The sequence below is a fragment of the Primulina huaijiensis genome, chromosome 7 (genome assembly GCF_012295235.1).
Source record: "Primulina huaijiensis isolate GDHJ02 chromosome 7, ASM1229523v2, whole genome shotgun sequence".
Taxonomy (NCBI): Eukaryota; Viridiplantae; Streptophyta; class Magnoliopsida; order Lamiales; family Gesneriaceae; genus Primulina; species Primulina huaijiensis.
The window spans coordinates 19,015,876-19,160,054 of record NC_133312.1 but is presented as its reverse complement, the minus strand read 5'-3'; the positions used below and the strand labels follow the sequence as shown (position 1 = coordinate 19,160,054).

The window sequence follows — 144,179 nt, the reverse complement described above, 5'->3', positions numbered from 1 at the left end:
AATACAACCGTCAATCGAATGAGAGACCAATCATTATGTAATGTTTTATTAGTAGTAGTATTACATATAGTGTAGCATAAGATTTATAGCGCGCGCGCGCACACACACACACACACATATATATATGTATATATATATATATATATATTATATTAATAGTAATATTAAATATAGTGTAACATAAGATTATAAAGCAATGCATATATATAGATTGATTTTAATATAGATATATTTATATATATTAAATTTTTCTGTGAAATATAATGATTTCGGAGTAATTTCCAGTTCACGCTTTATTAGTAGTATTAATAGTATATCATAAGATATATACCGTGACACGCGATGAATATATAAATTTAATATAGATATAATTTTATATTTATTAAATTTTCCTGTGAAATATAATGGTTTTAGATTAATTTCCAACAAATGTGCTACAGAACAGTAGAACACAATGTAACCAAATGGACGCATTTAATCCCAGGTAGGCTTTCATCAAGAAACTAAACCACTAAATTCAAAGTCATAAATTCATTTTAAAAAAATAATCAAAGTTATGATTAACATATAATATTGTACTTTATTTTTCAAAGACCTTTAATAACTTATTGTCTCTTCTTAAAGTAGGAGTAAGATGATCTCTTTTTAAAGAAGACTTACATCTGAGTTGTTAAGTTTTGAATTTAAATAATTGATATATATATTTTTGATAAATTAAAATTTTTTTTAAGATTATCAAATAATTTGATTCAACATTGATAACATAATCAATCGGTTGATGCCAGATATAATTACAATCGTATATATAAAATTATTATTCATATGTAAAACTTACATAATTCAGCAAGACATGAAAGCTTGATAAAAATTGATAACTTGATAACAATATTCGAATCGAGAGAGAATTTTATATCACTGAGAAAAGTTCGGCGTGCTGATTACAAAAGGATACTACTCCTCCTTAAATAGATAAAGAACAAAATCACTATTACAAACATAGTGCATATTGCACTATGCATTACTTTTACATATGCTATGAACTATTCATTATGCTTACTCTTGATTACTTTTATATACACAATTGATTAATTTTTCAAACATTGCACCCCCCTTATAATAATACAATAGGTTGTCTTTTAAGAATTTAATAAGACAAATATATCGTCATGTTCATATGGGTCTTGACCATCTTGATTATGATAAATCATATCAGTATCTTCAACAATTTTATCTTTCTTTTTGGAAAAAAAATTGTGTAATGTCCCGAAAATTTGAAGTCCACGTGAACCCATGCATGCAAGTTATTAATTTTCTTTTGTATTCTATTTAAATGTTTTAATGCATTAAATGCATGTTTATTTCATGAATATGTATTTTAATTCATGATTTATTAAAGTTTCATGCATTATGATTTTAAGTTGCATTTCACGCTCGAACGAAGAACGGAGACCGGGGATATTCAGGAAAAATATTTTTATTGAATAATTATTTTTAATTATTTAATATGAAGTGTTTTAATTATTTAGTATGAAGTGTTTTAGAGGTCCAGGGGTAAAATGGTCATTTTGGGTTTCCAGAGACAAAATGGTCATTTTGCATCCGAGTCGAGATTTTAGTCTTGGCAGCGCCCTGAGTACAAATTTATCATGTTTTTAAATGTTATGTATCACGTATATGATTTTTATGTAATTATGAAAATACGTTGCATGCTTGATTTTAAAGAAAATTTACGTATATGCATGATTTTGATAAGTGATGAAAATGATGATGTTTTTGAAGGATGGGAGTTGGTTGTGACTGACGATATATGTATACGATGATATGATTAAAGATATCGTGAGGGAAAAGGCCTCAGAGGGAGCCCGGCGATCGTATTTCCATTGACATGATATGATAGGCCAAGGCTCAGTTGACGGGTGAGAGTTTCGCTGATGTCCCCGCCGCCCGGTACCGTGGTTATACGTAGATGGATCCATCGAATAGAACTGATACGATAGAGCTAATACGAAAGTCACAACTAATGAACTGAATTCAATTAAAAGAGAATGTTTAAGTTTATGATTATACGATGAGTTGTTTTGACATGTATATGATGACATGATGAGACATGTTTCGACACGTCATGATTTCACACTACACGTTTATGTTATGCTTTTTAGTTCATGAAAGATATGTTGAGTATGATACTTTTCACTGCTGTGTGCTACGTATATGTACTTGTTATTCCTGGTACAGGTGTGTTGAGTCTTTAGACTCACTAGGCGTGTGTGATGCAGGTGAACATGGTGTTATGGAGACTGGAGGCGCCAAAGACTGAGTATGTGGAGCTGGTGGGGCACTGGATAACCCGAGGACCTTGCGTTTTCCGCAAACACGTTTATGAGTCATGTGTTTAAGATTTTTGGCTAAATGCTTTTGAATCTTGGTTTACGATGTTGATTCATCATATTTTTGTCATCAGTTCAAGCTTCCCTTTTTATATATTAGTAGACTAGAAGATTTGTTTTATTTTATAGAGGTAATTAATTGCAGTATTTTTATACCGAGGTTGGGTGACCTTTTAAAAACATGTTTAACTTGTTTAAAAATGGTTGAGTGTGTGTATTTTCCGCCTTAGCTTTAAAAAAAAAATTGTTTAGTAGAATTTTAAAATGAGTAGACGTTACAGATTGTGAGGAGGGTTGAGAGATTCCTCCAAAAATTATGTCAATATTTCAGAAATTATATTTCTATCCATGTGTTGAAAAATTTCTTTTAATAAAGCAACATGAGTAGGATTTTTTGTATTAAGAGTCTTCGTTATTTCTTTTGCAGGACCTACTGTAATTATGCCATGACGATCATAGGATTTTCCTCTAGTAAAGAAATCTTCTTTTCCCCACCATTTGATTAAAATATTTGGGACCAAAATAATAGGAGTGAATTTTAATTCATATTTTTCTCTGACATGATCTTGAAGATCATATTCTCATTTGATAATCCAAGGAACTTCATAATTAATTACGAATTGAAATATGGCCGGAAGTCCTTCAAACTGATTATTAGCTTGTTCAAATTTTCTCCAAATGATTTTAATATTACGAGGTAAAGTGTTAGGCATTAACCCCTTGAAAAGAAAGATATTTTGAACCAAGTTGGTAAAAATTGAATATTATAATATTACAAACATAATTCTGTTGAAAAAATATAAGTTTGAATATTTGAATGTTGAAAATAAAAGTTGTAAATATTGAAAATCAGTGTGTGATTATGTATGTAATGATGTATTTATTTTTGGATTATTTTCAAAGAAATTTTATAAATAGGCCTCCCAATGTGTGAAGAAAATCACAATTGAGTAGAGAAAAAATTTTATAGAGTGTGTAGTTTGATATATTTTGTGAGTTTGAGATTTTTACTTTTTACCGTAAATTTTTACTTTTAACAAGTGCATATTATTATTCATTATATTATGCACTATTCATTATGTTATGCTTTATTCATTACTTTTACACACTATTGATTACTTTTTCAAACACTGCCCCCTTTATTATAATATATTCATCAGAAAGACTACTTTGAGTAAAATAGATGGTCTTTTAAGAATTTAATAAGGCAAACAAATCATCATCTTCATAAAGGTCTTGAGCATCTTGAGCATGATCAATCATATCAGTATTTTCAACAATTTAGTCTTTCCTTTTGGAAGAAGAAGATTGTGAGGAGGGTTGAGAGATTCCTCCAAAAAATTAGTCCATATGTCAGAAATTGTATTTTTATTCATGTGTTGAAAAAGTTCTTTTAATAAAACAACATGAGTAGTAGTTTCTGTATTAAGAGTCTTCATTAATTTTTTTTGCATGACGTACTGCAATTATGCCATGACGATCATATGATTTTTTTCAGCAAAAAAATCTTCTTTCCCCACCATTTGATTAAAATATTTTGGACCAAAATAATAGAAGTGAATTCAGCAAAAAAATCTGCTTTCCCCACCATTTGATTAAAATATTTTGGACCAAAATAATATGAGTGAATTTTAATTCGCATTTTTCTCTAGCTTAATCTTGAAGACCATATTTCCATTTGATAATCTAAGGAACATTATAATTAATTGTGATTGTAATATGGCCGGAAGTTCTTCAAATTGATTATTAACTTATTGAAATTTTCTCTAAATGGTTTTAACATTACGAGGTAAAATGTTAGGCATTAAACCCCATGGAAAGAAAAAGATTTTGAGCCAAATTGGTAAAAATTGATTATTATTATCTAATTGGATTTTAATCCACCAAAATTGTTTTCTTTCAAAATTTCCATATATAAGAATTTTATCCTAAGCTTTGATATAATCATGATAATTATACATATTAGGCATAGGTTGTAATGTATTTATTTGACGAGTGGTTATCACTGATCGAGCGAAATAGTCCACGATTATGGTTGTACATCATTAGTCATTTGACCCGGGAAAACGTAGAGGCTCTACGTACTAGCATTCACTGTGATTTGTTTACGACTCCATTGAAGGTCATCAGGTGACAAGGTTGGGTGTAGTTTCAAAATACGTAAGAGTCAATGTGTTGTAGTCGGGGAATCACCACTCGTTTATGAGTGAAGATATCCTATGTGATATGATGAGTTAATAGTGCAAGAAGCATCTTGCCAGAGCAAGACATGTGCTTTAGGGAAAGATGTTTTCCTAGTTACACATACGATGTCACTATTATTACTCAAAGGTATATCATAACATTACCGAATTCATTTGCAACTCTTGATATTCCGATTATTGCAGATTCGATGAGGATATATGAGTTAAAGAGACTGTACTGTACGCTAACCGTAATTTAAGGTTCTTGTAGACACTATCATTGATATTAAGGAGATCATGATACGATGCCAATAAATGCTCTTACCATGATCCAATGGATGCAATAAGACTTGAGTTCTGACGTTCTTGTTCAATGAGTTGATGAAAATAATGAGGTTAATTAAGGTAATCTCGAATAAGAACAAATGTTGTTCTGAATCACATTAAATTGTGAATCAACGACTAGCTATATCCCTAAGCCATTGAGGTTGCACAAGTATTGGATTCTGTGTTTTCGTTGAGATAGTCAAGTTCAAGGAGTTGAATTCAGCGATAGTTTGATGGAGATCAAATAGATTTCTTATAGATAAGTTTATAAGTTGATCCCATGAAATTGAAGATGTTTGTTATCTTAACAACTAATTAAGTAAGGAGAGTGAAACATCTGTTTAATGTAGAAGTTCACAAAACTAACAGCTGTTAAAAATGGGTTTTGTCTGATCGTTGATCGAGATTATAATGAGTTCAAAATTATTTATTCAGTAAATTTAAAATGTACTAATTAACTAATAATATTAGTAGTGGTGACTACTAAATGACAATTTCTTATTAGAACATTCTAGAAGAGTCTAGAATATATTAGTTAATTAATTGAGCAACTAAATAAAAGTGTGTGTGTGTATATATNATATTTTGAATAATAAAATTACAATATCCTGATTCAAATAGGATTCACGATTGATTGAAACGACAAGCAAAGGTAATGGATGATCAAGAGGTTGTTCATCATGAATAGCACAAAGGCCAATGCCATTATTTGGATGGAATTGGGTTAAGTTGGTTTAAGGGTACCTTGAGAAAATGGGCCACCTCGATATACAAAGGAGGGATGGGAAACCGGATACCACTTTTAACTTGGTCTTAGAAGAAAGTATAGAAGCATTCGGGGGGCTGATAAGCACGGTCCGAGGGACCAGAAATAATAAGCATGAAGGTAGAAGGGATGGATCCGAGAACATGAAGGTCCTCATCATATTTGGGTCGCAGGGTGCTGGTCGTGGTAGAAAATCAGGAAGCACCCGAGTTCTAGACCCCGGCTTTACGAGGCATTTCGAGTTTTCTCTTACCCTTTCTTTTCCTAGGCAATGGAGGGGCCATTACCCATGTGGGAAAGTTTAGTTTCTTTGGATTTTTTTGGAGGTTTGGCTTAGGATTCTGACAGAAGGGACGAGGATGGGTTTTCGGAGGTAACAGTAGAGCTGGGAGGAGAACAAGCTGGGGCGGAGTCAGAGCGCGTCGCGGGCTTATACCTAGTTGAGCCACGCGTATTTGCTCTTATGTAGAGTTAGACATTTTGGAAAAAACAAAGAGCAAGAAAGCTTAAGAGGAGTAGAGGACATGTGGTGGGATAGTCTGAAAAATAGAAACAACTCGTCGGACAAGAGAAGCGCATCTGAGAAGCTAAGATGGATGTCGGTATGTGCGGAAGATCAAGGTTTTGCGAGCTTGAGAAATGATGAAGACAGTCAAATACTGATAGGGGCAAGAGGAATCGGGTCCGTTGATCGGAGGATGAGCGAACGATCAGGATTTACCTTGGAAATTGAACAGGGTCACCAGAGAAGACGAAAATTCGGGCCGGGTAGTTGAAGCAACGTCTGACGTTACATCGTCTTTTCAATTGCTAGGGCTTATGTCAGCCCTAGTCCGCCTACAACTCAAAACGGAGTTGTTTCCCCGCCTTGCTCCAAATCTGACTACTCGGGATAGCGACCATAACTCTAGCCTGACTGCTTAAGGAGGCAGTGGTGATACCCCGATAAGAGCTCGGTTCATCCTTGGACTCGGGTGTAGGAGTAGAAACTGAGACAAGGCCAGCCCAGAACTGGTCCCGGGAGTCTTGGGGTGGGAATTAGCCTTGATAATGTCAACGATTACTCAAGATCATAAGCGCTACCTCTGTCATATAGCCAATTGGAAAACCCACACAGGTATGGAAAGAGTGCTATGTCCGTATCAGCTCGGGCTTGCACTAGCTCGGGTAATAATCATATCGTGACAAGTTCACACAAGCTCGTTTGTATTCAAGCTTAGGCAACGTTATAGGACTAAGTTAAAATGATCGTATATCCTGTCCACCGAAAATCCAGGGATCTGTTCTCACCCCATGTTCACAGATCTTGTGGAAATCATAACATGAGCCACCTTCTCACACTGTGGCCACTACCCGAGCATCTCAAGATGATCCACGATCTCAGCACCCTATAAATACCCCAATCAGAGGTAAAATCAAGGGGGGACTAGTGGCACTCATTATATTTTCATTTATATTGCATTTTCTTTCCTTTGCGTATTCATTTGACTGACTTAAGCGTTGGAGTGACTACGGCGAAAAACCTTCCGGCGCCCTCCTAATGTGTCTTGTTCTCAGGTGTTCAGAATGTATAGACAAGGTTCATCTCACTCGATCACCACTGCACAAAAGGATGGACAATTCCTCAATCTTATAAATTGTCCATCCGAGTTCACCCAATTTACCCGAGCTCATCCACATGTTTCAAATTCGCTTTTCCCCCTGAACCATATGGTATCCATATGTGATGTGATACATATATCTTCCCTTTTCATGTGTGTATCGGACTATCGTTATATCAAATTCATAAATTGAAACGAACGAACAATGAAGAAGAAATCGGAAATATTTACCTTGTTCTCCAATACTCATGGTTAAATTTAGGGTTTTTTTTAAAAATAATATAATTTTTTTTTAAAAATGTATTAAAATATTGCAAATTAAAAAAAATTGTAAAAATATTGCATTCCAGGATTCAAAACTTCCTCCTGCCTTCCTCCTATAAATAGCACCGAGTGAATTATGCATATCGCACCGAAGTTCGAATGTAGCTTTCTTAATTCATTTGCGCAACACTTTTTTTCTTCCGTTAGATATTTCCGCGGCATTTTTTGTTTGCTTTAATTTTTCTCTGTTCGACGTTGCGTTGATATTATTTTTTATTATCGAGATTAATTTTTTTTATTATAATTGAAATAATTTTATTTAATAATTTTTTTCTAATAATGTTTAACATTGACAGGTAATAATATTGTTCGTCGATTTTATCATTTATTTCATACGAAGGTATCTTAAAAGAAAACATTATTATTTTTGTTTATAATATTTACTATTGTTCGTGGATTTATTGAAACAATTAATATTATTAATATTTATTTAATGTAATAATCCGTGTTTTTTTTAAAAAAAAATTAGGAATTCGGAGTTTTAATCCCGGAATGCAATATTTTTACAACTTTTTAAAATTTTCAATATTTTAATACATTCCTTTTAATATTATATTATTTTTTAAAAAAAAACCCTTAAAAATAGATACACGAGGAAAGCATAAATAAATCAAATTAAATAGACTTTTATTCTGAGTCAACTTAAATGTTAAACATGTTTGCAAATTACATTCAGAATTCGAACTCAAATTTTGATTCGAAAATTTGTTAAACGTCGCATACCTTCCCTTTCCTGAATCAAAAAGTCAATAAATATACATAAACCATTTATAAATCAATATTCGATAAATTAATAATTTTTTCAAAAATAATTATTATTTTTTATCCCGATTTGAGTTAATTTTCAAAATTAATAATATAATAATGTTTCAAAAATTTTTATTATTGAATATTATATATATATATATATATATATGAGTTAATTTTCAAAATTAATAATATAATAATGTTTCAAAAATTTTTATTATTGAATATTATATATATATATATATATATCATCATTCAAATACAATGATTTTTTACATAATTAAATTTTATTCATTTAATCGAGAAAAATATCTTTTAAATAATATATTATTAATTTATCTTAATTAATATCACTCTAAATTAATAAAATTTCATAACCCAAAATACCGTAGTTTCTGAAATAAACTTCTTAGGCTCTACTTGTCCTTACTTGATGATGCAGCGAACAAGGAATAACATTAATTCGTTAGAAACAAAGAACTAATGATAAAACATAAAATAAGACTATAAATGAGTAAACGACTACGGATTTAAAAATAGTTATTTCTATAATCTGCCAAGATTTATGGAAATCAAAGTCATATTGACCAACAAACATTCAAATGCATAAAATGGAAATTTTCTAGCAGATAATTCAGCACCTTCTGACCGATAACATTACTGCCGGAATTGCCTCCGGGCCAGAGCTGATGCCCGTTTTGGTATGTAAACCTTATAGCTCACCTGGAAATACATTCCCAAAATTGATTTCAGCATAAGAAATAGGGAAGATAGCACAATCAGTCTAGCATTTCATGGCATAAATCCTAGCATGTTATGATATAATTCTTACCTGTACCGTTTCACCACCCCTGATTACAGACATTGTTTTCTGCTCAAATTCAGACCCATTCTTAGCCTCATCTCTCTGTTCTTTCGAGCTATGCTTTCCAGTTGCTGGATTAGTGTCACTAACGGCCAAAACAACAGGAGCTTCAGGTGGATCAGTATCCGTATGTCCAGCACCTGAATCTTTTTTAACCTCTGGGAGTGTGGGTCTACTTGTCTTATCTGTCTCCTGAGCAAGAAAGCCATTCGGCTTGGTAGATTTGTTTTGAATATTATCGATCTTCTTGATGGGTGATTCATTAACATTTTCATTCTTCAAGTCAAGATTAATACTTTTTTGTGGAGCTTGAAGTCCCCCTTTAAACCTCCTTAGATTTTCCAAAGCTTTTTGCCTCAAAATTAACTCTAGGTCATCGCCGACACCATGCTTCTTATCCCCATCCAAAGGGGCAAAATTAACAGAAACATGAATCTCCTTTTCATTATCAAAACTATTTGTATGAACCTCATGTGACTGAGAATCATCAGCATTATATCCTTCATTTCCAATATTTCCAGATTTCATCGGCAAAATCACTTCACTTTCAACATTTTCTACAAGAATTCTCTTATTGGATGCACCATGTGATTGATCATCCGGCTCCTTACTATTCACTCCTTCATTACTGTCCATGCTTTTGGGAGATGGATAATCATCATGATCAAATACAATTTCTTCTTTTTGAGGATCTTTCTCCCATCTGTATTCCTCTTCATCAGTGGGTCGATTGACAATGGAAATAACTGATTTAAGCCGCCTAGAATTATCCACAGGAACTAAAGCCTCGACACTTCGGTCTACATTGATATCATGGTCTAAAGCGTCGTCACTTGGGTCTACACCGGCATCATGGTCTCTACAGGTACTACAAGAAGAACCACTTGGAGACCTTGCTTTGCGCTCGCTACGAGCCCTGTGAGAATCTCTACCTCTTGAACTTTTTATCTTTTTATCGAGAATCATTTTACTCCTTCGATGTTTACCATCCCCCGTACTGTTTCTGCTTCTACTATCACATGTGGAGCAGCTCTCTGAATCAGAGCTCAAAGAACTAATAAAATGCCTTCTTGCATTCTTCTTTAATGGTTTGTTCCTCGACTTAACAACATGATGTCTCCTAGATCGTTTTCTCCTTCTCAACTCTACATCAGAGTCGGGACTTTCGATTTTTTTTTGAGGCCTTTTCTTTCTGCCCTGAGGTAGGGCTTTCCGTCTTTTATAATTCTTGTTATCATGCATGGACAAGGAATCAGAAGCTGAAGTCATTGAATAATCATCACAATTGGATGAAGCTGAATCATCACGACGGCGCTTCTTAGATTTATTTTTCCTGGTCCTAAAATCAGATTCTGAAGAAGCGGACGAAGCAGATTTGGAACTTAAAGAAATAGAATCAGAATCAGGACAGTGAAGAACCTTGGATTCCTTTCTCCTAGTCTTCTTCTTCAATAACTAACAGTTTGAATAAAGAAAGACTCGGGGTTAAGTCATGTACAATAACAGATGATAAATTACGGCAGAACACATCTAATTGCTCATTGACACACGAAATCTGACTTAAATCTTGGGTGTACGAATCCATTTGAAAGCCAATCCCAGACGAATCGACCGAATCACCTAATTAAATTACTGGGTCTACCATAGCACATCTCTACATCTTTTCCATAAACTCAAGAAACCCTTGAAATCCATGTTCAATTCAGTTCAACACGTGCACTAAATTCCAAGATTCGATTTTTTTTTTAATTCCCAGAGAAAACCCATAAAGAATAAAGCCCAAATCAGAATTTAACTGCACAATTTAATCAATTAGGAAGCTATCGACATACAATGCGCAAAAATCAGACAAGAAGCGAGGGATGAAGACATACCTTAGAAGAAACTTTGTTCCTTTTCTTCTTCGAGTATTTTGTCCCCGAGGAAGAACCTTTTCCTCCCATGGAGTTTTGGGATATTCGGGTTCTTGTGTCGCTTGCTCGTTCAAGCAATCGAATTCGGTGTGGATTTGGCAGTAGTTCTTCAAACTCTGAGTTATTAAAGCAATCGAAGAAACTTTTAAGAGTCGCGTTTCATCAGTGTCGTATGTTACGACATAACTTGTTTTTTGATGAATTGTAATCAGAATCAAGTACTTAAGTGAAACATTAAAACTTAGTTACTCTTTGATTTATATTGAAAATCTTATATTACACAGAATAGGACGAGTATCGATATAGAATTCAAGAGTCCGGCCCCATCAATTATATGTTGAATATCGTTTTCTCATTCTAAGGCACAACAGAAATGTAAAAAATTTAGTTTTGACATTGAAAACATTATTTTGGCATCTTATGATGTAAACAATTCATAAGATGTATAGATCTGATTTATTTTTGTGTATTTTTTACTGGCTCTAACTATTATGTGTTTTAAGTGGATAACTCTTCTTGTAAATCTCTACGAACGGATCTTCCTCTTTCTTCAATCCTCAAATCAAGTCTAAGACCAAAAACTTTGATCCTCGTATAGATCGCACTAGAGATCTAAATGAAGTTTGCATCGAGATTGGATCACCGGAAATTCAGAAATCCAACGGCGGCACAGCGGTGGAAGAGTGGCAGAAAAAATTTCCCAAAAACTATGCCGTGGCCGAAAACTTTGCCTGGGGGAGAGAAGAGAGATATTTTGGTGCACGAAATTATAGTGTAAAAGTTATGTTATTTCATATAACACTTAATAAAATATTTATAAGTTTTGATTCCTAATCAAATCAAGAATCTACTTTAATCAAGATATTGTAATTCTATTATTTAAAATTCTCATGTAGTATTCGCTTTTTTTGAAAATATTATACAAAATCAACTTTTGATAGTGCATGATACACACACATATATATAGGCATATATAAAGATATACTTCAATTATTTAATTTCTTAATTAACTATTAATTAATTGATCAATTCTAGACTCTTATAGATTATTTAATGACAATATTTCACATAGTACTCACCACTATAAATATTATTATTTAATTAGTAGATTCTAAATTTACTAAATAAATAATTGTGAACTCATTATAACTCCGATCGACGCTCAGACATCGTCGATTTATCGAGGGCACAAATCTCGTTTTGAAATTTGAAAATTTCGAAGGACAAAATTTTCCACTAATATATTTTTGACAGATGTCAGTTTTGTTAACTACTTCACCAAAACAGGCAGTTCCACCCTCCTCACTGAATTAGCTGTTAAGCTAACTTTTACATCTTCTATTATATGGAATCAACTTATAAACTCCTTTATAAGCAAATTATTTGATCTCTGTCAAACTACAATCCCCAAATTCAACTTCTTGGACTTGATTATATCAACAAGAACATAAAATCAAATATTTGTGTCAGAGATGCAACTAGCCGTGAGTTCACAACTTCATGTGATTCAGAACAAGATTTGTTCCTATTTGGACTTAAATTAATTAGGCATATTTTTTCATCAGTTCTTGATCAAGACTGTCAGAACTCAAGTTTGATTTCACTCATCGGTTCACGGTAAGAGCACATAATAGCGTCGCCTCATTATCTCCTAGGTATCATTAATAATGCATGCAAGAACCTTAATTTATGGTTAGCGTATAATACAATCCTTTCAACTCATATATCCCGATTGAATCTGCAGTCATTTGTATATCGAGAGTTGCAAAAATGAATTTGATAACTATGTGATATATCTTTGAATCATAATAGTGTCATTGTATGTGCAATTAGGAAAATCCCTTTTCCCAAAACACATGTCTTGCTCTTACCAGAAACTCTTTGTACTATTAGCTCATCAAATTACATATGATGTCTTCACCCGTAGGCGACGGTGAATCCCCAACTACAATGCATTGACATCTACGTATTTCAAAACTATACCCAATCTCGCCACCTGATGACCCTCTCAATATATTGTGTAAGAGGATCAAAGTGTGTGTTAGTAGATAAAGCCTCTACATTGTCTCGGGTAAAAGGACTAGTGATGTACAACCATAACCACGGACTATTCCACTCGATAAGTGATAACCACTTGGACAGTCCGAGGCAGGGTTGTTCAGTGAATCATCAAACAATCACCCATATGTATGAATGGATATCTTCATACCATTACCAATGAAACATGACGTTTACATCACAAATGCTAGTCTCAAGTTCAAGCGATCTTTATCCTTATTTTTTGTATTTGAATCGACTAGGAATTTATTTAGAAAATACGATACGTTTTCTAATGAGTTTCATAATTTTACGTTGCGAGGCCGACCTTATGGTGCCTATAGTATATTCAAGGTCTTTATCTATGTAGCTTGCGTGAGTATAAAGATAAAGTAAATGTCATAATTGGATAACACCGTAAAATATTAATAAAATAAATATTATTTTTACATAAGAGTCAATTAAAGCCCAAGCCACAAGTTAGCTCATTAGACACATAGTCTAACAATTTCTTATTTGCCCTAGCCAACTACCCATAAATTTCAAACTCATTGTTTCACGATGTTTTTCAAACATTGATTCTAGTAAGGGCTTCATCATTGGATCAACAACATTATCTGCTGAGAGGACTCTCTCTCTAGATATGTCTGTTTTTCCAACAATCTCCTAGATTATGTGGAACTTCCTCAATATATGTTTGGATTGCAGATGAGACCTCACTTCTTTTGCTTACGCAATGACACCGGTGTTGTCGTAGTAGACCGAGACTAGATCAATGTTTGAGGAATAACACCCAACTCTTGAACGGAATTCCTTATCCAAACAGCCTCATTTGCTGCAGCCGATGCAGCTATGTATTCGACCTCAGTGTTTGAATCTGCTGTGGTTTCTTTCTTGGAACTCTTCCAAGTGACAACATCACCATTGAGCTTGAATAGAATTCCAGAGATTGATTTCGAATCATCAACATATGATTGGAAGCTAGAATCATATAGCCTTCCAATTTTAGTTCTTCACTTCCGTAAACTATGAACAAATTCTTAGCTTTTCTGACGTACATAAGAATATCCTCCACGGCATTTCATTGCAATGGATCGAGATTCGACTAATATCTACTTGAAATACTATATTCAAATGCAATACCAGGTCGAGTAGATATGATATCATACATTATACTGACTATAGCATACACATATGGGATGCGACTCATGATTTCTATCCCATCACCAGTCTTCGAGAACATAGACTTTGATAGAGTCACATCACGACACATTGGGAGATATCATCCCTTGGAATCCTCCAGCATAATCTCCTCAGTATGATATCGATATAAGTGGATTGGGTAAGTCATAGCATCCTCTTTGATCTATCTTTATATATCTGTATTCCGAATACATAGGATGTTTCACTCATATCATTCATGTAAAATTTACTAGCTAACCATATTTTAATTGACTGCAACATCCCTACATTATTCTCAATTAGCAGTATGTCATCAACGTAAAGTAATAGATAAGTCACTATACGCCCACTGACCTTTTTGTATGCACATGATTCCTCATAGTTTTTAACAAAATCAAATTTTTTGATACTGTTGTCAAAAATGAGGTTCTAACTCCTAGATGCATGTTTAATTCCATAGATGAATCTCCGAAGTTTGCATACTTTATGCTCACTTTATACTAATATGAATATTTCTGGTTCAGACATGTAAAAAGTTTTCTTAATGTCACCATTAAGGAACTTTGTCTTCGCATCCATAGGCCATATCTCATATTCATGTCATGTTGTTATGGCTAGCAATATCTTAATAGAATTAAACTAAAACGGCCCGTATTTCGTATTCATAATTTTGCGGAATTATTAAAATTTTTCTAAATAAATAAATAACTTGCCCAATTTATAAAATAAACATGTAAATAATTTTAACCTTAAAATAACAGCGGAAGTCAACATTGTATTTGAAATAACAATTTAAAAATAATTCAACATGTTAAAATCGAGTTTGAATGATAAAAGGTGCATAAATTAAATCATGAGGTCCTCGGGTTTACTACTGCTGTCCCAAGATCGCTCACTGATTGCCGCCCGCGGTCTCGACCTCATCAATACCTACAACAATCAAGTCTAGTGAGTCTAAAGACTCAACATGTATATATCGTGAATAACAAGTAAATATATCATAAAATCGCATGCAACGTAAAAATAAAGTATCGTAAAGCGTACGGTGAAAATCGTATCATGAATAGTTATAACTACGTGCATATCTGAAAATCATACGTAAAAGCTTTGCTCACTAGAGCTCTGTCATATCATATCATAATTTTCTGGTAGAGATAATGTTTCTAAGCTAGTGGCCCATAACATAACGTGAGCGCCTGATCAAACTAAACCACAGTATACTGGGCGGTAGAGATCAATCACAGCCCTTGGACTGGATGTCCGTACCCATACATAATCATAAACCGGTCGTAAGTCACCAGGTGGAGAGGTCCTCGATTGCGCCTACCGACTTCCAAACCCATAAACATAAGGTGGCCACAAGACATATAGCATATATCTAAAAAATAAACATTTTTTTATGCACGTAATATAATTATAACCTTATTTTTACCGGATGAGTTGGATCGTTCCCAGGCTTGCTGCGACTTACTTTTAATATGTGACACATGCAAATAATATTATCTCGGTTTAAACTTGACAACCGAATCAAAACGAGACGATTAGGACCAACAACCTAATTTTTTTTTTCAATCATGGTTTAGTACCAAACCGAACCAACATTAAACCGACGTTTAACCATGATTAAAAATGCCCAAAACATACTGAAAAATATGCATAATAACTGTAAAACACGAAAATGGATGAAAGGAATCCAAAAACACAAAACACTCTTTCGAGAGTCATTTTGGCACCTTTAACCGTAAATTCTCGTATGACCTCTAAACTCGACCAAATCACAAACGGCCAAAAACATGACTTTCCTAACTCATTAAGGTAGTGTCCAGTCCAAGGCCATAGGCTAAAAGCCAACCAAAAACTCAATCCACCTCCAAAACCGAAGCTCAAGTTGCTGTCAAAAACCAGAAATAGCAGCTTGTGTGTTTGTAGTGAAAATCCTGGAATAAATGACCATGGGCTTGAACCACCGCCCAAGAACTCTTACCAACATCCTAAGGCATGGCTTGGACCATGGCTAAGGGCTAAAAACCAACCACAACCCAAGCAAACACCTAGGATAACAGAAAGTATCAACCGAGAGCACCAAATCTGTGCAGTGGTGTAGATATTGACTTGTTTTGCTGTCAATCTTCGTTCCAATGTTATATCATTAACCTTGGCTCGATCTTGACATGATAAAGTGTGGTATGAACCATGTTTATGGGCTGGGAGCCAACCATCATCCATACAACACACCAAAACCGAAGTGTACTCACACAGCAATAGAAGATAGCCGAATTGAACTTGTATTGTTTTGGTAAAATTTTTATGGATCCGTGAACCCAGCTTTAAAAAAATGGTTTGATCACATCCTAGACATGTTAAAGAAGGGTTCTAACTATGGCTACGGTCCTAGGACAGCCATGATTCGAACTCTCATCCCAAACAACCAAGAACAAAAATCGTGACTCAATTCTGCAGCTTATGTAAAGTTTGCTGTCATTGCTTCATTCTTGAGTGTATGGACTGAACCAACTGACCCAATAACACCCTAACATACTCTAAATCACGCCTATAATCATCTTTGAGAGCCTGGAACCGAAGCAACTCTTGAAACCAACAAAATACAGCAGCCGTGAAGCACCATAAAAAAAACGAAAAGCTGTACAGATTTCTTTTAAGCTCTTTGCTGTCAAATTGCGTTGTGTCACTTGATATATGAACATATACTGATTTAAAATAGCTAATAAAACTTGATTGTAGAGCAAAGGAATAATATATACATGCCTCGAATTTGTTTTGACAAAAACAGTTCAATACAACGAATACGACGCAACGGAGTCGGAATGGAAATTTCTTTCTTGTTTTCTGCTGATTTTCACGATTACAGCTGCTGTTCTCTTCTGATCTATTTCGAAATTATGGATGAAGGGCTGCTAGGTAATGAGGATGAAGGTTACAAGAGGTGATAAAGGAGTCTTGAAGTGCATTTAGTTGAGAGTTACAAGTGAGAATTTGAATGTGTTTGCATTGTTTCTCCTTCCTCTTGCTAGCCGATTCTTGTTCTTAATTTTTTTTCTGCCTATTCACGTTACTTGCTAGTAGAATAACTTGAGGAAGGAATAAGGTGTATTCTTGTATTTGATTATAATTAGTGCATTAAAATGGGGAGATGATTACACCGTAAAATAAAATTAGAGATGGCTTGAATAGGGTGTTATTAACCATTTGAATTATTTTAAATGTTGATCATTAGTACTAATTTGCATTGTATATTTTTATTTAAACCTTGCATTTTAATTGTTTAGGATTTTAAACCTTCATTGTATATATTTAAATGCATAAATAATTTAATTTAGTTTAGAATCTTGCTTAGAATATTGCATGGCATACATGACTTCAAATTTAAATGTTTAAAGGTTATGTTTAATTTCTTGAATATATTATACCTAGATTAATTCATCCATATATGTTTACATATTTTAATTTAAGCTTTAATTAAATATTAACCTAAAGAACTTATTTACCAACTTAGCTCTAATTAATTTATTAAATCCCAAAGACATTCTTTTTCTTTAAATTAAATCATTCTTTGACTTAAATTAAATTTAAGAATATTTTTCTTATTGTTAATCTTATCTCTAATATCCAAACTCCGTTCCGACCTCACGTATTTATCCTGAAAAGATAAAACTAAACATCTACTTTTAAAATAAATAATCATGACTTAAAATTATTAAAATAAACCAAACATTTCATATATATAAAATATTCATTTTTATTTTAAATAGTAGCAATTATGCATGGCTTATACGTAATCAAATTTTCGGGTTCTACATAAACATTGCGACTAGAGAAAATGTTTCCTCATAGTCAATACCTTGCCTTTGAGTATATACTTCTAGTTCTATCATTTCATCTTTTGTATCTAATAGAAAATCTTTTTCTAAGAAGCTGACATTCATTGAAACAAACACATTTATTTCATTGGGATCATAGAAATAATATCAAATAAAATTCTTTGGATATCCCACGAAGTAGTACAAATTAGATCTACTATTAATTTTGTCTCTCACTGTCTACTTTAGATAAGTAGGATATCCTCATATTTTTAAAAAAGAATATTTGGGAGGCTTTCTCCATATCTCATTTGGAGTTTTATCCATTGCCTTTGTATGGACTTGGTTCAACTAAATTGACACATTCTCAAGCGCAAATCCCCAAAAGATGGAGGCAATTCAGTGAATCTCATCATAAATCAAATCATGTCCATAAATGTATGATTACGATGTTCTGACGTACCATTCAACCGAGGTATGGCAGGTGGGATCCACTACGAGAGAATCAAATTTTTTTAAGATATCTTGGAATTCAGTACATAAGTATTCTCCACCTCGATCAGATCGAAATATTTTAATACTCTTTCCTAATTGTTTCTCAACTTCAACTCTAAATTCTTTGAAATTTTCAAAGGCTTCATATTTGTATTTCATTAAATAAAGATATTCATACTTCGAGAAGTCATCAGTAAAGGTAATGAAGTAGGATTGACCATATCTCGTGTTAACACTTAGCGGACACATACATCTGTATAGATCAAATCCAAAAGATAATGTGCACGTTCCACTTTTCATATGAAAAAGAGCTTTGGTCATCTTTCTTTTCTGATAAGACTCGCATGTTTCAAGAGAGTTTATCTATGACAAGTCAAGCATACTCTCTCCCACTAGCTTGCACATCTTTCTTTGGGAAATATGTCCTAGTCTAGCATGCCACAAGTGTGCTTTATTAAGACTTCTTCAAGGTTGGTCTACAGCTTGTTCATATTGAAGTTCACCACAAACCCATCAAACGATTGCTATAGTGACAACAGTAGAATGTCTGTGGACGATTCATTTTGAATAATAATGTCTAGGCCCACTAGTTTCTCGATGACCCCAATCATCCTCACACCATGCTCATGGACAGAGGTCCCTTCTGGCTAGCGTGACTTCATGAGCTCCATGAAAGTAGCATGCATTAGCGGACTTGTTTGTTCACCATACAACTCTTGCATGTGACCGTAAATGTCAGCAACATTTACAGCTTCCTCAAACCGTCTTTGCAACTCGTTTGATATAGAATCCATCATATAGCTTTTAGCTTGCAAATCACGTTCCCACCATTTCTCAAGCTTAGCCAATTCCTCAGCAGGGACATTGACAGCATCCATTTTCAGAGGCGCCTTGTTGAGCACATGTGTTATTTTCTCATAATTTAAAACAATTTTTAAATTCCTCAGCCAGTCTAGGTAATTTGGTCTGGTTATCTTGTTTTGGTCGAGTATAACAGATAGAAGATTTTACGAAGACATCGTAAATATACAGAAATGGAAACCGAATAAACATTACTAAATTTATTAAAATATTTTGTAAGACATAAAATATGGACTTTTGTTTATATGAATTGCCTCCCATTATTTGACATTTTCACAATCTTATGATGAAAATGGAAAATACAATTTCTTTAGTGAATATGCAAGGCCCGATTGCTAAATTATGATCACGAATAATATCAACCAATCATAATTTCCAAAAAATATAGCTCAATTGTAACCTCTTTCAACCATCACGTATTTCTGCCTTACGCTTGATGAGGATCCAATAATATGAGCATCTTTCTCTTCACGTGTCGAGCTCGACCTACTAATGTTGAACCTTAGTGGACGGTCGCGATGAGATCCCCCAATAATATGATCCAAAGTCATGGGAGTTCCACGTAGTTCACATCAAGTGTATAAGTGGAAGTCGCAAATTTCCAGCGTCCAGGTCTCCCTGATAATATGAGCCCAACAATGAGCCCGTGTAGCGTTCATCATGCAACCACTTTTGATGAAAGTCAAGGAAATATTAAACTTTCTTTTAATTTTCTTGTTATGTGTTTGATTTACATTTTGAATCTTATCCAAAGTAAGATATTTTAATTTTGAAAATTTGTCTCATAATTAGTTTTATAATATCGTTTTATGTTTGTTTGTATGTTTGTCGGATTCATACAACTCTTGTTAGTATATTAATAAAAATGTACATACTGGTTATTTATAATATATCACATATATTATAAATAATAAATGATGACCGATAATCGATGGTTAATTGATCCATATGAGCCATCTATGGATCCATGTCCAAAACCTAGGTAATTGCAGGGATGTAAATGCAATATTACATAAACTTCCAATATTTTACACGTCTTCGATCTTTGAAGCTCTTGAGAATCTGGGCCCACAATTTTCAAATCTCGATCTCCCACTAAATCTAATATTTACATCAAATTTTTATAGCACATTGAGATACAAATTTAAGAGAAAAGAACAGACCATAAACCAGGTCCACTTTTAAATAATTATCAAATAATTAAAAACATAACATGTAAAATATCCTAGCATACACATATAAAATTGGTCATGACTCTCTATCATTTTTTTTCATTTAATATCAAATACTATTTTAAAACCACAATATCAAATATTATCAGTAAATCATGTAAATATTGTCACTAGCCGCCGTAATTAAAAATTAAATTGAAAATTAAATAAACACATTTATTTAATTATCTTATTTATTAATAATTAAATTTCTTCTGAAACTCTTTTAACCATAAAATAATAAAAATCATATTTTTAATTTATTTATTTTATAAGAAAATCTCATGATTTTATAAAAATTATTTCAAGGACAAAATTATTCAATTTTTATAAAAATATCAATTTTGACCCAGAATTTTAAAAATCATAAAATCACACGTGAGCCCAAACTTTTGATGCCCGTGGGTCAGGAACAGCCCGAGACCATCTCGAGCATCCATTTTCTTGCTCTACCCGCTGCTCAAAAGTTTTGAGCAATCGTCGGCGGGCAGCGTTGTTTCGCCAATCCCTGAAATAAATTTTTTTATTTATAAATTAATCTAGGTTGTCGACGTTATTGAAGTATTGTTTTCTCGCACTGAAGACGCAACGAATGTTTACAAATTTAGTTTTGACATTCAAAATGTTCCGTGGGCGTCGTATGATTTAAGCCAATCATAGGGTTTTAGATCTGATTTACCTTTGGGTATTTAACATCAACTCCAACTATTTCAGGTTTTAAGCGGATATAATCCTTCGTGTAAATCTCTACGACTTCTGTTTGTTCCTCGTGTAGATCGCACTAGAAATCTAAACGAAGATTGCTTCGAGATTGGATCACCGGAATTTTAGAAATACGACGGCGGTGCAACGGCGCTGTGGAAGAGTGGCAGAAAAAATTTTCCTCAAAACTATGGGGTGGCCAAAAACTTTTGTGGAAGAGAGAAGGGGGAAAAATTTTGGTGGACACAATTTTGGTGTTAAAATTAGGTTATTTCATATAATCCTTAAATAGATATTTATAAGTTTTTATTCCTGATTAGAATCATATTTGAATTAGGATACTGTAATTCCATTATTTAAAATTCGCACGTAATGTTCTACTTTCTTGAAAATACCATTCAAAGTCAACTATTGATAATTCATTTTATATATATATATATATATATATATATAATTAAATAACCATTATTTAATTTCTTAATTAAATATTAATAATTTTAAAAATTCTAGATTCCTCTAGAATATCCATGGGAATCTTTTTTATAGTAGTCATCACTACTAATATTATTATTTAATTAGTATGTTCTAAATTTACTAAATAAATAATTGTGACCCGTTATAACCTAATCGACGATTAGACAACGCCGATATATTGAGGACACTAATCCCTTGATAAAGAATGTCAAAACTCAAGTCTGATTGCACCCATTGGATCATGATAAGAGCTTCTAGTAGCATCGCCTCTCCTAGTTATCATTGATAGTGTCTACAAGAAGCTTAAGTTATTGATCATACAATACAACCATTTCAACTCATATAACCCGATCAAATCTGCAACCATTGGTATATCGAGAGTTCCAAATGATTTTGATAACGATGTTACATATCTTTGAGTAATCATAGTAACATCGTATGTGCAACTAGGAAAACCCCTTTCTCTAAAGAATATGTCTTGGTCTGGCAAGAGACTCCTTACACTATTAACTTATCAGATCACATATGATATTTTCACTCGTAGGCGAGCAGTGAATCTCCAACTACAATGTATTGGCTCGTAAGTATTTTGAAACTACATCCAACCTCGCCACCTAATGACCCTCAATGTAGTCATTAAATAAATCAAAGTGCATGCTAGTACTTAGAGCCTTTACGTTTTCCAGGGTCAATAAGTGATAACCATTTGAACAGTCCGAGGGAAGGTCGTTCAGTGCATCATCAAATGATCACTCATCTGTATGAATGAACATCTTCATGCCCTTATCAATGAAATATAATGTTTATATCACCGATGATAGTCTCAAGCGACATTTAACATTATTTTAGGTAGCTGAATCGACTAGAAACCTGTTTAGAATATATGGTACGCTTCCTAATGAGTTTCACGATCTTACGTTTAGAGACATATATCATGGTACCTTTTGCATATTCAAAGACTTTATCTATCCATCTTGCATGACTATACATATAAAATAAATTTCATAATTGGATAAATCGTAAAATATTATTAAAATAAAAATTTTTAATTTGGCTCGTTGGACATCTACTCTAACATTATCATCCTTCAGTTGACACAACTTTTGAATGACAAACAATGTCAAATGATAAACGCAAGTCATCTATGATCAAAGATTCAAAAAAATATGATGGTGGAAATTAGAGTGAGGATGTACCTTTCAAGAACAAATTTTCCTTCTTTATATGTCTGGTCGTTCTCATGTTCAGCTCCTCAAAGGGCAGGAGCAGGATGAAAAATTCGGTAGTAAAAACTTGAAAGAAACTGAGAGAATAAGTAAGAATGGAAGAATATGGAGGGAGAGATTACATATTTCCATTTAACTATTTACCCACTATAACAAAATATAACTGCAACATTATGCATTTTGGAAAACATCATTTTCTCCTCATGAGGTCCGAATGTTAAATAAACTCTAAGAACAACATTGCATAGATCAAGAAAACTAAGGCATGTACATAAATAGAATGTTTTCCTTGCAGAACCAACAGGGAAGGGAGTCGAAAAAAGTAATATTTCAAAAATTCATATATCACTTTTCAAATACATTCAAACAGTCATCTTATCCCTATTTATTAAGGTCGGCTCCTGTTGATGTGGCTAGTAGCATACAAAAGCTGTTGAGGGAGTGTCAATTTGTGAGCATTTATGATGTCGATGAGCAGTAAATCATGAATTTTGATGTCGGTAGTAGTTTCATCAGCTACAATGCTACTCAAGTTTATGAAACTTAATTAATTGAAAGATTATAAAACCATATAGTTCGAAGAAAATGGATAGAATATTTGGATGGAAACAGATATCAGGTATGTCTATGTTATGATCCAACATCAGTTACCAGAAAATTGTGGAATGATTGACTAGTATCTAAGACACATACATTACTATAGCATAATGCATGGACATGGCACATCATCTCAAAGTTATTCAGGTCAACAAGAGTAAAATTATCCCATGGTGGACAGATTTATAGATCTTAAACTAGTGATTACTGGCCGAACTGAAAGACTGGAGTCATAGAGTAGCCTGATCAACCTGTCATGAGGTCTTTGTTATAGTAGATGTCCAACAAGACAACTTGTAGCTTGAGCTTTATTGATTCTTATGTTATGAGATTTATTTTACCTATATACCCATGCAAGTTGTATTAATAAAATCTTTGAATATACAATAGGTACTATGAAGTTTGCCTCGCAACGTAAGATATATATATTCTTAATAGGTCCCTAGTTAATTCAGACGCTTAATATAAAGATTAAGATCGTTTAAGTTTGAGACTAGCATCTATAATTTAAACGCCATGTTTCACTGATAATGATATGAAGATGTCCATTTATAGAGATAAATGATCATTTGATGATGTATTGAACAACCATCTATCGGACTTTCCAAGTGTTCATCGTTTATCAAGTGGAAAAATCCACGGTTATGGTTGTGCACCATTAGTTCCTTGACCCAGGACAACATGGAGGTTATGCGTACTAGCACGGGACTTTGACTCGTTTACCAACTCCGTTGAGAGTCATCGGTAGTGAGATTGCGTGTAGTTTCGAAATACGTAGGACTAAATGCATTGTAGTCAGGGATTCACCGTTTACTTACGTGTAAAGATATTCTATGTGATCTGATAAGTTAATAGTGCAAGGAATCTTTAGCTAGAGTAAGATATGTGCTTTAGGAAAGGTGGTTCTCTAGTTTCACATCCGGTGTCACTATTATTACTCAAAGATATATCACATCATTATAGAATTCATTTGCAACTCTCGATATACCAATGGTTGCATATTCGATCAGGATATATGAGTTATAGGGATTGTATCGTACGCTAACCATAACTTAATATTCTTGTAAGTTTTATCAGTTATACCTAAAGGATCATGGGGCGATGCTACTAAACGCTCTTATCATGATGTGATTGATGCAATCGGACTTGCGTTATGTTCTTGATCAAGGAGTTGTTGAAAATAATGAGGTTAATTAGCACAAGCCCATATAAGAATAAATGTTATTCTAAATCACAATGAAATTGTGAACTCACGGCTAGCTGTATCCCTGATCCAATGAGAGAAATACAAATATCAGATTATGTGTTACCGTCGAGATAGTCAAATTCAAATAGTTGAATTTGGTGACTGTAGTTTGATGGAGATCAAACAGATATCGTATAAAGAAGTTTATAAGTGGATTACATTATTAGAAGTTATGAAAATTAGCTTGACTGCTAATTTTGTGAGGAGACTGGAACTGCCAGTTTTGTGAACGTTTTGGTGAAGGAGTTCACAAAAATTGCAGTTGCAAAAAATAGATCAATGGAAGTTTTGATTTTTGAAATTTTCAATTTTCATTATATGAACAAGATACTATATACTCGATATATCGGCGTTGTGTGATCGTCGATCGGAGTTATAATGAGTTCGCAATTACTTATTTAGTAAATTTAGAATATATTAATTAAATAATAATGAGACTACTATATGCACATGGTTCTCATGGAATATTCTAGAGGAGTCTAGAATTGATAAATTATATGATTAATTAATTAATAATTAATTAAGAAATTAAGTGATGCTTATTTAATTTTACATATATGTCTATACATCTATATATATTATATATATAATATATATTATGTATTATCAATAGTTAACTTTGTATGATATATTCTACATGAGAATTTTATTTAATAAAAATAAAAGAATCCTAATGGAATTAGGATTTGAGTTCTAGTATAATTGGGTTAGCATATTTTATTAATATGTTGTCAAATATTGATAACAATGGAACATAATCAAACAAAAAAATACACACAAAATCCTCAGTCGCCTTACAAAGTAATTTTCGATCACCCTTTTAGTTTCATAAGAAAATTTCGGTCATCCTTCCCCCACCGCCGCACCGCCTAGATGTTGCTGTAACGCCGTCAGATTTGTAAAATTCTGGTGATCCAATTTTGAAGCTAAGTCGTTTAGATATCTACTGTGATCTAAAGGAGTAACCCAGTCTCCGATCGTGGACTTGATTAGGTGCTCAAATAAGGGAGATCCATTTGTAGAGATTTACCAAAGGGCTCTCCGCTTAAAAATCGGAATAATTGGAGCCTATGCAACATACGTATTTGTGGCGCCCCAAACCTCGCCACGTAATCATACAACATGTGACATCATATGCACAAAATTTTTTCTTTTCAAAGACGTAATAATATAATGCATATACGACAAAATAGTGCAATCAAGATACTATCTACGTCAATGTAGCAGAAACAGTATACTAAATACACACATACAACTCAAGTAAGACAATAAACTATACTGTCTCTATCTACTATCAACTACAGGACTGTTTGACTAGACACACCTAGTCCTTCACTATTATCCTGTCTCACAGCATAGTCCTGTAACCTGTCCAACAGAAACAGCCCCCAAAGGGTGAGCATACACAACAATCATCATCGTAATACATAACAGTTATATTATCAACAATATAAAATATAACTGGAATGATAACAGAAATACTCCCTTTGCTGTCTCTGGACAATCAAACCACCAACGATATCAACGTCATCACTCCCATACTAGTGCAACAACAACATCGACGATACGTCGCACCCCAACACCGGCGACAGCAATATCGTCGAACGAATAACATCAACGATACGTCGCACCCCTACTCCGGCGACAGCAATATCGTTGAACGAATAACATCGACGATACGTCGCACCCCAACATCGACGACAGCAATATCATCGAACGAACAACATTAACGTGACGTCTCCCAACAAAGACAGCTAACAATATCAACGATAATAAACAACAACAGATATAATATCAAATCACCCAATACCAGTGATTTATCAGCGTTCAACGCAATAGTATTAATCGATACTAAACAATACCAACATATGCTCGTACGTCAATACGTACCTGATAATCGAGTATATATAAAATCTGGCTATTTCTTTGAACCTGAGGCTTGTGTTGTATCTAAATAATTCAACAACAATTATCAGATCATTATCACCGTATCAATACAATCATAACAGCCTCAATATATATAACATCAAATAGCCCAACATCAATTAATTCAACAAAATATAAAACTCGATTATAAATTCTTATCGTTCATTAATTTAATATTCTACTGTATTTAATTCACATTACTACCATCAAATACACCCTAATTAATTTACCTTCAAATAATAGGATATTCTACAACATTTGTCAAATTACGAAAACTTTATATCAACGTGTAGCCTATACTTCGTAGACTCCGAATATATAATCAGAATTAATAACAACTGACAAACAACTCTCCAATTTCAATCCAACAATCACTAATTATCATAAACTGGGAATAATTCAAAATAACATCACTATAACTTTCTCTACTTCGTTAAAGTCATACACTACTCAACAATCTTCAATTTCAGTATGATTTAACAATTTATCAGATTTATTCCAGAAATCGACGAATTTCAAACATCACCAAAACTATAAAATTTATACCTCAAATCGAAGACCTTGTGTCAACGATCCCAGAACTGAAGTCGGTTCGTCGTTGGATAAACCGATAAATCGCAAGATCGAAAAGAAAATCACAAACTCTATATTCTTCTTTCTCTCTTCGCTACTGTCTCTGTTCATTTCTTTTGAACAGTTCGGTGGAATTCATACTCAATTTTTTTTAAATTTTAATTTTTTTTTATTATATAATATAATATATAATATTTAACATTTTAATACCGGTATATCCCTTCGGACCAGTCAAACGATCAAATTTGTCAAAATTCAAAACATGAAACTTCTATATCTTTGAGTTTTCTACGTTATATCCAAATTTCAAATCATTTGTACTTCATATGACCAAACTATGTCATATTTCATTCATTAAAATCATTACTTATTTAGTAATCTCCAATTATTAAATCAACAAATTGTAATATTTACTTCAGGCATTACATTTCTACCCTCTTTAAATGAATTTCGACCTCGAAATTAATCAACAACAGTAATAACATGCATAAATAAAGATACGTCATACCATTAGAATAAGTAGGGGTAGAGCTCCCTCATGTGCCGCTCTGTCTCCCAAGTGGCCTCTTCGACACCTCTATGCTCCCACTGAACCTTCACCATCGGTATAAGCTTACTACAAAGCTTCCGTTCAGATCGATCCAAAATACAAACTGGTCTCTCAACATAAAACACATCAGGATCTAACTGAACCTCAGAAATATCCAACACATGTGAAGGGTCTGGCTCATACTTCCGCAACATCGACACATGAAACACATCATGAATACCAGATAAAGATGGATGTAGAGCCAATCGATAAGCCAAAGTGTCTATCCGCTGCAATATCTCATATGGGCCAACATATCTCGATGCCAACTTTCCTTTCATACCAAATCGCACTGTGCCACGAACAGGAGAAACTTTCAAAAATACTTGATCGCCCTGCTGAATCTCTAATGGTCTTCGTCTTTTATTGGCATAGGCTGCCTGTCTATCTTGAGCTGCTTTCAATCGCTGCTGTATCAACTTTACTTTCTGTTCCATCTCAAGAATCATCTCAGGACCTGTGACTACAGCTCGATCAACATCATCCCAGTATAAAGGAGATCTACAACGTCTCCTATACAATGCTTCAAATGGAGCCATCTGAATACTACTCTGATAACTATTGTTATACGCAACCTCCACCAATGGAATAGATAAATGCCAAACAGATTTAAAATCCATAACATAAGCACGTAACATATCCTCCAGCGTCTGAATAGTACGCTCAGTCTGACCATCTGTCTGGGGATGATAAGCCGTACTCAGTCTCAACTCTGTACCCATCGCAGTCTGCAATCCTTCCCAAAAATGAGAAGTAAATCGAGTATCTCTATCAAATATAATAGACACTGGAATCCCATGCAACCGTACGATCTCTCGTATATACAACTGTGCCATCATCAAATACGTACTATTCATGCTATAGGGTATAAAATGTGCAACTTTCGTCAATCGATCAACAATCACCCAAATAGAATCAATAGTCCCAGTGCTTCTTAGCAAATGTGTCACAAAATCCATCGATATGTGCTCCCATTTCCAAGTCGGTACTTCTAAACTCCTCAATTCACCTCCTGGCCTTCCCCTCTCAGCTTTGATCTGTTGACAATTGAGACATCGACGTACAAAATCAATCACATCACGTTTCATTCCCTTCCTCCAAAACTGAGAGCGTAGATCCTTATACATCTTCTTGCCACCAGGGTGGATAGAATAACGACTACAATGTGCACGTCGCAACAGGCACTGGCGCAACTCAGGTGTATCAGGAACTACCCATCTATCCTTCATCCTCAAACTGCCATCATCAGCCACTCTAAAACAAGTATCTTGTTTTCGAGAAACCAACTCCTTGCATCGCTGAACTCTCTCATCTGTCATCTGTGCGTCACGAATACAACCATACATATCAGGTTCAGCTAATAAGGTAGATACCTGGATAGGAGTCGTCGAAATATCAAAATCATATCCCAAAGAACAACAAGACATCATCATAGCTGATAAACGACCCACATCCTCTGCAGTACAGCTAACTGTACGACTCAATGCATCAGCAGTAAGATTAGCTCGACCAGGATGATACTCAATCTCACAATCATAATCTTTCAACAAATCTAACCACCGTCTCTGCCTCATATTCAACTCTGTCTGAGTAAAAAAAAATCTCAAACTCTTATGATCAGTATAAATCGTAAACGAAGTACCATATAAATACTGTTGCCATATTTTCAAGGCAAAGATAATGGCGGCCAACTCCAAGTCATGTACAAGGTACCTTGTTTCGTGTGGTTTCGGTTGTCTCGAGGTGTATGCCACAACATGTCGATCCTGCATCAAAACACATCCCAACCCATGTAATGATGCATCAGTATAAACAACAAACCTCTCGTTTTTTGTAGGGATTGATAACACCGGTGCAGTCGTCTGTCAGTGCTTCAACTCCTGAAAACTCCTCTCACATGCTTCAGACCATTTAAATCGCACACCTTTCTGAGTCAACTGTGTCAAAGGTCTAGCAATCTTTGAAAATCCCTCAATAAATCGACGATAATAACCTGCTAAACCCAAGAAACTCCGGATCTCTAGTACAGATGTAGGTGCAGACCACTGTAACATGGCTTCGACCTTCGTTGGATCAACAGAAATCCCATCTCTCGATATAACATGACCTAAGAAGACTACTCGATCCAACCAAAACTCACACTTACTGAGTTTGGCATACAACTGTCTATCTCGCAGTACCTGTAATACTGAACGCAAATTCCCAACATGCTCAGCCTCACTCCTGGAATATATCAATATATCATCAATAAACACAATAACAAATCGATTAAGATAAGGTTGAAATATCCTATTCATCAAACTCATGAACACAGCTGGAGCATTCGTCAATCCAAACGGCATAACCAAAAACTCATAATGCCCATATCTGGTCCTGAATGCTGTCTTCTGAATATCCTCCTCTCTAACTCGTATCTGATGATATCCTGACCTCAAATCAATATTCGAATATACTGAGGTTCCCTGCAACTGATCAAACAAATCATCAATACGAGAAATGGGATATTTATTCTTAATCGTCACCTTATTCAGCTGTCGGTAGTCAATACAAAGCCGCATCGTTCCATCTTTCTTTCTTACAAATAAGACTGGTGCACCCCAAGGCAATACACTAGGACGAATTTATCCCTTGTCTAGCAAGTCCTGTAACTGGGCTTTCAACTCTCTCAACTCTGCTGGTGCCATTCTTTAAGGAGCACGAGAAATAGGGGAAGTACCTGGCATCAACTCAATCCCAAACTCCACCTCGCGGACTGGTGGGAAGTCTGGAATCTCATCAGGAAATACATCAGCAAACTCAGCAACTACAGGTATCTCCTCTATTCCCACCTCCTTCTTCTCTGTCACATCTACAGCATAAATAAGATAACCCTCATGGTCATGCTCCAATAACCGAGACATCTGGATAGCAGATACCAACGGAACACGGGGACGAGAACCCTTTCCATAAAATGTCCAACGCTCTTTCTCATCGGTGTAAAAATATACTACCCGCTGATAACAACCAACAGTCGCACAATATCTCCTCAACACATTAATTCCCACAATACAATCAAAATCAGTCATCTCTAGAATAATCATATCAGATCTCAGCTCATAGCCCTCATAAGAAATAATACCATATGATATCATCGATACAACTGATATATCAACTCCAGAGGGTGTCGAAACAGAAAGAGGCATAGACAATGGAGACGAGCGCATATGATGCTCAACCACAAACCTCTTCGATATAAATGTATGCGAGGCACCTGTATCAACAAGAATATAAGCAGGAAAAGAACATAAATAACACTTACCCGCTATCATCTCCTCTCGTGCCTCCTCTGCCTGCTCTCGTGTCAAAGCATACACCTGTGCCTGAGGCGGACCAGCTCCCTGCATACGTGGCTGTCCTCCAGAAGGTCGTGGTGTAAACTGCTGAGGCTGTCGTCATCCTCTCTCTGAGGATCTACCTCTATCACTCCTGGGCTCTCGCTGTCCCTCACGGCTAGGACACTGTCTCGCTATATGGCCAACACCGCCACACTCAAAACAGGTGATCTCGGTCTGTGTACACTGTCTGATCAGATGAGGTCCCCCACAACGAAAACATCTCACTGCTCTGGACTCCCCTCTCTGCCCCTGAACAGACTGAGAACTGCCCCCCACGACTCTCAACACGTCGTGAATCAAATCGGCGCTTCCCAGATGATGCTGAAGAAGATGATGAACCCTTCTGATATTTAAAGGACTGTCCCTATGGTCGCAATGACTCCCTAGTCGGCTCTGATAATCGTCCCTGAGCCCCATATTCCTGCATCACCAACTCAGCCATCTCAGCTCTCGTCACTGCATCCTCAAATGATACTGGGTTGTTCGATTGCACACGATCAAATAACTCTAACTTCAACCCTTTCAAGAAATGCCTCATCTTAGAATGAACATTCGTAGCAACATGTGGCACATATTTCAGCAATGCAGAATATCGAGTCTCATACTCAGCAACAAACATACTACCATGTCTCAAATCCTCGAATTCTTTCTCTTTCTTTTGTCTGGCTATTATAGAAAAATATTTATCAAGAAAACGAGTCCGAAACACATCCCAATCAACAGTACGACCCTGAGCTCTCAATCCGGCCTCAGTCGTCTGCCACCACAATAATACATTCCGCGAAAGCTGAAATGTAACCAATCGTAACCAAGCAGATCTAGCACACGGTGCAGTCACAAATATCTGCTCTATCATCTCAATCCACTCCTCTGCTCGCTCGCCAGTCTCAGAGCTATCAATTCTCGGCGGAAGATAATTGTTGAACTGTGCCAAAGTCAACTCACCAGGCAATAAAGGCTGATCTGCAGGTGCCTGTCCCATAGGAGGAGGTGGCAATGGATTCATCTGCCCCAACCCACTGTCAACATCTTCCATTTCCTCGTGCGGATGTACCTGTTCTCTAGCTGCCATCGCTAGAAATCAAATTGTTAATCATAACATTTAACAATTACAATCCAGTAATCATCATCACACCTTTCGCACGAAAGCACACGCAACTAAAGAACAATCAATCATATCGAGAAATCATCAATAACAAGTCAAATGCACAGACACACGCAGATAATATTGTCATCCAACTCCCTCATCACAAACCCAACTCCTAACCATCCCAGACATCTAACATATGCTCTGATACCACCAAAGTGGCGCCCCAAACCTCGCCACGTAATCATACAACATGTGACATCATAGGCACAAAATTTTTTCTTTTCAAAGACGTAATAATATAATGCATATACGACAAAATAGTGCAATCAAGATACTATGTACGTCAATGTAGCAGAAACAGTATACTAAATACACACATATAACTCAAGTAAGACAATAAACTAAACTGTCTCTATCTACTATCAACTACAGAACTGTTTGACTAGACACACCTAGTCCTTCACCACTATCATGTCTCACAGCATAGTCCTGTAACCTGTCCAACAGAAACAGCCCCCAAAGGGTGAGCATACACAACAATCATCATCGTAATACATAACAGTTATATTATCAACAATATAAAGTATAATTGGAATGATAACAGAAATACTCCCTTTGCTGTCTCTGGACAATCAAACCACCAACGATATCAACGTCATCACTGCCATACTAGTGCAACAACAACATCGACGATACGTCGCACCCCAACCCCGGCGACAGCAATATCGTCAAACGAATAACATCAACGATACGTCGCACCCCTACTCCGGTGACAGCAATATCGTTGAACGAATAACATCGATGATACGTCGCACCCCAACACCAGCGACAGCAATATCGTCGAACGAACAACATCAACGTGACGTCTGCCAACAAGGACATCCAAAAATATCAACGATAATAAACAACAACAGATATAATATAAAATCACCCAATACCAGTGATTTATCATTGTTCAACGCAATAGTATTAATCGATACTAAACAATAACAACATATGCTCGTACGTCAATACGTACCTGATAATCGAGTATATATAAAATCTGGTTATTTCTTTGATCCCGAGGCTTGTGTTGTACCTAATTATCAGATCATTATCACCGTATCAATACAATCATAACAGCCTCAATATATATAACATCAAATAGCCCAACAGCAATTAATTCAACAAAATATAAAACTCGATTATAAATTCTTATCGTTCATCAATTTAATATTCTAGTGTATTTAATTCACATTACTACCATCAAATACACCCTAATTAATTTACCTTCAAATAATAGGCTATTCTACAACATCTGTTAAATTACGAAAACTTTATATCAACGTGTAGCCTATACTTCGTAGACTCCGAATATATAATCAGAATTAATAACAACTGACAAACAACTCTCCAATTTCAATCCAACAATCTCTAATTATCATAAACTGGGAATAATTCAAAATAACACCACTATAACCTTTTCTACTTCGTTAAAATCATACAATACTCAACAATCTTCCATTTCAGTATGATTTAACAATTTATCAGATTTATTCCAGAAATCGATGAATTTCAAACATCACCAAAACTATAAAATTTATACCTCAAATCGAAGACCTCGTGTCAACGATCCCAGAACTGAAGTCGGTTCGTCGATTGGATAAACCGATAAATCGCAAGATCGAAAAGAAAATCACAAACTCTATATTCTTCTTTCTCTCTTCGCTACTGTCTCTGTTCATTTCTTTTGAACAGTTCGGTGGAATTCATATTGAATTCCACCGACTCAATTTTTTTTAAAAATTTTTTTAATTTTAATTTTTTTATTATATTATATTATATTAATAAAATAATATAATATAATATAATATATAATATTTAACATTTTAATACCGGTATATCCTTTCGGACCAGTCAAACGATAAAATTTGTCAAAACTTAAAACATGAAACTTCTATATCTTTGAGTTTTGTACGTTATATCCAAATTTCAAATCATTTGTACTTCATATGACCAAACTATGTCATATTTCATTCATTAAAATCATTACTTATTTAGTAATCTCCAATTATTAAATCAACAAATTGTAATATTTACTTCAGGCATTACAGTATTGGTAAATCAGATCAAAACACCCTATGAATGGTTATTTCATATTAACGTCCAATGAACATTTTTGAATGTCACAAATAAAATTTTAAAATTACGCTAAGATTTGAGTTCGAGAAAATAGTACTCCAACAGTAGTATTAGAGCCAAGCTTTCTTAATCGTGTGTTTTTTTGTTGTTTAATCATGTTGAAAAAATTGTTTCCAACCGCATAAGAAAACCAAAATCGTAGTCCATGAAAGTTTTTTTCAAAAAAACTTCCTACATGTTCTGCCAGGAACAGTTCCGAGTAGATCACGCGCGTTGTTTCCGATGGTTGCCCGAAAATTCGGGCAACGACTAAGGCAAAAAAATGGATGCTCGATCCTCAAAAAATTTTGAAGATCGAAGATATGTAAAATATTGGAAGTTTATGTAATATTGTATTTTCATCCCTACATTTACATATGTTTTGGATATAGATCCACAAATGGCTCCAATGAATCAATTAGCTTTTTGTTATCGATAATATTTTATTATTTATAATGCATATGATATATTATGAATAATTAGTATATGCGTTATTATTAATATAATAACAAGAGTTGCATGAATCCGGCAAACATACAAACAAACATGACATGAGATTTTAAAAGTAATGATTAGACATTAAAAATAAACATGACTTCCACTTATTTGCTTGATGTCAATTACGTGGAACTCTCATGACTTTGGTCTAGATAACTTGGGATCTCATGGCGACACGTAAAGATAAACGGGACCATATTAGTGTGTCAGTATCAAACGTGAGACAAAATTACGTAAGGGTTGCAAAGTGTTGCAATTGGGCTCTATCTTTTGGAATAATGATTTGTCAAGATAATTGGGATCATGATTTTGAAATTGGGTATTGCGTACTCAATAAAAAAAATTAGAATTTCTGTTTTCATTAGAAGGTGGTGAAAATGTCAAAATAGTGGGAGAAATTCATATGTGCTCAACAAGGCGCCTCTGAAAATCGGTGCTGTCAATGCCCCTGCTGAGGAATTGGCTGAGCTTGAGAAATGGTGAGACCATGATTTGCAAGCTAAGAGATATATGAGCATCGTGTAAGGATGATTAAGCTCATCGAGAAACTAGAAGGCCAAGACTTTGTTATTCCAAATTAATTGTCCATTGACATTCTACTGTTGTTACTACCGCCGTCGTTTGATGGATTTGTGAACTTCAATATGTACAAGATGGAGGCCAGACTGGAAGAGTTGGTCAACATGTTTACTAGATATGAAGCCACCATAAAAAAAAACATGTTTTCCTAGTATGGCTCCTCATCTCGGACAAAGAAAGACCCAAAAGGGAAGGGAAAAAACTTTATTCTCCTTACAAAAAAAACAAACCAAGTAAGAAGCTAGCTCTACACTTATAAAGGGCCCACAAAGCCCAATAAGGTAGAAGATGTTTGCTTACTTGCAAGATGCATGGACATTAGAAGCGCAATTGCAAGGAATATCTTGCGCAAAAGGTTCTGACAAGTGTATGTTTTATAGTAAAGTAAATTTCTCAATTATTTCAACTTCGTGGGTATTAGATACTTGATGTAAATCTCATCTATGCAATGATTTGCAGTTGATGTTAAGAAGTAGATTATTAAGGAATGGTGAAATCTTTCCTGATGATGGACAATAGAGAAAGAGTTGTTGTGAAGGCCATAGGAGACATTTACTTAGTATTAAACAATAATTTTAAGTTATTTTTAAGAGATATTTTATATATTTTTGACTTAGTCAAAAACATTGTTTCCATTTATATGCTTGATAAAGATATATTTTCTTGTTTATTTGCTAAAAATATTTGCAATATTTACTAGAATGAATATTTAATTGGAACGAACAAATTACAAAATGATCTCTATAACTTAAAAATAAAAGATATTCCAACTAACGATGTCCAAGTAAACAAGATATCAACAACAAATAAAAGAAAACAAAATAGTTTAAATCAAGCACACTTATGACACGCTAAGTTAGGACATATTTCCCCCCAAAAAATACAAAAGCTAGTGGGAGAGAGCATGTTTGACATGTCAGAGACAAATTTTCTTGAAACGTGGGAGTCTTGTCTAAAAGGAAAGATGACCAAAGCCCATTTCTTAGGGAAATTGAAACGTGAACATGATCTATTGGATTTGATACATACAGATGTGTGTGGACCGCTAAGTGTTATCACGAAATATGGCCAGTCCTACTTCATTACATTTACTGATAACCTCTAGAGGTATGTGTAAGTGTATTTAATGAATACAAGTATAAAGTTTTTGAAAAGTTCAAAGAATTTAGAACCGAAGAAGAAAAAATTTAGGAAAAATTATTAAAACACTTCGATTTCTTGTAATAGAGAATACTTAAGTACTGAATTTCAATAGTACCTTAAAGAGAATGAGATTCTCTCACAGTGGACCTCACCGGCCACATCGTAGTTGAATGGTGTGTCAGAATGTCATAATCGGATATTGATGAACATGGTTCGATATATGATGAGATTCACCGAATTGTCGTGATCCCTTTGGGGATTTGCACTTGAAACTGCGACAATGTTATTGAACCAAGTCTATATAAAGGCAGTTGATTAAACTCCAAATGAGATATAGATAGAAAAACCACTCAATTATTTTTTCTTAAGAATATTAGGATGTCTTGCTCATGTGAAGCAGACAGTAAGAGACAAATTAGATAGTAGAGCCAATTTGTTCTACTTTGTGGGATAACCAAACGATTATGTTGAATACTATTTATATTATCCCAAAGAATTAAAAGTATTTGTTTCAAGGAATGCCACATTCTTTGAGAATGATTTTCTATTAAATAGAAAAGGTGGAATGGTAGAACTCAATGAGATACGAGAAACACCGACTCCTGAAATAGAAAAATCACACCCCAACATCTAGTTGAAGAAAAACACAAGCTCCTAGGAATTCTGAAGGGGTCTCAAGGTCACCTAAGAGGATGAGTCTGCTTCTTGAATAAGGCTAAGATGAGCCAATTCCTAGATGTGATATAAGAATCTTCAAAGAAGCATTTTCTGATGTCAATTCATCCAAATGACTTGAAGTCATGCAGTATGAGATGGATTTTATGTACTCGAACCAAGTATGGTCCTTAGTAGATCCACATGAGGGATTTATTCCTATAGGATGTAAATAGATTTATAAAAGGAAACTTGGGGTTGATGAAAAAGTGGTGACCTTCAAAGCCAGATTGGTAGCAAAAAGTTATACTCAAATGCAATGTATTGACTATGACAAAACTTTTTCAAGTCGCAATATTCAAATCCATTATGATATTGCAAGTCATAGCAACATGGCATGACTATGAAATGTAGCAGGTGGATGTGAAGATAACGTTCCTTAATATTGATATTAAGAAAGATATTTACATATCTCAGCCTGAAGTATTCACATCAGCAGGAAGTGAGCAAAAAATATGCAAACTTCAGATATCTATCTATGGACTTAACCAGACATCGAGGAGTTGAAACTCATATTTGACAACACTATCAAAGAGTTTGATTTTGTTAAAAATCATGAGGAGCCTTGTGTGTATAAGAAGGTTGGTGGGAGTGCAGTAACATTTCTAGTATTTTATATTGATGACATACTACTAATCGAGAATGATGTATGGATGTTGCAGACAACTAAACTATGATTAACTGTTAATTTTTCACGAAGGATATGAATGAATCGTCCTGTATATTAGGAATACAAGATAATCACTATGAAGGAGTCCAAGAGTGGATATCTCCCAAAATATCATGGTGTCACTCTATCTATATCTATGTGTTCTAAGACTGATGATGAGATAGAAACAATAAGCGAAATCTCATATGCATCTACCATAACCAATATATAAGTGTTGCAAGCAGATATCAATCGAATCCCGATCCATTTAATTGAAAAGCAGTGAAATATATTATTAAGCACTTAAAGAAGAACGTTCACATAAGTGTGTACGATATGTGTATATACTTGTTCTTACAAAGTTAACAAACACCGGATAACTTTTAAAATGGACAATCAGTTTCCATCCACGTTGAAAATTTTGATACTGCGTTATTAAGTTATAAAATTAGTGAAAATAAAACTGCAGCAATAAAAGTAAAAGATAATCTTGTATGATCTACAAATGTCCTTAACAACAATAACATTACATTAAACTACTCGAACACCAAACCTCCGCACATTAAGTAACTGATTCGTGCAGCGTCTACTTTCATATCTACAGGCTGATTATGATCTATTAAACCAGGTCGAAAATAAAAGCTACACATCTTCAGTATCACTCAGCGTAGGACGAGTATCGATATAGAATTCCGAGTCCGCCCCATCAATTATCCTCCCTCTGTTGACATGATTGTTGAGTGATAAACGATGTCAAATGATAAACACAAGTCATCTATGAACCATGGATTCGAAAAAAATATGGTGGTGAAAATTAGAGTGAGAATGTACCTTTCAAGAACAAATTTTCCTTCTTTATATTTCTGGCTGTTCTCATGTGCAGTCTCCTGAAAGGGCAGGATGAAAATTTCGGTAGTCAAAACTTGAAAGAAAGTGAGAGAATAAGTAAATATGGAAGTATATGGCAGACGAGATTACATATTTCCAACCAACTATTTGCCCACAATAACAGCAAAATATATCTGCAACAGTATGCGTTCCGGAAAGCATCATTCTCTCCTCATGAGGTCCGAATGTGATATTCACTCTGAGATCAACATTGCAGAGATCAAGAAAACTCAAAGACATGCACGAAATTAGAAAGTTTTCCTGGGCAGAACCAACACGGAGAGGAGTGGAAAAAGTAATTTTTCAAAAACTTCATATATGACTTTCCAATACATTCAATCAGTCCTCTTCTCTCAATTTCTTAGGTTCGACCCTGGCTGGTGTGGCTAGTAGCATACAAAAGCTGTTGGAGGAGTGTCAATTTGTGAGCCATTATGATGTCAGTGAGCTATAAATCATGAATGTTGATGTGGTAGTAATTTCATCAGCTACAGTACTACTATCAACTATATGAAACTAAATCGATTCAAAGATGATCAGACCATATAGTATGAAGAAAATATATAGACTATGTGGATGGAAACATAGGTCAGGTAGGTCTATGTTATGATCAAACATCAGTTACCACAAAATTGTGGAGTGTTTGATAAATTTCGAAAACTCTCGTACCTAATATGATAGTCTTCTGAATCTCCTAGTCTATGATACCACAAATAATGAGCGACTAATACCTAAAACACATACATAACTATGGCATAATACATGGACAGGACACATCATCTCAAAGTTATTCAGGTCCAACAAGAGTACAATTTTCCCGTAGTGGACTGATTTATAGATCTTAAACTGATTTATAGATCCAACATCAGTTACTAGAAAATTGTGGCGTGTTCTGTTCGATAAATTTTGAAACCTCTCTGTACCTAATATGATAGCCTTTTGAATTATGATACCCCACATAATGAATGACAAATACCTAAAACACATACATAACTATGACATAATACATGAACAGGACACATCATCTCAAAGTTGTTCAGGCCCAACAAGAGTACAATTATCCCATAGTGGACTGATTTCTAGATCTTAAACTGGTGATTACTGGCCGAACTGAAAGTCTTGAGGAGTCGTCCAAGTTGCCTGATCAACTTTCTGGGAGGTCCATACCAATTGAACTCCCGATACTAAACCACACATCAAATAAGCTTGGTCCAACTGGCTGATTCCTCAACCTGCCTGGCATGCTCTTAGACATTTCAGGTATTACCCGAGTTTCCAATCAATGAGGGTCCTGGGTGCAGAACATATATTTCGCAAATCTCAGGGTCAAACAATTGTCATATGGAATCCCCATAAATCCAATAAAATTTAATGGACAATGGAAAACTACATCAAATCGAATCGGCGGATAAGGCAAGTTGCAATTTTATACTAACACTAGTCCCCTAATCCTATAAAGACCCAAATATAGTCCCCCAATCCTATAAAGACACAAACATGATGCAGGTAAATGGGGGTCATTCATAGCCTTCCAATTCTATATTTTAGCCTCCACATTTTCCTCTTTTTCTACCATCCTTGCCTTGAGCAATGGAGGAGCTACGCTGGAAAAGTTTTTGGCATACTTTTACTTGTTTGTCCTTGTTTTCACACCCTTGTTAGCTGGGAAATTCATCAAAATCAATTAAATGGAACCACAAATAATAATTGAGAGTAATTAAGAACTAACATATACTATCCCTTATTATTTACAATCACATGTAGATTTCAGTATTTTTAGAGGCTATACTCTGCAAGGTAGTCGATCCCTGTTCCCACATCAGTTGAAAAAGAAAAAAACGTAGCAGTTATCAAGTCCCCACCCTTCTCCCAAGCATTTTTGCCCATGCTTATACTTCACACATAAATTGCTTCGAATAAGATTAAACCTGCACGGTGTTGAACATCTCACAACTTCACTTAATGCTGTAAAATCATCAAATCTTAAGTCAATTCTTATCTTCTCCCACATATCACTTAACTCGGATCAAACACTGTTCTATTCAGTTGGAGTCCACATTTCGCCCCAAATTGTAATCTTGTCTCATAAATTTTACTTCTCCAAACAAAACCATCAAAGACGCAAGAACCATTCACCTCCACAAAATTAAAACAAATTGCTGAAACAAAAGATGTAAAGAGGCTGAGTTGAGCACACAAGAATTAATATTAATGAGCTGTTTGTTTCAAGAAAACAATTATAAAAGCTTAACCAGTCTTGTTATACAACGAATTTTATAATAATCACGAGGAACTTACACGTTATTAAACAGATAAGCCTTCCCCCTGCGACAATGAAAGGCCTGGACATATGAATAAAACAAACCAAATAGAACAAGTCAAAGGAACAAATCAAGATTTAGCAATAAAGAAACAGAGCCACATCCCAAAAAATTGAACAGAAACTTCCAGCATACACATAACTAAAAGTTCAATAAAATCTTCTAAAAAAAAACTCAGTACAGCCAACTCTCCCACCAAAAGCAAGAAACTTGCCCGCGAAACAAGATCATCAGCAAGAGCTAAATGGGTTTTGCAGAATTTGCATTTGTAGGTTCGGCCCTCAAGATCCACCACAAATATCCTACCCATATCCACCTTTTTACACACGGTTTGCACGAGGTGCCGAGCTTGACGTAAACCTAAGAACCTTTTTAAACCCTTTAATTGTTTGTTTAGTCGATGTACCAGAAAGCGGCAAATGCAATGTTTCGGTTTCCTATGGTCTTTATGCTGTGGGCAGCTGGCAACACCCACTGTTGATACTAACTGGATTCGTGACATGAAAATTTTATTTTATTTTTTTTTAAAAAAAAACAAAGAAGAAAGAAAAAGTACATGTTAGTGAAAAACTTATGTTTGATATAAGCTTTTATTTAAAGATCGGGACAAAGTCAGAAAATAGAGGTTAAAAGATAAAAAAAATAAAAAAATGTGGAGGTTCAAGAGCAAATATCAAGAAGAGAGCTCTCTTGGCTCCATCACTGTTTATACGAACTAGCTCACTTCACAACGAAAAATTTTACTTCGTACAAGAGAAGCCTATGTATGAATAAGGGTTAATTTTACTTCCACATCTAGCTACTCTAGGTTGGGGGTAGGTCATGGGGAGGAAGTTATATATACCTTTCCATACTTTGTATCTGGAGTACTTCATTTAATTCCTCTGCAGTATTGGGCTTTGGTGGTGTTTATCATTCACTTTTAGGACCCGAGACACTGGAAGAATCTTTTCCATTCTTCGGTTATGTATAGAAAGATAGAAATAAAATGACCACAATTTTAGAAGCTTCATAGGGTCTTTCTGTCCAGGTGCAGGTAGTCCGCATCTTCACAGACATGTCTATTTCATCGAGCCTCTCTCCGAGACAGTGTCCAGATCGTTACGCCTTTCGTGCGGGTTGGAACTTACACGACAAAGAATTTCGCTACCTTAGGACCGTTATAGTTACAGTCGTCGTTCATCGGCAGATTAGATTAATAATTTCCTGACTTTCCAAAATACATAATCTCCTTGTATCGCCCCTCCAAATCTAGTTCAAAATTGGTTAGGCCAGTCAGATTGACTCGTTCCACCACATAAAATACATAGGTTGAATCAACAATTTCTCGGTCATCGAAATCATAAGACTGCCCGTCTCTCTAATCCGTTTTGACATGCCTGATTATATCCACTTTATCGTTGGGCTTTTACCTATTTCCCTTTGTATAGAAGGCAAAATATGTTTATTTTTTGGTTTTATAGCAAGGAATTTTTATTGAACACTAGAAAACTGCATACAAGAGAGGATGATTAGGTTAAGGATTTCCAATAACCGAAATGCATTAGTCTAACGTGACCACAAAGCGCACCAAAAAGAAATGTCTAAGAATTATTAAAGTTAGCATATGTATAGAATCAAATGGTATAATTTGAAAGAAGAAATTTGATTTATAGTGTGTTTTAATTTAAAAAATAAATTTAAAATGACATTTATTTTGAATGTATTTCATATCTATTTCAATTATCATTACAGTTAATTAAAATTAATAAAAAAAATAGATTTGAAATTTAATATACACTAGTAAAATATACACACGCGTTGTATGTGTCATTACTATTTTTAATTTGATCAAATAATATTAAACAATTAACACGAAATAATTTTCAATTTAGAATAGTTGTTCGATTTAAAAGGGAAGTTTTATTTAGATTTTTTCTATGTAAAATATGGAGTGACTTGTGGAGGTTTTTAGTAAGGTAATTATGAAATTAAATATTTTGGTGTCTTCTAAGATAGTTACTCTAAGGGTCTCACACTTAATAATATAGTATAGATTTATCCAAACAATGAAATAAATTTAGAGATCATGAATTTCAAATACATGAATTCAAACACCTTAATCAAAATGCAACTAAGTGCAAGGACGTAACTAGAATTTTAAAATCAGGTGAACAAAAAATTTAAATAATAATTTCTGGTGGACAAAATTATAGCATTTTCATTATTTTAGGTAATTTTTACTACAAAATTAAAAATTTTCATAGGTAAATAATATCATTTTAAAAATTCTCTGCCGGACTTAGCCCATTGCATTTTTCCTCCTCTCCATAATACGGTAAGTCAATATTGGCAAAAGGGTAAGTATCGACGGTGAAATATCTGACAGCACACGATGGTTGTTCTTGCTAAGGGTGAAAGATCTGACAGCAGACATGGTTATTCTTATTAAAGATGATATGGATATTGTATATTGTATCAAAAATTCAGATATTAAAATTATTTATATTGCTATTGCACTGAAAATTTCGGTATACGTTTGTTAGGATCGGTTAATATGAATAAAGTGTTTAGAAGGGAAGTTGAATAAACATTTTGACTTTTTGAACTTTTTTTTGGATATAAATCAGTTCTTTGAAGAAATGATTCTGCAAATCTTGTATGTCTATATCGATCAATTAACTAATAATAATGTGGAATTAAACTGAATGATAGATTGAATATTTTGGCTAGGGTACTGTGATAACTGAATGAACAGTAGATTTAAACACACAGATTTTTATGGATGTTTAGAGACTTCAAATGCTCATGCGTTATCCATTCTATCTCAAAGATAGGTTTTTCACTAAAAAACTTTGATTGATTACAACAAACTATAATAATCCACTTCAGTTGGACTTATACAATGTCAAACAGAAACTCTTAGTTTCCAACAATTGTCAATTGATAACTGAATAGCTCTAATTATAAGTAGCTTGAATGCTACGAATAAATACAATGAAGTAAGAGCTAAATTGTGCGATTTGTAAACTGAATAAAATTGAGAATTAATCGCAACTGATAATTGTTCATGGATAGTTCGTTAACTGTGTATCAACTTTCTTCAACTAAATTCATTAATTCATTAGCTATATATAGTCTTCGATTCCAACGGTCACATTGAATGCATTTAATGATTAATATCCGTTGAATCGTCGTTTAATCCACGTAGATGACTTTTTCTGACAGAGGTACGTTGTATCAAACTGTTCTGCTTCATCTGTTCTGCTACGGTAAGGACTGTCAGTTTGTCTGTTGAGATTCAAATTCCAACTAATGACGTGGCTATCTGATCAGGAGTCAAACTGATCGACTGATCAGTTTAGCTGGACTACATTAGTTCTAACTGATGTATTTTCAGTTCGAACGCTTCAGTTCAGTTAGGTCATTTCAGCTCAGTTTTGCGAAGTCTTTAGTTCTGATCTTCAATCTGTTTCACGAACTTCGAATCATCAGTTTTACGACTTATTTATACTTATAAGAATTTTAGTCTATTTACTTCAGTTCTTAATCAATTACAGTCCGATAAGTCTTCTTAGTCTTTGATATCAGTTACGAACTTTCAGCTATGTCAGTTCAATTTGGTTCTTCAGTTCTTTTACCTATTTGTTTGTCAGACTATGAAACTTATAAATTCCAACAGTATAATTTGATAGGATCGATTAGAGGTATCATCGTTGAGCTACAATAGCTCGATTCTTGAAATATTGAACACCGATGAATTAAATCGAGCTTGGTTTTCAAACCAAGCGGAAGACACTCAAAATAATCTTTCGTAGAAACCGATTAAACATTTATTTAAAATATATGCAAGTTGAATGATAAAAAAATATTTTGGTTGAAGCATTTTATCAAACACTTGGTATGTAATATTTTGGTATTTGAAGAACACATAAAATGATTCAACAATGCGTCTTTATAAATAGTGGAAATGATAAGTAAATGCAATAAATAAATAGACATTGTTTATGGATGTTCGGAGATTAACAACTCCTACGTCACCTCTTCTTCCCCTTGAGAAGGATCCACTAGAAGACTTTGATTTATATAACACCTTGTATAAACCCATTTCAACTTAGGACTTATCACTTGCCTAATTGAAACTCCTAGCATACTTTCGATTGTAGGCCACAACCTCACAATCCGCATAATGTTTAACGTCTCTTATGCTAAGACTACAAACAAAATATTTAATGTCTTTGTGTGAAGACTCACTCAACTAATCTTTGAAATTCAACTCTCTTGTATAAGTGTGAGTGATTGTATGTAAGGAATTTATACTTTACAGTGTACATCTCAAATGTATCCTCACACAAGGGCTTGTTCTCTCAACTAGCAGATTTCTTCATGCCAATGCTCATGTTTTGAATCTCCTTCAAAAGCTCTTGTTTGATCTTCAAAATGTTGTATTTATAGGCTCCAACAGTGATATATACATTAGATACAAGAATATGACCGTTTGGAAAGTTTCTGCATTGTTTCTGAAATTGCAACGGTCAAATTCGCCTTGCTGGACATTTTCCCAAGCTTAAATTGGTCAATTGGCCAGCTGGTCAACTAGTTCAGTTTCAGCTGGTCCGGTTCAGTTCAGTTCTGGTCTGCTCAACTGGTCAGCCGGTTCGGTTCGGTTCAGTTAGAGTGTTGTATCAGTAAAGTCATCGTCATTTATCAGTATTTAAGATTCGATTCAGACTTTGACTTCTCCATATGATTTGTAGATCATCGTCTTATCTTTCCAACGCATATTGAATTTCTTCATTCCAATAACCGAGCTGAGAGATATAACCAAAATACTGCAACTACTCATACCCAACTGATTGTTGTTTTCGTGCAATCAGTTCGGTAATTCAACGATTTGTTAGACCTTGATAACATCCGATTTTGCCCAACTGACGTTAATTACGACTTGTTCCAAATTGAGTTTTTTGATCAGTCAAGTTGGCGGATTGTAATCTAAATCATTCAATTGAGAAATATCATCAAAATACCGAAACTTCCAGAAATTCAGTTTGGCTAAATTCAGTTTCAGTTTGCTTCTTGTATTTGCAACTTCACACGTGAGTAAATATGTTAGAAATACAATGACAAGTTTTGTTAACATCAAAATCAAGATTACGAACCTGAAATGTTCCAACATAATTAGCATATCAAAGTATTACTATATACCGATATTTCGGTACGGATCGATATATGCTGTTTTATACCGAAACGATACATTATATTTTTTAAAAATTTAACTTTATTATTTAAAATATTATATATTATCTTGGTATTTCGGTATATACTGAAAATTTTAAATTACTACTGTTATTATACCGAATATTTCAGTATCGATATCATACCATGCCGAAAATTTTGACATACCAAAAATTTCAGTAAATTCGATATTTTTCTGTATGGTTACTTCGATGTACTAAAAATTTGATATTTTTCTCACCCATAGTCATTTCTATTAGCATAGAAAAAATAATCATTATGATACTTTAAAAAGAATTTATGAAGTTTTGAATTAAAATAAAGTGAAAGTGAAAATGTGATAATCAATTTTGGATGAAAAATAGTACCCTTCTTAATGTAAAAAGGATATTTTAAACTCCTTATATTTAAATTTTATTCTTCTAAAAAAACAATAAATATATGCTACCGTTTAAAATAATTCTGATATAAATGGACATTTACATTATACAATTGAAAATTTTGTTTTATGCTATATTTTATATTTTAAGCTATGTAAATATATAAGGCATAACAATTTCATTTATGTTATAATTTAATAGTAGAGGAAGAGACAAATGAAGAGAGAATTGAGTGATCTATGATTTCAACTAAACACATTAATTTATAAGGAATGAGGTTATTTATAGGGTTTATGGGGTTGGTACATAAAGGAAGATTATAATGATTTATCAACAAAATCAATTATCTACATATCATCTATATATAACACTTTCTCTTAGATGAATGATAGAGAAATTAGTATTGTCTTGTTAAAATCTTTCCAGTAAAACTCAGTGGGAAAAATCTGAACGAAGAAAAAATAGTACAATAGTAAATAATCTTCCTAACTTTAATTACTGAAGATCCTTCAGTTGATGTATCCCTATCTCATTTCTTGAATGTCAATTTAGGTAATGCCTGTGAATAAGTCAACTACATCGTCGCTATAACGATTTTGTTGGACATCAATATCATCTCTCTTGGAGTTCACGTGTGTAAAAAAACTTTGACGAAATCTGTTTGTTTTATCCCCTTTAATATATCATTCTTTCAGTTATGCAATGCAAAAAACATTATTTCTAATATAGTTGTTGGGCTATCTTTAGTTGTAGGTAGTCCACATAATTATTGAATATGTTGCGTTATGAATCTCAATCATATACATTCTCGACTTTATTCATGAATTGCAATTATTTCATAATGATTTGGCGATGTGGCTGCAAAACCATGTTTTGTCGATTTCCATGATATAACAGTGTTCCTCGTGTAAACACATAACCTATTTGAGATTTGGATTTATATGGATTTGAAAAATAGTCCGCATCTGCATATCCTACTAAAGATGAATTTGATTTTGATGAATAAAACAATCTCATGTCTGTCGTACCACAAAGCATCTAAATATATGCTTTACACAATTTCATGTCTTCGGGTTGGAGAAGAGCTATATCTTGATAGAAGGTTAACTAAATATGTTATATCTGGTCGAATATATTTGCAAGATATGATTATGCACCAAATGCACTAAGATATGGTACCTCAAGACTAATGATCTTTTCTCCATCTTCTAACTGATGAAAATGATTTTTCTTAATGTCAAGTGGTTGAACAACTATTGGTGATGTCAATGAGTGTGCTTTGTTCATGTAAATTGTTTTAGTGTATTTTCAATATATGAGGATTGATGAACAAATATTCATTCCGGTAAATATTCAATTTGCAATCCAAGACAAAATTTGGTGTTTGCCAAGTCCTTCAGTTCAAATTCACTTTTTAAATAACTAGCAGTTTTGATAAGCTCTTCTGAAATATTTATAAGATTTAAATCATCGATATAACTGCCACAATTGCAAAACCATTATCCATATTTTTGTAAAAACAAGTGGACAAATAACATGAATTGTAAAAATTTTTGTACTAAATATTCATTAATGTGAGTGAACCACATGTGCTCAGATTGATTTAATTAATGTAATGACTTTTGCAACTTTATTGAGTATATGGTCCTTTTGCCTTATTTGCTTCTGGGAGTTTAAATTCTTCAAAGATTTTTACGACTATCAAGTGAACCATATAAATATGCAGTGACCATATTCAAATGTTGCATGTCTAGTTCTAATCAAGAATCAAAAAATAGTGGTATCCATCACATGTTAATAAGTTTCTTCTTAGTTGATTCCAAGTTTCTGATAAAACCTTGGGCTACGAGCCTGGCTCGTATCTTAAAATTTCGCCATTTTCATTTCTTTTTCGTACAAAGACCCATTTGTATCCTCTAAGGATAACATCTTTAGGTGTTTGAATTATGAGTCCAAATACTTTATGTTTCTATGGAGAATCAAATTCAGTCTATATAATCACCTTCTCCAGTCATGTCTTTGTGGACAATCTAAAACAAATTATGATTCAAGATCTTCATTACCTTGTATGATATCAAGGTCCACATTAAGGGTGAATATATTGTCAATTATTGTATTAATTTGATCTCATATTTTATGAGACATTGAATAATTTATTGAAATCTTGATATTTTCATATGATTGTGATTCGTCAGGAATCACATTATCTACATTTGATTCATTTATTTCTTTTACTATATCATGTAAAATTTATTTTTCTAGAGCTTCAAAATTTTCTTTTTGTGAGATATGGTATCCTTCAAACCAATTGGTCGACCACACTTTTGGTATATTTTAGATTCTTTTGCAAGTATAGTAATGCATGGTCCTACATGGACATCAATTTTAAATGGAGTATCCTATATTTGTATGTGTAATTTTGTCAAATTTTTTGTATTAACAAAAGCATTGAGCGCGCAATTGAGTATCAATTCTTTGCGAGTGAATTATTCTTTCAACCTCTTGTTCAATTTGATTATTTCTAGGATCATAATGAGATATTCTTTTCTCATTCCAACAAATTTTTCTTTGTTCTTCAGGATACAACTTTTCTCCCCTTAGTCCTGGAAAATTTGTTTCATCAAAGTGGCAATATTCAAATCTTGCAGTAAACAAGTCACCTGTTAAAGGCTACAAATATCTATTGATGGATGGTGAATCATATCCCACGTAAATTCTAAATCTACTTCATGGGCCCATTTTGGTCCATTGTGTAGGTGGGATGTTTACTTGTACTAAACAATCAAATACTCAAAGGTGGGAAACTTCATGTTCTCAACAATATAATAGTTGAAAATGTGAATATTGGTAATAATTAGTTGGTCTTACATGAATCAATGATGCAGCTTGTATTATAGCTTGACACCAAGCAAAAGATGACAATTTTGTTTTCATGAATAGTGGTCTAGCAATTAATTGCAGCCGTTTAATAAATGCTTCTACAAGCTGGCCATTAAGTGTATGGACATAGGAAACTGAATGCTATAATGAAATCCCGATTTACATACAAGATAAATCAAATGCTTGTAATTTGAATTCAACATAATTAAAAAAACAAACTGCCTTGAATGAGTAATCAGGAAATTATATCATAATTCAATAATTTGCCCAGGTAGCCTAGCAAGAACTATATTTCGAGAACATATAACCACCTAGTTGATGCATCAATCAAAATCATTAAGTATCGAAATGATCCACATGGTGGGTGTATGGGTCCACAAATATCACCATGAATTTTCTCCAATAAAGTTTGAATTTCAACATCAACCTTAGTAGGTGGAGGTCTTATAACTAGTTTGCCTCGTGAATAAGTTACACATGAAAAATCATCATGTTCACGTGAATTATTTATTATTCTTCGCATAATTGATGTCCCAGGATGACCAAGTCGATCGTGCTATAATATGAAACTTTTTGTCAAAAAATTCTGATTTGTGTGTGTGTTTGCCTCAGCTGCTTTTATTATTGTGTGATACATCCAGAAGAGAGTACACATAATTTTTTTATTTGCTTCTAGCCAGATATGATAGACGTAGTGCAAAGGTGTTCAACATTTTTTTCATTCAATGTTTCAGTATGATATCCATTTTGGTGGATATCTTTAAAGCTAAGAAAATTTATACTAGATTTGCTAGCATATTGTGCATCTTCAATATAAAGACTTTGATAGGATCGGTTATAGTGTTTAAAAGGGGAAATTTAATAAATACTAGACACAAATTGCTTCTTTAAATTTAATTTAGTCTGATTGGCAACTAAATTATATATTCTAGATTGTCAATGTCCGTTGACTAACAAATATGTGTAGAAAGAAGCGAAACTGATATATTAGAGCAAATCAAATAATGGTTTGGCTTTGTAAACTGAATGGTAAATTGAAAATGAAAAATACGCAAGTTTATTTCTGTATATTCCGAGAACTCAATTTCCTATGTCACCTCTTCTTCTTTTTGGAAGACTCATACTAGAAGACTTTGGATAATACAAGTAATTTGTAAAATCTAAGTTCAGTTTGGACTTAAACATTGCCAAACATAAACTCCTAGCATACCTCAACTGAATGAATAATAGTATACAAACAGTTATCAAGTATAATGAATTATAATACTGCAATATCCTAACACTTAAAGATCTTCAATGATCAAGTAAAATTATTTGTGAAGTGTGCTCGACTTATTGAGTTTAATACAAATACTTGAAAACTTGAATGCTTGAATCTTTGTAAAAGTCATATAACTTTACTAAACTGAACTCCTTATCTATTTATAGACTCTGAATCCAAGGGTCTCGAGATTAAAAAAGTATCTGTTCTGAGAAAAAAATGTATGTTGGCTTGTATTTTGTCCACGTCAATATTCTCTGACAATCGTACATTGCTACAGTAAGTTTTGTACGAAAATTTTTTATCCAAATATCAATTTAGCTTTCTTAGACGTAAACTGATGTCTTTGATAATGTATGAAGATTTCTTCGACTGATAGACTTGATAAACTGATAAATTTTAGTCTGCATCAGTTTAGTCTTGACTTAGTCCGGTCTAGTTAATTTATTTTACCTTGTGGAATTGGTTACTTCAGTTTAGTATAATTCAATTTTTCCTTAAAAAAATTTTAACACCAAAATCTTAATTTATCCAACAATCTCCCTTTTTGGTGTTTAAAGAAAAAAGCACTAAGTCCATTTGTCATCATTCAAAACTTGTACTGATATAAAATTATGATGAAATGATAAAATAAATATCAAATAATACCGATGAAAACTTCTGTAAACTGATAGAAGCAAATACAACTATATTGTCTTCTCTATTTTTATCTCACTTCTTTGAAGAGGATTCCTCTTTAGATATATCGTTTTTTCATTGAGGCTCACTTCCCCTTTTTGTCACACTATGGGAAGTTACATATCTTTACATAATATGTACGAATGAAGTCATTTGTGCAGACATAGTGTCGAACTTTGCAGAAAGCTACGTGTGAATTGAATCTATCTTCAAATTAAAACTGGTGTTGACATATTTAGATATGCCTAAGAGGTCTTTGAACACTTTGTCTTTCAGATTTTAAACATCAGTTAGTCAGTCTTTGTCATGCCTTGACTTGAGTAAGCAGCACATTGATTCCAGTTAGAATTGACAGAATATTATCCATATTAAGATCTCCTCCAAGCTCTAACTCAGGTGAATTAGCAATCAAATGTTCTTTTGGATCAAGAAAAATGGTCAATTGATGGCTTGATTCTGGAATATCAACTTTCTCAACTAAAGTATTTGCAACTGGTTCAGCTGATAGAGTGACATTTTGCTCAACTAGTGCAACAGTTTCAGTTTTATTTGCCACTCAAATTGACTTTTCAACCATTGATTGGTTTGGAGCAAGTTGGTCCCTCACTGATTCAGAAAAAAGAATGATTCTAGGATTGTGACTGTAGCAATTGGGACTTCAACTGACTGAACTGGTGTTGGAACTGATCGTGATGCTAAAGATAAAGTTTCGTGCGCAAATTCCACTTCAATTTCAGCTGCCATTTGATTCTCTTAATCTGAACTGAAGCTTCCAAATTTGGTTATTCATTTATCATAAATGTTGTGTCAGTTTTCTTATCGTCATTTTCAAAAACCTCTGTAATATTTGTAGTTAAAGTCTTGAGGATCTCAGCAACATTTAGTAAAGTCACGTTCTCCGCTGGTGCAATTGTCAGCTGAACTTCTGCTGCTAAACTGACTGTCGGTTCAGTTGAGTCAACTGCTCGCTCAGCCAAACTGGATGATGGTCCACCTTGGCTTGACTCATGCTGGACTTGTACTGAAAAACCCTTTTGAACTTGTTGATTTTTGATAGTTATTGGAATTCTTCTTTCTTTTGGAGGTATGAATAATTGTTGGTCCATCTCCAAAAATTTCACTTTCATTTGTAAAGAGATTAAATCCATATCCAACCGAGTAAATGTTGCTCTGTCATCGTCAACATAATTGAGTTTTTTAATTATTTATGAATAATATGTTTTATTACCATACTTTATTGACTTGGAATTGAGCAACACATTGTCAATATAATTGATTTTTGACGACCTTTTGTTCTTCATGTTGCTCTTCATCAGAAAAATCAAGATCATATCCGTCAACATTGAATGAAGGAAAATCGTGATCCCCAAACTCGGGTATGATGTTCTTTCTCTTGCCCTCACCACAACGACTTGAACCAGCCATTTGTATAAAAATAAAATTGAAGTAATTAGGAAAATAAATGAACAATTGACAATAATTGACAATTGATATTTTGAGAATGGGTAAATAAAGCTTGAATTGAGAATGAGAGATTGAGAAATGTAAGAGAATTGTGTGAAAAAAATGAAAGGGGTGGAAGTATTTATAGGGTTGAATTCGGATTGTCACAATTAAACTTGTCGGATTGATCAATGACCACTTGATCCATTGATCGTGATCATCCATTTTAGATCGACAACCACTTGATCTATTGATCGTAGTCTTTTCATCTTGCTGTTGATAATTTTTCCTTTAGCCATGACTACAGCCGCGCCCACAAGCTCTACCATTTTCATGATTTTGAGTTGAGTTAGCATTCACTTCAGGGAATGACATTCCATTTGCTTCAGAAATTGGTGTAGAGCGATTTGGGCGCAATTGGTATTTTTTATGAGTAACTCATTATTTTGTTCAACAACTAGAAGGCATGAGATAAGCTCAGAGTATTTTTGAATTCACGCTCAAGATATTGCTGCAGGAGCTCATTTGATCCATGAAAAGTTGATAAAGTTTTTTCTAGAAAATTTTGATCAGCAATAATTTTCTCCACAAAGTTTGAGATTGGAACTAATCTTGAATATTGCACAGTTATAATCGCTCACATATTTGAAATCTTGAAGGCTAAGATGAATCCATTCATAATAGGATTTCGGGAGAATTACAGTTCTTTGATAGTCAAACTTCTTTCAAATTTTTCCAAAGTTCTTGTGGCTCTTTTACAATGAGATACTCAACTTTCTATCGATTATCGAGATGGTGATGAAGAAAAATAAGTGTTTTGCACGATCCTGCAGGGATTCTTTGTTTTTTTCTTTTATCGTATCTCTCATATTCTTAGAGACAAGATGAATTTCAGCATCCAAAATCCATGAAAAAAAGTTTTTTCCCTTTAAATCATGTGTTTCAAAATCAAGTTTGATGATATTAGCCATAACAACCATTATATAAAACAAATAAAAAAATAATTAGAATAACGATATTTATAGAAAACATAAGAAATGTTAGCTTAAGTAGGCATGATTTGTTGTCATATGTAATATATATTAAGATTGAAATAAGACAATTTATAATTAAAGCTTTATTAGTAATTTAAGAAATTGATAATAAACTTATAGTTAGAGAATTATACTAAAAAATCGTATTTACTCGCATCTAGCTATGTTACCATAGTAATGAATTAATCAAATATTTATTAATTATCCAAAAAATATTTAATTTATCCTAATCTTTCTATAATCTAAAATAAAAAAAAGATAAATTTTTTGTGACTACTTACGAGTGGGATCTCAAAAAATCATGGAGATTTAAGTCATATTGCTCAAAATATAATTTTACATGTGTGATATATATTTATTATTGAACTGTATTCAACACTAATTATAGAAATGATACACTACTGTATATAAATATAAAACCAAATGTAATTCTAATTTGTATTTAATAAAAATTCTTCATGAATATTGACAAAATTTAGATTCTTGACAAATCTTATATCAAAAGAATTTTGACAAATCTTGGAAGATCAATATTCTTCAAGAATAATGACTAACTTTTCATCTTGGATTAATATTTTTTCAAAATATTGATAAATTTTAGACATTTACATTAATTTGTAGATATATCAAGATTATCAAAAAAAATTAACGTGTTATTTCATGAACATCAATATAAATAAAAGTTTTCCTTCTTCACGAGCATCAATATCAATCTAGAATTTGTGCTACTTCGAGAGAATCAATATTAAATTTAAAAATCGTGCTAATTCAAGAGCATTAATATATAATTAATAAAAATATTAACATAAAATCAAATTTATGTTACTTCAAGAACATTAATATTAAATCTAAATATTGTAATATTTCAGAAGCATTAGTATAAAACTAGAAGTATTAACATAAAATTAAAATTTATGCTATTTCAAGAATCTCAATATATAACGTAAATATTGTGTTTCTTCCAGAGTATCCATAAGAATGAAATTTTTTATGAGTTTTATTATGAAGAGCACTCGGACTGGTAATGTGTTATAATTTAATAGTAGAAGAAGAGAAAAACAAAGAAAAAATCAATCATGTACCAATATCTATAGATAACAATTTATATATGACAATTTATGTTAATATTTAATTATCATTTCTCAAATAATTTAAAGATAATATTTTTGAAAACGCGGGATACTCTTAAGTGCGATTATTAAGTCGAACGCTCAGAGCTTCATCGTTATTGCATCACACACGCACAAGCTCCCGCCGAGAGTTCGCGCCCACCGATTTGGAGGTAGACTGTCCATTGCCATTTGTACAAATGGAGCGACTTCCTGTGTAGGAAGAAGCCATTTTTCTTGAAGATAGCTTGGAACTCAGCTCGTTTCCAGGTTTTGTTAGCTTTTGTGACGAATATGCTTCCGTCCTCGCTCCTTATGTTTGTCGATATGTTTCTTTGATCATTCTCTTATTTCTTTTACGTCTAAGCTTGAAGCTCGTGTGCACGTTATTGGGTTCCTTCATTTCATCCCTTAACCTAGATTCCGTTCAATTTTTATTGCTTTGTGGCGAGTTATAAACCTTATATATTGATGGAAAATTTAGGAAAATAGACTCCATCAAAAAGTCATATAGTCCTCTCACTACAAATGTCATTCTTCCCTTATGTAAATTATTATTTTAAATAATAAAAAACCTAATATATCACTTAATCGGTAATATCTATCACTTAATCGGTAATCTCCTCCCCAGCCCCTCTTCTCTTTCCATTCGTTCTCGACCATTTCATCTTCCTTCATCGGGGCATTTGCACCCCACAACAAAATTTTAAGGTCAAAGGCCTCATATAGTTTTTTTTTTTTTTTTCAATAGGCCTTCCTTTAATTAAAAGTTAATCAAAATATTAATTAATAGTTAATTTAAATATTAATTAATAGGGTTTGTGAGTCAATTGAGAAACACCACCCAAATCAACGTAAGGTTCTCATCTCTCTCTTCCTCTCTTCTATTCATTTCTTCCTTCCATCGCATCTTGCCCATTTTTATCATTCTCCATCTTCATTTTATTTCTAACTTTTTTAACCTCTTCATTTTCTCTTCTCCAAAAAAATATAAATTAGAATCAAAGATTAATGACATTTTCATTCTCATGCAATACATGTTTTTATAGGATCATTGGAATATCAGTATAAGGTATTTTATTTGGCCATTTATGTTTTCATGTGTGTGGATTATCAGCTACTCAAGTAATTTGATTTCTCATTCAGTTTGTTAAAACATTTATTTCAGTCGGTTAAATTATATATTTCAGTTGGTCAATAGCATTCAGTCGGTCGGTTAAATCATATATTACAGTCAGTCTGTCGGTTAAATCATATATCACAGTCGCTTAATATCATTCAGTCAGTCGGTTCATATTCAGTAGGTTGAAACATTTATTTCCGTAGGTTAAGTTATGCATTGCAGTCGGTCAATATCATTCAATCAGTCGGTTATAGTTATATATTTCCAACTCCCTTACATCCATTATTTATACCTTTTTTTTTTCAGATTGTGTGGACAGCGATATGATTCAAATCTTAATTAATTTTGATGGTGAATGGAAGGTTGATGGTGAACATAACTATTCATGGTGTGATGGAAGTAATTCGGGATGGCATGCTATATCTATTGATGATAGTAATGTAAGTATTGAAGATGTTGAAGATGCAATTTTTGAGACACTTCATTTGGATAGACATGATATGGTATTGAAGCTAAGTTACTTGCCGAAATATATAAAAATCTCAAGAGCATTGACAACATATCTGTCTTTTGGCATTTCAAATGTTAGACATTTGCTTCATGTTGAAATTATCAAAACAAGTGGCTTTGAAACAAGTTATGAAAAAACTGACAATGCTAAAGATCTTGAATTTTGTAGAGATCATAATGATGAGATGGTTGACAATTGTGAAACTGAAGTATATGGTGGTAATGAGAGAAAATATGATGAATATTTTGATGGAGTATTTTTTGAGAATGACTTAGACAATGAAATGAATGAGCATGAGAATGGGGTGGATGAAATAACAAGTATTGATAATGTGGTAACAGAAATTGTTGAGAATGAATTTGTTGTGAATGAAGAGAATAATGTTGAAGAGCTTACATTGTGTACAACACATAATACACAAGTTGAATTTTCTTATTCTGAACAAGATGTGCAAGATTCTACATTATTAGCCACAGTAGGAGATGCTGAAGGGAATGTAACTTATTCTTTTAATGATTTGTCTAATTTTTTGTCGGTCAAGAGTTTGAGAGTAAAGATGAATTTCAAACAGAATTGTTTAAGATTTGTTTAAATGCGTCCTTTGAAATAGATGTTCGAAAATCCAACAAAAAAATTTATGATGTTAGATGTGTTACACCGAGTTGCAGTTGGAAAATACGTGCATCACAAATAGAGAATTCATCACGATTTTCTTACGTGTTTATCATAACACACATACTTGTGACCTTTCATATCGGAGGAAAATGATCGACAAGCAACATCAGACTTTGTAGAAAAGATTTTAGTTGAAAATTTTAAAGGACAACTCAGTTTGTCTGAACCAAAAACCATAATTACAATGATGCAAAATAAAGGTGTTGAAATTAGTTACTTCAAAGCATGGAGGGGAAGACAACTTGCTTTGGATAAGTTACTTGGTAGAAGAGAGTTATCGAATTATGCCTTCATATTTGTACATGATTGAACAAGTGAACAGAGGCTCGAAAACTGATTTGGTGACAGATTCAACGGGTAAATTTAAATATATGTTTCTAGCATACGGGACATGCATTGATGGATTTTGTAGAATGAGAAAAGTTATATCTGTCGATGGAACATTTTTAGAATGCAAATATAGAGGTTTTTTACTTGTTGCTACAGCCCAAGATGGTGACTTTCATCAATTTCCTATGGCATGGGCCATTGTTGACTCTGAGAATGATGATTCATGGACTTGGTTTTTGCAGAAGTTGAAGGAGTTTATTAATGATGATCTTAACTTGGTAATCATTTCTGACAGACATATATCTATTATTAATGATGTTCGTACTGTATATGAGTATGCATCACATGTACATTGCTCGTGGCATCTTTCACAGAACCTTAAAAGAGTGTCTGGCGGAAAAGGTGGGATTGATTTGTTTATGAAAACAACATATGCATACTAAGTGTCTGAATTTGATGAGTTGTACGGATGTTTGAAAGAGAGGTATCCCAATATTGCATCGTATCTTGAAATGCATTCATCTCCTGACAAATGGTCTAGAGCTTATTCCCTGGTGCTAGATACAATATAATGACGACAAATGGAGTAGAGTCAATAAATGCAAAACTTAAGACTGAAAGAGAGATGCCTATTGTAGCATTGTTGGAGCAATTCATAAATTAACTTCAAAGTGGTTCAACAAGCATCGAAATGCAGCAGGTTCAGCTACGACGACACTTACTCCATCGACAGAGGCTATCTTGAGAGCTAATTTTGCATTGTCACAACGGTTAAAAGCATCTCGACTCAATGCATTTGAGTATCAAGTATACGGTGATGAGAAGGATGAAGTTGTTAATTTATCTGATAGATCTTGTAGTTGTCGAGTGTTTCAAATTGATAAAATTCCATGCGCTCATGCAATTGCAGCAATTTATGGGGCAAAATTAGATTTGTATGACTTTTACTCGCCCTACTACTCATCACAAATGTGGGCCCTCGCTTATGCTGATACCATATATCCGGTGCCCATTGCAAATGAATGGAACATTCCAGATCATTTTAAATACAATGTACTTCCCCCGGATGTCAAGAGGAAACGTGGTAGAGCACAAAAAGAAAGAATTCCTTCTATTGGGGAGTCTGGTCGGAAGCGAACTAAAAAATGTGCTGTATGTCATGAATCTGGCCATTGCCGAAAAAAATGCCCTAAGAGACAGACTGATATGTAGACGAGTTGTTCAATTTTTTGTTTACGATGTTGTATTTGCATGTTGATTAGTTTTTGTCAAGTTTGTTGTTTGAACAGGTTGTGCATGCAGATATAATTTGAATTGTCATTTACTGGTTTGATGCATATATATTCAGTCAGTTCAATGTGTTTAATCAATCGGTTATTATATATAGTTCAGTCAGTTCAATGTGTTTCAGACTGATGTGTATTAGTTTTTGTCAAGTTTGTTGTATGAACAGATTGTACATGCAGATATAATTTGAATTGTCATTTAGTGGTTTAATGCATATATATTCGGTCTGTTCAATGTGTTTAATCAGTCGGTTAAACGTATATATATATTTGTTGATTCAATGTTTTAATCATTCTGTTGCTGAATATATTTCATTCGGTTCAATGTATGGATGGCAATTTCCTCCGAACCCGTTGGAGGATCCGATACCCGACCCGAATAGAAGAGGGTATGGAGGGGTTTTTAGACCCGATTAAATAATTGGGTGATCGGGTATGGGGATTTTCGGGTTCGGGTATGGAGGCGGGTTTGATATAATCCGACCCACACCCGACCCGAATACCCGTTTAAATTAATATATATAAATATATATATATATATATATATATGTATGTATATATATATATATAGTAATTATATTTATTTATATTAAAGATTCATCAGTCAATCCACCGATTTTCGGAGTTTTCAATACATATAATCATAAATTTGAAAATTAAAGAAAACAATGCTTTGTATATTAAAAGAGAAGAAAATATATAAAACTTCATTATATATATATACACACACACACACACTTAATATAAAGCGTGAATAATTTTTCTTATTATTCATTTAAATAATTTTTTAAATATTCATAACTTCATTGAAACAATTTAAATTTGAAAAAATTCAATTGTATATGATAATTGGGTATTTGGGTAGGGTATGAGTATCCGATAATCCGATGGGTATGGGGATGGGGATGAAATTCAATACCCGATGGGTATGGGTATGTGTATGGGGATGAATTTAATAAATGGGTATAGGGATGGATGTATGAAATCCGACCCATACCCTACCCATTGCCATCCCTAGTTCAATGCAAATATATTTCAATGTTTAATCATTCAATTAATGCATATATTTCAGTCAGTTCAATGTGTTCAATCAGTCAGTTAATGTAAATATATCAGTCGGTTCAATGTGTTTAAAATCAGTTGGTTTAAAAGCATACATTTCAATTAACGTATAGCGTTTCAGTGGGATACACTCTTTATTTCGGTCGGTTATACCATACATTGCGGTCGGTTATACCATGTATTTCAGTCACTCCAGCGTGTTTAATCATTTGGTTAATGTAAATATATCAGTCGGTCAAATGTAAAATCGGTCGGCGAATGAAAATATATCGGTCGGTTAATGCAAGAATATCAGTCGGTTAATGAATATAGTTACTAAATCAATCGGTATAATTACCAAATATCATATAACTATAATAGTCTATCTGATAGTCAGTATAATCGATTGAAATTGTATGTTATATATAGAGTATAGTTACTAAATGCCATACAACCCTAAGCTGGTATAACAAATCAATCACATATAGAGTATAGTTACTAAATGTCATATAACTCTAATGGTCTATGAGAGAGTCAGATGATTTATAAGGTTGAAATGACATTCTCATCGATTGCTCATTACAAATCAATCACATATAGAGTATAGTTGCTAAATGTCATATTTTAGTCGGTTAATGAAACTTTAGTTGGTTTAGTGTGTTTAATCAGTCGGTCAAAGCATATGTTTCAGTCGGTTATTAAAAGATTTCAGTTGGTTCAATGTGTTTAATCAGTCAGTTAATGAATATATTTCAGTTGAAATTTTGAGGATGAAATTTTTATAAGGAGGGGAGATTGTAACACCCCGAATATTTTTAATGGCTTGTATGTGTGTTATGTTAATGTTAATGATGTTTAAAAGCATGATTATGGTTATGAGAACATGGAATGAAAGTTTGTTGAAGTATTTGTTTGTTTGGTTGGTTCGAATTGTGGTGGTAGTTACGGGTTTTAGCATAAATATTTGGATATTGATTCAAATGATATGAGGTTTCTTCCATTAGATAGCTTTGATATAATACTACAACTTTTATGTTTTGGATTTTATCCAAATCTTTGTGGAAGATGAGCCAAAAGTGCCCCGAAGTGTGTTGTGCGAATTGTAGTTCCTTTACCGACACATTTTGAGAGAAAAAGTATTATTTTTTACTCAAATATCAAAATGACATCAAACTACTTGGAGATGAAAGCCAAGACATAGATCTACAACTTTCATGTTGACTACTTTGGCTAATTCGATTGGAAAAATAGACTTTGTGGCCGATTTTTGAAGGACCTGAGCAGCAGGTTATGCTGGGAGGACCCGGACCCATGCACGGACACAAGCAGGGGGTCCGTGTATTTTATTTTCAAACGCCGTGATGGCACGGACCCTTACACGGACCCTTACCCGGGGTCCGTGTATTTAATTTTTGGTAGCCGTAATGGCACGGACCCTTACCCAGGGTCCGTGTATGTGCAATTTTCCCAAACAAAAAGGATGATATTTCAGTAAGTTCAATGGGTTTAATCGGTCGGTTATTGCATATGTTTCAGTCGGTTAAAAAAATATTTCAGTTGGTTCTGCGGGTTTTATCAGTCGGTTAATTCATATGTTTCAGTCGATTAATAAAATATTTCAGTTAGTTCAACATTCATTTCAGTCAGTCCAACACACCCACAAAGTCATTCATAAAAAACATCATTCAACCATACATCACTTCGACAAACCCATTTCAAATCTATTACATTTGAGAGACCATCACATCAACATAAATCTGAGAGACTCACATCATACAAAATCATTGCAACTTTATGAAATCCATTCACCATACCATACAGATGTTGCTATATATTTTCTATATGAATTCACAATCTGATCATTCAATGAATATGGACACTGCTGAGACAACTCCACCTCAAATGTCTTGATCATCCATGCACCGCAATCAGAACTGTAAAATAAATTATTTTAAACTCATAAAAATATATCGAGATCAAATTATATAGTATATCGTGTATTCTTTTTTAAAAAAATCCAAAAATTCAAAAACATACCCGGTGGCATTTTGCGAAAAATCTTTGGGCCGTGCTACTGTCCAAATGTCTGGAATCTTGACCTTGCAATAATGTAGAAGATGTTGAACTACATCTTCTACCGGCTCAATATAAACATTCATTTCAGCATCTGTGTAGCAACTATGATTGCAATCATACATAGTAATGATTCCATCTTTCACGTTCACTACAACTGCTACCCAATGTATAGGCAAATTTAATGGAATCAATATGAAAGATGCATTTGCCCATGGTACTGAACTCCAATGATGACAATATCCATCAACATAGCGAAATAAATTCTTCCACTTGCTATTTTCAAAATCATCAGGAGCATTACGATATGCGAAGACTATATCTTGAGAAAAATATGGATCCATTAGGGCAACATCCTGTTTTACCAAATGTGGGTATGTCTTCTGCAACACAGATAGACCGTACATGCTCTCTTGTATGTGCTGCACATGTTGGAAGCATGTTATATATATAATATTATGATTAGAACATAAATCGAACACAAAATCCTACTCACGCTTTGATCGAGCCAGTGCCTCGGATTGAGAAGGTCCGTAAACCACGACTTGTAATATGATCCAAACACACCTGCTTTAAATAGATCATTCAATCTACTTATTTCTTTAGTAACAGTTGACAATACTTTCTTAATGGAAACACATTGCACCGGTTCAAATGAACCAGTGTAAGGACCGGTATAACCAAGTGCTGCCAAAGCAGGTGTCTCGGGTAGCTGTACATATGGAGAGCGACAAAATTGAGATTTCGTACTCTTCCGAGCATCTACATATGTAATGCATGTGTTTTAGATACTAGTACATATCGTCAAATCATAATTCCAAAAAAATAAGAATAAAGTACAACACATACCTTGTGAACTATGAGAGATGGTGTGATTTCTTGTGGTAATGGCTTATCGTTAACAAACATAGTTACTGCATCACCAGCACCAACTAGGCTAGCATGTGCAGCTTCTTTATCACCACATTCAACAATAGAGGTCTTTTGTGGCTCACCTACAACTAAAATAAAGTATTGTATCATAATAAAATAAATTATTATTTCAAATATATAATTTACGAACACTTAACACATATTACTATTCTTTTTCTTGGACCGTGCGTAGAAAATAATTCGTTCTCCAAATCGTTGTCGTTTGGTGGAAGGTGGCTCATCTACGATTCAACAAATAAATCAAGTTAAATAAAAATATGTAAACGTTTAAATTAAAATTTGAAAATCAAGCGTATGATGATGGGTGGCGTTGTTAAGTGGATCAAACACTTCTTCCTCTCGGCTCATTCCTTCATTCAAGTCTCGATTGACAGAAGTTACCTCTTTGACCGGGTTATCTATGATTTAACAAATTAAATATCATTAGTGAAATAAAAAAGCATACTACAATTTGGATTTAAAAGAAAATATACCACGATGTGTAAGAGGAGATATGAATGGTTCAACAATCGCCTCTTGCCCAAGAGTCACTCCTTGATTGGAAACAGTTGTCCCTAGCTCACCTACAATTAAAAAAACATATTATTATAATCAGATAAATAATTATCTCTAACATTTTAAAACTCACAGAGCTTACATTTTTCATGGGTATTCTTTTTCTTAGATTGTGCAAAGACAGTGGTTGGTTCATCCAAACGTCTTTTGGATGAACTTGAAATGTTCAAAACTTCCATTATACGTTCAAGTTTGCTATCCAAATTTGAAATCATATCTTTCAACTCCACAAAGTTTCTGTCCACGTGCTCTTGTAAAGCTTTAACTTGTCCACTAGTATCTGATTTGCCGAGGACATCATCTCGTTCGACTTGATGGGATTGTTTTTCTAGTGCTTTCTTGGCTGGACAAAGTTTAGAAGACCTCTTTGACTTATTTTTGGGACAAAGTTTCCTTTCATGGACTTCTTCTTTGGATTGAAAGGTCTCTTTAGATTCACAAAGAGTGGGATTCTTAGTGCAGTACACAGATTTTCCCTCCAACAACAATGAATTAATATAGGACAAATGGGAATCTGTACAAGAATCTTCAATGAAAATATTTCTAATATAAGGAGCAATAGATTCTTGATCTGTAGGTGACAAAATACTCCTAACAATCTGTAAATTTAACATATTTTAAATTAGTAATACACAAATAGAAAATATGTTAATAAACTAAATTATATGCTAAATACACTAACCTTTTTACCACTCTGATGCATCTAAAATGTCAATATATATAGGAGATTCTTTTTTAGACCACTTGTTGGAAATCCATTGGCACATGCATGGAAGAGATGTATTGTCTCCTTCTCTTTGTTTCGCAAAACGCTCCCCAATACCACGAACGCATTCGTATGCAAGAATCTAAATTCAAAAATTAAAAAAACACATATAATCAACCATATTCGAATCATATGGAAAAATGCAAAAAAATTTTAATTACATGTAGAGGATTGATGAATCCAACCATATCATGGGTTCCACTGTTCGAAGACTTACCGTTTTCTACTTTTTTGCTCAACACAACTTCTTTTTTCTTCAAATCAAGCTTCAGATCACAAACAGCTCTTTTGAAAGCTATTGTACCCCAAGGGTACTTATTAAAAACATCAAAATCATCAATCAGTCTAAAAATCTCTTTATCAACTTGATGATTCTTAACTGGAGCTATAGGCCATAGTACACCACAGACGAAGTACAAACAAGCCATCTTCACTCTCTTTATACTCAACAACTCATCCACACTTTTCAAATCCTTCAACTTCATTTCAACCATGAAGTCAATGTCCTGGTTGAAATGAAGTTGAAGGATTTGAAAAGTGTGGAGTATAAAGAGAGTGAAGATGGCTTGTTTGTACTTCGTTTGTGGTGTACTATGGCCTATAGCTCCAGTTAAGAATCCTCAAGTTGATAAAGAGATTTTTAGACTGATTGATGATTTTGATGTTTTTAATGAGTACCCTTGGGATACAATAGCTTTCAAAAGAGTTGTTTGTGATATGAAGCTTGATTTGAAGAAAAAAGAAGTTGTGTTGAGCAAAAAAGCAGAAAATGGTAAGTCTTCGAACAGTGGAACCCATGATACGGTTGGATTCATCAATCCGCAACAGGTAATTAAATTTTTTTTTTTCATTTTTCCATATGATTCGAATATGGTTGATTATATGTGTTTTTATAATTTTTTAATTTAGATTCTTGCATACGAATGCGTTCGTGGTATTGGGCAGCCTTTTGCGAAACAAAGAGAAGGAGACAATACATCTCTTCCATGCATGTGCCAATGGATTTCCAACAACTGGTCTAAAAAAGAATCTCCTAGATATATTGACATTTTAGATGCATCAGAGTGGTAAAAAGGTTAGTGTATTCAGCATATAATTTAGTTTATTAATATATTTTCTATTTGTGTATTACTAATTTAAAATATGTTAAATTTACAGATTGTTAGGAGTATTTTGTCACCTACAGATCAAGAATCTATTGCTCCTTATATTAGAAATATTTTCATTGAAGATTCTTGTACAGATTCCCATTTGTCCTATATTAATTCATTGTTGTTGGAGGGAAAATCTGTGTACTGCACTAAGAATCCCACTCTTTGTGAATCTAAAGAGACCTTTCAATCCAAAGAAGAAGTCCATGAAAGGAAACTTTGTCCCAAAAATAAGTCAAAGAGGTCTTCTAAACTTTGTCCAGCCAAGAAAGCACTAGAAAAACAATCCCATCAAGTCGAACGAGATGATGTCCTCGGCAAATCAGATACTAGTGGACAAGTTAAAGCTTTACAAGAGCACGTGGACAGAAACTTTGTGGAGTTGAAAGATATGATTTCAAATTTGGATAGCAAACTTGAACGTATAATGGAAGTTTTGAACATTTCAAGTTCATCCAAAAGACGTTTGGATGAACCAAACACTGTCTTTGCACAATCTAAGAAAAAGAAGACCCTTGAAAAATGTAAGCTCTGTGAGTTTTAAAATGTTAGATATAATTATTTATCTGATTATAATAATATGTTTTTTTTAATTGTAGGTGAGCTAGGGACAACTGTTTCCAATCAAGGAGTGACTCTTGGGCAAGAGGCGATTGTTGAACCATTCATATCTCCTCTTACACATCTTGGTATATTTTCTTTTAAATCCAAATTGTAGTATTCTTTTTTATTTCACTAATGATATTTAATTTGTTAAATTATAGATAACCCAGTCAAAGAGGTAACTTCTGTCAATCGAGACTTGAATGAAGGAATGAGCCGAGAGGAAGAAGTGTTTGATCCACTTAACAACGCCACCCATCATCGTACGCTTGATTTTCAATTTTAATTTAAACGTTTACATATTTTTATTTAACTTGATTTATTTGTTGAATCGTAGATGAGCCACCTTCCACCAAACGACAACGATTTGGAGAACGGATTATTTTCTACGCACGGTCCAAGAAAAAGAATAGTAATATGTGTTAAGTGTTCGTAAATTATATATTTGAAATAATAATTTATTTTATTATGATACAATACTTTATTTTAGTTGTAGGTGATCCACAAAAGACCTCTATCGTTGAATGTGGTGATAAAGAAGCTGCACATGCTAGCCTAGTTGGTGCTGGTGATGCAGCAACTATGTTTGTTAACGATAAGCCATTACCACAGGAAATCACACCATCTCTCGTAGTTCACAAGGTATGTATTGTACTTTATTCTTATTTTTTTGAAATTATGATTTGACGATATGTACTAGTATCTAAAACACATGCATTACATATGTAGATGCTCGGAAGAGTACGAAATCTCAATTTTGTCGCTCTCCATATGTACAGCTACCCGAGACACCTGCTTTGGCAGCACTTGGTTATACCGGTCCTTACAATGGTTCATTTGAACCGGTGCAATGTGTTTCCATTAAGAAAGTATTTCCAACTGTTACTAAAGAAATAAGTAGATTGAATGATCTATTTAAAGCAGGTGTGTTTGGATCATATTACAAGTCGTGGTTTACGGACCTTCTCAATCCGAGGCAATGGCTCGATCAAAGCGTGAGTAGGATTTTGTGTTCGATTTATGTTCTAATCATAATATTATATATATAACATGCTTCCAACATGTGCAGCACATACAAGAGAGCATGTACAGTCTATCTGTGTTGCAGAAGACATACCCACATTTGATAAAACAGGATGTTGCCATAATGGATCCATATTTTTCTCAAGATATAGTCTTCGCATATCGTAATGCTCCTCATGATTTTGAAAATAGCAAGTGGAAGAATTTATTTCGCTATGTTGATGGATATTGTCGTCGTTGGAGTTCAGTACCATGGGCAAATGCATCTTTCATATTGATTCCATTAAATTTGCGTATACATTGGGTAGCAGTTGTAGTGAACGTGAAAGATTGAATCATTACTATTTATGATTGCAATCATAGTTGCTACACAGATGCTGAAATGAATGTTTATATTGAGCCGGTAGAAGATGTAGTTCAACATCTTCTACATTATTGCAAGGTCAAGATTCCAGACATATGGAAAGTAGCACGGCCCAAAGATTTTCCGCAAAATGCCGGTATGTTTTTGAATTTTTTGGATTTTTTTTAAAAAAATACACGATATACTATATAATTTGATCTCGATATATTTTTATGAGTTTAAAATAATTTATTTTACAGTTCTGATTGCGGTGCATGGATGATCAAGACATTTGAGGTGGAGTTGTCTCAGCAGTCTCCATATTCATTGAATGATCAGATTGTGAATTCATATAGAAAATATTTAGCAACATCTCTATGGTATGGTGAATGAATATTATAAAGTTGCAATGATTTTGTATGATGTGAGTCTCTCGGATTTATGTTGATGTGATGGTCTCTCAAATGTAATAGATTTGAAATGGGTTTGTCGAAGTGATGTATGGTTGAATAATGTTTTTTATGAATGATTTTGTGGGTGTGTTGGACTGACTGAAATGCATGTTGAACCAACTGAAATAATTTATTAACCGACGAAACATATTCATTAACCGAATGATAAAACCCATTGAACCAACTGAAATATTTTATTAATCGACTGAAACATATGAATTAACCGACTGATAAAACCCCCGGAACCAACTGAAATATTTTATTAATCGACTGAAACATATGAATTAACCGACTGATAAAACCCACCGAACCAACTGAAATATTTTTTTAACTGACTGAAACATATGCAATAACCGACCGATTAAACCCTTTGAACTTACTGAAATATCATCCTTTTTTTGGGAACATTGCACAAACACGGACCCTGGGTAAGGGTCCGTGTAAGGGTCCGTGCCATTACAGCTGCCAAAAATTAAATACACGGACCTCGGGTAAGGTTCCGTGTAAGGGTCCGTGCCACCACGGCGTTTGAAAATAAAATACACGGACCCTCTGCTTGTGTCCGTGCATGGGTCCGGTTCCTCCCAGCGTAACCTGCTGCTCAGGTCCTTCAAATATCGGCCACAAAGTCTATTTTACCAATCGAACTAGCCAAAGTAGTCAACATGAAAGTTGTAGATCTATGTCTTGGCTTTCATCTCCAAGTAGTTTGATGTCATTTGGATATTTGAGTAAAAAGTAATACTTTTTCTCTCAAAATGTGTCAGTAAAGGAACTACAATTCGCACAACACACTTCGAGGCACTTTTGGCTCATCTTCCACAAAGATTTGGACAAAATCCAAAACATAAAAGTTGTAGTATTATATCTTAGCTATCTAATGGAAGAAACTTCATATCATTTGAATCAATATCCAAACATTTATGCTAAAACCCGTAACTACCGCCACAATTCGAACCAACCAAACAAACAAATACTTCAACAAACTTTCATTCCATGTTCTCATAACCATAATCATGCTTTTAAACATCATTAACATTAACATAACACACATACAAGCCATTAGAAGTATTCGGGGTGTTACAATCTCCCCTCATTATAAAAATTTCGTCCTCAAAATTTCAACTGAAATATATTCATTAACTGACTGATTAAACACATTGAACCAACTGAAATCTTTTAACAACCGACTGAAACATATGCTTTGACCGACTGGTTAAACACATTTTGTAACTATACTCTATATATGATTGATTTGTTATGATCAATCGATGAGAATGTCATTTCAACTTTATAAATCATTTGACTCTCTGATAGACTATTAGAGTTATCTGATATTTAATAACTATACTCTATATGTGATTGATTTAGTAACTATACTCGATCGTACAACTTTGATGGTGATTGAAGACGGAGTATTAAGTATGTTCAAACGATTAGATGAGTTCAAGAATCCAAATGTCCAAATATATTTTTTAACCGACTAAAATATATTCATTAACTGATTGATTAAACACATTGAACCAACTGATATCTTTTAATAACCGACTGAAACATATGCTTTGACCGACTGATTAAACACACTAAACCAACTAAAGTTTCATTAACTGAGTAAAATATGACATTTAGCAACTATACTCTATATATGATTGATTTGTAATGAGCAATCGATGATAATGTCATTTCAACCTTATAAATCATCTAACTTTCTCATAGACTATTAGAGTTATATGACATTTAGTAACTATACTCTATATGTGAATGATTTGTTATACCCAATTAGGGTTGTATGGAATTTAGTAACTATACTCTATATATAACATACAATTTCAATCGATTATACTGACTATCAGATAGACTATTAGAGTTATATGACATTTAGTAATTATACCGATTGATTTAGTAACTATATTCATTAACCGACTGATATTCTTGCATTAACCGACCGATATATTTTCATTAGCCGACCGATTTTACATTTGACCAACTGATATATTTACATTAACCAAATGATTAAACACGCTGAAGTGACTGAAATACATGGTATAACCGACAGCAATGTATGGTATAGCCGACCGAAATAAAGAGTGTATCCCACTGAAACGCTATACGTTAATTGAAATGTATGCTTTTAAACTAACTGATTTTGAACACATTGAACCGACTGATATATTTGCATTAACTGACTGATTGAACACATTGAACTAACTGAAATATATGCATTAACTGAATGATTAAACACTGAAATATATTTGCATTGAACCGACTGAAATATATTCAGCAACAGACTGATTAAAAACATTGAAACAACATATATATATATATATACGTTTAACCGACTGATTAAACACATTGAACAGACCGAATATATATGCATTAAACCATTAAATGACAATTCAAATTATATCTGCATGCACAACCTGTTCATACAACAAACTTGACAAAAACTAATACACATCAGTCTGAAACACATTGAACTGACTGACTACATACAGTAACCGATTGATTAAACACATTGAACTGACTGAATATATATGCATTAAACCAGTAAATGACAATTCAAATTATATCTGCATGCACAACCTGTTCAAACAACAAACTTGACAAAAACTAATCAACATGCAAATACAACATCGTAAACAAAAAATTGAACAACTCGTCTACACATCAGTCTGTCTCTTAGGGCATTTTTTTCGGCAATGGCTAGATTAATGACATACAAAACATTTTTTAGTTAGCTTCCGACCAAACTCTCCAATAGAAAGAATTCTTTCTTTTTGTGCTCTACCACGTTTCCTCTTGACATCCGGGGAAAGTACATTGTATTTAAAATGATCTGGAATGTTCCATTCATTTGCAATGGGCACCGGATATATGGTATCAGCATAAGCGAGGGCCCACATTTGTGATGAGTAGTAGGGCGAGTTAAAGTCATACAAATCTAATTTTGCCCCATAAATTGCTGCAATTGCATGAGCGCATGGAATTTTATCAATTTGAAACACTCGACAACTACAAGATCTATCAGATAAATTAACAACTTCATCCTTCCCATCACCGTATACTTGATACTCAAATGCATTGAGTTGAGATGCTTTTAACCGTTGTGACAATGTAAAATTAGCTCTCAAGATAGCCTCTGTCGATGGAGTAAGTGTCGTCGTAGCTGAACCTGCTGCATTTCGATGCTTGTTGAACCACTTTGAGTTAATTTATGAATTGCATCCAACAATGCTACAATAGGCATCTCTCTTTCAGTCTTAAGTTTTGCATTTATTGACTCTACCCCATTTGTCGTCATTATATTGTATCTAGCACCAAGGGAATAAGCTCTATAGACCATTTGTCAGGAGATGAATGCATTTCAAGATACGATGCAATGTTGGGATACCTCTCTTTCAAACATCCGTACAACTCATCAAATTCAGACACTTTGTATGCATATGCTGTTTTCATAAACAAATCAATCCCACCTTTTCCGCCAGACGCTCTTTTAAGGTTATGTGAAAGATGCCACGAGCAATGTACATGTGATGCATGCTCATATACAGTACGAACAACATTAATAATAGATATATGTCTGTCAGAAATAATTACCAAGTTACGATCATCATTAATAAAGTCTTTCAACTTCTGCAAAAACCAAGTCCATGAATCATCATTCTCAGAGTCAACTATGGCCCATGCTATAGGAAATTGATGAAAGTCACCATCTTGGGCTGTAGCAACAAGTAAACAACCTCTATATTTGTATTTTAAAAATGTTCCATCGACAGATATAACTTTTCTCATTCTACGAAATCCATCAATGCATGCCCCGTATGCTAGAAACATATATTTAAATCTACCTGTTGAATCTGTCACAAAATCATTTTTCGAGCCTCTGTTCAATTGTTCAATCATGTACAAATATGAAGGCATAATTCGATAACTCTCTTCTGCCAAGTAACTTATCCAAAGCAAGTTGTCTTCCCCTCCATGCTTTGAAGTAACTAATTTCAACACCTTTATTTTGCATCATTGTAATTATGGTTTTTGGTTCAGGCAAACTGAGTTGTTCTTTAAAATTTTCAACCAAAATCTTTGCTACAAAGTCTGATGTTGCTTGTCGATGCATTTTCCTCCGATATGAAAGGTCACAAGTATGTGTGTTATGATAAACACGTATAGAGAATCGTGATGAATTCTCTATTTGTGATGCACGTATTTTCCAACTGCAACTCGGTGTGACACATCTAACATCATACATTTTTTTGTTGGATTTTCTAACATCTATTTCAAAGGACGCATTTAAACAAATCTTAAACAATTCTGTTTGAAATTCATCTTTACTCTCAAACTCTTGACCGACAAAAAAATTAGACAAATCATTAAAAGAATAAGTCACATTCCCTTCAGCATCTCCTACTGTGGCTAATAATGTAGAATCTTGCACATCTTGTTCATGATAAGAAAATTCAACTTGTGTATTATGTGTTGTACACAATGTAAACTCTTCAACATGATTCTCTTCAACATTATTCTCTTCATTCACAACAAATTCATTCTCAACAATTTCTGTTATCACATTATCAATACTTGTTATTTCATCCACCCCATTCTCATGCTCATTCATTTCATTGTCTAAGTCATTCTCAAAAAATACTCCATCAAAATATTCATCATATGTTCTCTCATTACCACCATATACTTCAGTTTCACAATTGTCAACCATCTCATCATTATGATCTCTACAAACTTCAAGATCTTTAGCATTGTCATTTTTTTTCATAACTTGTTTCAAAGCCACTTGTTTTGATAATTTCAACATGAAACAAATGTCTAACATTTGAAACGCCAAAAGACAGATATGTTGTCAATGCTCTTGAGCTTTTTATATATATTGGCATTGGATTACATGCCTCAAATTTCGGCAAGTAACTTAGCTTCAATACCATATCATATCTATTCAAATGAAGTGTCTCAAAAATTGCATCTTCAACATCTTCAATACTTACATTACTATCATCAATAGATATAGCATGCCATCTCGAATTACTTCCCTCACACCATGAATATTTATGTTCACCGTCAACCTTCCATTCACCATCAAAATTAATTAAGATTTGAATTATATCGCTGTCCACACAATCTGAAAAAAAAAAGTATAAATAATGGATGTAAGGGAGTTGGAAATATATAACTATAACCGACTGATTGAATGATATTGACCGACTGCAATGCATAACTTAACCTACGGAAATAAATGTTTCAACCTACTGAATATGAACCGACTGACTGAATGATATTAAGTGACTGTGATATATGATTTAACCGACAGACTGACTGTAATATATGATTTAACCGACCGACTGAAGGCTATTGACCGACTGAAATATATAATTTAACCGACAGAAATAAATGTTTTAACAAACTGAATGAGAAATCAAATTACTTGAGTAGCTGATAATCCACACACATGAAAACATAAATGGCCAAATAAAATACCTTATACTGATATTCCAATGATCCTATAAAAACATGTATTGCATGAGAATGAAAATATCATTAATCTTTGATTCTAATTTATATTTTTTTGGAGAAGAGAAAATGAAGAGGTTAAAAAAGTTAGAAATGAAATGAAGATGGAGAATGATAAAAATGGGAGAAAAATGGGTATGATGCGATGGAAGGAAGAAATGAAGATAAGAGAGGAAGAGAGAGATGAGAATCTTACTATTGATTTGGGTGGTGTTTCTCGATTGGCCCACAAACCCTATTAATTAATATTTTGATTAACTTTTAATTAGAAGAAGGCTTATTGACCAAAAAAACTATATGAGGCCTTTGACCTTGAAATTTTGATGTGGGGAGGCCATATTTGCAAATGCCCCGTATATTGATTTGGTCGCCTTGTGTTTTCTACAATAAAGATTGGTATGGCTGTTAGACAAAAACACGATCCTTAAAATTCCATGATATCCCACGCGATGGAGTTGGGGGCTGCTTTGTTACTGTGTTTACCTGCCAGGTAACTTCAAGCGATTGACCGTTCCTCCCCATCCTTCTCATCATAGTGAGTAATCGTTCGGCTTTCGTGTTTTGCTCACCGAAAATTTGAATGAAAGATTTTTTTTTTTTTTTTTTTTTTTTTTTTTTTTTTTTTTTTTGNTTCTCGGAATATGAGAATGGGTCAAACACAGAAGGTCAAGGAAGATAGTGATACAAATGGTTGTCGCAGGAATTGAGAAAGTTAGTACTTTTTCTGTATTTTTGCTAATTAAGAAAGTTTGCCCAGTTTTTTCTACTTCAGACCTGAGAAAATAAGTATATTTGGTGGCAGTCTAATTATATATGGTGTTTTTCACAGAGGAAAATTGACGTAGTTTCCTCATAGCTTGTCATGAGATAATTCAACCGGTGTCTGTCTCCACTCTCCACAAAATTTTTACTTAAAAAGATGCTTTAGTTACTTGCTCATAAACCAATCAGAATATTCAATTCGTGTGTATCTTGTTCAGTTTCTTGATTAAGAATATTAGGGCCTGTGTTATTGCTAGATGATTGTCTTACATGATGAAAATCTTACATGATGAAAATCTTGTTTGTTGAATGCCTTCCATAGCTTTCTGTGGTAAATCAACACACTATATTGATAGATAATGAATCATATTTATGCTTAGCTGGAAAATGTTCATTGTTGACTTGAAAACGTTACTTTGTCTTAGCTGTTTTGGTTGATGTGGAAAGACATCCTAGGGATTTGATGGGGTTCAGGGAAAAATAAGAAAAAAAGAAAATAAAACTGATGTATATTTTTTTAGATTTTTTCTTTACAAAAAATAGAGAAAAACAAAAAACAACCCTGTAATTTGACTGTGGTCACCAATCCTCTCCGCAGCAACCATTGAAGCTCCCAAGCCACTGCAACCATTGACACCGTTGCACGCGCCGCTAGCACTGCATGATCTACGCTTGAAGATTTACCTCAGTTAGTGAAATCTAATTGCAGTCAATGCAGATATACCCTTACTGAGTGTTTTTTTTCACTGGCAAGCTTCTTCTTCAACTTTTCAATATGAATTTCTCATTCAGGCGATTGGCAAAATTATCCGGGCACCTTCATTGTTTACTAAAACGTCCTCACGCAGTTCATGCCGTATACAAACCATTTATTTCTCCAAAATTCCTTTTTTCTTCAGTACTTGTCCAACATTACCATCAAATTAATTCATGTGATTTTATGACTGATCACAAACCCACAATTTCATCTCAGCAAGACCCATGTGGAAACTCCACTAATGATGAGGCTCTCAGGTTTCAAACCGTTCTTAAGCTTCATTCATACAAGTCTTTGGAAGAAGTGGAGCAATGTCTCAACCAATGCTGTGTATCCTTATCCAAAGATTTGGTTCTCAACGTCCTAAGAAGATATCGATCTGAATGGAGACCGGCACACATTTTCTTCAAATGGGTTTGTAAAGTCAGGAATTCAAGTGGGTTTTTTCCTGACACTTGCATCTACAATGAAATCCTTGATATTCTTGGGCGAATGAAACAATTTGACGAATTTTTTCAAGTGTTTGATGAAATGTCAATGGGAAGGCATTTGATTGATCAACGTACTTTTGCTATTACGGTAAGTAGACTTTCCGGAGCCCATAAAGTTGATGAAGCAATTGGATTTTTCCACAAGATTGAAGGATTTGGCCTTGAGCGTGACTTAGTTGCATTTCAAACACTTCTGCTGTCATTGTGTCGGCATAAGCATGTGGAGGAAGCTGAGGTATTATTCCGCAATAAGAAAAGTGAATTTAGGGATGATATTAAGACTTGGAACATTATTTTAAATGGATGGTGTGTGTTGGGTAGTTTTCGTGATGCGAAGAGGTTCTGGAAGGATATTTTGGCATCAAACTCCAAGCCGGATAAATTTACTTATGGGAATTTCATCAATTCATTGAGCAAGTCCGGAAAAATCAGCACAGCAAAGAAGTTGCTCCAGACAATGTGGGAGAAGGACTGTGCACCAGATGCAGCTATTTGCAACTGTGTTATGGATGGATTGTGTTTCAAGAAGAGGGTTCCAGAGGCTCTTCAGATTTTTAGTGAGATGAGTTTAAAGGGTTGCACACCAAATGCATCTACTTATAATACGCTTATCAAACATTTGTGCAAGATTCAACGGATGGAAAAAGTTCATGAGCTGTTGAATGAGATGGAAGCAATGGGAGAGAGTTGTTTACCAAATGCTTTGACGTATAATTATTTGATAAGTTCTGCAAAGACACCAGAGGAAGTAGATAAGATTTTGGAGATGATGGAGAAGAATGGATGCAAGCTGCTTGCAGATACTTACAACTTGATCTTGAGGTTGTTTATGAAATGGGGAAATGAAGCGAGGGCGAAAAAGATTTGGGATGAGATGGAGAATAGTGGAACGGGACCTGATAATCGATCCTACACGATCATGATTCATGGACTATATTATAATGGAAGGATCAGGAATGCACTCAAATATTTTAATGAAATGATGCTAAAGGGAATGGTGCCAGAACCTAGAACCAAGTTACTAGTGGATGATATCAACTTTAAATTGAAAGAAATAGACAAAACCAGGGCAGATGGGGTGAAAGAATGGCAAGGGACATGCAATGCATACTGACCTGCTCATACAACTTACATATCGACGTCGGGAAAGAAAAGTTAGCAAAATAACAATGGTCAAACTTATTTTAAAAAATTAACCCTCTCAAGTGTATTTGAAAACACACTCGAATACACTTGGGAATGGTTATTCTTCAGAATCGGGATATGCAATCTGTTCAGTGTTTACATATGCAATACGTCGAGGAATCTGGAATCACTAAACTGATTGCTGTGTGTCTACTCGATAAGGCACCATCATCAGCTTAATCAGCAAATTGGATGTTCTGGACTGCTCCATATTTTCTTGCCAAATAATGCGAATCCACTGATATTTGCAGTTCTATCACAACCAAAGAACAGCAAATTGAGCCTCATTGTTGTTCTTGATTTGATCTGGAAACAGTGCCCGAAGTTACAGGTTGTGAAATGTGTACACAGTTTTATTAGGCTTGTATATCAATATAGATATTCAAATCATGATGATTCTAGATTACGAGCTATAGAGTTTAATTTGTAAAGAGGGCCCTGCTTCGGCCAGAAGGTAAGTCATGCATTAATGTTACAAGACATGGATTTTGGGGCCATTTATTTGTAAAGTTATGAGTTCAAATAGAACTTGTTTTTTGCTTCTCCAGTAACTTGTTCTACAGATTTGAATGCTTCTTAACAAAATCTTGTGTAATTTATTCGTCATTATGCACTGCATCTCATTTCCAGCTGAAATACCGTTTCAAGAAACATTGTCAATCTTATTCTTGGGCATGGTGAGCATTCAGTTCAAGCCGAACTAACTGATTTAAAGTACTTTTGCACAACCTTATCACAACTAGGACAATAAGTAATCCTAAGTAATTCAAGGCATCCATAGATTTGCTTGGTTCAAAAACTACAAATTAAATACTTCTCATTTTATTTCTATTGAAGTTCCTTGGATTCATTAGAGGCTATTGTATCCCCGTCATGATTGTTATGATGATATTGAAAATTAATTTTTTTAGTTTTATAGATTTTTGTGCATGATATAACAATCTCTTGGGATATAATAATAATAATAATAATAATAATAAACTTCCACCAATTTGGAGCTCATTTTCTTTTTTCGTTATCTCGCAGATAGCATATAGACTATCTTTTGTGTGATCAATATACACTCATTCAAAATCATTTATCCAAATTTCATACTCCAATGAAAACAACTTTTCTTTTTTCTTTTTTTTTTATGACTCAACGAAAACAACTAATGGGAACTTGTGCTTGATAGAAAAAGAAAAAGGGGGAAATGGCCACTCTATGGCAGCATGAAAATCCCATAATAATAAATAAAAAAAATCTCCAGACAACTTTTTTGCGGTTGAAATGGGTTGGTTATTTTCAATTTACACTTTAATCCTATTTATAAAAAGGAAAAAAAGAAAAGAAAAAAAAGAAGAGCTCCTCCAAAAATAATTTGGCTGTTGGCAAAAGACAAATACATTCCTATTGTTGAGACATATACTTACATTGGTGGCAACTATACAGCCTTTTCTTGTCATGTTCTATCTTGTAAATATCGCTTCTTTTGTATGTTTTCTCAATACAATCTTGAAAAGAACTGGGATTTCATATTGCTACTCACTTGCCTGTATTGAAAAATGAGTACTAGGCAGAGGGATTGTCATAACACCAGCGGCAAAGTGGCATGGAACCAGGACGTTTGGATCGAAATCCTCCTCCGGCTGCCCGCGAAATCCCTGATCAGATATAAATCTGTGTGCAAACTATGGCTCTCCCTAATCTCCACTCTTCATTTTTCTCGTCTCCACGCTCTTCGCCACCCGAAACCTCAACCCTCTCTTCTACTGCAAACTGGTCTTGCATCACAGTACTTCTTTTACTTGCATCCCATTCTCCACAGTACTGCAAAACTCATACCTTATCATATACCTCTTCCAAATCCCAAAATCTTGAGCTCTTGCAATGGCCTGCTACTGCTGCATGTTAGAGATTTTTCTCAAAATCATGTTTTTTACGTATATATAAACATGATATATAATATATGCGGAAGCAGATCGAGTATTACCTCCTGCCATTGAGAATTTTTGATTTCTTTGTTTTTCTTCTCGGTTGAAGCCTTCTAAGCACTCCACCATCTCAATAGATGGTGTAAATGTTCCTTATGAGGTGTGTGCTTAGGGACCTCAATCGTTCTATTTATAGGCATTTCTCATACCATCGATGAGTGTATCGGGAGTCGAGATTCAGAAGGAAAATCGTGTACGCATCTTAATTTTTCTTGGTCGTCGCCAATTTCAATTTGTACACGCTATTTCGTTTAACATGTGTCATATTTCTTACATTCTCCCACTTGACACATATATCTCATTTACCATAGGAGAAAACAAAATACATGAATCATGGCGATAGGTCATCTTAAAACGAATATTATCTTCCATGTATTACAATGCATTATGTCTCTCAAATCTGTATAACTTAATGAATAAACCCAATGTTTATTCGAGGTCCAACTTTATTGATATTTCTCAAATCAATGAATGTGTACACAACAAATATGAGAAAATATCACATCATAGTTTCATTAAATTTGTTCTTACAACAAAATTACATAAAGGAACCAAGTCCCATTCTTTCTGTATGATCCTTAAATTTCAATGGTGGCATGCCCTTAGTCAAAGGATCCGCAATCATCAATTCAGTGCTAATGTGCTCGATAAGTAACTTCTTATCTTTAACACGTTCTCGTATGGCTAAATACTTAATGTCGATGTGCTTGCTTCAACTACCACTTTTGTTATTTTTAGCCATAAATACAGCAGCTGAATTGTTACAATATATTCTTAATGGCCTAGATATATAATCCATAATTCTAAGCCCTGAAATGAAACTCTTCAACCATACACCATGTGAGATTGCCTCAAAACAAAATACGAACTCAGCTTTCATAGTGGAAGTAGCAGTCAATGTCTGCTTTGCACTTCTCCAAGATACAGCTCCACCAGCTAGCATAAAAATATATCCTGAAGTGGATTTTTTTGAATCAATGCAGCCAGCGTAGTCTGAATCAGAGTAGTCAATTACTTCCAAATTCTCAGTTCGTCTGAACATAAGCATATAATCTTTAGTCCCTTGAAGGTACCTCATTACTTTCTTTGCAGCTTTCCAATGGTCTAAACCTGGATTACTCTGATATCTTCCAAACATCCCAACAACAAATGCAATGTCAGGTCTAGTGCAAACCTGAGCATACATCAAGCTTCCGACAGCAGAAGCATAAGGAATGTTTTTCATTTGTTCCCGCTTTATATCATTCTTTGGGCATTGGCTCAAATTGAATTTATCGCCTTTCACAACGGGAGCTATACTTGGTGAACAATCTTTCATCCGATATCTCTCTAAAACTTTGTTGATATAGGTTTCTTGAGACAGACCTATAATACCTCTAATTCGGTCTCTATGTATCTTAATGCCAATGACATAAGATGCATCGTCCATGTCCTTCATATCAAAGTTTTTAGAGAGGAATTGTTTCACCTCATATAACAGATCCTTATCTTTGGTTGCAAGTAATATATCATCCACATATAGAATAAGGAAACATATCTTGCTCCCACTGACCTTCTGGTATATACATTGATCCATGGGGTTCTCAACGAATCCAAATGAAGAGATAACATCATGAAATTTTAAATACCATTGACGGAAAGCTTGTTTCAATCCATACATAAATTTCTTAAGCTTACAAACCAATTGCTCACCATTACTATAGAAGAATCCTTCAGGTTGTTTCATATAAACCTCTTCCTCTAGTCCTCCATTAAGAAAAGCTGTTTTCACATCCATTTGTTGCAAATCAAAGTCAAAATTAGCAACCAATGCTAGAATGATACGAAGAGAATCTTTTTTAGATACAGGAGAAAAAGTCTCCTTATAATCGATTCCTTCCTGTTGAGTGAATCCTTTAGCAACGAGTCTTGCTTTATACCTTTCAATGTTGCCTAATGAGTCTTTCTTTGTTTTGAAAACCCATTTACATCCAATGGCTTTTACACCATCAGGAAACTGAACAAGATCCCAGACTCCATTAACTGCCATAGAATTCATTCTTCTTTCATAGCATTAAATCATAGTTTTGACTCATTACAACTCATGGCTTGTGAAAACGTTTCAGGATCATTTTCGGCTCCGATGTTAAAATCTGATTCTTGTAAATACACAACATAATCACTAGATATTGCTGATCTTCTTATTCTAGTAGATCTCCTAAGGTTGTTTGGTTGATCAACAATTTCTTGTTGTTCTTCATTAACAACTTGATCTACTGGATTTTCATCAGCGATTTGTGGAACTTCATTAACTGGTTGTCTAACACCCATTTGGTCTTGAGGAGTGTGAATAACGACCAATCTGTCATTTGAATAAAAGGGTTGTGCATTAATGTGATCATTCTCAAAAACTATGTCATGATCACTCCCACTAATCAAGTCATTTTCAAGAAATTTTGCGTTTCTTGATTCCACAATTCTAGTGTTGTGAGATGGACAATAGAATCTGTACCCTTTGGATTTTTCAGCATACCCAATGAAATATCCACTTATAGTTCTTGTGTCCAGTTTCTTTTCATGTGGGTTGTAAACCCTTATTTCAGAAAGACAACCCCAAATGCTTATATGTTGCAAACTCGGTTTCCAACCTTTAAATAACTCAAATGGCGTCTTTGGGACAGCCTTGGTTGGAACTCGGTTTAATATATACACAGCTGTCTTAAGAGTTTCAGTCCACAAAGATTTAAGAAGTTTAGAGCTACTAAACATGCTCCTCACCATGTCCAATAATGTTCGGTTTCTCCTCTCAGCTACGCCATTTTGGTCCGGAGAATCAGGCATAGTATATTGTGCAACAATCCCCTGTTCTTGGAGAAACTTCGAAAACGGACCAGGTGCTTGTCCATTCTCAGTGTATCTACCGTAATATTCTCCACCTCTATCAGTTCTCACGATCTTAATATGTTTTCCACATTGCTTCTCCACTTCAGCCTTAAAAACCTTAAAGGCTTCAAGTGCTTCGTTTTTATTATGAAGCATGTAGATATACATGTATCGTGAATAATCATCAATGAAGGAGATGAAGTATTTCGGACTTTGCATGTCCATATCTGGACAACAAATATCTGAATGTATGATTTCTAATATTTCTGTACTCCTCTTGGCACCTTTTTTAGACTTATTGGTCTGCTTTCCTTTAATACAGTTCACACAAGTCTCAAAATCAGTAAAATCTAAAGTACTGAGTATTCCATCATTTACTAATCTTTTAATTCTCTCTATGGAGATGTGTCCCAATCTCCGATGCCATAATATAGAGGAATCTTCATTTATAACACATCTTTTAATACCTCCTTGAACATGCATAGTGGTGTTATTATTTTGTAAATAAATAGAGAAAAGAACATCAACCATTGTACCATTTTCAATAAGATTTGATTTATAAAACAAATTTATTGATTTATCCAAAAACTGAAATGAATAACCAAGGGGTACAAGTTTCGAAACTGAAATTAAATTCCTAGAAAAACTAGGAACATAAAATGTCTTTTCCAATTTTAAAATAAACCACTATCCAATATAAGGCAGCAAGTCCCAATAGCCTCCACATGCGAAGACATCTTGTTTCCTGAATAGATGCTTCGTTCATTTTCTATTGGTTTCCTTAGGTTTTGCATACCCTGCAAGATATTTGTAACATGGATTGTAGAACCAGAATCAATCCACCATGTGTTATAAATTATATCAACCATATTAGATTCATAACAGACAAATGAAGTAGGAATACCTTTCTTTTCAAGTCATTCCTTAAATTTATTGCAATCCTTCTTCATGTGTCCCGTCTTTTTACCGAAGAAACACTTGGATTCTTTCTTAATGTCAGGGTGGGGTGGAATTATTCCTTTCTCTTTTCCTTTGACTTTGGCTTGCTTCTTGTTCTTTCCTTGTGTAGTCATAAATACATTATCACTAGTTTCCATCAATAGCCTTCCTTCCTCTTGAACACACATGGTCATTAATTGACTATTTATCCTTTTGTGTGTTGTAAGAAATTTTGAAGGGTCCATATTGTTGTGGAAGAGTGCATAAAATGTAGTGCACAAGAAAAGTTTCAGACATTTCCACTTCAAGTGTCTTTAGCCGAGCCGCTATATCCCGCATTTTCATTATGTGCTCTCGCACAGCTCTCACACTGGTGAGCCTTAATGAAGATAATTCCATAATTAAGGTGCTTGCTAGTGCTTTATCTGAAGACTGAAACTGTTCATCAATATCCTTCAGTAATTCTTTGACATTATTATGCTGGTCGACAGAACCACGCATACCAGCAGAGATTTTGGTCTTTATGAACATTACGCAGAGTCAATTAGATCGCTCCCATTTTGCATAAAGATCAACATCATCCGGAATGCTGTTTTCAGTAATAGCAGATGGTTCGTCTTTCCGTATAGCATAATCAATATCCATCCACCCCAATTGTAGAAGAATTCTTTCTTTTCATATTTTATAGTTATCGCCCTTTAGTTCAGGAATGTCACATTTCATATCAGAAAAACTCGCAGGTTGCATAACTGCACAAAATATCATATGCTTAAAATTTTGAGACACTATCATGTTTTATCAATGTAATTCATGTTTTTAAAAAATCTAGTGACATAAAATTTGCTTGTGGGCTAAAATTTTAATTCAATAAGATTTTTCTGTAACTTTATGATAAAACTATCAAAATGTATTTTCCTTAACTCCTGTGGGTAAATTAAGTAAAATATAATTTGATATTTTAACCTAATTAGTTATATAAATATAATAAAAATCCATGTGGGGTAAAATTTATTATGTTTATATAATTAATTACAATTGATGTCCATTATGTGATCCAAATCCAATTAATGCATAATTTTCCATAATTAAGGATGTTGTGGATATTCCTCAATTATTTAAAATTATACGGTTTACCGGACAAAATTTTGGCTTTACTTTAATACTTTATATAATAATTATTTAGTAACATAATCAACATTTTCCAAGAGTGCTCCCAGGAAAGATAGTTAGTGTTAAGGTCCTTTAAGTACCTAACTCCTAGTCAGAGCAACATTCTTCAGGGAGACCAGTGGCTAGTCAAAGCAGTTTAAACCGATCTATGAAGAACTCCCCCAGATCATATTTTCTCATATCACCTTATAATTATTATTTACTTTACTTATCCACTTTTATGTGAATCTTTATAAGTCAAAATTAAATAACTTTATATTTACAATTTTACATAATATGAACATATACGTTCCCCATCAGTTTTTCTCTTCAATCAGAGTAGTGATAAAGTGAGGATCACATTTACATAAAAAAGTGGACTCCTCATCAGTTTTTCTCTTTTATCAGAATAGTGATAAAGTGAAGATTATTTGTTCATTTGTAAACATCTGAAATATTTTATTTATAATATTATATTCACATCTTACTTGATATGTTCATTTCAAATTATAAACAACTTAATATAATTTAATATGAATACAATGTGAATATTGATATACCAATTATTTTTAAATATTATTTGCATTTTAAATTTCAAAAAATAAATGCAAACATAATATTAAATTTGCATGTACACATCAAACAATTATCCATAATATTTGACATTATTTCTAACATTCAAAAATAATTTCTAAACATGTATCAGAAATTACATCGAAATTAGAATTATTTTAATGTGTACAAATTATTTAACCAAATGTTATATGTACACCGAATTATACATATAACTTAATAACACATTAATCATTATTTATTTATTTATTATTATTATTTTTTTTATTTTAAAAATAATAATAATAATTGAATTATTACCAACATGTGGGTCCCGCATTAATTATTTTTATTATTTTTTAAAAAAAATAATAATAATAAAATTGAAATATACGGATGCATGATTCAATTATTAACTTGTGGGTCCCGCATCATTAATATGTTCAATTTAATTTCCAACGATCAAATTCAATTAGTGGTCTCCTAATTCAATAATACATGCATGCATTATTGGATGCATTTCATTCGTCTTCGAAAGTTTTTCTGAAACTTCTCCTCTCGGATGTTTTCTTCTCAAAAATTCTCATTTCATTTTTTCAAGATTCAAAAAAGAAATTCAAACTCCGATCGAGAACACAATTCTAAGGTAAGTTTCTTAATATTATTATGTTCGATCTTTAAATTTTAAGTTTCTTACGTAAAACTTAAAATTCTTTTCCCAAAATTTCATGATATGAAATCAAATATTTTCAAGGCAGAGGTATATATGCTCTGATACCAAATGTTAGAGATTTTTCTCAAAATCATGTTTTTTATGTATATATAAACATGATATATAATATATGCGGAAGCAGATCGAGTATTACCTCCTGCCATTGAGAATTTTTGATTTCTTTGTTTTTCTTCTTGGTTGAAGCCTTCTAAGCACTCCACCATCTCAATAGATGGTGTAAATGTTTCTTATGAGGTGTGTGCTTAGGGACCTCAATCGTTCTATTTATAGGCATTTCTCATACCATCGATGAGTGTATCGGGAGTCGAGATTCAGAAGGAAAATCGTGTACGCATCTTAATTTTTCTTGGTCGTCACCAATTTCAATTTTTACATGCTACTTCGTTTAACATGTGTCATATATATTTCTTACATTGCAATGTGATGATCTCCCCCGAAAGGAAACTACATATACAATCCCACCACCAGAGAATCCAGAAAGATACTTCTTACTGCTAACAACGGTTTTCCTATCGTTATGGGGATTAACCTTGCTTTTGATCCTTCAAAATCACCCCATTACAAGGTTGTTTGCATCCGGGCTGCCAGAAAGTCATCTTCCTCAGGTTCTCGTATTTCTCAGATCGAGGTCTATGACTCAGAGACACGTACTTGGAAGCTATGTATCGAGTCATTCACAGCTTATATACAAGTGAACTTCTCCCGTGGAGTTCACTGAACCAATGTGATTCATTGGGATAACTTTCCAAGTTCTCATTTGTATTTTGATATAAACAAAAACGTGATTGGAAAGTTACCACATGTTCAGATACCATGGCCTGAGAATCCTGAGCGTGGGGGCGGCGCAGCCTGTCTTTGCCAACTCCAAGAATCAAACGAGCGTTTGCAACATTTCATCATAATGTCCAACATGGGTGACAAATCAATTGCGGTGCTCGAGTTGGAGGAAGACTATTCAGGGTGGGCAGTGAAGTTTGTCGATAGATTCGGTCCACTTCCGGGCAGAACTCGTGTATTGAGTTACATCAGGGGAGATGGGGAGGAGACTTGCATTGATGTACCATATACCTGGGGAAATAAGGGGTTACAATTTTGTTGAGAAGTGGCAAAATATGGTGGTTGATTTCAAGAATGAAGCATTTTATGACGAGAACAATGTGCAGTTCGAGCCCAGGGATGTTCATATATTTGGTGAAACATTGGCTCCTCTTTGATTACTCATCTCGAGAGTCTTATTTGCACTTGGAAAAAGTGAAATTAAGTCATTTATATACTTGTGCATGTATAGATAAAATAAATAAAATAAAAAATTGAGTAGGAGGTGTATGCTCGAAATTTAAAATGCAGAGTTATAAATGATCATTTATTTTACTTATGGTTAATTTCACATAGTTGGTGAATGATATTTTTCTAGTGTTTAATTAGGTTATCTTTTACGTCATTTCCCAGCTGAAAATTACTCTCTTACTATTGTGAATCTTGTTTTTTTGTGCACAAACGCAGCGGAAGTTTTAAAAATTTTAAATTTTGACATTCAAGATTTTGTTTGTGCACTTATATGGTTTTAATAAACAAACATACATAGGATGTTTAAAACTTTTACCTTAGTGAATTTTCAATTGGCTCCAACTACGCCGGTATAAGCGAACGTAGCTCTTGTTGTAAATCCTACGTATGTTCTTCAAATCTCCTTTCTTCAATCTTCGAATCAGGTCCACGACTGGATTACTTGTTCCTCTTCCAACTTGCACTAGAAATATAGAAGGATTTTACGTTGAGATTAATCAAACGAGAGAAGGCTCAAAACCCTTTGAAAAATCAAAGGAGGTGGCTGAAAATTTTGAGAGTAGAAGAGGAAGGATTTTCGAAATTCCTTGCCTTGGAGGCTAGGGTTTCGAAAATTGCAATGATTAAATTGTGTTGACCCTAAACCTAATACACATATATATAAACTTATGGCCCATTAATTAAATTAAATACTTAATGAGCTTAATCAATTAATTATTCTAGGATCCAACTTGTTTAATTAATTAATTAATCATTTTAAAATCCAATTAAGAACCTTAATGATTGTATGTTGGTCTTATACTACTACAAGCTCATAATACATACACCCATTACATTTAATTTAAATCTTTTTATAAATTCAACATTTGAATTTAATATTTAAATTATAAATTCAACTCCTTGAATTTATTACCTCCAAAATTTAATGGTCATAAATTCAACCCATTGAATTCATTTCTCAATGTTTTATATAAATTCAACTCCTTGAATTTATTATCTCAACAGGGAAAAAATAATCCAGTATTTGTGTGACTTTCAATGGTTCAGAGATACAGCTAGCCGTGGGGTTCACAACTCTTTGTGATTCAAGACACGATCTTTTATTCGAGCTTACCCTAATTTGCCCTATTCTATGTATCAACAATTGATCGTGAAAATGTCAGAAATCATATTTCTGATTAAACCCATCGAATCATGATAAAAACGTCTAGTAGCATCGCCCCATGATTCCCTAGGTATCACTGATAGTGCCTGCAAGAACCAGTCGGTTATGATTAACGTACAGTACGATCCCTTCATCTCATATATCCCGATCGAATTTGCAACCGTTGGTTCATCGAGGGTTGCATAAGAATTCGATAACTGTGTGACACATCTTTGAAAATAAATAGTGGTATCGCATGTACAATTGGAGAACTGCTTCCCTAATGTACATCTCATATTATGGCTAGAGATTCCATGCACTATTATTTCATCAGATCACACAGGATATCCACACCTGTAGATGAGCAGTGAATTTCCGACTATAATGCATTGACTCCTACATGTGTCTCAATTGTACCGAATCTCGCCTTCAATTATTTATAAATTCACTGATGTAATTCCTCGCTCTTCCTATGTCGTTTCACTGCTCGCCTTCAATTACAAAAAATCACACCCACACAGCAACAATGATACTTTATTTATTGACTTCTTTTGTCTATAGTTTATTCCTTGTATAGAGTCCTACACAAATATGAAAACAAGAATTTCAATCGGAAATACTCTTTTGAACAATAGAATAAAGTCTAGAGATCTTATCATAAGTATCAATATTCTAGAAAATCTTATTAGTCCAGAAAAGCAAAATCACATATGTTAATATCACAATATTATTCTCAAAAAATATTAATTAAGGAATAAAATATTTATTTCAAAATCCTATAACATGAAAATAAATCTCAAAACAATTTATTTACGGTGAAAATGGGTTGGTTGAAAAGTACTGGGATTCGTATTGCTACTCACTTTCTTGAATTGAAAAATGAATGCTAGGTAGAGGGATTATAATAATAACAGTGGCAAAGTGGCCTGAAATCAGGAATTTTGGATTAAAATCCTTACCCGATTGCCCCCAAAATCCCTGATTAGATTTAAATTTGTATGCAAACTTTGTATATCTCTAATCACTATCCTATTAGAGTAGATGTCCAGCGAACCAACTTTTGGCTTGAGCTTTATTGACTCTTGTGTAAAAACAATCTTTATTTTAATAATAATTTACGGTTTTATAAATTTATGGTATTTACTTTATCCGTATACACATATAAGTTGCATAAATAAAGTCCTTGAATATATTATAGGTACCATGAGATCTGCCTCTCAACGCAAGATCATGAAAATCATTAGGAAATGTAATGTGTATTCTAAACAAGTTCTTAATCGAATTAGCATCCTAAAATAAGGATAAAGGTCGCTTGAGTTTGAGACTAGCATCTGTGATATAAACATCGTGTTTCATTGATAAAGACATGGAGATATAAGTTCATATAGATGGGTGATCATTTGATGATGCATTGAACAACCCTCTCTCAGACTGTCCAAGTGGTTATCACTTATCGAGTTAAATAGTCCTCGATTATGGTTGTACACCATTAGCCATTTGACCCCGGACAACGTAAAAGCTCTACGTACTAGCATAACCTTTGATCTATTTATCGAATCCATTGAGAGTCGTCAGGTGGCGAGGTTAGGTGTAGTTTTGAAATATGTAGGAGTCAATACATTGTAGTCGGGGATTCACCTTTTGCCAATGTGTGAAGATATCATATGTCATCTGATGACTTAATAGTGCAAGAAATCTCTTATTATAGTAAGACATGTGCGTTTTGGAAAGGAGTTTCCTCAGTTGCACATACAATGTCACTTTTATTACTCAAAGATACATCACATCATTATTGAGTTCATTTGCAACTTTCGATATACCAATGATTGCAAATTCGATAGAGGCGTATGAGTTGAAGGGACCATACTGTACGCTAATCGTAACTTAAGGTTCATGCAGGCATTATCAGTGATACCTAAGGGATCAGGGGACAATGCTACAAGACGCTCTTACCATAATCCGATGGGTGCAATCAGACATGAGATATGACATTCTTAACTAAGGGGTTGATGAAAAGAATGTGACTAATTAGGGTAAGCCCGAATAAGAATAAATATTGTTCTGAATCACAAGAAGTTGTGAACCCACAGCTAGTTGTATCTCTCAATCATTGACTGTAACACAAGTATCGGATTTTGTGTTCCTATTGAGATAGTCAAGTTCAACCGGTTGAATTTGGAAACTATAATTTGATGGAGATCAAACAGATTACTTATAAAGATAGTCAAGTTCAACCAGTTGGATTTGGAAACTATAATTTGATGGAGATCAAACAGATTACTTATAAAGGAGTTTATAAATTGATTCCATATACTGAAAGTTGTGGAAGTTAGCTTAACCGCTAATTAAGTGAAGATAGTGGAACAGTCTGTTTTGATGAAACAGTTTACAAAACAGGCAGCTACTAAAAATAGATCAGTGAAAATTTTGATTTTCGAAAATTTTAATTTTCATTATATGAATAAAATATGTACCATCGGTAAATCGAATGTATCTGATCGCCGATCGGGATTATAATGAATTCACAATTATTTATTTAGTAAATTTAGAATCTACTAATTAAATAATATTATTAGTAATGGTGACTATCATCTCTACATGATTCTCATATAATATTTTAGAGTACTAGACTAGAATTGATTAATTAATAAATAAATTAAATAATGGTTATTTAATTTTACATGTATGCCTATACTTGAACATATGGGTACATGTATGTATAGATGTATTAATATATATGTGTGTGTATGTGTGTGTGGATATATATATGTATGTATAAAATTCATTATCAAGAGTTGACTTCAAATGGAAAGTTTAATTAATTAATGAAAATAAGAATCCTAATAAGAAATGGATTCCTGATGTGATTAGGAATCAAATCTTATAAATATTTTATTGAAGATCATATGAAATAACACAAGTTTAACACACAAAATTTGGCATAAAAATTTTGATTACTGACCTACGATTTCGGTTAAAAATAAATCTAGCAAGTGGACTAGGTCAAGTTATAGTAAATAGATGATGAGTCTAAGTATCGATCCCACAAAGACTAATATTTAATTACTAGAGTTTTTATCACTTAAATTAAGCTAGAAAAAATAAATAAAAAGATGATATATGAATTATTAATCTAAACTATTAAATAAAATAATTACAACTAAAAAAGACGTATTCAAAGATCAAGCAGGAATTCAATTTCAAATAAAGAACTAAGACACACAACAATACCAAACTCTACATGTTAACACGTGTTAAAATTTAATTAATTATTTGACTCTTGACAATCACGGTGAAATCCCAGTGTATGTATTAAACGATTCCTCAATTAATAAACATATTTAAATCTAACAGTCCAATTATTTCTAATCGAATTTAATTAGATCTAAATGCATTAAATCTTTGTTAAATTTCAGTTTTCACCTAAAATCGCACACTGAAGCCGAATACTATTTTTAGTCAGTTTAACCATGTGTTGATGACGTCTTTGTTGCTATATTTAACCAATCATATTTCGATTCATGATTAATCAACAAGCATGTAAATAGTTGATCAGGCTATTAACAAAAATAATAAACCAACATCAATCAATAATTAAAATCGAGAAAAATAATATACTAAAAATAACCCAAATATCAAACAAAGTATTGTTTGGCCCTATTATGGTCTTAGCATAAAGAAATTTATTCCATAAAATTAAAACAAAGCAAAGACACAATGTTTGAATTTATAAAAATAAAATCTAGGAATGAATAAGAAATTATCAGCGTGGTTACCGTGATTCCTCCTTTGAAGTTGTCTTCCCCCTCTCTCCCAGACCATAGAAGCTTCCTTCTTCCTCGAAGTTTCAATAAAAAGTTGTCTATTGTTTTCTTCCAATCTTTTCTTCTCCTTTCTCTGTCTTCTCTCTTTTCTCGTGGAGTTTTTTGCCTCTTCTATTTTGAAGTTATCTGCTTCCTCTCCTCTGTTTTTTCTTTACACCGCCTTTTATCTTTTTCTTAATGGGCCTAATCCTTCAAATCTTTGAAGCCATGTCAAGTTCAAAATTGTAGATAAGATTGTAGAAATTTTATTTTTCAAATGTGAGGTTTCCTCTCTATCAAGATCTGCACAGATTTTCTTCCAAAACTTCAATATTCTCAAAGTATTAAAATATAAGAATATTTATTTCCTTTCTTTTGGTATTTTGTTGCCTTTGAAGTCTTGTATAATTATCTTATCACCAAAACTAGGCTTTTTCATCTTTTATTCAAATCTATGAATATTAATTCAAATAACCACGTAATTAGGGATAATAATTCATATAAACACAAATATTATAAAATTAAATCCCTAAAATATCTATAAGATTTGGGTTTATCACCCACCAAAATTTTTCTTCCTTTCATCTCACAAAAAAATTCACGGCCACTTCCACGGCCACATCGCCACAAGATATCTGAAATTCCGGCAATCCATTCTCGACGTAAAATTGTTTAAGATCTCTAGTGCGATCTAAACAAAGAATTCATTTTTTGATTGTGGACTTGATTAGGCGAGCAAAAGAAGAAGATCCGTTCGTAGGGATTTACAAGTAGGACCAACTCAGCTAATCTCAAGCTGTTTTTGGTGCCCAGCATTAAATACGCAAAGGTAAACAGATTTAAACACCTTATGAATGTTTTAAATCATACGATACCCAATGAACGTTTTGAATGTTGAAACTAAATTTTTTAATTTTTCTCTGCGTGTTGGGTGTGAGAAAAAATGGTACTCCAGCACACCCTTCATTTTTCTAGTCTCCACGCTCATCGACACCCGAAACCTCAACCCTCTCTTCTCCTGCAAACTGGCTGTACTGCATCACAGTTGTTTTACTTTCATCACATTCTGCACAGAACTGCAAAACTCATGCCTTACCATATACCTCTTCCCAATTCCAAAATCTTGAGATCTTGCAATGGCCTGCTATTTCTGCGATATGATGATCTTCCCCGAAAAGATTACTATATTTGCAATCCCACCACCAGGGAATTGAGAAAGATACTTCTTACTGATAACGACTTTTTTCCTACCGTTCTGGGGATTGACCTTGCGTTTGATCCTTCAAAATCACCCCATTACAATGTTGTTTGCATCCGCGGTGCTAGAAATTCTTCTTCCTCAGGTCTTCGTACTTGGCAGATTGAGGTATATGACTCAGAGAAGCGTACCTGGGAGCTTCGCATCGAGTAATTCACAGCTTATATACAAGTGAACTTCTCTCACGGAGTTCGTTGGAACAATGTGATTCATTGGGAGAACTTTCCACGTTCTCATTTGTATTTTGATATAAATAAAAATGTGATTGGAAACTTACCACATGTTCGGATACCATGGCCTCAGAGTGGGGGAGGGACAGCCTATAGTTGCAAACTATGGTGGTTGATTTCAAGAATGAAGCATATTATGACGAGAACAGTGTGCAGTTTGAGCCCAAGGATGTTCATGTATTTGGTGAAACATTGGCTCTTCTTTGACTACTCATTTGGAGAGCCTTATCCCCACTTCGAAAATTGTTACTATACTCTATTTTATTTTTCTGTTTTTTTAACGGGTAACCGTAACAATTATTTTTTAAGTTTTTAAGCTCAATCGTTTGACTCATAGAATGAGATGACGAATAATATTTTATTGGAAGATAAATAACTCGTCTTCCGATTTAACTGAATATTTTAAACCCTATAATTTTAATTAAAAACTTCCAGGAAACAGTAAATAGGTCAATGTTTAAAATAATTTTGACATAAATGAATATTATAAATCTTCAAATTGAAATTTATTATATCATGTTTAAAATAGATCTTTATTTGTGAGACGAGTCAACCTTACCGATATTCACAATAAAAAGTAATACTTTTCATGGATGACCCAAATAAGATATCTGTCTCACAAAATACGATCCTTCTCACACAAGTTTTTGCCTTTCAATTTAAAATAGTTGTTCCGCGTGACATTCAAGAAGCACCACTATATTTTTGATAGAGCGTGACATTTAAGAAGCACGACTGCTAATTTGAACGCTCACATAGCTGATAGCACAAGCTCTCGCTGGCACTTTTCACACCCGCCAATTTCGAGGTAAGTTACTCCTCCTCCACATGGTGAATTGCTATTTTGTATGAATGGAGTGATTGCCCATGTAGAAAGAGGACATATTTCTGGCAGACAGAGTCTGGTAACTCATCTTGTTACCGTTTCTGTTAGATTCGGCCACGGATAATCTGCTGTCTGCACGCCATGTGTTTGTTGATATGTTTCTTTGATCATTTCGTTGTTTCTTTTATTGGGTTCCTTCATTTCATCCCTCAACATGGATTGAATTGAAATTTTATTGCTTTGATGGCGAATCATGAACTTTATATTTTAATTTTAGTCGCCCTGTGTTTTCTCTGCAGGTTTTGTTTATTGGTTTGTTTGAAGATTGGTATGGCTGAAAGACAACAGCATGAATCTTTAAATGCCACTGATCCTGCGCCGAAGGAAGACATGATATCCTACGTGATGGCATTGGAAGCCGCTTTGTTACCGTGCTTACCTGCCAGAGAACTTCAAGCAATTGACCGTTCTCCCCATCCTTCTCATCAGAGTGAGTTATCATCATGCTTGCGTGTTTTACCTCTCCTAAAACTTGAATGAAAGATTTGTTTTTTCCATTTATTCTCTGGTTATGAGAACGGGTTGAACACAGAAGGTCAAGGAAGACTGTGATACAAATGGTTGACACATGAATTGAGGAAGTTAATATTTTCTGCTTCAGACATGAAACAAATTAGTATATTAGGTAGCATTCTAATTATCTGTAGTGTTTTCAGAGTGGTAAGTTGATCTAGTTGTTGAGTGCAATTTTCTTGCATATCTGCGGGTAAGCGGAAATTTTATAAATTTTTGTTTTGACGTTTTTTGGGCGTCCTATGATTTAAAACCATTCATAGGGCGTTTAGATTTGATATACCTTTGGATATTTGACGCTGACTCCAACTATCTCAGTGTTTAAGCGGTAATAGCTCTTCTTGTAAATATTTACAAACTTTCTTCAACCATCTAATCAGATATATGATTAGAGACTTTGTTCATTTCCTAGATTGTACTAGAAATCTAGGAGAAATTTGCGTCAAGATTAGATCGCCAGAATTGGATAACTTCGGCGGCGGTGTAGCGACGGTGCACGGTGGCGTGTGGAGTTGCACGGTCGTGCCTCTTCCCAAAGGGGAGGGCCGATTTTTTTTTTTTCTTAAACTGGAGAGAGCGAGAAAATCTAGACTTGATTTTTTCTTCTTGTGTTTATTATGTGTTATCAACTCTATGTATTTAATAAACTTGTTATTTCAATCCTAGCAAGATTCTATTCTTATCAAGATTCTTTATTTCCATTATTTAAAAAGTCTCTTGTATTTTCTATTCTTGAAAATATCATGAATTTTCAACTTTTGATAAATGCATGATATANATACTTAGTAGTTAATATCACTGATTTATTATATAATTAGTATATTTTAAATTTATTAAATAAATAATTGTGAACTCATCATAATCCCGATTGACGATCAGACAATGCTGATATATCGAGGGTATAAATTTCGTTCATATAATGAAAAATGAAAATTTCGATTAATTCATTTTTTTGCAGCTGCTACATTTGTGAACTCCTTCATTAAAACAGGCAGTTTCATTCCCCTAACTTAATTAGCAGTCTGCAAACATTGGTACATTGAGAGTTGTAAATGAATTTGATAATAATTATATGTATATTTGAGTAATAGCAGTGACAACATATGTGCAACTAAGAAAACACATTTTCCTAAAATACATGTCCTTCTCTGGACAGAGACTCCTTGCACTATTTACTCATCATATCACATATGATATCTTCACTCATAGGCGAACGATGAATCTCCGACTACAATGCATAGATTCCTACGTATATCGAAACTACACCCAACCTCGCCATCTATTAACCTTCAATGGAGTCGGTGAACGAATCAAAGTGCATGTTACTACGTAGAACCTCCATGTTGTCCCGGGTCAAAGGACTAATCGTGTATAACCATAACTGTAGATTATTCCACTCGATAAGTGATAACCGTTTGGACAGTCCGAGGGATAGTTGTTCAGTGCCTCATCAAATGATCACACATCTGTATGAATGAACACCCACATGTACTTGCCAATGAAATGTGGCGTTTTCATCTTAGATGCTAGTTTCAACCTCGAGCGACTTTTATCATTGTATTAGGTGGCTGAATCAACTAGAAACATATTTTAGAATATACAGTACACTTTCTAATGAATTTGATGATCCACTTGACTCGTGGACCTCATGGTACTTATAGTATATTCAAAGATTTTATTTATGCAGCTTGCATGGATATACCTATAAAGTAAATGTCATAATTGGATAAAACCATAAATATTTTTAAAATAAATATTGTTTTACATAAAAGTCAATAAAATCTAAGCCACAAGTTGGCTCGCTGATCGCCTACTCTAACACTAGTTTCTTTGTGACTTGTGTTATGAGATACTTTAAGCGTTGTCGGTTTACCGATAAAATTTTACTGGATAAAAATACAATAGTTGCTAGCTCATAAAAGAAAATGTTCAATTTGTATGTATCTTAATCAGTTGAATAAGAAAGCTTGGGCTTGTGTATGTTGCTCGGTGATCGTTTTACATAATGAAATTCTGGTTGGCTGACCGCCTTTCCTCGGCTTTTTAATTCATCCATACACTGTATTCGTGAATAATGAATTAAATTTAAGGTGAGTTAGCTGCGCAATGCTCCTTGTTGACTTGGAAAAGGTTACATTTCTCAATTGTTTTTTAGTTGATGTGGAAAGACATGCTAGAGATTTCATGGAGGCGGCAAAAAAGCTTCAGCTCTACTTTATCAGTTTGCAGCGTGATGATCCGCCTACAAGAGAAGAAACCTTAAGGAAGGTAATGTTAGGACCATAAATCCGCAAAAAGAAAATTGATTATTTATTACTTGCAATACAAAAAAAAACACGAGAAAACTATGGCCCCAAGGGAGGAGTATTAACAATCTAGAACACTCTTTACAACAACAAAATTTTCGCACTACCCTCCAGCTAGTCGCCTCACTGTTTATTCCATTTTCTCTATCTCCCTCTTCTAACGGCTCCACTATCCTAATGCTTCCTTTTATACTCTGTTTGGAGGGTTAAAAGGGTGTGTGCCCATAACAGATAACACAAGGAAGTAACCATGATTGTTATGATTAGATTTTATGGATATCGTTTTCAGGAAATTGCTATGATGGAAGAAGAGTTGAAAGTAAAGGCCGAGTTGATTAAGAAGCAAGAGAGGCTGATTCAAGGATGGAGGTCTGAGTTGAAAGAGCAATTCGATAAACACAACATTGAGTTAGAAAGAGTGTAAACAATGATATCTCCATAGTTCATGTTTTTTATGCTTGGCCTTGAATATTATTGTTGATGAAAAACCTGACTGTGCCACCTTATCGTTGACTTGAACTTTTGGAACAAGTAATTTCAACATAGTATCAGAGCTAGGGGGCATAACTTTGAACCTTCGGGGGAAAAAAATCTCATGTGTTTCTTATGTTAGTCTTCTGATCAACATGAACAAGTGTTTAACTGGAATATTAATTTCGAATATGTTCTTCGTTTTCTCCTTTACTCTTCCGGGTGTGTTCATGAATAAAACCATTGATTGGGCTATTTGAATTCCCGTGAGTTGAGCTTCAGTTAAGTGAAGTAGTTCTTGCTTGTGATGTTTGTATTAACTAAAGAGCGGTCTAAATGAATCATGTTTTACGAGCTTTCATTTAGAACACTTGAGTTTATTTATAGGCACTGCATTTGTATCCAGGCAGTTGGCTTAAAGCTCTATGGCACAAATAATGTGATGTTGGATTAATTCGTATTTGTAACATTATCTGTTATGTTTTTCATCATCATGAAGCCTTCTATAGCAAGTAAATTTCAATGTTATTTTTATCTCAAATTTATTATTATATTGAATATTTAGATATTTATGTTTATATATTTCAGGTTTTCATTTTAGGTTTTAAATTTAAAAATCATCATATCTCCCTCAATCTGAAAAATCAAGAAAATATTGTAAAACATTGTAAGAAAAAAGAATTTTTAAAAAAATCTTACTTTACCACAAAACAATTATAAATTTTTTCAATATAAATATGTTGACACAACCAAGAAGTTTTCAAAGTCGGTTCAACCCACGCTGAAAGTACCTACCTTATGCGAGCAACCTTGGCTAGGTCCACAGGAAAGTACCATACAACCTCCTTTGATTGATCCTTATAAAATAAATGATGCGCCTGCCTTCTTCAAAACTTCACGCTAATATTAATTAATATTTCATTCTTCAAAGGAAAAAATGGCTCGTTCTCTCCAACGTTAAGACTACGTCGGGTTTCATCTCCAACAGAATCGCCGTATAGGTGGAGTGTCCAACACAGTGAGAATGTTGAAGAATGAACCTGAAGAACCCGTATATTACCGACTGGAGAACAAAGTGTGAGAGATTGACGCTGCCGAGTTGCGGAGGATCCTCATCATAATTTATAACTTTGTTGTTCAAGCTCTGCGGATACTATCCTTGTTAGAGTAAGTGCCCATAGAGTCAACTTGTGGCTTGGGCTTTAATGACTCTTATTTAAAAACGATCTTTATTTTAATAATATTTTATACTTTTATCCAATTATGACGATTACTTTATGTGTATATTTATGCAAGTTGCATATATAAGAGCTCTTGAATATACAATAGGTATTATGAGGTTTGTCTCGCAACGAAAGATTATGAAACTCGTTAGGAAGAGTATCATATATTCTAAACAAGTTCTTAGTCGAATCGGTTGCATAAAATAAGGATAAATATTTCTTGAGTTTGAGACTAGCAAAGTGATGTAAACGTCATGTTTCATTGATAAAATCATGAAGATGTCCATTCATATATATGAGTGATCATTTGATGATACACTGAACAACTCTCCCTCGGAATTTTCGAGTGGTTATCACTTATCGAATGGAAAAATCCGTAGTTATGATTGTAAACTATTAGTCCTCTGATCCGAGACAACATGGAGGCTCTGCATACTAGCATTACACTTTGACTCGTTTATCGACTCCATTGAGGATCATCAGATGACGAGGTTGAGTGTAGTTTCGAAATACATAGGAGCCGATGCATTTTAGTCGGGGATTCATAATTTTCCTACGTGTGAAGATATTTTATGTGATATGATGAGTTAATAATACAAGAAATTTCTGATCAGAGTAAGACATGTGCATTTTGGATAAATGTTTCCTCGGTTGCACATACCATGTCACTACTATTAATCAAATATTTATCACATCGTTATCATATTTATTTGTAACTCTTGACATAACAATGCTTGCAAATTCGATCGAAATATATGAGTTGAACAGATCGTACTGTACGCTAACCATAAATTAAGGCTCTTGCAGGCACAATCAGTGATACCTAGGGATTATAGGGCGATGCTACTAGACGTTCTTACCATGATCTGATGGGTACAATGAGACTTGAGTTCTGACATTCTTGATCGAGTGATTGATGAAATAATGAGTAAATGTTATTCTGAATCACATGAAGCTGTGAATTCACGGCTAACTGTATCCCTGAACCATTGAGTGCCACACAAATATACGATTTTGTGTTCCCTAAACAATTTCTTATAAAAAGAGTTTATAAGTTGACCATATAATGGAAGATGTGGAAGTTAGCTGAAGAGCTAATTAAGTTAAGATAGTGGAACGACATGTTTTGGTGAAGGTTTTCACAAAACTGACAACTACCAAAAATGGATCAGTGGAAAATTTGATTTTTGTAAATTTTTAATTTTCATTTTATGAACGAGATTTGTATCATCGACACATTGGGACTATCTGATCGTTGATCGAAATTATAATGAGTTCACAATTATTTATTTAGTAAATTTAGAATTTATTAATTAAATAATAATAGTAGTAGTGGTGCCTACTGTTTGTACACACACACACACACACACACACACACATAGATATATATAATGTTATTTTCAAGAAGAAAATGCTAGATGTGAATTTTAAATAGTGAAAACAAAGAATCCTAATATAAGTGGGATTCCAGATGTGATCAGAAATCAAAGTATATAAATATTTCATTGGGGCTAATGAAATAAGGCAACTTTTGCGCCTCCTCTCATCCGTCAAAATAATTTTGGGCCACTTCAAGTTTTTCTGTATTAGATTCTAATATGAATGTAATGCCCCAGATTCGACGACTGTCCTCACTGTACCAAGACGAGTCTTTCCAGCGTGCTTATGTCCTCACTCACACGCACCCTAGGAAACTTCCCAGGAGGTCACCCATCCCAGAATTGCCCCAAGTCAAGCACGCTTAACTTTGGAGTTCTTATGTGATGGGCTACCGAAAAGAAGATGCACCTTCGTGATATGAGTAGTACAAATCAAATCTTTTAAGCCCTCTTCAACTGTACAGTCCATTACATTGAACAGTCTCGGAATCCCTCTCATTCCCGTGTGGGATCGGTTCATTCATGTTCCCTCCACCTAGAAGCCTGCCAGGAGCCGCTCATTGTCCGTGCAACTGATGGCACCGGCGATCACCCCCCGCCCTCTTCGGCCCCGGGCCTCACATGCCCACCAGCTTCCGCTTGGTTCGTCCCCGAACCACACCGTACTAAGAGAGGTCGGCTCTGATACCAACTGTAACGCCCCAGATTCGACGACTGTCCTCACTGTACCATGACGAGTCTTTCCAGCGTGCTTATGTCCTCACTCACACGCACCCTGGGAAACTTCCCAGGAGGTCACCCATCCCAAAATTGCCCCAAGTCAAGCACGCTTAACTTTGGAGTTCTTATGTGATGAGCTACCGAAAAGAAGATGCACCTTCGTGATATGAGTAGTACAAATCAAATCTTTTAAGCCCTCTTCAACTGTACAGTCCATTACATTGAACAGTCTCGGAATCCCTCTCATTCCCGTGTGGGATCGGTTCATTCATGTTCCCTCCACCTAGAAGCCTGCCAGGAGCCGCTCATTGTCCGTGCAACTGATGGCACCGGCGATCACCCCCCGCCCTCTTCGGCCCCGGGCCCCACAATGAAATATCTCGGATGCTCTTCGGACTGACTTAAACATCGAAGATGTAATGCCCGAGATTTAATTATTGTAATCAGAAGTGGATTAATTAACAGTATTGAGTTTGTAGGAGCTCGAGTGGGGTAGCCGGGCGTCGATACATCATAAGACTAATCGTCTTGTACAGAACCTTTGGCGCCCGAGCGGTAGAAAAAGACCGCCCGAGCGCCAGTGCACCACAAGGTCACGGTTTGGACAGAAAGTCTGGCACCCGAGCGGTAGAAAATGACCGCCCGAGCGCCAGTGTCGACTAAGTCGAGGGCTCGGACAGAACATTCCGCGCCCGAGCGGTAGTTTTTGACCGCCCGAGCGCCGACTGAGATGCAAGAAAAATAAGCCGCGTTTCTTACACATGCAAGTGGAGATATATATATATATACATATATCCTTCAATTCCTTCAGATGAAACAAGATAAAAACCGAGGAAGCTCCCAGGAAAGCTTCAAAGTTTTCATATTTTAGAATTGTGATTTTGTGAAATCCGGCCATCCGATTTTGAATCCGAGTTCAGTACCGTGTTCCTCTCGTTACAGGCTTCGACAAGACATAAGTTTTCTTATGTTTTGATATGATTTGAAAATATGATGTTGAAGGAATCGGATATGATTCATATAAGGTGTTCTTGATATCGTAGACATCGTATAATTGAAACCGGATTGAAGAACAGATACCATATGAATTTGTTATGATTTTTCAGAGATGGAATTGAGATTATTCAGATTTCTGAGATTATGGATTATAATGGATATTGGTTATGATTTGTAATTGATATATATTGTTGTCTGAGTTGACGGGGATATCAAGACTATATTGTTATGCCGTCGAAACAGAATTAGATTGAGTATTGATCAGAAAGAGTATTGATATGAGTTGTATATTGATATTATTCCTATTCGACACGTCATTTCAGATTGGTATTGACAGCTTCGAATTCAGGACTTCGACTTCGTCAGAACTACGACAAGAAAGGTATAAATCAATATTAATCGGGAGATTGACTTAAGTCAGATTGGACTTGAGTTTCCCTAAACTTCATACTTGTATGTTATTGTTTTCATACTGTTGTATTATTTGAATGAATATGCTTAGTCTATTGATTTATAGAAAAGCAGATAGCTATTGAGTGAGAGTCGCTGACAGAGGTGCCAGATTATGACAGAGTGATCATTGGCCCATTGCACATTGTCAGAGTAGGCATTGGCGGATATGCCAAGTCTACGGATATTTGATTTATATCGATGTTGCTTAGGAAGGGATCGATTCCTATCGCGGAGATTCGGTATATTGTAATATCCAGGAACCAGGATCCCTAGATTAGAGATGAGTCGAGTCTAAGATGACGAGTCAAAGAGTTTTGTCTGTATTCATTAATGTGTCATAAATTATGATTTATGTTTTGTGATACATGGTTTATGATTTTGTATATGATTTTATGCACTGCATGTATACATTGTTTATACTGGGATTATATTCTCACCGGAGTTATCCGGCTGTTGTCGTGTTTGTATGTGTGCATGACAACAGGTGGGACAGGATCAGGGTCAAGAAGAGGATGAGAGAAAGGACAAGTTAGCGTGGTGATCCGGATCAGAAATAGTTAGGTTTCAGCACTTGATATATAGTAGTTGAACCCTAGTTTTGTTTGTTGTATGCTGTACAACTCTTGTACTTTTATACTGATGTGTATAATAGATTGATTCCATTACGTTCCGCATTTTAAAAAAAAAAATTAGACCATGTTTATCTTAATTGATTGAATTATTCCCAACGAATGATTAAGAAATGAATTAGCGTCCGGGTCCCCACAGAAGGAGTCACGCCGAAAAACTCTCCGACACCCCTAACCTTATTTTTGTATGCGCAGAACCCAGATCACCGATCCAATCTAACTCAGCTACAAAGATTTGAAAATCCACTCTCCATACCAAGCTCGAGATAAAATTATGATATTATCAATATTAAAAACATTTAACAATATATCGTGATTGGCTAAAAAATCCAAAATATCAATTTCGATTTTTTCGGATTTAGTTCAATTTCCACTCACCCCAATTATACAAACAAAGAAATGTTAATTTTAGTCTTGTATATATTGAGATGTGATATTTTTAGTCTTATATATTTTATTGAATCGATTATAATCCTATAACTATGTTTTAATAATCAATTTTAATCATTTTACTTAAAATCATGTAAGTAAATTATTAATATCATTGTTAAAATTTAATAATTACATTGATAAACAAACATAAATGTCACGAGAAATTTTTTAAACCATGTAATATAATTATAAAAATTTAACATAGTCATTTAGTTACATAATTTTTTTAAAAAAAAGTAAAATTGATTATTATAATATAATTATGAGACTGTAATTGATTCAATAAAAAAATACAAAATTAAAAATATCACATTCCGATAAATTAATTATTTTCTGAATATAAAAAAAAGGTTCTATAATGGATTCGAGGAACTGACGCATTGACCTTGACTGAGTTAAGATTCAGCTATACCAGGTGGAGTCAACATAGGTGTGTAGAAAATTTGCCGCCTCACGTCCTCAAAAGACAGCGTTGGAGTTTTCTTGAAACGTTTTTAAGTAAACGAATGTCATTTTTTAAAATAAATGTGACGATAAGGGTGTCAATTCGAATGGGTTGGGTGAAGCAATAATAATATTAAAAAATTGTCCAAATCAACCCGATCAACCCTATTTCGAATTTATTTTTAAAATTTTTTTAAAGAAAATTAAATAAATAATATTTTAATTTAAACACATAATAACAATATCTCCCTCATATATATTATTTAAATTTGAAAGTCTAATTGTAGAAAAATAAAATATATTTACTAAATCAAATAAACAATTGTTTAGAAAATAAAAAATGTTCAAAATAAATATTAAATTATGAAAATTTATGATATAAATATACAATAAATATTTTTTCAGACATACAATATAAAAAAATATAGGCAATATTTATTACTTATATATATATTTTTAAAAAATTAAAATTTTCAGGAAAAATCGGGTCAGCTATCAGGTTAAACCCGATCTGACCCGAACCTGAAAACCCAAAACTCAAACCTGATTTTTTTCGGGTTGAATAGTGTGGAGTTGGTGGGTCGTGTTTGATTTTGACACCCCTAATAGTCTTTGAAGGAACAATCAGCAACTTTTTGCAATAAGATGGAGAGTTTTTGCTTGAAGATATTATATCTCTACACCATTAAAGCTCTAATTGTTTAATTATGTTACAAAAATTAAATAGATATAATACTACATCAGTCAAAAACCAGTTCGCATCCTTAAAAATCAGTCGAAACCCAATCTAAACCGGTTTAAATCATATGGAAACAATCTAAAACAGTCGGAAACCATTATAAATCATTCCAAACCAGTTTAGATGAACAAAGTTAGCAGCCTATATAAATGAACTAGAGAAGGAATGAAGATGCAGTTGAATATATGATTTTAAAATGTGATTTGGCGTAAATATTTGTTATTTTTGTAATAAATTGTATTTTGTTTTAGTAATGGGTAAATATGGTATTCTGGTTGAGCCTATTTTTGCAAAATCCAAGTTGCTTGGTCGAGCCAGAACTTTCCCAAGGGATAGAATGATTGAGAAAGACAAATAAAACAAGTTTTCAAAGTTTCGTTGAACATTCGGAGAAAGAACCTTTACAACTGTGACTCGGTCCGTAGGAAATTCCACCCACAACTTCCTTTCTCCTCCGTATAAATAATCTGCTTGCCTTCTTGTAAAATTCACATTGAATTCCACTGCTGAATTTTCCAAGTTAATTAATTAATCACTTCATTTCATTCCTCGATTGATTGAAGAAAGACGATGGCTCGTTCTTTCTCCAACGTTAAGACTGTGTCTGCTTTGATTTCCAACAAAATCTCTGTTTACTCCGTGGGTGGTGGTGTGTCAAACGCCGTGAGAATGCTAAAGAATGAGTCCGAAGAACCCACCAAGATCTCATGGATTCCGGACCCCGTTACCGGATATTACCGACCGGAGAACAAATCCCAAGAGATCGACGCCGCCGAGTTGCGGAGGATCCTCATCAAGGACAAAGCCAGACGACACTGATTAGTTCTGTTACTTAAGACCACCTTTTGATCACTGGGTTCCCGAGAGTTCGTAGAATTTAAGGATTTTCTTGATTTTGATGCGCAACGCTCTTTGTTGTAGCAGCAGCTCGTCTTCATTGGAACTTTGTTACATCAGAATATGAAAATAAACTTGGTTAAAGGAGAGTTTCCATTAGTACTTCGTCTCATTTCTTTTGCTCTTGAATCTTTCTGATCTCTTGTTACTTGCAATGAACACCACATCATTCATGAGTAAAACTCCTTGAAATTGATTGATAAATTAATTAATTAAAATGGGTTATGAACCAACACAAATTATCAGAAAAATACGAAAAAAAAAAAATAGAAATACATAAAAAAAAAAAGCCAAAATAGTTAACAGTTAAAAGTTAGCAAATCAATATCAAGTTTGACTAGTTACGAGACATAAAGAGAAAACACGTAAAATTAGAGGACTAAAATAGCTTTTTCCCAATTGTTTTTTGCCTTAACTATTCGACCCATTAACCCAACGGGATCAAGCAGGGATCTTTGCCACACATTCTCAAGTCCTGGTTAAGACAGTAGCGTATAGATATCAGCTTGGTTGGGCACAAACTAACCATGGTTCTTTGGTTGCTTGCGGAGGAACACTTCATTCGGGGTGCATGAATTGTTCCCTTGCGCGTATATTATGCAGACTAGACGGTAAGCTACGGGCACACGGGAGAGCGAAGCATGATTGGCCCGCGGATTCATACTTGTGAATGATTAAGCACTGAACATGTTGAATTATCAGGAATTTGAACTGCTTGTGCATGATTAATATAAGTTGAGTTGAATGATTATGTAACGTATTATAGCACTTGGGAAAAAAAGAAGTGGAGGATCTGATATATTGCTAAAAATAGTTAGGAATTTCCTGCCCTTCAAATTGATGGCATGGATCAAACTGAGCGAAGAATGCGCTGAAAGAACATTTGGATAAGGAGATGGAATCAGTGGTAGCAAAAGCCGATTGCAGAAGTCTTTCTGAATGGCAAGATATACTTTTCACAAGCCATTATACGTTAACTCCGAAAAAATATAATAAATTTCATCCAATCTTCCTAGCATATAACAAGAACTGTCTCGTTTTCATGTTTTTCTAGCAAGCAAGGCGAAATGGGTCATTCAATTCATGCATGTGTTGCCATTTTAGGTTTATCCTTGCTCACGATAGGTGCCGAATCCATCGGTTTGCGCCGTCGCCTTGCTGATGAGACAGTTTTTGATGTTACGAAGTTCGGAGCCAAAGCTGATAAGAAAACTGATAATGCAATGGTGAGTTAATTTTACTTGGTTTCAATATAAGGAGAATTCAATACAATTGTCAAAAATAAAAAAATGGAATTTGGAAAAAAAAATACTTGGGGGGAACCAAATTGATTATCTACGAATGTGATTACATATTGCAGGCCATGATAAAGGCTTGGAATGCAGCGTGCAAGTCGAAAGGAGCAGCGAAACTTGTCATCCCAAGTGGCGACTTCGTCTCAGGACCAATCCTACTTCAGGGTCCCTGCACAGCTCAGCAATCAATCACAATTGAAATCCAAGGCAATTTGTATGCTTTGGATGATATCAGTGAATTCTCCAACGGTGCCTGGATCATGATTAATCACGTCAACGGTGTCGTTGTTAATGGCGGAGGGACGATCAATGGCCGTGGAGACTCTCTCTGGGAATTCAGCGGTGGAAGTAAGGATGGCCCCTGTCTTCCAGTTGTAAGTGTTCTATATGAATAGAACAACATGTGCGATGATGTTTCTTTTATTCATTATATGCATACAAACATTTGCAGTCTCTGGTATTCGAGAGTGTCGAAAACAGCACAATGCACAACCTGAATTTCGTGAATAGCATGGGTTTCCACGTGAAGGTGACAGACAGCAGCAGTGTTGCTTTGTGGAACCTGACAATCACCGCCCCCGGTAGCAGCCCGAACACAGATGGCATCCACTTGAGCAGCTCCGTAAATGTCAACATTACAGACTCCACCATCGGAACCGGTGATGACTGTATTTCGGTAGGCCAGGGAACCGAAAACATCTTCATCTCCGGAATCACTTGTGGCCCTGGACATGGCATCAGGTTATACATGTGTTTTTCGACTTAATTTGTGCATCAAGTTCCAAGTTATGTTCATTTTGAAGAATTTGTGCATGCTCGTTTTAGCATTGGAAGCCTTGGAAAACGCCCGGATGAAACGAGCCTGAAAGGGATCAGCATTACGAATTGCACGCTCACGGGGACAACGAACGGGGCTAGAATCAAGACATACCATAACTCCCCTGTGATGGAAGCAACCGACATTGTTTTTCAAGATATTGTGATGAATCAAGTCAAGCATCCAATCATCATCGACCAGCACTACGACTCCAAGAAAAAACCCGAGGTGAGCAAACTTCAGAACCCGTATTGTCGGAAACACGATCTAGTCGACATCTAATCGTCTTTGCGGCATGTATAATTCTATATGCAGCAATCTAAGGTGAAGATCAGTGATGTCCATTTCAAAAACATTAAGGGAACCACAATTTCACCACTCGCCATATCGCTCAACTGCAGCTCTGCAGTCCCTTGTGAAAACATCGAATTGGCTGATATCGACTTAGTTCCCTATGGCTCAATCGGCCCTCTACAATCTTCATGTTCCAATGCCAAATTCATCTCCACAGGGTACATTAACCCCGCCAGTCCAACAGAGTGCGTATAGATTTTCAACAACTTGAAAAGTTAGCAACTTTAGAGTAAAAGGGAAAAAATTATTAAAAGAAATTACCTAGTCGAATACATGCACTTTCCTTGTATCTTAGATATCCCATTTTTTTTCAAATATATGTATATATTCCAACTAAAACAATTATTTTTTAGTAATCGGTTTCACAACATTTATTTCGTAGCAATTTTTCTGGTAACTATCACGTGCGACTATGTGGAAAAGAAACTGGGAATCTAACCTTCGTTCTTGCAATGATTGTGAGAAATATTAGAATTGATTTATAAGAGGTTAGTATAATCACCCCATCGTAAATCAAATTTCTTCCTCCATCTTTTCTTTCATTTTTTTCATTACCCTTCTTTAGTTCTTTTCTTCTTGATTTTTCTCAACTCCTCCATTCCTTCTTATAAAAGTCAACACATGAGAGTTATAGAAAACTTAAGAGCGCTAAGTGACTTATTTCTCTCAACATTTAGAGAGAATTTATTGGATGAGCTAAAATTTTTATAGTCGATGCGAGATTTAGAATTAATATGAATGATGGCTAATTGTTTGTTTTGACACACTCCATTCGATTTTCATTAAGCTCAAAGTGAAACACTTGGGATAATCATTATGTATTAGGTATGTTCGAAAAGCTAAAATTATTCCTAAGTTACATATTATCTGTATTTCACCTCGAAAAATACTAGAGCAAATTCTAGACTGCTCTCAAATCACACATCAACTTATATAGACTGATCAAGTACATCTCAACTAGAGATGTAATCGAATCGAGCTGGTTCTCGAAGTTCGCGAACATGCTTGATAAATATTTGATTTGTATTCGAATTTATCGAACTCGAACGTGTTTGAAATATTTTTCGAGCTGAACTCGAGCCAAATTTTTTTGTTCGATAGTTCGCGAGCCGCTAACGAGCCTTATTTTATTAATTTAATATAATTATATATTAAATATATTTACATTTCGAGTTTTCAGACGTTTCGAACTTTCATTATCGAACCTTACAATTTGAACAATGCTCGCAAATAGGTTTCGATCCGAGTTCGAGCCAAAAAATTAAAAAAATTTGAGCTTCGAAGCCACCTCGAACCTAAATGTACTTAATTCAAGCCGAATTTGAGCCTTAAATTTGTATTCATATCCGACTCAATTCGGCTTTTTACACCCCTAATATCAACAAGTGAATGATTTTCAAAACAATAATTTAAGAATAAAACGCATCCCATTATTTTCCATTTAGACTCAAAAAATTGTTGGTCTCACTTGCGGTAATTTGAGATAATAAAACCCGAAAATAAAGAATAAACTGGACACCGAGATTTACGTGGAAAACTCCTAAAAATTATTAGGGTAAAAACCACGGGCAAGATGAAAAGAATTTCCAATATAATATTTTGTCTACCCACTTTCTTCTACCCAATTTCTTTGACTCCCGACATGCATTTAATGCACTCAAAATTGCCGCCAAGAACTTCAAATGATAGCATACAAACAATAAAAATAGACCCAAATAATGTCAATTATCGCTTAAATCATTTATGTGCTTGCGAAAATATATCTCTTTGTCAAGAGGAAAATCACATAACCTCCAAGTACGCCAATAGATTTACATGCTCAAAAATATTCATAACCATGACCAAAATGACTTCAAATATTTTGCATACTAACAATTAAATATCATAATTGACAAATCAAAATCAATCTAAACAACTCATTTCCAATCATGAACTCGATTTCTTTAGCATAAACACACGTGCTCATAGTTTTCATTAATTTCTTAACACGACTTGTCCATCAATTAAATGTCTTTACCTCAAACTAAAATCAACATTGTCCTCAATAGTGTAATATGATAGAAAATAAAGCATAAGATATATAATACTCCCCTTATAGTAAATAGAGATTTAAATCTTTGGGTATAATTTTATTTCCATCGTTTGTCTCACTTGCAGCACACTAGGTTATAGTAGGGGTAGCACCCCCAAACTTCCTCATCATACCTCATATAAAAATTTGACAATGGACAAAAAATTAAAAACTCAAGTACCTAAAGAAATGAAATAACAAAAATAAATAAATAAAACTAGAAACTTTTGGGTTGCCTTCCAAGCAGCGCTTAGTTTATAGTCCTCAGTCCGACCGTGTCTGCATTTTCATAACTTTTAGACGTATGCATAAATTGCAGACACGGAGAAACAAAATAAATGAAACTACACGATAATAAATAAACGAATAAATAAAAAAAGCTCTAAATTAAAATCAAGATCACTTGTTAACAGTATTAGTGTAAAATAAATCAAATCAATCCCCAGCAGTGGTGTCAAAAACTTGTTTCTTGATTTTCGCTCGCAAGTATGTGATGTGTAGTTTTCATATATGGTAAGTACTAAGTAGAGTATCGTTCCTACGGTGATTGAAAATTTATATTCACGCTAATTACTACAATTAAAATAATCTCAACTTTATTTAAAAAAATCAAGGCGAAGATTCAATAAACTAAAATAAATTAAATAATGTGAAACTTCATGGATGACTTTGGGTACACGATTTGAGATGAGTTCTAGATACAAGATTTCACTCAATTTTTATTCGTATAAATCATATTCATTGATGATATCACATACTTCAATTTATAGGTCAAAACCCCTTAAGTGTTATTTACTGTCTTCCCTGAGTGCTGAGTAAATTTTATTGTTCTAATGACAATATCGATATCCTTATCAGAAATCAAACATCAAAATAACTTAATCAAGTTTTATGGTTCTCTTTAAACATCTTCAAAGGAAATTTTAGGTCTCCTTAACTCTACAAATATCCTAGGTTGTGTTTTTCTATAATTCCTATTCAAAATATTCTCTCCCGAGTGCTAAATTTCAAATAAATTTAACATCAAATTTATGATTAGTAAATTGAAAAGAAAATAAAATAGGAAGACAAATAAATTGTAACAACAAATAATATTAAGCAAAATAATATACAAAACATGGGATTCAAATTGTTATATCAATCTCTAGAAATAAGTAATAAGTTTATGGTGAAATAATCAAACTCATAGATATATTCAAAAATCTCATCAATAAATCAAGGCAATTAATAAAAATCATAGAGTAAAGTTTATTCTTTGTCTCCACATGAATTTTCTTCTCTTGTGATTCAACTATCCCTTGGAGGACGTATAAAATCAATGAAAAATATAAAATTAAGGACGTATAAATAAAAAAAAAATTTATGAACTCATCAACATGTTGTTACATTAAGATATAATATTCACTAATTGGAGGATTAAAATCCTATTTAAACCAAGTTACATGAATTTTTATTATTATATATTTTCCCATGTGGTTAGTGGATTAATACTACACGTGTGCTCCAGTGTGAGAAGAGAACAAAACGACCAAATACTAAGGTAGCCTAGGTTTGATGTGTTTCAAATTTGTCTCATTTGTTCTAAATCAAATCCACTAACTCAAGTGAAACCTAAAAAAAATCGAAGTGCCCATTCAAAAAATGTAAGCCATAATAATTCTAGAAAAATAAGTTTAATAATTTTTTTTATCAATTATTTTGTCATTTTGGGTTTTGGTCAATTTATATTCAAATTTTGGTTTTGATGCTGTAATTTTAATTTTTTGAGTTTTGACTCCTAGTTTGCCAAAGTGCTAAAGTGGCACTAGAAAATACTGACGTGATGTCGAAAAATGTTATCGTGACATCAAAAATTGCTGATGTGATTTCGAAAATCACGTCGTGTTAGGATCCGTTTGAGACTCTTAAATGGTGCTTCATCGTTGGGTTAACAACTAATGAAGATATTTTCGATCTATACCGATAAGTTGAGTAACTTTATGTGAATGTGCGGAAGTAACTCAAACTAATACAGCAGATATTTTGGTCAAACTGATAACAAATTATACAAACCCATATAAGTTGTGTCTATTTGTGCTAGAATTATATTGTAATGCAGATAATTAAAATAATTTTTTTTTTGAAGTTCGAGAATCAAATTTCTATGTCTCCTCTTCTTCCATTGGATTCCAATATAAGACTGTGAAGACTTGGCATTTCAAATGATGAAAAATTTAAGCGATAAACATCAAATTATTAATTCCAAATTATCAAATCAAAATCTAGGTGATAAGCTGGAAAGTTTAGCTCAAGGTGTACAAAATTCAGCATAGTAGAGCTCGATACGTCGCAAACCCGCAGGGACCAATGTCAAGTAGCTCAGGGATGCAAACCCCCATCTCATGAACTCGAATTTTAGCTCGAAGAAGCTCCATCCATTCTGTCCTAAATGGCTTAAAATTCAGCTAAATGAGGAACTAGAAATTGGACATCATGATGGTGTAAAATATGGCTCCTGGATGTGGATAAGCTTTGACCATCAAGGTTGGAAGATTTGGGGACCAAGAAATCGGTGGAATTGTGTAGATTAACAGCAACAATTATGCCTATAAATACCTCATTATGGCTGAAGAAATCACACACAAAATTCCTTCTCAAAGTGGCCCCTTCTCAAGCAAAAAGAAGCTGTCATTTTAAAGACATATCGATCGATTTTGGGAAGCAACCAAATATCATTTTAAATGTGTCATACGTTGTGACGAACCGTGTTTTAAAATACTAATATTTTAATATTTGCGGAAAATTTTTAAAATTTTCTTATTAAATAATTTATTATAAATATAACTTGTAAAATAAATTAACCGTCACCACTTATACTAAAATAAAACTAATACTAAAACTCCATTATTTGAAATACCACAACCATTGAAATCCCAAGTTTCAAACATCCATCATAATTTGAAAATGTCTAACATAATATAAAAGTTCAACTTACTAGTCACCAAAACCAGTGCAATAAAAAAAGAGTAAATAATTTTAAAATGTGTATAATAAAAACTCGTGAACTATAAGGTCCTCAGGTTTGCACTTCCACTAATCTGAGCCTGATCACTGGTCACCGTGAATAACAAGTAATACGTAATAAAAATCCATGGAATTTTAAACATAGCTCGTACATAGCATAATATAAATATAAATATGTATAATCGTAATCGTAATCGTAAATTATTTTGCGTAGAGTTATGTTCAATGCAAATGGCCCATAACATAAATCGTTTGATCCAACTAAACCACAGTATTGGGCCGGCAGAGATCACCATAGCCTTGGACTGGTTATACGCTTCCTAACATAACATAATTCCTCCGAAGAGATTGGAGAGGTCCTCGGACACGTTCTCCGGCTTCCAAACCTGTAACATAATTAGGCCACAAGAAAAATCGCACACCTCAAAAATAATTATTTTGCACGTCATACATACTTACTAACATCGAGAATCTCGTTAGATCGTCTTCGAACTTGCTGCCCTAACATACTAAAATTTATACCCAAAACAGCCCCTAAAATGTATTTTGACACATACGACTTCCGAATTAAATAGAACCACTTAGGACGTACTAATCGACTCGGGATTCGACTCATACATAAAATACATCCTAACCTACTACTCAAGGCCCTAGACCAACCCCGGACCAATCCCGAACTCCGTAACATGCACAACAAACAATCTAGACACAAGCTTCCCAAAGAGTGACGCTATGGCACTTATGTGTTCCGTACGAATTCCTATCGATTCTAACTCGAACCAAACCCAAACCAAGCCCTAGACTCAACCCTTAGACATAAATTACGACCCTGGTCCAGCCCGTTCCAGCCCATACACATGCACCAGCCCTTAAACAACCCAAAATAGCAGCCCTAAGTCGCGAACAACACCCCATGTGTGCAAGCTTGTAACTTACTACTCCAATAGCTATTTCCGCCCAACCGGACCCTAACCAACCATTACCAAACCTACTTCGGGACCCTAAGACCCGCCTAGACCCTAGACATGCACCCTGGTCCAGCCTAACCATCAACCCGACGCAAAACCCACGGCCATGACCCTATGCGCGCGGCTGCGCTTGTTCTGTCTTCCGTCGCACCAGCGGCCTATCGGCCCATCCCGGACCGCCTAACGACATCTAATCACATCCTAAAACATAACCATAGATGGCAGTAAGCCATAGGTACTGCCCAACGAATGCGGCGATTAAAACTCGAAGAAAATGTTGAAGTTCATGCAATATATATATATATCGAAACGAGTTTTAATCAAGTTCTAGCATACATATAATCAAAACAATGAGTTTTCATGCATATTTTATATCAAAATACAGTATATAACATGATCGATGCATAAAAGAAAGGTTTAGATATGTCTTTCCATTAAAACACAAGAAATATCGACAAACAAATGCATGGGAAAACGGAGGTCGAACGGAGACGGATTGTTGCGTTTAGTGGCTTCAAAAGTGACTAAAGTAATAAAAGATTATAGTGTGGTGGTTGGCTTAAGCTGCTGGTGGAAGAAAATTGAAAAAACTCCAAGCCCAAAGAGATGAAACTCTCGACCAATGTGTGTATGAGTTTAGTGTATGTTTTTTGTGTGTGTTGTGTGTGCGCCTAAGTTTTGAATGAATTTGGGTAGGACTCTACCTCTTATTTAAATAAAGTAATGGCTAGGTAATTAGGTTGATTAAATCATAATTTAAATTACTAATTAAGCCCTCAAATTTTAAATTAACTAGTACACCGACGCACGCGTTGCGTGCTTGTACGATATTTTTTTATAATTTATTTCGTTTTTTTTAAATGAAGATCAAAATATAATTATAAGAAATAGTGAGTGAATATACTGTAATTTTGATATATGAATTAAAAAAATAAATAGAAAAAAAAAAAAATAAAAAAACAAAAGTAAGAATTGAACCTACAACCTCAAGGCTAAGAAACAAATGATTTAACCGCTAAACTACATGTGACTTGCATCAATTTTTTAATATTTTATTAATATATATAATTAGTAAAACAGACCATGACACCAAAAGTTAGTTACTCTAAAGGTCTCTTCTTTAATAATATAGTATAGGTAGATAATTAAGCCCTCCAATTTTAAATTAAGAATCATACAATTTTAAAATTCTTCCCATAATTAAATACTGCCTAATTTAATTAATTAATTCATAAAAATAATTATTAAAATATTTTATTTCGAGTGGACGTATTTAAATTATTTATTTTAGAATTTTGCTAAATAAAATGTTTAACGTCTCTTTTTCATCCGATAATTTAATTTTAGACCGAAATGCTAAAATTTATAAATATTTTAAAATACTAAATTTCTTCACTTAAAATAAAAATTATAACTTTAAAATTTTAACATCTTAATAGTCTCTAGTTTCTTTTCCGGTTCGTCATCAAATATTCGTTTGAAAACTAAAACTCGAGGAAATATTTTAAATTATAATTTATCACATACATTGAAAACAAACACACGCATTTAAAATAATTTATCACATAACATGCATCACCTCAATATTAATTAAATAGTTAAATTATTACAATAATGTATAAGGTTTACGTGTACTAGTTTTTGGGCACTACATACAATCTCATCAATCAACTATATTCGAGCCAAGAAGCAACCAAAAGGGTCAAGCCATTTCAGCCTAAGGTTCTAGTAGAATTCGACTCCTTTTCGTGGAGAGTAATCGGTTCGTGCAAGAAGATTTTTTGGGGCCATTATATTGTCCTTAATAAAGTTTCCAGAAGCAAAATTGTGAGATGATCAAGCCCAAATACTAGCTCAAGGCACTATCCAAATCTTGCCCCGATAAGAAATTGTTATTACCTGGTGATTAACAAAATCAAAACAGCACTTAACTGTTTAAGAAAACAGCTGCGATCTTACATGTATAAAAAGAACCATTCAACCGCTTGACCGTTTGAACTTTCAACCGGATGTCCGCCTACAGCTTGAACAAGTTTCAACCATTGGAAGACTTTCAACCGGGTGATCAAAGTCTTCAAACCGCTTCATTAAAGAGCCATTTATTGCTCACTCAATGAAAGACATTTTCTGACCGGCTCAGGACATTCAATGGTTTTGCACCGCTACAAGTCAACTATGTCTTGCACCAATCCCGATAAAGATCTGCATCAATGTCACTATCCCAGAATGGAAAGATTGCTTATACATCCTACAAGTCCTGATGTTAATATCAGTTGCCACAAAAGGATGCTCAGCAGCAACTCTTCAAGGAACGAGATTCAAAGCTGTGCAAGCAAAGAGAACATTAAATGCTTTGCTGAAGAACATTTAATGTAGTTGCAACTGATAGTGACACATCATTCCAACACTACATGTTTATGTTCTGTATCTTTTCCGACCGTTGGATGATAGCTTATAAAAGAAGAACTGAAGAATGCAGATAGAAGTTCGATCATATTTTAAGCTTATCAACCACGCGATTGACACACTACTGAAGCTTGCATACTCAAATATCTGAGCGCTCTTGAAGGTTATATACTTCATCGCTCATCAAGCACGCACTCAGCAGAAATATATCTGATCATTCAAGGATCAAATATATCTGAGTGTTCTTTTATAAGTAACTTTTTGGTTATTTGATTGATTGTGTTGTCTGGTGAATCGAGGGTTCTTAAAATCCAGAAGTGTAAAGTGATGACTAAGAATTTCAAAACAGGCAGTGTAATAAGTCCCGATTGGAGTTGGCTGTTGCAAAAAAATTGTAAAGCCAAAGTCTTTTAGTGGAATCCTTCCTAAAGAGGAAAAATGGGTGACGTAGGAGTTTTTATCTCCGAACATCCATAAAAATCATGCGTCTTTACTTTTCACGTGCACTTAATTTTCGAACTGTTTCTTGTTAACAAGCCACACAACCAGTTGAAGTTATCATTAGAAATTGTGAACCGTTTTCCGTACTTCCAAGTGGTTCATATTTCTAACCATTCAAGAAAAACTTTCAACCGCCTTAAACGTTTGAAATCTAATTTTAAAAAGTAATTATTTTTAAAGAGTTTATTCACCCTCCCTATAAAACTCTTTCCCGATCATAACATGCCTAAGAATCCCCCAAGGTTCGCCCAAAGTCCAAGAAAATTTGAACTGCACTAGTTCAATGTGTAGCTAGTTCAATGTGTAGCTACCATATTCGTGAGTTCTAGCAAGGATCGCACAACATATACTCAACATTCTAAGGTGTTATTCTGTCCGAAAATCACATTCAAGTTCTGCCCAAACCTTTGTCGAATTCTGTCCGGATTTTGCATAGGGTTCATCCAAGTTTCGATGAAGTTTATATCATATGTTCAAAACAACGATAAATGGGCTTATATATTGTTTTAAAGTTTGATATATGATTTAAAATTTAATCAACTTGCTATATGTTTTCCTCGGTTCGTATTGTTATATGATATGCCTTGCTTTGATAAGTTTCGATTCGATGTATCAGTTTCGTTCTTGAGTGAATCTATATGTTTTGTTCCGATTTAATACGTCCATTTTGTTACGTTCTTTTGTCCCAATGTGATACATCCATTTGATATGATTCGAATAATGGTGCATCTGAAAAACATGTGAGGAAAAAAACCTCAGAGGGAGCTTGTCTATGGGAGAAGTCCTTAGAAGGAGGCCGAATGCGAGAAAAGATCTCAGAAAGAGCCTATTTACAATAAAATACCCCAGAGAGAGCCCAAGATCAAGGATAGTCTATGATCATTATAATGTGATTTGTTTCGATAAGATCTGATAAGGTTTTGTACCGATACGTTCTGATTTGTTAAGGATCCTATTCTGATATGTTTTGTGTCTGTGTTGAATTCTGTTATGTATTATAACTTTTTTAAAAGATATGTATACATATAATATGTTATTATGTTATTCGATCGGCTCCCATTTACTGAGTGTTTCCCAAAATGTTAACCCGTTACGTTCCTCCTCAGATAATAATGAGGAACGGGTGGAAGAGACTGAACAAGATCAATTTTGGGGCTGGTGAAAAATCTATAGTTATAAAGACCAAGTCTCTGATTTCAAGTTTATTCGTAATATTTCGCACTTTTCTTTGTAAGAACATCTTCCGCATTATTAAAATTTCGCGTATGTAAAATGAACGCTATTTTATGAATTAGACTGATTTTGACTATTTTCTACGATGCTTACTGTTTTCAATGAAATCACTAAACAATGATGGATGTCACCTACTCGGCCCCAGGGCATGACAAATACTACCGGTCATTTGTAAAAACTCATCTCAATCTTTTTCATACTCTCAACTAAGACTCTCAGCATACTCAGTTAGTCGAGAAAACAAGCCCCAGCTGACCTACTACCGATCAACCAGAAGGTAAGCATGTAGATAAACTCTAACTTCTTCCATTGTAGATGAGGAAGTAATGCTATGATGCTCGAAGGTACTTCTTAAATGAGCCTATATAATAGTGATGTGGTAGTATGAATATGGATGCATCTTTGCTTGAGAGTTTTGGCATCCATGGTGATCTGAGAACTTCTTCGCATTCTTAAATAATGCTGATAGGTTTTTGTTCTTTATCATTCTTTATTTTTTCTTTGGGAATTTTTCATTTTTATATCAGCTTCTTCCAACAGCCATATTAGAGAGGCTCTGTACCGTTGTCTGGAAAGATTGATTTACTTTTGTCGTTGATCGTAGCCGCGTTGAATGCTTTTTTTGTCTTTAACATCTATATTAACATTATAATGGTTCATTAGTTTTTGGCCTTTCTGAGATTGTGTCTTGGAACCAATTATTATCCAGGATTAATCTCTGATAGAGATTAATCCGTTCTTTGTTTTCATTAAAATTTAATATCCTATCATGACGTGCACGGTGTCACGTCAATAATTGGATCTAATATATAGCCAAAATTTAAAGTTAGGGTACTCTAACTAAAGTTTAAGTTAATAGACTAAATCTTAAAATATAACAAATTAGTGGACCAAAAATATGTTTTACAAAATTAAAATACAACACATAAGTGTGCAATATTCATATATTGAAAAAAAATCTGAAATTAATGGAATCAGTTAACAAAAAATTTAAAAGCAACTTTTAATATTTTAACATCTGGGGGTTCGATACTATCTTTATATAAAATCAACGGATGAAACTTTCTCAATTTTCCAAAAACTCTCATTTAATCATTAAGAAATTTTGATAAAAATAAGAAGATATTTTATGGCTAGTCTTTCTACCTATACGTGTAATAAAAAAAATAACAATTTTAATCATGTAAGTTATCATGTGATTTTAGTCATGTAACTTGTTATTATTTGGTTTTCATCCAGTAACTTATTATTTTTGTTTTATTATTTTTCCGTCCAAAACCACTAAATTCACCAGGTATTGCTTATTTTGACATATACTGATAGGATCAATTAATTGGTGAAAGAGTGTTTAGAAGTGAGGTTTGAATAAACACTTAACGATTTTCACAACCTTTTCAAATAATGAGTCAGTTTAGTGACAAACTGAAGCTCGGAATCTTGTCGGTCAATATCGATCAGTTAACAATAAAGTGCGGAATAAACTGAATGATAGATAGAATAAAAACTGAAGTAATAGCACACAAGATTTTATGGATGTTAGGGGATTTCAATCACTCCTACGTCACTCCTTCTATCACAAGGATATGATATTTACTAAAAGACTTTGATTGATACAAACAATTGTATAGACCCACTTTAGTTTGGACTTAACAATGCCAACACTGAAACTCTTAGTTTACAACGTAATTCACAGTACTCAACTGGACTTGAAAAAGACTTAGCACAACTGATCTCTTTAAGATCGAGTTTTACAACAACAATAGTTTGTGCTAGAAAGCTCGAAGTATAGCCTGAATGCTATAAGTATATACGTTAAATGTGAGCTTTGAATATTTTGAATCTTAGCAGAATTTCAGCAGTGTGATTGCAAGTTATACTCGTGTGTTGTTTTTTGTAACTTCGTAACTTATTCAGCTACACTTCTCTATTATTTATAGACTTCTCTTCCAACAGTAACAATTAATACAATTTGAATCTTTTTATCCGTTGTTTGCCACGTCAACATTCCTCTGACATTCGTACACTGCAGCTTTTCTGAAATGCGGCTCTCCCACTATTAGTTGCAGTCTGCTTTGTACTGTTGTCGGTTGAACGTCCTTATTCTTGACGTGTACAGTTGAAATATCAGTTGATAAGCAATAGCTGATAAGCTCACAACTGTTTGTAGCAACTAATCAGTCAGTTGTCTGCGTAGTACAGTTCAGCTGGTTCAGTTGCCTTTGATATTTAGCGCATTAGTCTTCAGTTAAAGGAAACTGTCTGTTTGCATATTATAGATTAGTTCCTATCAGTCTTCTTGATCAATTAGTTCAATCGTTTAAGTAATCATTTTGTCAAACATCCGAAATTCAGTTTCCAACAGATACTCTCTTAAATGACTCATGTGGTGAGAATAAAGCCTTTATTATAGACGTTATTTAAGGGGGGAAAAAGAGAAGGAAAACAACAAGTTTATTTCATCCTATTTTGGAATACTGAGTGTCAATTTGCTTTATTTTTTCCTGTGTTTGTTCAGATTTGTTTTAATGTGTGTACCATATGTTTATTCTCATTACAAGACCTACATATGTTAATATCAATATTAGATAAGCAATATTCGATGATTTAGTGGTTTCAGGCCAAAAAAAAAGAGGAAAAATCCAAGTTATTATATGAAAACCAAATATTGGCAAGTTATAAGACCAAAATCCGAAATTCGTCAAATTACACAACTAAAATTATAATTTTTCCACATGTAACCTGTACATATACCATTAATAATAACTATTATACTTACGTATTACATTTCTATTTACATCACACAAACAAAAACAAGAAATTACAAAATATTAAAGATTGAAATTATTTCATACTTCTCAGATATATTAAACCAAAAACCTAAACCATGTGTGATAACTTGTAGAATGGTCTTAATCTTTATATGTAATACACAACGTACACATAAATTAACTGAAAAATTAAATTGGCCTTTTTATGTAAATTGTAAAAGTTTAATTTTAGTGTAATAAGTAGAGACTTCTTTTGTACTTTTAATTTTTTATGTCTAATTGGTGAACATGGAGCTGAACATTAGCATAACATGTCGTCATGTTAGAATAATAAACATCATGTCACCAATATTCAACTACTTGTTAATACTCCAGAAAAAAATTTTAAGTACAAAAAATATCGATTTATTGTACAAAAAATATCGATTTATTGTACTAAGATCAAATTTTAATAACTTGGGTGACCAAATTTATATTAACTAGTCCACTATATGTACAACCAAATTCATACAACAATTCTTACAGCACAAAAAATTCAATACAAAAATTTCATTTATCAAATCTCACGATAAATTCAATACAAAATCTCACTAAATAATAACAAAATCTCAAGATATAATAGCAAAATATCACGATATTATTGTTGTAAATATCGTTGTACGATCTTTTGATTGTACCTATAGCATTATTCATATAATTATTATATTTTGAAATATTTTTAATTATAAATTCAAATTTAAATAATGAGTGTATACTTGTAAATTGTAATTTCATCAATATTTCACCAAATCAAATGAAAAATTGTAATCTCTGTAGGGTTCGGTACTACTTTAATAAAGTATCATATATATATATATACACACATATATATATATAGTTTTTATATGTTGCAGACCCACGATGCACACTTATGAGATGACACTTATTTATTGGATGTACAATTTTTTTATATTTCATCATGTTCAATATGTCAGTGTCATCTCATAAGTACTCACATAAGTGTGTACAGTGGTGAATACTGATGATGTGNTAGCAAGAGACTCGATGAACCAAATTCCATCCATCTTAAAGATATTAGGACCATCATGAAAGTGACGCAGTAAAAATTTCCGGCGGGGGACCATTTTCATGCTATACGCGATGATTTAAATCAAAGAGGCAATTGACATTAATAATCTGTCCCTTCAAGATTTAGGGTGAATGCATGTTCAGTTTCTGGACAATCCCACGTGAGTTTGACATTCGTGTGATCGACCAATTTAATGGTTTGTTTCCTCATGTCTCCATTACGTTGTGCTTCACATCTTACTTTATAAAATAATCCGTGGATTGGACTCAAATTTTATAATAATTAGATTTTTCAAAATAGACGTATATTATCATTATCTTTCAATTTGTCATCGCATCAATTTAAATAAGAATCGTTATTTTATAAAAGAATATGTCATTTATCATTATTTAAACTAGGAGTGACTCATTGTCACTACTCTTAGTTTATATTCAATTGTTATTCAAATCAACTCGTTATTTTTAGATAAAACAAAATAAAAAAAACCCCTAATGTCATATATATGTATTAGTACAATATATAAGAATTTTTTACTTTTAATTCTATTTTGTCAGAGTATTAACATGAAACTGGAAAAATGCTAAAGTGACACCGAAAATTGTTGCAGCGACGTGAAATAATAAATTTTCCGAAACCACGTCAGCAGTTGTAATAAAATAGTCGGAATCTAAATTTATTCCACTATGTTGATTACCGAATTTTGACAAATTAATAATGAACTAAAACTCTAAATATAACAAGTTAGTGGATACAAAAAATTAATTTTCCTAAAATATGACTATAGTACATTAAAATTATTTATAGTTAAATTCAAGTTTATAATTTAAACTCGAGTATTTTCACAAGTTTAAAATTAATTAATGTATTGAATCAATTTTACTTGATATATAAATAATTAATAGTACATAAATGCTTCAGTATACTTCCAAAATCACACATAATTTACATTTAACTCGACTCTTAATAATATATAGATGTTAACGAATTAACGATAAAACATCATTAGTTCAAAAGAAAGGACACGATGATCACTGATTACTAGACACGAACACATTACAAGATCTGATTAAGTAAAAATAGTAGACAATAGGTTAAAAGTTGATCAATAGTTCCACATGCAATCAAGCTGAGTATGGACCATTTCTTGAATATCCGCCGAGGGCCACTGGCTGACACAGCCGCCGTAATCACTTATGCTTCTGTGCATGGACGGTGGAGCCACCGCAGAGAAATAGAGTGGCTGCTGCAGATTGATATCCTCCAAGGCCCCCAGGCAAGGAAATGGTGTGGCATTTGGCAGTGGCAGGAGGTCGAAGATGGAATTGTGATTGAAACTGGATATTGTTGCTGGTGTACTGGAGAAACAGGGCACGCACTCCATGCCGTTATTGGAGTCGCCAACTTCGTAGGAACAGCTCCTGTGGTCGGTGGATGGATCGAGGAGCGGCGAAAGGGAGATGAGGTTGATGACGGTGGTCTGCAACTTCTTGCCTCTGCTGACATTTTTCTGAAACACTCGGCAAATCACCCACTCGTCCTGAAATATAAGAGAAAGTAGATTAACGTGCCGACACAATTGGGTAATTTTCAAAAGGATAAGTTTCGATCAAATGTAACTTCAATGACCATATATCTGTGCAACAGCGACTCTCTTCTATAGAAGTCAATGAAAAATATTCACTATTCTGGCGATCAATTCAGTCAAATTAGTTTAGAAATTTGAGAATTCGGTATTGCGTACCTTGAAGTTTCTGGCTGAATAATGATGTGCAAGTTTTCCTTCAAACCGATACTCATGCATAACCCAGTTGCTCTTATCTCCCCTGGGAGCCCTGCCCCTGTAGAAAACTAGGGTTTTCTTCATCCCCACCAGTGCCCGAGTCTTGGAGCAATAAATTTCTCTGTCTTTTCCTGTAGCCTTCCAATAACCCGCCTCCGTTGCCCGGTTCGTCCTCGACCCTGTTGGGTATTTCTTGCCCCGCGTACTGAAGAAGTACCACTCTTGCTCCCCCATTTTTGCTCTGCCTGAACAAAACACGTACACGTTTAAAATTAGAAAATCAACTGAAAATTTTGTCCGCGAAGATTTTATTAAACTGCGTACTAGGAAGATGCCATGGCTCGCATTTGTTAAGATCAACTTCTGTGATGGCTCCGCCGGTGAAGTTGCAGTCGACGACCTTCTTCAACAGATAGTAAGTCACGAGTTCTTCGTCAGTAGGGTGGAATCTGAAACCCGGAGGCAAATTCACCGGATCATTTCTTCTGTAACATGAGTTATTATTCTCCATCCAAGAAGCGTTGATAATTTAAGACTCAGAAATTTCCACCACACGTGATATATAGAGGAAAATTGAGGTTGAAGAATAGGTTCTATGTACAGTGTGGCGTGAATATGATATATGCTGAGGGATTAGTCCTCTTCTTCTGTGAGTTCTGATATTTCCGCAGTAATAATATTCTGCTGCTCCGATTTTATTATGTGTGTGTAATTTGTACATAATGTGGCAGTATGCGTGCGTGTGCAAGAATTTTAATCAGCAAAGAAAAGTGAAATTTATATAGTTGTAGGGACGAGAGTATTCAACGTACTTCATGTTAAAGTAGATGTCAAGCGAGCTAATTTGTGGTTTGTGTTTTATTGACTTTTATCTAAACTCAATTTTTATTTTAATAATATTTTATAGTTTTATCCATTTATAACATTTACTTTATATGTACACTTATGCAAGCTGCATAGATAAAGTCTATGAATATACAATAGGTACCATGAGGTATATATATTCATATAAGTTGCATAGATAAAGTCCATGAATATATAATAGGTACCTTGAGGTCCGCCTTTCAACTTAAAATCATGAAATTAGAATCGTATTGTATATTTTAAACAGGTCCAGAGTTGATTTAGCTGCCTAAAATAAGGATAAATGTCGCTCGAGCTCGAGACAATCATCTGTGATGTAAACATCATGTTTCATCAGTAAGGACATGAAGATGTATATTCATACAGATGACTCATCATTCGATGATGCACTGTGTAATGACCTGAATCCTTATTTTGAATGAAGTACAAATTAAAAGATAATTAAAGAGTTGTTAATTAAGCATTATTAAGAAATTGATCATTCGGGATCAATCTGTTGGGTTCCATCGAATTTAAAATGGACAACCCAATCTACTTAAGATTACATTATCCTGAAAAATCCAACTAGACAAATGAGATTCTGACACGTGGCAGATAAGATTGATTCGGATTTTCTGAACTAGTCCGGATGCAGCCTATAAATGGAAAATGGTTTCTTTTGTTTCTTACACCGCATTCTTCTGAGAGAGTTCTAGCCATATACCTTAGGTTTTCTATCCAGTTTCTAAGGCACTTTGGTGTCGGGAAGTTTCGGAGCTAGTGTCGACTCAAGGAGGGGTCGATGTACTGAGATCGAGACATCATCAGTGGGCTGACGACGGACGCAAGTATAATCCTAAAGCCTTAAATAGTGATTTAAGGATCATTAGGAGAACTTTGTAGCATGTTTAGTAATTCAGGATCTGGTTTGATAATGATTGCATTATGTTCATGATATTGTCAAGGTTCAGACGAGTAAGCTCTCTGTCATATTGTTTTAATGAGGTATGTGATGTACTGACTGAGATATCCAAACGTAGTATACACATTTATATGATGCATATTTATCTGTTGCATGATATATGTTTAACGTATGGTTTTATCCATTTATAACATTTACTTTATATGTATACTCATGCAAGCTGCATAGATAAAGTTCATAAATATACAATGGGTACCATGAGATATGTATACTCATACTAGCTGCATAGATAAAGTCCATTAATATACAATAGGTATCTTGAGGTCCGCCTCTCAACGTAAAATCATGAAACTCATTAGAAGCAGACTGTATATTTTAAACTGGTCTCAACTTGATTCAGCCACCTAAAATAAGGATGAAGTTCGCTCGAGCTTGAGACTATCATCTGTGATGTAAACACCATTGTTAGGATCGGTTATGTATAGTGTTTCGGCCGAAAGTATGGATGGGAAAAAAAATTTGTATATTTTAAAAAAAAACAAGTAGTGGACGTTTCAAAATTTTTCTACAAAATTTCTCTCTCTCACCATCGGCCAACCACCTTCCTCCATAGCACCACATGCCGCCTCCTCGACTTCGCCTCACCGTCACAGGATTTTTGAAATTTCGGTGACCCAATCTCGATGCAAATTTCTTTTAAATCTCTAGTATGATCTATACGAGCAGGGGAGTAGCCATAGTGTGGGCTGGGCTCAAGCTCATCAAAGATTATCAATTTTTTTATATATAGCCAAAGTGTAGTCCAATTATTTCCTTAAGCTCATCCATTACAAAAATAAAATGAAAAGAAAAAAAAGAGAGAAAGTAAAAAAACAATAGGAAAAAATGCGAGATGACGAATGAGAAGATTTTCTATAGAGTGTGGATAATTTTTGTGATAGTCATGACATTGTAGTGCCTGATTTAATAGATCGTTATGTTGAAGGTACTAAACATTCTTGTTAACAGAAAAAAAAATTTTACAGTGGAAGAATACTATCATTTTCATGTATTCAATATTGTGATTGACAAACAGCTGATGGAGTTGAATACACGATTTACTGAGCAATCAATAGAGCTTCTCACTCTCTGTGAAGCCTTGAATCCCAGTGATGGCTTAAAATCATTCTCTGAAAAGTTCTATTTATTCTTTGATTGATAAATTTTATCCCAATTATTTTTCCAAAGATGACATGAAATATTTGAAGACTCAATTGGATTATTACAAGCTTGATGTATTTGAGGATTCGAGGTTTAAAGATGTTGATTTTCTTCCTAAATTATGTCGACTACTAGTTGAAACAAAGAAGTCGAGGATTTATTTCATTATTGATAGACTGATTTGTTTGGTCTTGACTCTTCCAGTTTCCACTGCTACAACTAAGCTAGCATTTTCAGGGATGAAACTTCTCAAGACTCCACTTCGCAATAAAATGGAGCAGGAATATTTAAACAATGCAATGGTTTAGTATATTTAGAGAGAAATTGCTCATGACATTGATATAGATTACATAATTTATAGATTTGATCTTTTGAAAAATCAAAGGTTGCGACTAAAGTAATGTTTATTTAAGTTATCCTCTTTTCGCATAAGTTGTATTTTTTTTTATGCATACTCTTTCATATGATTAATGTTTGAACTTTTGGAAAATATTTATCCAGATTTGATGATTATATTGTGAAAATCATGGATTGCACTTAATCTTTTTGTCATGTGAAAAATGTTGTATTGATTTTTAGATTAATTTTTTTTATTTTCTAGCCCCCCATATTTTGAAATTCTGGCTACGCCCTTGTATACGAGCAACAAAGTTTTTGATTGTGGACCTGATTAGAAGATTGAAGAAAGTTCGTAAGGATTTACAAGAAGAGATATTACCACCTAAACACGGGGATAGTTGGATCCATCGTTTTTAAATTCAAAGATAAGCACCCAATGATTTAAATCCCGCGATACCCAAGAAACGTTTTGAAGTCAGAACAAAAAATTTAAACTTCCGATGTACCTTGAGTGCGAGAAAATGGTACTCCAACAGGAGCCACATAGACACCACATAAGTGTCACCTTAGTACCTTATTTGAAAATGACTAAGATTGCAAGAATAACAAAGATAAAATACCAAAACTAAAACAGATGTATAGTAGTTCACCTTCTATAAAAAGTTGACAAAAAATAAATACAAGATGTATAGTAGTTCACCTTCGATAAAAAAAAAAAAAGATATGTCTTCTTGTCACCGCTCCTTAAATTTTTCCACGTAATATTAATTAGGTAATATATAATGGTCCAAATATGACATGTAAATTCTAATTTGATGTAGGCGGATATAAAGATAAAATTTTCTAACTGGTTATAAAGGTAGCCGGCCGGGCCGGGCCGACGCCTTAAAAATCTATAGTGGCTAAGCATATAAGGATTAGTATCGATTATAGTCCTAAGCGATTGTGAATAAATATCTTGTAGTTTTTTTCATTTTTTTCAAAACAATGTAATCCTCCTAAGTTTGACGTTTTTTTTCTCAACGAGAAATTTTACACCGTGTTTTTGTGTCTTTGTCGTTTTGTTAAAATAATATTTGACAATTTTTTCTTAAATATTTTTTGAAACTCTTAGTCGTGATTTATTTTCTTAATAAACGATGAATGTTTCGAAGTGGTATCCAAAGTTTGGCAAAAACTTGTGTGAGACGGTCTCACAGGTCATATTTGTGAGACGGGATATCTTATTTGGGTCATCCATGAAAAATTATTACTTTTTATGCTAAGAATATTACTTTATATTGTGAATATGGGTAAGATTGACCCATCTCACAGATTAAGATCCGTAAGACGGTATTACATGAGACCCACTCCCAAAGTTTTCTATAGAGTTGGCCTTAAAACGATTATTTTAAATTCCAGATACAAATAAAAAGCAACTTCCTACTAAAATAAATAAATATATATATATTTAGAACTTCCTCCAATTTCAGAGAACTCGTTTCGTTTAAAAGCGCTGTTACGGAACCGCGATTATACCCTTTTTCCGCCATACCCCGTTTTGTCATCACTCATTCCTTCACAAAAGAAGGCTGTGGGTGGATAAGGTTACATTTGGAACGACGTATGTTCTTCTGCGCTGTCCAATTTTGCATCTTCCCCACAATCTTCACTGTCTCAAGAAGAAGAAAATAGGCAGCTAGATACATGGCTGGAGCAGTAATGAATTGCATTTCCTGTTGTAGGCTTTCGGGGGAGTTGAAGTCTCTTTCTCTCGCCACCGCTCCAAATGCTGCCTTGAAGCCAATCAGCTTTTCGTCCCATGCTTCTGTAAATCTTTTCTCTAAAGGTTAGACCAACAGAAAATTAGAGAACCCATTTTCGTTTTCGGTTGTTAGATTTTAGAATTGGGTTTTTCCTTTCTTGCATTCTGTGAAATGAGGTTTTTGAGATTATCGTATGGTGCCTTTCTGAATTCTTGATTTTCTGGGTTTTCTTCGGGGGTGGTGTTTTAGGGTTAGTTTCGGTGTGCCCGGTGCAAAGGCCGCTGCGGAGTTTGATAGTATGTGAAGCTGGGACGAAGAAGAAGGCGGACTCGGCCGCGAAGAGAGCTCGCCAAGCTGAGAAGAGGCGAGTCTACAATAAGGCCCACAAATCCGAGATCCGGACTCGAATGAAGAAGGTTGGTTCACTTATTCTTTAAGTTATACATCTATCCTGTTCCTGGATTTTCGAGTTATTAAAGAAATGCTGCGTTCGGTTATCATTTGTAGTCCTGATTCGAAACTGAGTTCTTTATCGGCCTCTCTAGTAAAAGCTTGAGCCTATGTAGTTATGGTCCAACAATAGTTTTGAATCTAACATGCGAAATAGTAAGCTGGAGAAATGTTCTTTGAGTTTGTAACTAAGTGGACATGTTTAGTATGGTAAAAGAATTTAGTTGATAAAGGCCTAAAAAAAGCACCTTGAACAAAAATAATGAAATATACAGGGATTTGTGCACCTGGGGATTTGAATGTGTGACTCTCTTGCCTCGTTACCATGTTATAAAGATTAAAGCAATTATCCTTCCGGAGTTCATGAACTGCATTAATCTTCATAGGAACTTGGAAAGATTTATAAGTTATATCTAAGTTCAAAGAATCGTGATTGTGCGAGCAAGTTGAATTTTTGTGATATGGCCCTTGGAGACATAATGCTTAGGAAGAACACCTAAGGTGAAAGACTTTGGTTTTGAATCACTATTTTGTGTTAAATGGAACAATTTGTGTTCTATTTGTCTGATAAATTTTCACAAAAGGAGGAGCAAGAAAGCCAATGAACCGTCTACGATTTTGGCAAAACCTGAGAGATTTCCTTTCATGTGGACTGTGGAGGAGTTGAACATGTGTGAGGAGTTTGGTTTTGATGATCTCGTAGATTGGGTTAAATATTGTATAATATATGAACCAGTCGAGGTGCTTTTTGGTTTTGAATTTTGATGGAAAACCTTCCAGGGCAGGCACATGAACTCACGTGAAATTAAGTGTAGTAGTCATTTTTAATCGTTCTTTGGGGCTGATAGTTTAGATGGGGACGTGATTTTTGTTATGCTTAACATTTCTTTGTGATTATGGATGCTTTATGTTTTTTGTTTGTTTACATAAATATGATGTTGTACATGGTTTCCCTCTAATTGAAGCAAGAATAGCACACGGCTGCAGATTATAGGTACCTTGGATTTTGAGGGATAAAAATATGATACGACTGCCATCAATTTTGCAGGAATTAGCTACAGAACTTGCAAATTTGAATTCTGTAAATTGCACTTACAAAATTTGCTTATAATTCACTTCTGCAAGTGTTAATTCTTTCTTTTCACAACCCAAAGCTAATGAACACATCTCTCAGTAACGAAGCGAAGCTTGACTTTAAACACCCCCAATTCTCTAATTTTTAGGCTTTAGAGGCGATAGAAGTTCTTGCGAAGAAGATTGACGCACAAGCCGATGAAGTTCTTCCCATCGAAAAGCTGATAGCAGAAGCATATTCAGCCATTGATAAAGCTGTGAAGGTAGGAACACTTCACCGAAACACTGGGGGAAGGAGAAAATCTCGACTAGCTAGAAGAAAGAAGGCTGTAGAGATCCACCATGGATGGTACACTCCTGTTCCCGCTTCAGTCCAGGCAGCATAATCCCAGCATTCACTACTCGTCTTTTATCCAAATGGACTTGTATATGAATTTCCATGATACTCTCAACCAATTTATTACTTTTAAGAGTTCAAAATTTTTGTATCAAATTATCTCGGCGACATTGATGACCACTTTCTGTTCCTCATGATACTCCAATCCATCGTTTCATACATCATTTACAGTCACAATACATGCTTAGGCTAGATATTCTTAGTACAAAAATGACCATTCCCAAAACTGGAAATTGCAGACTTACTCATCAAAATAGCCAACTCACTAGCATTTCACAAGTTAGAGCATGGGGCATGCCTGGTCTAGAAAACATACTTAAAAACAGAAAAAATAATAAATTTATTGTTTATATATATATTTTTTTTGACCCTAAATGTGAAAAGAAATGTTGTCTACGGGAACTGAAATTTCTTACTGAATTGAATACATATGTATAGATCACATATGGCAATTAGGCACACACGTACTTAGCCAGCCAGCCAGCCATGATAGTATCTTGACTTCGCTAGATTGGGAGTTTTAGTGAAACTCTACAACTCATTATCCTCACTGCTCTACATAGAAATCAAATATCTTTTTACTTTCTGTTCATCAAGCTTATTTCCAAAGAAGGCAAGCAAAAAAATCATAAAGATAATAAAATCAAGGCAAATCTGAGATATAAAGTGAATGAAATAAACAATCTTGTTTATGTGAGGAATACAAGACTTTCCTCAAGAAAATAAGCCAAAAACAGTCCATACAAATTATTAAGCCAAGAACTGAGTAAATGTAAAATAGAAAGATTCAACTATGCCTTCAAAAATATTAAAATGTAAGTGTCAAAATCATAACGAGACATTATTCTTTTCAAGTAAGTTTTATGATAATTGTAACATACTTATCCGAGCTGCTACTACTACAGAGACTAATAAGCATGCAAAATTAAACATAATAACAACAATTAAACAACGAAAAATCAAATAACTTAATAATCTCTTAATTAGTAATTTATTCAAAATTAGAGTAATCATGTGTGTGTATANAATATATAAATTTTGAAATATGAAATATGAAATTAGACAGTTGGTAAATAATATATAAATCGGCGGAAGGCATGATAGAAGTGAAGTTTGTTCCCAGCACAGCTCCTTATCCCGCGAAACCCAAGAAGAGGATGGTGTTCACCCCGAACCCGTTAGCCCTAAGCGTACCCGAACCCGAATTCGAATCCTGGCTCCGCGATTCCGGCTACCTCGAAATCATCGACCAGCGGACCACCGACCTGCACCGCCTCTCCACCAACGCACCCAATCCCGCCGCCGTAGACACCACCTCCGCTGCAGCCACAAATTCGTCAAGCCCCACTGAAGGTTTTCTACACTCACTATTCTCCCTCATCTGGACCTTGCTCTCGCTCTTCACTTTCAACCCGTTCTCCAAGCTCACGACGGACGACTTCTCCGGCGATACTCCGCCTTGGACTGCTGCGTTTTTTGGCTTCTCTGATTCGTACTCGTTCCCATCCTCCCCCGCTCAGGTTCGCCTACGTGTCCACGAGAATGTCAAACGCTTCGCTCGCAATTACGCGTCGCTGTTCATCCTCTTATTCGCTTGCTCCCTGTAATTACTTGTTCCTTCTGTTTCCATGTGTGCGTTTTGATGTTATTTGATAGCTTTTATGAAGGTGAATTTCAATCGTGTTTTTATGGAATCTAGGAAATATGATTATTGCGAGAGACTATTATTTTGGGATGATAAATAATTCTGGGTAACGAACAGACTGTGGAAATGTAGCTAAAAAATGTTGAGTCCGACGTTTTCTTCAATTACCTTTGAGAATCGATTGTTTACTGTTTCATTATGTGTAAATGTTGGTTTTACATCGTAGGTATCAGTTGCCGATTGCCCTTGTTGGTCTTATTTCATGCTTAGCGCTGTGGGATGTGTTCAAGTTTGCTGGTGATCGATGGAATTTGGACGGATGCCCTGTACTAAGAGAACTTTTAATCCGTATTGTTCAGTGTGGTTAGTTTTCTAACACTCATTGGATTAAGTTTATATACTATTCTTTGTATCTCTTTCTTGGACCGTACGACTGTGAACGGAAAGACAATGGAATGTGTGCAAAATCTTGTTGGTTAATACCTGCTGTGGTATTCGATTTTTTTTGTAAAATAATCTTGATTTTAATTTTTTGACGAGTGGCTCTCATGTGAGACCGTCTCACGGATCTTAATCTGTGAGACGGGTCAACCCTACCCATATTCACAATAAAAAGTAATACTCTTAGCATAAAAAGTAATACTTTTTCATGAATGACCCAAATAAGATATCCGTCTCACAAATACGACCTGTGAGACCGCCTCACATAAGTTTTTGCCTTTTTTGCCATGTCTCTTCGAGTGTGAACACTCTGCATGCTCTGGTTTAAGGATAACGCATCTCAAACCATTGGTACCTAGATTTATTTGTGAAGATCTGGCTAGATCTCGTTGTCTTATCTTGCTGCTATTTCCCCTTAGGGGATAAACAACACCCATATTTCACAAAATGTGTCCCTCATAGAGCTACATAGTTTTCACATTCGTTGTAAGAATGTGAATATATGTAAACGAATCAAACCGTTCGCGAGCTATTCGGAGCTCGGCTCGATAAAAAGCTCGTTTGAGTTCGTTTGTTAATCATATCAAGTTTCGAGCTCGACAATTTAATCAAACCAAGCTCAAGTCTAAGGATATTCGGCTCGTGAACTAGCAAACATGTTCATTAATAGGCTCGCGATCTCGAGATCGGCTTGTTTAGGTGGCTCGTAAGCTCGAGCTCGACTCGTTTATATATTTTTAGTTGTTATGTTTGTCGTTTTGATTATTTATGAATGAATTTAAACTTTTATGTCAAATTTAAAATTAGTTCATAGATATATTTAATTTGTAACAAGCTCAAACTCGAGCTCAATAGTATGCTTTACGAGTTCGAAAACGAGTCGAACTCAAGCTTCGAGCTCAAGTCAGGCTTGTTAAACAGATAAACGAGCTGTTAATGAACCAAGCTCGAACCCGGTTTGATTAACATTATAAACGAGCTTTTAACGAGCTGATTTCGAACTTTTCGCGAGCTTAGTAATTTCAAGATAAATCGAGCTCGATCCTGACGATAAAAGCTCGAATCGAGTTCGAGCCTCTATCAATTTTAAACGAGCCAAACTCAAGCATGATACTGTTTGGCTTGCTTTGGATCGTTTACATCCCTAGGCTTGAGCGCATGATGCATGTGACTACACGCTTCGACATGTTTTCAAGTCTATTTATTTTTATTTTGGGAGTTTGTTTCATTTCTCATAAAAAAAAATTGGAGGATGCATTTGGCACACCTTGATGACCTTTGAAAAATACTATGAATGACAGTCATTGTATTAAAAAATAAAAAAAGAAAATGATGATATAGGTCTTTGTATTCTAAAGCATAACAAATGAAAGATAAATAGCCAAAGAAAAGAGTTTTTTAGGGAGCAACCCTTCATCAATTTTGTTCGTGAATCAGTGGTATTGTTTTTATTTTTTATGCTGGTATATTCCAAATAAAAAACCAAGCCTACTAAGATTCCCTTTTTTGAACAATCATTTAAATGATGTTTGAAAACTTCAGCTTCAGCTTTAGGTTTATGGAATTCTAACAATTTAAGACGATGAGGCATTAACAAACCGCCCAAAACAAAGATTGATTACTATAATACATTTTGTGCGAGCCCTAGGCTTCTATCCTACTTGAAAAATTACTGGTTTTGTGGGTTAAGGTTATAGGGCATCTGTATTGCTGTTGCTTTAGAAAATAAAGAAAAAGAAGGATCTTGGAGATGCATTCTGAAAAGATCTATATGCTAGCTTTATTTTCCGTTGGAGATGGAGGATGGTAGTTGAGAATTGATAAAGACAGTGAGTCAGTAACACTGATTTGCATGTAAGGACAAAATTTTCAAGACATTACTTTAAAAATTTTCTGGAGCATGTATTTCCTCCTAGGCTTTCCATTTTCCGGTTCCTAACTGTGAAGTCCTTTTATTAGTTGCAGGAACAGTTCTACTCTGGTGTATATTCAAAAAGCACCATGATAAAGTAAAGAAGGAAGATGCATTTGAATAACAAACCCCTGTTGTTTTCTTTTCTTCTCTCAAAATTTCCTTCTTTTATCTTTTCAAAATTCTGGAGCAGATGTTTCTTGAACATCCTTTATTATCACCTGCATCTTGGTGCAATCTGAATGCTCTCAGATTTATCATCCTCTCCGTTCCATCATAAGACGAGCCTTTCTTCTTGATAGATAGTATCTTATTATGTTACTCTATTTAGAATTTATCTGACCTTGTTACTTCTTTTACTGCTGCTCTTATTTAGTGCTATGATTCTGCGATGTGCCATATTCCCGGTGTTCATCGTTAATGGAACTTTAAAGATAACTAAATCTCATTCTTTACAGTGACTGTCGTGATCATGTTAATTTCCAATGTCCAGTTGGCCGTCTTCTATGCCGTTGGTTTCAGTTATGCGGGTAATTGCTTGGTAATCCCTTAACTTTGTTGTTTGTATGTTGTCTTTTCACGATCATCTCTTGTTCTTCAGTCATGATGTTACACTCCTCGTTTCGGAAGTTGACCCTTGCAAAGCAACCTGCTGCAAAAGGTAGAAATAGAAGGATTGGCAGACGATAAGGCAGTTATCTTTGTCATTGCCAGTCTTCTTCAGAACAAGTTGCGTCAAAAAGTCAGTAAGTTGATATTTTATAACCCATCTTCATTTTTGGCCCCTGATTCAACTGCTTATGGTACAGAATAAGAACACACGATTCGAAGCACGAAAATAAATTATTTCACCCTAACCCTTCACAATTTTATTCATGCCGAACATCTGGATAAAACGAGCCATCAATCTGAAGTTATGGATTTTTTTTGTCATTTTAAATATTAAATCAACCTTATTCTATGAAGATGTACTAAAATATTGAAGCTATGATCGCATTAAAGGATTTGATCTAAAGACAAATAGGTGGTACACACACAGATACACACAAAGTAAAGCTTTAATGAGGAATACAAAATCACGTGCAATTGGAAAAAGTAATGCGAAAACTAAAAAGAGAATACGAGGGGATAATTTCATCTACAGTTATTGTAGTTTTGTTTTGTTTTACATGTTTTTGGATTGGAATGTTATGATGGTTGAGTTTGAGTGTTAATTTTTGTCATGCGCTGGTCACTGAGTTGACTTACGACACCAGTGTATAATTTGTATTCCTGTCTGTTATAGTTCATTGATATATTGCCATTGGAATGTTCATCATCATTGTTCAATTTGTTTAAGATTTTACTTTAACATCACAAATTTTTTCGTTGTCAGAAAAAGTTCGAAGAAAATGCAGTAGTATCAACATGGGTTTAAAGAACTGAGTATGAATTTAACAGAGCTTGCTTCAAATCCTCGAACGTGTAGATATTGATCCATGCGCTACACTGGATAAACAATCCTTGTGTAGTATACGCGGTTAGATATATGGTCTCAGATGAATTCAACGTAGACCTTGTGTATGTCACACATACGTAATGGCAAGTATTACATGAGTTTCATTATCGTCAATGTAGCTCGGATCAACTCGGTGTATGCCCGCCATAAAAAGTAGTTTGATGAGACTGGGTTACATATTACAAATCCTATTGAAAGGGAGATTGATGGGGTGCTTCATTTGTTGAAGCAATTCTTCATTAGTTACAAATATTTCTTGTTGTGACTCTAGATATGTTGTATACATTCCATAAATGATGAATTGCTTATACTTTCTTCGTTAAGGTTGGCGTTTGGATCGAATAGATATTAAGGTAAAGTATATTAAATGTATCTTGTCCGTCTTTGATTGTTGTGGTATTGAAACTCATCGCTCAAACTATGCCTATTAATGCTAATCCTTCTATCTCGATGGGAACTTGTCCTTTTTGCACACTGACACTGGGAAAAAATAATCCCTTTTGCTGGTCTTCTTTAACGAAATAATATTTTTTCTTAAACTGATTAATCATGTGATTTATATATTTATACTCTTTTGATGTTTCTATGATCATGATTTAATTAATTATATTTCATATATTTATTACTTTAATTATTGTTGATAAATTTTTTTCCATAGGGAAATGTATTTGTGGCGTTCCAAAACTCGTCATGTAATTATAATATATGTGACGTTATATGTATAAAAAATTTCATTTTGACGATATAATAATATAATGTATATACGAGCAAATAGTTTAATCAACAAACTATTTTTATCAATGCAGTGGTAACAGTGTAATAAGTACACGCATAACTCCAATACGACAATGAAGTGTGTTATTTCTATTTATTATCAACTAAATGATTTCTTTGGTTAGACAAATCTAGTATTTCACCTCTATAATGTTACGACATTATTTTTATAATATGTCTAACAGAAACAATGTTCGAAAGGTGAATATACACAACAATCATCATTGTAATGCACAACAATTAAATCAATAACATAAAATATAATTGAAATCATAACCTGAATACTTCATTCGTTGTTTCTGGACAACCAAGCCATCAATAATATCACCACCACTCTCATACTATTTCAACAAACAACATGAATGATATGTCGCACTCTTACTCCGACGACAGTAATATCTTCAATATGTCTCCCAATAAACGACAGCCAACATCAAATCACCACTTCCCGGTGATTTACCATTGTTTAACACAATAGTATTCATCAATACTAAACAATAACAACATCACGTACTTGATAATCGAGTACATATAAAAATTTCTTATTTCTTTGATCCTGAAGTTTGTGATGTATGTAAATAATTCAACAACAATTATCAGATCATTGTCATCGTATCAGCACAATCATAACAACCTCAATATACAATTTCAAATAGCTTAACAACAATTAATTCAACAAAAATATAGAAATCGATTATAAATTTTAATCGTTCAACAATTAATATTCTGGTGTATTTAGTTAACAATGTTATATCAAATACACTCTAATAAATTAACTTCAATTAATAGGCTATTTAAAACATCCGCTAAACTACAAAAACTTCATATCAACATATAGTATATATTTCGTAGATTCTGAATATATAACTTGATTTAACAACCACCAACAAGCAACACATCAATTTCAATTTAATGGTTAAAGTTCTTTGTTATAATAAATTTAAAATAATTCCAAATAACACAACTACAATATTCTATTTTTCTTTAAAATAATAAACTATCAAACAATCTTCAATTTCAGTATGATTTAATAATTTATCGAATTTATTCTTAAAATTAAATAATTTCAAACATCGTTAGAAATATAAAATTTCTACCTCAAATCGAATATCTCGTGTCAACAATCCTAGAACTGAAGTCGGTTCATCGATTGATTGGATAAATCGCAAAATCGAAAAGAAAATTGAAACTCTATTCTCTATCTTGCTCTCTTCTTTGTCTCGTAACCCTATGTCTGAATGTCGTGTGAGTTGGTGGAATTCAAGATGCAGCTAGTGAGGTTCTAACCGAGGCGTGTCTATTGCTGGTTGAAAACTATTTCCAAACCCCCTCTTAGGCCTGAGCTCGTCTCTGGCCTTCGAGAATTTCTGGAAGGGCTCCCTTGTTAAGGGTAGAGCCCTAAAAAAAAAGACTCGAACTTTTTTTTTTGAAAGGTAAGCTTGTAATTATATTAAGATAAATCGTTCATTACAAACTCGAACTTTTTTATTTTTTAATATTATATTATATTATATATATAATATTTAACATTTACAACATAGATGTATTCGTCTGGGCCAGTCAAACGCTCAAAATTTTCAAAACTCGAAATACGAACTTGAGTTTTCTACGTCATCTTCAAATTTTAACTCATTTGGACTTTATATGACTAATATAAGACATATTTCATTATTTTAACATCGTTAATTATTTAATAATCTCACTTTACTAAAGCAAAAAGTTATTATATTTATTTTGAACATTACAGTATTACAATGTCATTGCTAGACATTTGGTTACAAAACATGTTATTTTGCATTACTTAAAACAGAAATGATCTTGGGTGGTTTGTATTTATTTTATATATTTATTTAAAAATGGGAATCAAAAGAATTATTTGTATGAGGTACACCCATTGTAATACGAAATTCGAATAAATGGGCATGCCTTGGAGGATTTACCAAATATTATCAGGTAGGTTACAACTCTTGATTATTTTGCTTGACAATCTATTTTTAATGTTTCATATCTGAAACGTTATATAAATTTTTTTAAAAAAGAAATTTGTAATTTTTTTAAAACATAGGCAAATATTTTTATTGTCTAGAATTGTGTAGCTCGCTCAGTTGAAAATGTTAGAATATTTTAAGACTTGATGAATCGAAATTAAACAAAAAAAGAACTGAAAAAAAGGTTTCGAGCACCGGGAGAGGCGCTAAGGCGCCTAAAAAGGGCACCTTGGTGCTCTAAAGTATCACCTGGAACAATTCAGTGTGCAGTGGAGGCGCCTCCCCAGTACCTTGGATTTTACCAGGGCCATGGAGTGGCTCCTTAGCGCCTCCGTCAGTGCCTTATAATTCCAAGGCCATGAGGGAGGCGCATAGTCGCCTGACGGCACCGATTGACTAAAATTTGCGAGTTTTCATTATATTTTGCATCTAAATGATATCTCTCAACTTTTTCATCAGACTTTTAGATGAAGACACACTTATTTGATGAAACAATATGTCTCTAATGATTGAGATCTATAAATACATAATGAAAGAGAACTAGAAAACATTATTATATTTAATATTTTGGATCATCAGATTTTCTGCATACATTGCATTCTTTTTTGCTTTCTCCTATGCTTTTTTCTTTGAAAGAGAGTACACTTCATTTTCTTGTTATTGTTCTTACAATTTATTGTGTTATTGTAAGATGAAGAAGTTGTATCTTGGAAAGAATTTCCATAAAACGAAACACTAAGGCGGTGAAAATTTTTTCTTAAGGAGAGATTGTCCAACATTTGCCACAACTCAATTTGTTGATGTGACATTGTCAATTATCGAGATTTCAGGTACACCACAGATAACGATCTTAAGAAGAAATTTTCTTGTATTTTGAAATCTCAAAATAGCCTCATCATCCACGACATCAACTCCAATCATACAAGGAAAAACAAGAGAAATTCAATGGTGCAAATTTTAAAAGGTGACAATAAAATATGTTCTACCTTATCACACTAAGTTTGGCCAGATTTTTGAAAGAGGATCATCCCACCATCACAGAGGACGAAGTCGATCCCAAAAAGATGGTTGCACTGGAGGCATGGAACCAAAGTGATTTTCTCAATATGAAATATTCTGAATAGACTAGACAATGCACTCTACAATGCGTATTGTCAAGTCAAAACTAGAAAGAACTTTGGGAGTCTTCAATCAAAAATGATCAAAGCGTCTTTTCATTGTGCTGAAATATGTACAACTCCCTTAGAACTGATTCACACCGACATTGGTGACTTAAAATTTGTACAAACTATAGGAGATAAAAAGTATTATATAACTTTCATTACGACTGTACAAGGTACTGTTATGTATAACTTTTGAGGGTAAAGATGAAGCATTTGAGGTTTTCAAAACCTATAGAATCAAGGCAAACAAATAAAACGAGTTCGAATTGATAGAGGAGGAGAATATGGAGTACCCTTCGATGATTTTTTCTTTTCTTTGGACATAATACACGAAACCACTGCACCATACTCACCTTAATCTAATGGAATAGCCGAAAAAATAACCGAACTTTAAAAGAGATGATGAATGACATGTTGATAAATTCGAAATTACCCCAAAACTTGTGGGGAAGGGGAAGTGATATTGTTGGCTAATAATATTTTGAACAAGATTTCTCACAAGAAAAAAAAAAGTCATATGAATTGTGAAAAAGCCATAAACCTTCGTACAAATACTTGGAAGTGCGGGGTTCTTAAGTAAGGTTGAAATACCAAAACGAAAACAAGTTAGAAAATGGTCTAAAGATGGTTGACTGCATATTCATAGGATATGCACACAATATTAGTGCATATAGATTTAAAGTGCACAAATCTGAAAATTCTGAAATGAGTGAAAGCATGACTTTTGAGTCTAGGAATGCCATATTTTTTGAAAATATATTTCCTTTCAAAGTAAAAGAAGAAGAAAATTCTAGCAAAAGAAAAAAAGAAATGGTGAATGAAGGTTCTGCACGTGTTAATGATCCTACACACAATGAGAATGCCAGAAGAAACGAAGGTCCCTCAAAATAAGAGAAACCTAGTTGAAGTAAAAGGGTTAGAATCTTGAAATCTTTTGGTCCATATTCCTCATTTTTATGTTGGAAAATGAACAAAAAACCTTACAAGATGAAATGTCTAGCCCTGAAGCTTCATACTGGAAATAAGCCGTCAATACAGAAATGGGTAGCATTATGCACAACCATACTTGGGAACTAGTTGATCTTCCACCAGGTACTAATGCATTAGGATACAAATGCATCCTGAAAAAGAAAGTATAAAACTGATGGTACGGTAAAAAAGTGCAATGTCAGATTGGTGGCTAAAAGATACAGACAAAAGGAAGGTCTTGCTTTCTTTGACGCATATTCACCAGTTTCGAGAATAAATTTTATTCGTGTACTCATCGCAATTACATCTTTGCATAACCTATACACCAAATGGATGTCAAAACAACATTTTGAATGGTGAACTTGAAGAAAATTACATATGGAACCACCAAAAGGCTATATAGTTTGGGGTACAGAAATTGCAAATTTATCATGCCATTTCTAGAGCTCTTGTTTAAGTCCATGTAGGGACAAATAGTTTCAAGATTAATGAGTGTGAAAATGTGTATACTTTAAAGACACTCGAGAATATTATGTAATAGTGTGTTTGTATGTAGATGAAATTTTTATAATGGGGAGCAATCAAGGTATGATTAGGACAACGAAGAAAATATTGACAAAACATTTCGAAATCAACTAGAAAACATGATTATATTATTATTTTGGATCACCAAATTTTCCTCAGCATTGCATTATTTTTTGCCTTCTCCTTCACTTTTTTTTTGAAAGAGAGTATACTTTATTTTTTAGTTATTTTTATTATAATCTACAATGGTATTAGTGCATAGAGTTTTTGTATCTTAAAGAAAAATTATCATAAACCAACACACTAATGCAAGCAAAAAAAATTTAAAAAGAGAATGTTCAACACTTGTCTCAATTCAATTTATTGCTGTCACATTTTGTCAATTATCGAGATTTTAGATACACCACATATATCATACAAATTTAATAATTAAAACGAACGACAAATAATGCATAAAATATAAAATTGTCAAATAAAAAATAGTTTATAGGACCCACCAAAGATACGGTGTTGCTTGCCCCGGGGCGGTCAATGCGGAAGTTCTTTGACGTACTGTCGGTTTTCTCTCATCGTTCCACCCACGCCCATATCTATCAACGTTATTTTCTTTGTTTTCCCCCCCTTAATACATGGATTCGTGGTTGAATAACGCTAACATATATATACATACATATATATATATATATATAATTCTATTATTAGTAATTAAAACGAAAAAATTATACATAAAAATTTATAAAAGTCGTCAATAATACAAAAATGTAGGACAAAGACGTTTCGTGCAAATTGCGGAGATAAATTGTGGAATCGGGCAATATAGAAACCAACACAAATTTTGTTGTAAAGTTTCAATTTTGGGTACAAAACTTATATTTTTCCAGACTATAATTTTAACACAAAAACTCTTGTGAGACGGTCTCACGGATCAATTTCGTGGGTCGAATATCTTATTTGGATCATCCATGAAAAATGATTACTTTTTTATGCTAAGAGTATTAATTTTTAGAGTAGGTCTCTTATGAGATGGTCTCACGAATCTTTATATGTGAGAAGTGTCAACTCTACTTATATACACAATAAAAAGTAATACTATTAGCATAAAAAGTAATATTTTTTCATGAATGACCCAAATAAGATTTTGTGAGACAGTCTCACACAAGTTTTTGCCTATTTTTTATTGTGAATATCGATAGGGTTGACTCGTTTAACAGATAAAGATTCGTGAGAACGTCTCACAAGAGACCTATTCTAATTTTAAATGTTCCATTGTTGAAAGTTTAACAGTCAATCCAATGTCCGGCAGCCACATTAGTGAAATTTTGCTTCTCTCTTTTTTTCCATAACTGCCTGCAATTCTATTAAAGATTGATTGATTCATGAGCTTATGCACGGACATATATCTTCACAACTATATTTCAAAAATTAAGAGAAAAATAACGGAGATTTATTCAACCTATAAAACCTATGTATTCAAAGTATTGATTCACATTATGATTTCATTAGGTTGGTATACCTACTTTTTTTCAATCAATACTTTTTTTTCCCAATTTTGACACATCATTTGACGTACCCTAAGAATATCACTAAAGATCTTTATCCCCAAATATCATTATCCCATATATATATATAAATATATATATGTGTGTGTTCAACGGTACTCATTTTCGTGTCCACCAATGAGGTGTCATTCATCTATTGAATGTGCAATTTGAATATGTTTTCTCACATCCAATAAAAAATATTTTGGTGAGCCTTGAGCCTTGTTTTTTCCAAGCTTTCGCTCAACACATGATTGGTTTAAGAAGCATCACAGGGATCCTTGGTTGAAATTAACAATTGATTTTATCTTTTTTCTTGCTTTCGGTGTTGCGCTAGCATGCCGAACTAGTCCGAATTTATTTCTTCTTTCGCCGTTTTTAAATTGATTTCATCTCTTTTTCCTATCAAGGAGCCGTGATGGTTTAAGAAACATTGCATGACTAGATTATTGAGATGACATATCAATGAAAAAGACTTTTATGTAGTAAAAATTACTTTTGAAAAATGATCATTATTTTTACTTGCAAAGAAATTTTGACTTAAAGGTTGATAATACACAAGTGAATGCTTTTATTGAGATGGCAAGCTCGGTGTCAAAATTATATTTTGATATTGTTATTATTAAATCTCATGAGAATATTGTTAGAACATTTCATGTTTGCAATCTTGATTTGGATGTTAACAAAACTTGTAATTTTGTTTCGAACTAATTTACCTAAGTGCGCAGAAAGCTACCGAGCCAAAACTGAAGCTATCGAGACGCAAACTGAAAGTACTAACTGATTGCCCAAACTTAATCAGCCCAACTGAAATACCAAATACCAGTTCAACTGATAGTTCAGCTGAAAGGTGGTTCAGCAGAAGAAAGTCCGTCCAGCTGATGAAGAGTTCAACAAATGAAGAGCCCTGAATAACTGAAATAAGTTCAGCTGACGAGCCAACTGACTTCTCAAAAACAGCTCAAGACCAGTTCAGCTGATCAGTTCAGAGCATCAGTTAGGAGCCGACCAGTTTGTAGAATAAGACAAGATTATCTAAGTGGAATCCAGCTGTGCGCATTAAGGAAAGCAATTGTCCAGTCAAAGGACAATAATGAACGTTGCATCAGAGCTTGAAGACAAGACGTTCCAGAATGGCTGTTAGAAAGGACAAGACACAAATATCTAAGAATGGGTTCAAAATACAACTAACATAATTGATGATTCTTGATGTACGGTTACATTGGCCCTATATATACAAGATCAAGACCAACAACAAAAAGAGAGAGGAAAAACAAGTGCGTGGAAGAAGATAGGGCAGGCTCAACTCATATCAGCTTTCAAGAAGCAATCAGCCCAGATTTGAGGGAACATTTGTAATATCCAAGCCTTGTGAACGGTACAGTTTAAGATTTCGTATGTTTATAGATTATTTGGTTAAGATTAAGT

At 34.0% G+C, this 144,179-nt stretch overlaps 13 protein-coding genes, 1 long non-coding RNA gene, 1 other non-coding gene and 1 pseudogene across 23 annotated transcripts; 10 read left to right on the top strand and 6 right to left on the bottom strand.

The window, feature by feature from the left end:
- Positions 1-8,797: 8,797 nt before the first annotated feature.
- Positions 8,798-11,276, bottom strand: LOC140981373 (uncharacterized). Its single transcript, XM_073447755.1, has 3 exons — positions 11,075-11,276; positions 9,168-10,655; positions 8,798-9,058 (listed from the first exon to the last, which is right to left on the bottom strand). Exons 1-3 carry the CDS (start codon positions 11,141-11,143, stop codon positions 8,993-8,995), a joined length of 1,623 nt encoding a protein of 540 aa, XP_073303856.1. The 5' UTR covers positions 11,144-11,276; the 3' UTR covers positions 8,798-8,992.
- Positions 11,277-38,729: 27,453 nt separating this feature from the next.
- On the bottom strand, positions 38,730-41,941 carry LOC140981122 (protein yippee-like At5g53940). 3 transcript variants are annotated; one of them, XM_073447390.1, is made up of 5 exons: positions 41,609-41,941; positions 41,444-41,487; positions 39,236-39,344; positions 39,089-39,144; positions 38,730-38,978 (listed from the first exon to the last, which is right to left on the bottom strand). In XM_073447390.1, exons 1-5 carry the CDS (start codon positions 41,774-41,776, stop codon positions 38,900-38,902), a joined length of 456 nt encoding a protein of 151 aa, XP_073303491.1. In that variant the 5' UTR covers positions 41,777-41,941; the 3' UTR covers positions 38,730-38,899. The 3 variants fall into 3 exon arrangements, with proteins under 3 accessions (XP_073303491.1, XP_073303493.1, XP_073303494.1); XM_073447392.1 differs by having other exon boundaries at positions 41,648-41,938; XM_073447393.1 differs by having other exon boundaries at positions 41,681-41,932.
- Positions 41,942-55,573: 13,632 nt separating this feature from the next.
- On the top strand, positions 55,574-77,654 carry LOC140980691 (putative pentatricopeptide repeat-containing protein At3g15200). 6 transcript variants are annotated; one of them, XM_073446693.1, is made up of 4 exons: positions 55,574-55,740; positions 74,243-74,385; positions 75,211-75,300; positions 75,405-77,654. In XM_073446693.1, the coding sequence occupies exon 4, from the start codon at positions 75,553-75,555 to the stop codon at positions 76,972-76,974; it is 1,422 nt and encodes a 473-aa protein (XP_073302794.1). In that variant the 5' UTR covers positions 55,574-55,740; positions 74,243-74,385; positions 75,211-75,300; positions 75,405-75,552; the 3' UTR covers positions 76,975-77,654. The 6 variants fall into 6 exon arrangements, with proteins under 6 accessions (XP_073302794.1, XP_073302790.1, XP_073302791.1 ...); XM_073446689.1 differs by having other exon boundaries at positions 75,211-77,654; XM_073446694.1 differs by lacking the exons at positions 55,574-55,740; positions 74,243-74,385 and adding an exon at positions 74,453-75,119.
- LOC140980692 (mediator of RNA polymerase II transcription subunit 28) lies at positions 55,587-97,343 on the top strand. Of its 2 annotated transcripts, none has more exons than XM_073446696.1 (4): positions 55,587-55,638; positions 94,101-94,291; positions 96,530-96,642; positions 96,970-97,343. In XM_073446696.1, the coding sequence occupies exons 2-4, from the start codon at positions 94,132-94,134 to the stop codon at positions 97,102-97,104; spliced, it is 408 nt and encodes a 135-aa protein (XP_073302797.1). In that variant the 5' UTR covers positions 55,587-55,638; positions 94,101-94,131; the 3' UTR covers positions 97,105-97,343. The 2 variants fall into 2 exon arrangements, with proteins under 2 accessions (XP_073302797.1, XP_073302796.1); XM_073446695.1 differs by lacking the exon at positions 55,587-55,638 and adding an exon at positions 93,637-93,783.
- LOC140981661 (uncharacterized) lies at positions 58,059-59,316 on the top strand. Its single transcript, XM_073448080.1, has 2 exons — positions 58,059-58,506; positions 58,805-59,316. The coding sequence occupies exons 1-2, from the start codon at positions 58,059-58,061 to the stop codon at positions 59,314-59,316; spliced, it is 960 nt and encodes a 319-aa protein (XP_073304181.1).
- On the bottom strand, positions 62,126-63,282 carry LOC140981328 (uncharacterized). Its single transcript, XM_073447695.1, has 3 exons — positions 63,001-63,282; positions 62,469-62,926; positions 62,126-62,365 (listed from the first exon to the last, which is right to left on the bottom strand). Exons 2-3 carry the CDS (start codon positions 62,909-62,911, stop codon positions 62,224-62,226), a joined length of 585 nt encoding a protein of 194 aa, XP_073303796.1. The 5' UTR covers positions 62,912-62,926; positions 63,001-63,282; the 3' UTR covers positions 62,126-62,223.
- Positions 63,309-64,608, bottom strand: LOC140981660 (uncharacterized). The gene is made up of 4 exons (XM_073448079.1): positions 64,075-64,608; positions 63,914-64,000; positions 63,584-63,658; positions 63,309-63,505 (listed from the first exon to the last, which is right to left on the bottom strand). The coding sequence occupies exons 1-4, from the start codon at positions 64,604-64,606 to the stop codon at positions 63,309-63,311; spliced, it is 891 nt and encodes a 296-aa protein (XP_073304180.1). The 5' UTR covers positions 64,607-64,608.
- Positions 67,195-68,721, top strand: LOC140980109 (uncharacterized). The gene is made up of 3 exons (XR_012175879.1): positions 67,195-67,507; positions 67,582-68,039; positions 68,139-68,721. It is a non-coding gene; the product is annotated as an uncharacterized lncRNA (long non-coding RNA).
- On the bottom strand, positions 70,890-72,122 carry LOC140981659 (uncharacterized). The gene is made up of 3 exons (XM_073448078.1): positions 71,649-72,122; positions 71,051-71,530; positions 70,890-70,913 (listed from the first exon to the last, which is right to left on the bottom strand). Exons 1-3 carry the CDS (start codon positions 72,120-72,122, stop codon positions 70,890-70,892), a joined length of 978 nt encoding a protein of 325 aa, XP_073304179.1.
- Positions 78,127-86,532, top strand: LOC140981484 (F-box protein At5g07610-like; annotated as a pseudogene).
- A 7,309-nt stretch (positions 97,344-104,652) lies between the features above and the next one.
- LOC140981100 (protein SENESCENCE-ASSOCIATED GENE 21, mitochondrial-like) lies at positions 104,653-105,162 on the top strand. The gene has a single exon (XM_073447356.1). The coding sequence runs from the start codon at positions 104,737-104,739 to the stop codon at positions 104,983-104,985; it is 249 nt and encodes an 82-aa protein (XP_073303457.1). The 5' UTR covers positions 104,653-104,736; the 3' UTR covers positions 104,986-105,162.
- An 831-nt stretch (positions 105,163-105,993) lies between these two features.
- LOC140981798 (exopolygalacturonase-like) lies at positions 105,994-107,883 on the top strand. Its single transcript, XM_073448266.1, has 5 exons — positions 105,994-106,289; positions 106,424-106,732; positions 106,810-107,099; positions 107,184-107,403; positions 107,491-107,883. The coding sequence occupies exons 1-5, from the start codon at positions 106,131-106,133 to the stop codon at positions 107,722-107,724; spliced, it is 1,212 nt and encodes a 403-aa protein (XP_073304367.1). The 5' UTR covers positions 105,994-106,130; the 3' UTR covers positions 107,725-107,883.
- A 14,618-nt stretch (positions 107,884-122,501) lies between these two features.
- On the bottom strand, positions 122,502-124,027 carry LOC140981773 (protein CUP-SHAPED COTYLEDON 2). Its single transcript, XM_073448230.1, has 3 exons — positions 123,653-124,027; positions 123,290-123,573; positions 122,502-123,085 (listed from the first exon to the last, which is right to left on the bottom strand). Exons 1-3 carry the CDS (start codon positions 123,837-123,839, stop codon positions 122,651-122,653), a joined length of 906 nt encoding a protein of 301 aa, XP_073304331.1. The 5' UTR covers positions 123,840-124,027; the 3' UTR covers positions 122,502-122,650.
- A 4,160-nt stretch (positions 124,028-128,187) lies between these two features.
- On the top strand, positions 128,188-130,462 carry LOC140980126 (small ribosomal subunit protein bS20c). The gene is made up of 3 exons (XM_073445812.1): positions 128,188-128,460; positions 128,627-128,793; positions 130,051-130,462. The coding sequence occupies exons 1-3, from the start codon at positions 128,319-128,321 to the stop codon at positions 130,285-130,287; spliced, it is 546 nt and encodes a 181-aa protein (XP_073301913.1). The 5' UTR covers positions 128,188-128,318; the 3' UTR covers positions 130,288-130,462.
- Positions 130,463-131,380: 918 nt separating this feature from the next.
- LOC140981325 (PRA1 family protein H) lies at positions 131,381-135,042 on the top strand. The gene is made up of 4 exons (XM_073447690.1): positions 131,381-131,901; positions 132,170-132,306; positions 134,755-134,826; positions 134,898-135,042. The coding sequence occupies exons 1-4, from the start codon at positions 131,396-131,398 to the stop codon at positions 134,984-134,986; spliced, it is 804 nt and encodes a 267-aa protein (XP_073303791.1). The 5' UTR covers positions 131,381-131,395; the 3' UTR covers positions 134,987-135,042.
- Positions 135,043-137,815: 2,773 nt separating this feature from the next.
- Positions 137,816-137,966, top strand: LOC140981888 (U4 spliceosomal RNA). The gene has a single exon (XR_012176163.1). It is a non-coding gene; the product is annotated as a U4 spliceosomal RNA (small nuclear RNA).
- Positions 137,967-144,179: the final 6,213 nt, after the last annotated feature.

Bases quoted from the DNA above. Each gene is read 5' to 3' on its own strand.
- LOC140980691 (XM_073446690.1), top strand. From the start codon at position 75,388: ATGAATTTCTCATTCAGGCGATTGGCAAAATTATCCGGGCACCTTCAT.
- LOC140980692 (XM_073446696.1), top strand. From the start codon at position 94,132: ATGGCTGAAAGACAACAGCATGAATCTTTAAATGCCACTGATCCTGCG. The intron at 94,292-96,529 runs GTGAGTTATCAT...ATTGTTTTTTAG, and splicing joins TCCCCATCCTTCTCATCAGA to TTGATGTGGAAAGACATGCT. The intron at 96,643-96,969 runs GTAATGTTAGGA...TATCGTTTTCAG, and splicing joins GAGAAGAAACCTTAAGGAAG to GAAATTGCTATGATGGAAGA.
- LOC140981661 (XM_073448080.1), top strand. From the start codon at position 58,059: ATGCCTTCATATTTGTACATGATTGAACAAGTGAACAGAGGCTCGAAA. The intron at 58,507-58,804 runs GTGGGATTGATT...GAAATGCAGCAG, and splicing joins AAGAGTGTCTGGCGGAAAAG to GTTCAGCTACGACGACACTT.
- LOC140981373 (XM_073447755.1), bottom strand. From the start codon at position 11,143: ATGGGAGGAAAAGGTTCTTCCTCGGGGACAAAATACTCGAAGAAGAAA. The intron at 10,656-11,074 runs GTATGTCTTCAT...TCAAACTGTTAG, and splicing joins GGAACAAAGTTTCTTCTAAG to TTATTGAAGAAGAAGACTAG. The intron at 9,059-9,167 runs GTAAGAATTATA...ATGTATTTCCAG, and splicing joins GGGGTGGTGAAACGGTACAG to GTGAGCTATAAGGTTTACAT.
- LOC140981773 (XM_073448230.1), bottom strand. From the start codon at position 123,839: ATGGAGAATAATAACTCATGTTACAGAAGAAATGATCCGGTGAATTTG. The intron at 123,574-123,652 runs GTACGCAGTTTA...TGTTTTGTTCAG, and splicing joins CGAGCCATGGCATCTTCCTA to GCAGAGCAAAAATGGGGGAG. The intron at 123,086-123,289 runs GTACGCAATACC...CTTATATTTCAG, and splicing joins ATTCAGCCAGAAACTTCAAG to GACGAGTGGGTGATTTGCCG.
- LOC140981659 (XM_073448078.1), bottom strand. From the start codon at position 72,122: ATGAGAAAAGTTATATCTGTCGATGGAACATTTTTAAAATACAAATAT. The intron at 71,531-71,648 runs GTGCTAGATACA...ATTAACTCAAAG, and splicing joins CTATAGAGCTTATTCCCTTG to TGGTTCAACAAGCATCGAAA. The intron at 70,914-71,050 runs GTATGTCATTAA...TTGTTTGAACAG, and splicing joins AGCTAACTAAAAAATGTTTT to GTTGTGCATGCAGATATAAT.
- LOC140981660 (XM_073448079.1), bottom strand. From the start codon at position 64,606: ATGTTAAATTTACAGATTGTTAGGAGTATTTTGTCACCTACAGATCAA. The intron at 64,001-64,074 runs GTAAGCTCTGTG...TTTTAATTGTAG, and splicing joins AAAGAATACCCATGAAAAAT to GTGAGCTAGGGACAACTGTT. The intron at 63,659-63,913 runs GTGGTATATTTT...GTTGAATCGTAG, and splicing joins CATATCTCCTCTTACACATC to ATGAGCCACCTTCCACCAAA.
- LOC140981122 (XM_073447390.1), bottom strand. From the start codon at position 41,776: ATGGGTAGGATATTTGTGGTGGATCTTGAGGGCCGAACCTACAAATGC. The intron at 39,145-39,235 runs GTAATCTCGTCT...CTGCCCTTTCAG, and splicing joins AAATAGTTGGTTGGAAATAT to GAGACTGCACATGAGAACAG. The intron at 38,979-39,088 runs GTACATTCTCAC...TCATGTCAACAG, and splicing joins GGAAAATTTGTTCTTGAAAG to AGGGAGGATAATTGATGGGG.
- LOC140981325 (XM_073447690.1), top strand. From the start codon at position 131,396: ATGATAGAAGTGAAGTTTGTTCCCAGCACAGCTCCTTATCCCGCGAAA. The intron at 131,902-132,169 runs GTAATTACTTGT...TTTACATCGTAG, and splicing joins CTCTTATTCGCTTGCTCCCT to GTATCAGTTGCCGATTGCCC. The intron at 134,827-134,897 runs GTAATTGCTTGG...CTTGTTCTTCAG, and splicing joins CGTTGGTTTCAGTTATGCGG to TCATGATGTTACACTCCTCG.
- LOC140981798 (XM_073448266.1), top strand. From the start codon at position 106,131: ATGGGTCATTCAATTCATGCATGTGTTGCCATTTTAGGTTTATCCTTG. The intron at 107,100-107,183 runs GTTATACATGTG...TGCTCGTTTTAG, and splicing joins GGCCCTGGACATGGCATCAG to CATTGGAAGCCTTGGAAAAC. The intron at 107,404-107,490 runs GTGAGCAAACTT...TTCTATATGCAG, and splicing joins ACTCCAAGAAAAAACCCGAG to CAATCTAAGGTGAAGATCAG.
- LOC140981100 (XM_073447356.1), top strand. From the start codon at position 104,737: ATGGCTCGTTCTTTCTCCAACGTTAAGACTGTGTCTGCTTTGATTTCC.
- LOC140980126 (XM_073445812.1), top strand. From the start codon at position 128,319: ATGGCTGGAGCAGTAATGAATTGCATTTCCTGTTGTAGGCTTTCGGGG. The intron at 128,461-128,626 runs GTTAGACCAACA...GTGGTGTTTTAG, and splicing joins TGTAAATCTTTTCTCTAAAG to GGTTAGTTTCGGTGTGCCCG. The intron at 128,794-130,050 runs GTTGGTTCACTT...TCTAATTTTTAG, and splicing joins TCCGGACTCGAATGAAGAAG to GCTTTAGAGGCGATAGAAGT.
- LOC140981328 (XM_073447695.1), bottom strand. From the start codon at position 62,911: ATGTACGGTCTATCTGTGTTGCAGAAGACATACCCACATTTGGTAAAA. The intron at 62,366-62,468 runs GTATGTTTTTGA...TTTATTTTACAG, and splicing joins TTTTCGCAAAATGCCACCGG to TTCTGATTGCGGTGCATGGA.